The sequence below is a fragment of the Haliotis rufescens genome, unplaced genomic scaffold, assembly GCF_023055435.1.
Source record: "Haliotis rufescens isolate VD_foot unplaced genomic scaffold, xgHalRufe1.0.p SCAF_8, whole genome shotgun sequence".
NCBI lineage: Eukaryota > Metazoa > Mollusca > Gastropoda > Lepetellida > Haliotidae > Haliotis > Haliotis rufescens.
Window position 1 is genome coordinate 45,108,158 of NW_025964372.1, and position 135,628 is coordinate 45,243,785.

At 41.7% G+C, this 135,628-nt stretch overlaps 4 protein-coding genes across 7 annotated transcripts; all 4 read right to left on the reverse strand.

Moving 5' to 3' along the window:
* Positions 1 to 585: 585 nt before the first annotated feature.
* On the reverse strand, positions 586 to 17,519 carry LOC124143546 (BTB/POZ domain-containing protein 6-like). Its single transcript, XM_046512545.2, has 3 exons — positions 17,127 to 17,519; positions 3,014 to 3,271; positions 586 to 2,339 (listed from the first exon to the last, which is right to left on the reverse strand). Exons 1-3 carry the CDS (start codon positions 17,189 to 17,191, stop codon positions 1,295 to 1,297), a joined length of 1,368 nt encoding a protein of 455 aa, XP_046368501.2. The 5' UTR covers positions 17,192 to 17,519; the 3' UTR covers positions 586 to 1,294.
* A 5,222-nt stretch (positions 17,520 to 22,741) lies between these two features.
* Positions 22,742 to 27,685, reverse strand: LOC124143553 (BTB/POZ domain-containing protein 6-like). The gene is made up of 3 exons (XM_048389827.1): positions 27,540 to 27,685; positions 24,895 to 25,152; positions 22,742 to 23,786 (listed from the first exon to the last, which is right to left on the reverse strand). The coding sequence occupies exons 1-3, from the start codon at positions 27,602 to 27,604 to the stop codon at positions 22,742 to 22,744; spliced, it is 1,368 nt and encodes a 455-aa protein (XP_048245784.1). The 5' UTR covers positions 27,605 to 27,685.
* A 6,143-nt stretch (positions 27,686 to 33,828) lies between these two features.
* Positions 33,829 to 86,324, reverse strand: LOC124143549 (BTB/POZ domain-containing protein 6-like). 4 transcript variants are annotated; one of them, XM_048389062.1, is made up of 3 exons: positions 85,906 to 86,238; positions 38,136 to 38,393; positions 33,831 to 37,164 (listed from the first exon to the last, which is right to left on the reverse strand). In XM_048389062.1, exons 1-3 carry the CDS (start codon positions 85,968 to 85,970, stop codon positions 36,120 to 36,122), a joined length of 1,368 nt encoding a protein of 455 aa, XP_048245019.1. In that variant the 5' UTR covers positions 85,971 to 86,238; the 3' UTR covers positions 33,831 to 36,119. The 4 variants fall into 4 exon arrangements, with proteins under 4 accessions (XP_048245020.1, XP_048245019.1, XP_048245018.1 ...); XM_048389061.1 differs by lacking the exon at positions 85,906 to 86,238 and adding an exon at positions 68,239 to 68,532; XM_046512550.2 differs by lacking the exons at positions 33,831 to 37,164; positions 38,136 to 38,393 and adding exons at positions 79,905 to 82,618; positions 83,830 to 84,087 and having other exon boundaries at positions 85,906 to 86,324.
* A 35,737-nt stretch (positions 86,325 to 122,061) lies between these two features.
* On the reverse strand, positions 122,062 to 130,898 carry LOC124143548 (BTB/POZ domain-containing protein 6-like). The gene is made up of 3 exons (XM_048389670.1): positions 130,752 to 130,898; positions 125,955 to 126,212; positions 122,062 to 124,798 (listed from the first exon to the last, which is right to left on the reverse strand). The coding sequence occupies exons 1-3, from the start codon at positions 130,814 to 130,816 to the stop codon at positions 123,757 to 123,759; spliced, it is 1,365 nt and encodes a 454-aa protein (XP_048245627.1). The 5' UTR covers positions 130,817 to 130,898; the 3' UTR covers positions 122,062 to 123,756.
* Between the last annotated feature and the right edge of the window lie 4,730 nt (positions 130,899 to 135,628).

Genomic DNA, 135,628 nt, shown 5'->3' on the forward strand with positions numbered 1-135,628 from the left:
GGATAAATATTTGGAAGGGAATTGGCTACTTGATCGTTATTGAACTACACCAGCTCATCAATACATCTAAACTTGGCCAAATTTCCTTGTTTCAACTGTCGATATGAGCAGAAAATACAAGTCATTTCTTTGATATCGCTGAACAGATGAAGAGGACGTACAAGAACAACTGATGTTTCTCGTGACGGTCGCACAGACTTAGACAGATCATACGATGGAAAGATTCAGAGGATGGACCTGAAAGGGTAATTATCATTGCAATGGAGCAGTTACAAAAGATTATCAAATTCGTTTTATGTATTTTTTATAAGTATACTTTGTAAATTCTCCTTCTAAGAGTTAATGAAGCCTGTGTTCATGGTGCGTGGCTGGTTTATGTTGAAATTTAGATATCAAACATCTGCTTATGATGGCCATCCTGTGCTTTATAGCTGCCAAAGCAAACAACTTTGATAATCTGTGTGCGCGTGTGTCTGTTGGCGCGCGCGTGCGTGCGTATGTATATATGTATTGCACAAGATGTAAGACATTATATTTGGCAATGGTGGATTGTACTTCTTTTCAAAGATTAATGAAACACATAGAAAATAGTAAAAGTAGTTTATTATAATATCTACACCGTTACGTTTTAATTCCCAAGTTGAAACGCGAAGGTTAACCCAGAAATCAGTTTGTACAGAAAGAATGAAATCAGGAAATAACCACACAACACCAATGAACAATCAAATTACATCGAAACACACATGATTAAGTTGATAAAAGGCAAAACAAAGGCAATATATACATAACTGCAAAAGAAACACAAGTTAAGTTTTTTTGTGAAAGCCGAATGGAAATGTATATATAATTGGGTTTTTTTTACACATGCAGATATACTGTGCATTTTCCCCCTTGTCCATCCTTTATAAGCCACTATATAAAAAAAGAAGTAAGCATTTCACACTCGACTTTGAAAAAGGACAGGATAAATAGTTCAATTAACTGAACTCCAGAGAGGCGTTGCCATTGGGATGCCACAGGCCGGATGAACGTCATATGCGATGTCGAGGCACTTTGGATGTCATGTGTCTACCATCACCGGATTGATCGCAAGGGCACATCAGAATTTACCAGGACTTCACACATTGTGCCCATGTGGGGAATCGGACCCGGGTCTTCGGCGTGACGAGCGAACGCATTAACCACTTGGCTTCCCCACCGCCCCACTGTCGTACAGAGATGGAGGAGTTGGAAGGAGAGGTGTCCCTGGGTCATCTGAATTTGTTAATACGGATCAGGGTAAAAGATAAACACACTACAATTCGTAGAAAATCCCAGTAAGGAATCCATATTCAAGGCTGTTGTCAGAATCACTTTCCCCACAGAGCTCCTGTGTCCACACAACACCAGATGCTTCATGCCTTATTACTCGCTGATTGTTCATTTTACATGCATAATTATGAACTGAATCGCGGAACCTGATGACTTTGATTTTTATCTTCTTTCCTTTGCTGACAGACAGAGGCGAAGTAAACATCACCACATCTGAGAGTTGTCCCTCTGTCACATCCAGGTCCTGGTCGTGCTTCAGCAGGGTTGTGTTATCACTGTCAGTAACAACTATGTCTACAGACTCCTTGTCCGCCACCTTCCCAGCGTACACACTCAGTCCGGTCAGTTGAACACTGGCATCACAGGATATATACCACGCATCATTTGTATTTAGGTAAGAATACTTTGTCTCGAGGTCGTTTTGGTCAGGAGGTAGGCGAGACAAGTTATAGACAGGAGATTTCCGAGATATGTCACAGAACGGCCGTATATCCAGGTCGCTTATGGCGTATTTTCTTAATAACATCAAGGCATGGGCATCACTTAAAATACCCTCATAGCAGACAGTTGTGGAAAATTCCATCATTGAAATAAATGGAAAACGAATGAGAAACAAACACTGTCCCAACACTTCCCTTTTCTCATCTGGAGTTACCTCCCTTCCCTGACGTCGACATTCAGCTTCCGCCCAAGACATCACAGATCGGAAGATGCAAATCTCGTCAACTCTCATGTCATCTGCCTTTAGGATCAGCTTTAGACATTCCTTGCTTAGCTCACAGAATCCCTCGCTAGCAATAGTCACCTCCGCACTGGATTTAATTACCAGAAGAGCTCTGTCCTTGAGGTCTTCTTTATCAAACAGGACTGCTTGTTGTAGGAATACACATGCGTTGCTAGGCGACAGAGATTGTAAGCAGTACTCCTCACATTGCGTTTCCAGTCCAGGGACGTTGTATTTCCTAGCAGCGTACATCAGACTAAGGACAGTGTCAGGAGTTAACGCGACTTCCCCCGTGTAGAGGTACCTGGTGATGAAATGTTAATGTTATGTACTGTCTCACCCGGGTGAGTTGGATATCAAATGTATCAACTCAGGCTTGCTGAGACACAAGGGTGGGATTCTATTAATCATCAAAAATCATTATTTAGCTAAACTTTCTGAATAGTAACACCAAGTGTCGTGGATGTAAATAATACAGCCACAGTTTCAGTGGCAGTGGGATTAGTGATGTCATTTGATTGTGATGTCATGGTAACCGATGACATCACACTGGCCGCAAAGCATTGTTACAATTTCATTGATCTCACATACAAATATCTCTTATGGAAATCAGTTTTGGGTGATAAATAGAGAATCTCACCCATGTGTCTTTTGATATCAAATATATCAACACGAGTTGATACAAGTGGGAAAACACCGAGGCTTGCATTACAAAACACGAGAAACCATCAATATACAGTTGGTATTCTACAATGAACTCTGCTTTCATTTGAGATTAATTAGGGTTGTGTAAATCATTTGTCTCTTGTTTTAGTTGCTTACAAAACAGCTCAAGATATGGTAATATGCTGTTATGTCACATTGTGGGTTCTCGAGATTATGGCTTGTCAGCAACTTGTTCTCTTTGTACCTTCTGTTATCTTCTGTTATACTTCTGCCAGATAGTTCGAAATATACCAATAAAACATCTCAACTAACCTTAGAAAGGTCTTGAAGTTGTCTGTCTGAATATCAGGAATCACTACTTGGCCCGTCTCGGGGATCGATCCACAGAACATCGCGTGAAACACCACGCTACGGCTGACTAAAATGAATTTGTGAGCCTGGATTGTCTCCCTTTGATCTCCAACGAGGAAGGTCACATCAGCCAACAACAAACTGTCCAACATGTGCAGGTTGGTTTCCGGGAAGGACTTCCCACTTTGCCAATTGTCAATATCAGTTGCCATGATGTGTCTGAACAAACAATTGTTTTTATTAATTTAACTGAAAACGTTTTCGATTTCTTCAAACCTTTATATTGGTGGCCAAATGAGGGGAGTCGCAATATGGACCAGGATGTGGTGATAGCAGGCTCTGATCCCGGATTCGTCTTGATCACGATCCTTGGTTTGACAGCATCATACACTTAGATTTCACAAACACGGAAACCAATCCACATCGGGCTTCTAATCCCACAATAAGATGTCACGCACTCACTCCACCAACACTAAGATGTCAGGCACTCACTCCACCAACAATAGGATGTCACTCACTCACTCCACCCACACTAAGGTGTCACTCACTCACTCACTCACTCACTCCATCCACACTAAGATGTCACTCACTCACTCCATCCACACTAAGATGTCACTCACTCACCTTACCAACACTAAAATGTCACGCACTCACTCCACCCACACTAAGATGTCACTCACTCACTCCACCCACACTCAGATGTCACTCACTCACTACACCAACACTAAGATGTCACGGACTCACTCCACAAACACTAAGATGTCACTCACTCACTCCAACCACACTAAGATGTCACGCACTCACTCCACCAACACTAAGATATCACGCACTCACTCCATCCACACTAAGATAACACTCACTCTTACCACACTAAGATGTCACTCATTCACTCCACCCACACTAAAATGTCACGCACTCAACCCATCAACACTAAGATGTCACACACTCACTCCACCAACAATAAAAGGTCACTCACTCACTCCATCCACACTAAGATATCACTCACTCCATCCACACTAAGGTGTCACTCACTCACTCCATCCACACTAAGATGTCACTCACTCACTCAACAAACACTAGGATGTCACTAACTCACTCCACCCACACTAAGATGTCACTCACTCCACCAACACTAAGATGTCACTCACTCACTCAATCAACACTAGGATGTCACTCACTCACTCCACGAACACTAAGATGTCACTCACTCACTCCACCCACACTAAGATGTCACGCACTCCATCAACACTAAGATGTCACTCACTCACTCCACCAACACTAAAATGTCACTCACTCACTCCACCCACACTAAGATGTCACGCACTCCATCAACCCTAAGATGTCACTCACTCACTCCATCCACACTAAAATGTCACGCACTCACTCCACCCACACGAAGATGTCACTCATTCACTCCACCCACACTAAAATGTCACGCACTCACCCCATCAACACTAAGATGTCACACACTCACTCAACCAACACTAGGATGTCACTCACTCACTCCACGAACACTAATATGTCACTCACTCACTCCACCCACACTAAGATGTCACGCACTCCATCAACACTAAGATGTCACTCACTCACTCCACCAACACTAAAATGTCACTCACTCACTCCACCCACACTAAGATGTCACGCACTCAATCAACCCTAAGATGTCACTCACTCACTCCATCCACACTAAAATGTCACTCACTCACTCCACCATCACGAAGATGTCACTCACTCACTCTATCCACACTAAGATGTCATTCACTCACTCCATCCACGCTAAGGTGTCATCCACTCAGCCGACCCACACTAAGATTTCACTCACTCCACCAACAGTAAGATATCACTCACTCCGCCAACACTCGCACTGACTCCACCAACACTGAGATGTCACTCACTCAGTCCTCACACACTAAGGTGTCACTCACTCCATCCACACAAAGATGTCACTCACTCAGTCCTCACACACTGAGATGTCACGCACACACTCCACAAACACTAAGATGTCACTCACTCACTCCAACCACACTACGATGTCACGCACTCACTCCACCAACACTAAGATGTCACGCACTCACTCCATCCACACTAAGATAACACTCACTCTTACCACATTAAGATGTCACGCACTCACTCCACCAACACTAAGATGTCACTCATTCACTCCACCCACACTAAAATGTCACGCACTCACCCCATCAACACTAAGATGTCACACACTCACTCAACCAACACTAAGATGTCACTCACTCACTCCACGAACACTAATATGTCACTCACTCACTCCACCCACACTAAGATGTCACGCACTCCATCAACACTAAGATGTCACTCACTCACTCCACCAACACTAACATGTCACTCACTCCATCCACACGAAGATGTCACTCACTCAGTCCTCACACACTAAGATGTCACTCACTCCATCCACACAAAGATGTCACTCACTCAGTCCTCACACACTGAGATGTCACGCACTCACTCCACAAACACTAAGATGTCACTCACTCACTCCAACCACACTACGATGTCACGCACTCACTCCATCCACACTAAGATAGCACTCACTCTTACCACATTAAGATGTCACGCACTCACTCCAAAAACACTTAGATGTCACTCATTCACTCCACCCACACTAAAATGTCACGCACTCACCCCATCAACACTAAGATGTCACACACTCACTCCACCAACAATAAAAGGTCACTCACTCACTCCATCCACACTAACATATCACTCACTCCATCCACACTAAGATGTCACTCACTCCACCAACACTAAGATGTCACTCACTCACTCAACCAACACTAGGATGTCACTCACTCACTCCACGAACACTAAGATGTCACTCCCTCACTCCACCCACACTAAGATGTCACGCACTACATCAACACTAAGATGTCACTCACTCACTCCACCAACACTAAAATGTCACTCACTCACTCACTCCACCCACACTAAAATGTCACTCACTCACTCCACCCACACTAAGATGTCACCCACTCAATCAACCCTAAGATGTCAATCACTCACTCCATCTACACTAAGGTGTCACTCACTCACTCCACCAACACTAAGGTGTCACTCACACACTCCATCAACACTAAGATGTCACTCACTCTTTCCACCCACACTAAGATGTCACTCACTCACACCATGCACACTAAGATATCACTCACTCCACTAACACTAAAATGCCACTCACTCACTCCAACAACACCAAGATGTCACTCACTCACTCTCTCCACCAACACTAAGATGTCACGCACTCACTCCACCCACATTAAATGTCACGCACTCACTCCACCCACACTAAGATGTCACGCACTCACTCCACCAACACTAAGATGTCACTCACTCACTGCAGCAACACTAAGATGTCACGCACTCACTCCACCAACACTAAGATGTCACTCACTCACTCAACCAACACTAGGATGTCACTAACTCACTCCACGAACACTAAGATGTCACTCACTCACTCCACCCACACTAAGATGTCACGCACTCCATCAACACTAAGATGTCACTCACTCACTCCACCTACACTAAAATGTCACTCACTCACTCCAACCACACTAAGATGTCACGCACTCCATCAACCCTAAGATGTCACTCACTCACTCCACCAACACAAAGATCTCACCCACTCACTCCATCAACACTAAGGTGTCACTCACTCACTCCACCAACACTAAAGTGTCACTCACACACTCCATCAACACTAAGATGTCACTCACTCTTTCCACACACACTAAGATGTCACTCACTCACTCCATGCACACTAAGATATCACTCACTCCACTAACACTAAAATGCCACTCACTCACTCTACCAACAGGAAGATGTCACGCACTCCACCAGCACTCAGATGTCACTCACTCACTCCACCAACACTAAGATGTATCCCACTCACTCCACCCACACTAAGATGTCACGCCCTCACTCCACCAACACTAAGATGTCACTCACTCCACCAACACTAAGATGTCACTCACTCACTCACTCCACCAACACTAAGATGTCACGCACTCACTCCACCCACATTAAATGTCACGCACTCACTCCACCCACACTAAGATGTCACGCACTCACTCCACCAACACTAAGATGTCACTCACTCACTCCACCAACACTAAAATGACACGCACACACTCCACCAACAGTATGATATCACTCACCCCACTAACACTAAGGTGTCACTCACTCACTCATTCCATCCACACTAAGATGTCACTCACTCACTCCATCAACACTAAGGTGTCACTCACTCACTCCACCAACACTAAGGTGTCACTCACACACTCCATCAACACTAATATGTCACTCACTCTTTCCACCCACACAAAGATGTCACTCACTCACTCCATGCACACTAAGATATCACTAACTCCACTAACACTAAAATGCCACTCACTCACTCTACCAACAGGAATATGTCACGCACTCCACCTGCACTAAGATGTCACTCACTCACTCCACCAACACTAAGATGTATCCCACTCACTCCACCCACACTAAGATGTCACGCACTCACTCCACCAACACTAAGATGTCACTCACTCCAACAACACTAAGATGTCACTCACTCACTCCACCAACACTAAGATGTCACGCACTCACTCCACCAACATTAAATGTCACGCACTCACTCCACCCACACTAAGATGTCACTCACTCACTCCACCAACACTAAGATGTCACTCACTCACTCCACCAACACTAAAATGACACGCACACACTCCACCAAGAGTATGATATCACTCACCCCACTAACACTAAGGTGTCACTCACTCAATCCATCCACACTAAGATGTCACTCACTCACTCCATCCACACTAAGATGTCACTCACTCACTCCACCAACACTAAAATGTCACGCACTCACTCCAACCACACTAAGTTGTCACTTACTCATTCCACTCACTCTCAGATGTCACTCACTCACTACACCAACACTAAGATGTCACGCACTCACTCCACAAACACTAAGATGTCACTCACTCACTCCAACCACACTATTATGTCACGCACTCACTCCACCAACACTAAGATGTCACGCACTCACTCCATCCACACTAAGATAACACTCACTCTTACCACACGAAGATGTCACGAACTCACTCCACCAACACTTAGATGTCACTTACTGACTAGACCAACACTAAGATGACACTCACTCACTCTACTCACACTAAGATGTCACTCACTCTTTCCACCCACACTAAGATGTCACTCACTCACTCCATCCACACTAAGATGTCACGCACTCCATCAACCCCAAGATGTCACTCACTCACTCCACCAACACTAAGATCTCACCCACTCACTCCATCAACCCTAAGGTGCCACTCACTCACTCCACCAACACTAAGGTGTCACTCACACACTCCATCAACACTAAGATGTCACTCACTCTTTCCACCCACACTAAGATGTCACTCACTCACTCCATGCACACTAAGATATCACTCACTTCACTAACACTAAAATGCCACTCACTCACTCTACCAACAGGAAGATGTCACGCACTCCACCAGCACTAAGATGTCACTCATTCACTCAACCAACACTAAGATGTATCCCACTCACTCCACCAACATTAAGATGTCACTTACTCCACCAACACTAAGATGTCACTCACTCACTCACTCCTCCAACACTAAGATGTCACGCACTCACTCCACCCACATTAAATGTCACGCACTCACTCCACCCACACTAAGATGTCATACAAGCACTCCACCAACACTAAGATGTCACTCACTCACTCCACCAACACTAAAATGACACGCACACACTCCATCAAAACAGTATGATATCACTCACCCCACTAACACTAAGGTGTCACTCACTCACTCCATCCACACTAAGATGTCACTCACTCACTCCATCCACACTAAGATGTCACTCACTCACTCCACCAACATTAAAATGTCACGCACTCACTCCACCCACACTAAGATGTCACTCACTCACTCCACCCACACTCAGATGTCACTCACTCACTACACCAACACTAAGATGTCACGCACTCAATCCACAAACACTAAGATGTCACTCACTCGCTCCAACCACACTAAGATGTCACGCACTCACTCCATCAACACTAAGATGTCACGCACTCACTCCATCCACACTAAGATAACACTCACTCTTACCACACTTAGATGTCACGCACTTACTCCACCAACATTTAGATGTCACTCACTCTACCAACACTAGGATGTCACTCATTCACTCCGCCCACACTAAATTGTCACGCACTCAACCCATCAACATTGAGATGTCACACACTCACTCCACCAACAATAAAAGGTCACTCACTCACTCCATCCACACCAAGATATCACTTACTCCATCAACACTAACGTGTCACTCACTCACTCCATCAACACTAAGTTGTCACTCACTCACCCAGCAAACACTAGGATGTCACTAACTCACTCCACGAACACTAAGATGTCACTCACTCCACCAACACTAAGATGTCACTCACTCACTCAACCAACACTAGGATGTTACTCACTCACTCCACGAACACTAAGATGTCACTAACACACTCCACCAACACTAAGGTGTCACTCTCTCACTCCACCCACACTAAGATGTCACGCACTCCCTCAACACTAAGACGTCACTCACTCACTCCACCAACACTAAGGTGTCACTCACTCACTCCACAAACAAAAAGATCTCACCCACTCACTCCATCAACACTAAGGGGTCACTCACTCTTTCCACCCACACTAAGATTTCACTCACTCACTCCATGCACACTAAGATATCACTCACTCCACTAACACTAAAATGCCACTCACTCACTCCACCAACAGGAAGATGTCACGCACTCCACCAGCACTCAGATGTCGCTAACTCCACGAACACTAAGATGTCACGCACTCACTCCACCAACACTAAGATGTCACTAACTCCACGAAGACTAAGATGTCACTCACTCACTCCACCGACACTAAGATGTCACGCACTCACTCCACCCACACTAAGATGTCACTCACTCAATCCACACCCACTAACATGACACGCACACACTCCACCAACAGTATGATATCACTTACCCCACTAACACTAAGATGCCACTCACTCACTCCATCCACACTAAGATTTTACTCACTAACTCCACCAACACTAAGATGTCACTCACTCAATCTACCAACACTAAGATGTCACTCACTCTTTTCATCTACACTAAGATGTCACTCACTCCCCACACTAAGATGTCACTCACTCCACGCACACTAAGATGTCACGCACTCACTCCACCAACAGTAAGATGTCACTCACTCTACCCACACTAAGATGTCACTCATTCTTTCCACACACACTAAGATGTCACTCACTTCACCCACACTAACATGTTACTCACTCACCCCACCAACACTGAGAGGCCACTCACTCCATCCACACAAAGATATCACTCACTCACACCACACACACTAAACTGTCACGCACTCACTCCACCAACAGTAAGCTGTCACTTACCCCACCAACACTAAGAGGCCACTCACTCACACCATCCGCACTAAGATGCCACTCACTCACTCCATCCACACTAAGATGCCACTCACTCACTCTACTCACACAAATATGTCACTCACTCTTTCCACCCACACTAATATGTCACGAACTCCACCAACACTAAGATGTCACTCACTCACCCCAGATACACTAAAATGTCACGCACTCAATCCACCCACACTAAGATGTCACGCACTCACTCCACCAACACTAAGATGTCACGCACTCACTCCACCAACAGTAAGATATCACGCACTCCACCAACACTAAGATGTCACTCAATCACTCCAACGACACTAACATGTCACTCACTCCATCTACACGAAGATGTCACTCACACGACCAACACTAATGTGTAACCCACTCACTCCACCCAAATGTAAATACCACTCACTGACTCCAACCACACTAAGATCTTACGCACTCACACCACCACCACTAAAATGTCACGCACTCCACCAACAGTAAGATCTCACTCACTCCACCAACACCAGATGTCATGCACTCACTCCACACATACTTAGTTGTCACTCACTCATTCAATCCACACTAAGATGTCACTCACTCACCCCACCTATACTAAAATGTCACGCACTCACTCCACCCACACTAAGATGTCACGCACTCACTCCATCCACACTAAGATGTCACTCACTCACTCCACCCACACTAAGATGTCACGCACTCACTCCACACACACTAAGATGTCACCCACTCACTCTTACAGCAGTAAGATGTCACGCACTCCACCAGCAGTAAGATGTCACTCAATCCACTAACACTAAGATGTTACCCACTCACTCCACCCACTCTTATATGTCACTCACTCACTCCACCAGCAGTAAGATGTCACTCACTCCACCAACACTAAGATGTCACTCACTCACTCCACCCACACTAACATGTCACTCACTCACTCCAGCCACACTAAGATGTCACTCACACCACACACACTAAGGTGTTACGCATTCACTCCACTAACACTAAGGTGTCACAGACACACTCCACCCAAACTTAAATACCATTCACTGACTCCACCAACACTAAGATGTCACGCACTCCACCAACACTAAGATGTCACTCACTCCACCAACACTATGATGTCATGGACTCACTCCACCCACACTAAGGTGCCACTCACTCAACCAACACTAAACTGTCACGCACTCACTCCACCAACAGTAAGTTGTCACTTACCCCACCAACACTAAGAGGCCACTCACTCACACCATCCGCACTAAGATGCCACTCACTCACTCCATCCACACTAAGATGCCACTCACTCACTCTACTCACACAAATATGTCACTCACTCTTTCCACCCACCCTCATATGTCACGAACTCCACCAACACTAAGATGTCACTCACTCACCCCAGACACACTAAAATGTCACGCACTCAATCCACCCACACTAAGATGTCACGCACTCACTCCACCAACACTAAGATGTCACGCACTCACTCCACCAACAGTAAGATATCACGCACTCCACCAACACTAAGATGTCACTCAATCACTCCAACGACACTAACATGTCACTCACTCCATCCACACGAAGATGTCACTCACACGACCAACACTAATGTGTCACCCACTCACTCCACCCAAATGTAAATACCACTCACTGACTCCAACCACACTAAGATCTTACGCACTTACACCACCAACGCTAAACTGTCACGCACTCCACCAACAGTAAGATGTCACTCACTCCACCAACACCAGATGTCATGCACTCACTCCACACATACTTAGTTGTCACTCACTCATTCAATCCACACTAAGATGTCACTCACTCACCCCACCTATACTAAAATGTCACGCACTCACTCCACCCACACTAAGATGTCACGCACTCACTCCATCCACACTAAGATGTCACTCACTCACTCCACCCACACTAAGATGTCACGCACTCACTCCACACACACTAAGATGTCACTCACTCACTCTTACAGCAGTAAGATGTCACGCACTCCACCAGCAGTAAGATGTCACTCAATCCACTAACACTAAGATGTTACCCACTCACTCCACCCACTCTTATATGTCACTCACTCACTCCACCAGCAGTAAGATGTCACTCACTCCACCAACACTAAGATGTCACTCACTCACTCCACCCACACTAACATGTCACTCACTCACTCCAGCCACACTAAGATGTCACTCACACCACACACACTAAGGTGTTACGCATTCACTCCACTAACACTAAGGTGTCACAGACACACTCCACCCAAACTTAAATACCATTCACTGACTCCACCAACACTAAGATGTCACGCACTCCACCAACACTAAGATGTCACTCACTCCACCAACACTATGATGTCATGGACTCACTCCACCCACACTAAGGTGCCACTCACTCAACCAACACTAAACTGTCACGCACTCACTCCACCAACAGTAAGTTGTCACTTACCCCACCAACACTAAGAGGCCACTCACTCACACCATCCGCACTAAGATGCCACTCACTCACTCCATCCACACTAAGATGCCACTCACTCACTCTACTCACACAAATATGTCACTCACTCTTTCCACCCACGCTAATATGTCACGAACTCCACCAACACTAAGATGTCACTCACTCACCCCAGATACACTAAAATGTCACGCACTCAATCCACCCACACTAAGATGTCACGCACTCACTCCACCAACACTAAGATGTCACGCACTCACTCCACCAACAGTAAGATATCACGCACTCCACCAACACTAAGATGTCACTCAATCAATCCAACGACACTAACATGTCACTCACTCCATCCACACTTAGATGTCACTCACACGACCAACACTAATGTGTCACCCACTCACTCCACCCAAATGTAAATACCACTCACTGACTCCAACCACACTAAGATCTTACGCACTCACACCACCACCACTAAAATGTCACGCACTCCACCAACAGTAAGATCTCACTCACTCCACCAACACCAGATGTCATGCACTCACTCCACACATACTTAGTTGTCACTCACTCATTCAATCCACACGAAGATGTCACTCACTCACCCCACCTATACTAAAATGTCACGCACTCACTCCACCCACACTAAGATGTCACGCACTCACTCCATCCACACTAAGATGTCACTCACTCACTCCACCCACACTAAGATGTCACGTACTCACTCCACACACACTAAGATGTCACTCACTCACTCTAACAGCAGTAAGATGTCACGCACTCCACCAGCAGTAAGATGTCACTCAATCCACTAACACTAAGATGTTACCCACTCACTCCACCCACTCTTATATGTCACTCACTCACTCCACCAGCAGTAAGATGTCACTCACTCCACCAACACTAAGATGTCACTCACTCACTCCACCCACACTAACATGTCACTCACTCACTCCAGCCACACTAAGATGTCACTCACACCACACACACTAAGGTGTTACGCATTCACTCCACTAACACTAAGGTGTCACCACCTCACTCCACCCAAACTTAAATACCATTCACTGACTCCACCCACACTAAGATATTACGCACTCAAACCACCAACACTAAGATGTCACGCACTCAAACCAACACTAATATGTCACCCACTCACTCCACCAACACTAACCTGTCACGCACTCACTCCACCCACACTAAGATGTGACTCACTCCACCAACACTAAGATGTCACCCACTCACTCCACCTACACTAAGATGTCACGCACTCTTTCCAGCCATACTAAGATGTCACCTACTCCACCCACACTAAGATGTCACTCACTCACCCCACCTATACTAAAATGTCACGCACTCACTCCACCCACATTAAGATGTCACGCACTCACTCCATCCACACTAAGATGTAACTCACTCACTCCACACACACTAAGATGTTACTCACTCACTACACCCACACTAAGATGTCACTCACTCACTCCACCAGCACTAAGATGTCACTCACTCCACCAACACTAAGATGTCACCCACTCACTCCACCCACACTAAGATGTCACGCACTCACTCCACCCACACTAATATGTCACTCACTCACTCCACCAGCAGTAAGATGTCACTCACTCCACCAACACTAAGATGTCACTCACTGACTCCACCCACACTAACATGTCACTCACTCACTCCACCCACACTAAAATGTCACTCACACCACTCACACTAAGGTGTCACGCATTCACTCCACTAACACTAAGGTGTCACCACCTCACTCCACCCAAACATAAATACCATTCACTGACTCCACCCACACTAAGATATTACGCACTCAAACCACCAACACTAAGATGTCACGCACTCCACCAACACTAAGATGTCACCCACTCACTCCACCAACACTAACCTGTCACGCACTCGCTCCACCCACACTAAGATGTCACTCACTCCACCAACACTAAGATGTCACCTACTCCACCCACACTAAGATGTCACTCACTCACCCCACCTACACAAAATGTCACGCACTCACTCCACCCACACTAAAATGTCACGCACTCACTCCACCGCCACTAAGATGTCACGCACTCACCCCACCTACACTAAAATGTCACGCACTCACTCCACCCACACTAAGATGTCACGCACTCATTCCACCCCAACTAAGATGTCACACACTCACTCCATCCCCACTAAGATTTCACTCACTCACTCCACCAACAGTAAGATATCACTCACTCCACCAACACTAAGATGTCACTTACTAACTCCACCAACACTAAGATGTCACGAACTCCCTCCATCCCCATTAAGATGTCACGCACTCACTCCACCCACACTAAGATGTCACGCACTCACTCCACCAACACTAAGATGTCACTCACTCACTCCACCAACAGTAAGATATCACGCACTCCACCAACACTAAGATGTCACTCAATCACTCCACCAACACTAAGTGTCACTCATTCCACCAACACTAAGATGTCACTGACTCACTCCAACCACACTAACATGTCGCTCACTCCATCCACACGAAGATGTCACTCACACGACCCACACTAAGGTGTCACCCACTCACTCCACCCAAATGTAAATACCACTCACTGACTCCAACCACACTAAGATCTTACGCACTTACACCACCAACGCTAAACTGTCACGCACTCCACCAACAGTAAGATGTCACTCACTCCACCAACCCTATGATGTCATGCACTCACTGCACACATACTTAGTTGTCACTCACTCATTCAATCTACACTAAGATGTCACTCACTCAATCCACACAAACTAAGATGTCACGCACTCTTTCCACCCACACTAAGATGTCACTTACTCCACCCACACTAAGATGTCACTCACTCACCCCACCTATACTAAAATGTCACGCATTCACTCCACCCACACTAAGATTTCACTCACTCACTCCACCCACACTAAGATGTCACGCACTCACTCCACACACACTAATATGTCACTCACATACTCCACCAGCAGTAAGATGTCACTCACTCCACCAACACTAAGATGTCACTAACTCACTCCACCCACACTAACATGTCACGCACTCACTCCACCCACACTATGATGTCACTCACACCACCCACACTAAGGTGTCACTCACTCACTCCACCAACACTAAGGTGTCACAGACACACTCCACCCAAACTTAAATACCATTCACTGACTCCACCAACACTAAGATGTCACGCACTCCACCAACACTAAGATGTCACTCACTCCACCAACACTATGATGTCATGGACTCACTCCACCCACACTAAGGTGCCACTCACTCAACCAACACTAAGATGTCACGCACTCACTCCACCAACACTAAGCTGTCACGCACTCACTCCACCCACACTAAGATGTGACTCACTCCACCAACACTAAGATGTCACCACTCACTCCACCAACACTAAGATGTCACCCACTCACTCCACCAACACTAAGATGTCACGCACTCTTTCCACCCACACTAAGATGTCATGCACTCCACCCACACTAAGATGTCACTCACTCACCCCACCTACACTAAAATGTCACGCACTCACTCCACCCACACTAAGAGGTCACTCACCCACTCCACCAACACTAAGATGTCACTCACTCACTCCACCAACAGTAAGATATCACTCACTCACTCCATCAACACTAAGATGCTGTGGGCTGGGGGGGGGGGGGATTAGGGAGGGGGAAGGGTTTTTTTAGCTTCCGGAACTCGGAAAAGGAGCTGGCTGAGCTAGTCAATTCCTTTGCTTTTATTGCTGCCCTAAGGCCAGACTGTGCACACGTGTACATGTAATAGTTGTTGAATGCATAGTTATTTTTAAAACAATATATAACGTTACTATGGAAACACATGGTTGTGTGTAATCAAAACAGAGCTCCGTTGTTGCTGTAAGACGAACACCAAGGGAGATAACCATGGACAGGCATTAGGACTTCAAGTTTCGATTTATAAACACCAGCGTTCATCAGTTCTACCTGGCTTAAGGGCCCTGTGGACATAATGAGCTGCAACTAGGTGAACACAAGCATGTAAATGTTCTTCAAACACTTCATTAATATACAATCGTTGATGTAAATGTACATCAGATTTCTTTACCTGTATGTGTAACACCTCGAGACAACACTACCCGGTCTTGCTTCCTGGTTGACGTCACGTGACATCTACAGTCTCACCGAAAGACAAAGGCTGTCGAGCCCACGCCTTCAATGTAAGTTCCTTTCATGTCAACACTGAAGCAGTCTCTCCTGTGTTTGGGAGGAGTTGTGGGTTGTGTTTATAGGACACTTCTTTGCCTTAACTACATCTCCTGTCTACTCTACTGACCCCTTTAGGGTGTGACACTGTGACTATTCTATTTCAATCTGTCGAGTATTTGTATGGAACACTCACTGTTTACATGTTGTGAGGAATAGCTGGGTCACTAAACCCATACACTTGTGACATGCGGTCATGAATTTCTTGGAGGGTACTTTTTCTCTAAAGTTAAAAACTTGATGACTGCTCGGTGCTCGTTCTTGTCCATTTCTTGGTCCATTTCGACCCCTATCACGTTCAACTGGCTGTCACTAATGTACAAACGACCTCAACAGATTAAATACACTTGCAATGACCTACTCAAACAATGTACTACATTGACTAGTTCACTTTGTTATGGCCCATAGTTGAAAGCTAGTCATAGAAAATAGTAAACGTAGTTTATTATAATATCTACACTGTGCCAAGTTGAAACGCGAAAGTTACCCAGAAATCGATTTGTACAAAAATTGTGAAATCAGGCAATAACCGCTTAAGATCAATGAACAATCAAACACTTCGAAACACATCTGATAAGTTTACAATCATAAAAGGCACAATGAGTGAAATATTTGGCAGCAGCAGTATAAACTTCACCACCAATGAAACGCACGTCAGGTTTCTTTGTTTGTGAAATGAACAAAATAATTTGTGAAAAGAACTGTATACCCAATGCCATTGAGATACTACAGACCAGACTAATGTGAAATGCGATGGCGAGGCACTTTGGATGAAATGTGACTACTATCACCAGAAAGTTCGCAAAGCAGGCATTGTCCAAGACCGGCCTCAATCTGGGCGGCCAAGGGTCACTACTACAGTGCAGGACCGTTACATCCGGGTGACACATTTGCGTGACCGACAGCCAAGAGCAACGGAGACAGCTGCAGCCACTCAAGGTCCACGTCATCCCGCGGGGAGGAGGAAGCATCATGGTGTGGGGAGGCTTCAGTCATCATCACAAGGCCCCTCTACACGTGCTCCGTCGTGGCACTGCTGTCGTGTACAGGGATGCTGGCTCTTCGCAATCACGTCACACCTCTCTTCCTTGGTCAAACTCAAGGCCAGTTAAAGTTGGTTGACTGTGATAGAGAAACTGCTTTGTTGATTGTGAACTACGCAATGTCATTTATTCATACCACTGTACCGGGATGGCAGTTAGCAGTAGCCCGCTAGCCAGGACCAGTTTAATTAATATTATAGATGTTCTTGTAATTTCTATCCCTGATGTACCTGCATCACCTTCCTGACACGACTCGATATAACTGAAAACTGTTCAAAGCAGCAATAAATGTAACACTCACTCACTCATCCCAGAGTATACTAACTTGGCCTTAAAATCTGAGGACTTCTTGAAATACTTGCCAACATTTCCCCAAGGAGGCAAACATCTGTTTGTCATTATCACGTTGTTGTACTTGTTAATGCATGCTGTGTTAAATTTCCTAAGGTGGATGTTTTATTGGATACTAGATTCTTACAGTAACAACAACAATAATAATGTTGATACAATACGAGTTATATTTCCTTCCTGTGATATTGGTAGAACATGTATAATATTTTCATTGGCCTGGAGACGTGTGTGTCACACATAGAAATGAATGTTGTTTAAGGTTGACAATCATTGCATGATGTCCGTGCCTTGGAGTGCAGTGATAGCTGTATGCGTATGTCAGCAAGATCTTGTAGATATGTATAATGGGGACCAAGTATGGAACAAACTCACATTCTTAAGTTAAGATGATCAACAACATGATTAATCCTTCCTGGGCACATTAGAAGTGCTGGAATTGATATTTGTAGGACATACCTGTTCAGAGTTCAATTCAAATCTCTGAAATGTTGGAAATTGATAATTATTTATTTAATATTCAGGTTAGGTAATGAGGGAGGGTGTAAGTGGAGGAGGGTGTTTGTAGAGGAGGGTGTTAGTGGAGGGGAAGGTGTTAGTGGAGGGGAGGGTGTTAGTGGAGGGGAGGGGAGGGTGTTGGTGGGGAGGGGTCTTAGTTGGAAAGGTTGTTAGTGGTGGGGTGTGTGTTAGAAGGGAAGGGGTGTTGGTGGGGGAGGGGTGTTAGTTGGAAAGGGTGTAAGTGGAGGGGAAGGGTGTTAGCTGGAAAGGGTGTTAGTGGGAAAGGGTGTTAGTGGTGGGGAGGGGTGTTAGCAGGGAAGGGGTGTTGATGGGGGAGGGGTTTTAGCTGGAAAGGGTGTTAGTGGTGGGGTGTGTGTCTGCAGGGAAGGGGTGATGGTGGGGGAGGTGTGTTAGTCGGAAAGGGTGTTAGTGGAGGGGCGGGTGTTAGCTGGAAAGGGGTGTTGGTGGGGGAGGGGTGTTAGTTGGAAAGGGTGTTAGTGGTTGGTAGGGCGTAAGGCGATAAACAGAAATACACAGAAATACACAGGATGAAGTGTTTTCATCAAAATCTAAAATGATGCTTATTGTGATTACTTTTCTTTTTAAACAAGAAACATTCGAAACCAATTATCCAACATATTCCTACTCACCACACTAGTATGTATTCTTAACCTGATGTCACAAAATTTTTATTTGCTGTTTATGATATTAAATGTTAGAAATGTTGATCTTACTTCAGGAAATGAAAATCATCAGAGACGGTGTTCTTATTTTGTGTTTACGAATGTTGCAGCATCTGGAGATATATACATTGATGCCCGCTTGTCAGCTTAAACTTAAGTACTAAATAATAGATTTTCAAGATCAACCCTAGACTATGTTTTATCTGTGTGAATAATCTTGTTGTTATTGGCAACTGTTGTAAATATATCAGTGTTGTCGTGCTGAGCTTGTGTATAATCATGTGTGAATATCCTTGTCATTGATTCGCGTGGAGGAAAATGACATATCATATGTACATATCATTGTCCTGTACTGTGTTTCTACATGCTTCAATGTTTCCTTCTTGGAGGTTAGTCCATTTTACATCCCTTTTGTACAAATTGATATGAACATATTGTCCAGATATAAGTTTTAAATACAAGTTTAAAACAAATCAAACAATTTATTTTCTGAAATATGTTATTGATAAAATAAATAAATACCCAGAAAGTTTGTGATGGATTTTTCTTGTTTTTGCACCAAAATTTACAAGCTGGTCCAGGGTGTGACGGTGCCACAATTTGCAGTGTACCTGGATCTCCACCTTCCCGAGGCAATGGAGGTAACTGCCTATAGAAGTCCTGTTTCCCCCCTTGCCAAACTAGGCTGGAATTCTGGTGTTACATTTTGGCTGGACTAACGAGCCTATGCATAGTCCAATCAAAATCATGTCACGAACTAGAGAACAGGTTCATAAACAACAAGGATTTCAAGGTGCAGGTTGTGGTCGACTGCAGGATTTGCAAAGCATGTGTACCGTCTACTCTGCGTCGACAGATATTTTACACATCTTTTCATGTTTTTAATCAAGGTGCTCAAGTGATCTGACGCACTTCGCATGCAAACACCCTGATATTACAATAGAAATGTTGATTATCCATCAGATCGTCTTGACTGGGCGCCATCATTTTGTTTGAAACAAATGAAAGTGAAATGAAACATTGAATCTGATTGGTCAGAAGGAGGGACATAGAAGGGACATAAATCGTAATAGCCACTGTTGGACCTGCGATCGAGCCTGGAAATTCCAGCCAACATCAGCAAGGGTGGAAACTGGAATTTTACAGTCAGTTTCCACCTTTGCCTGGAAGACGCAGGACCTCAGGGTTCCAGGATGCCCAATTTTCCATGATAAAGGGGGCTTGGGGTAGCATAATGGTAAATCAAAGCAACAAAACCCTTTCCATATTCATAAGAAGTCTCTGCTAAAAGCAGAGTTGATTGTACGATTTCAGTTATATCATGAGCATGCGTTTATGAATCACTATCAAATAGTGATGATACCAGGTGTTTGTGAAGAGGTGAGCGTATCCTGCCCCACCAGTGGCTCCTGTCACAAACACATGCATAGGCAAGTCAATTGATCACCTGAAAATACATGGGAACATATGGTACAAGTGAAAATTGGGAATTGCATTGGACATATGCGTCAAATTTGGAAATGTCTCTGACAGGAAACCTTTTGAAATCGTGATAGAAAGAGCATGCTCGATTGTACATCAAAAGCTGTGAAATATGGACACCAAAGGCTACTGCTGCTGCTGGCTACTTGATCGTTATTGAACTACATCAGCTCATCAATACATCTAAACTTGGCCAAATTTCCTTGTTTCAACTGTCGATATGAGCAGAAAATACGAGTCATTTCTTTGATATCGCTGAACAGACGAAGAGGACGTACAAGAACAACTGATGTTTCTCGTGACGGTCGCACAGACTTAGACAGATCATACAATGGAAAGATTCAGAGGATGGACCTGAAAGGGTAATTATCATTGCAATGGAGCAGTTACAAAAGATTATCAAATTCGTTTTATGTATTTTTTATAAGTATACTTTGTAAACAAAAATTCTCCTTCTAAGAATTAATACAGCGTGTGTTCATGGTGCGTGGCTAGATTATGTTGAAATTTAGATATCAAACATCTGCTTATGATGGCCATCCTGTGCTTTATAGCTGCCAAAGCAAACTACTTTGATAATCTGTGTGCGCGTGTGTCTGTTGGCGGGCGCGTGCGTATGTATATATGTATTGCACAAGATGTAAGACGTTATATTTGGCAATGGTGGATTGTACTTCTTTTCAAAGATTAATGAAACACATAGAAAATAGTAAAAGTAGTTTATTATAATATCTACACCGTTACGTTTTAATTCCCAAGTTGAAACGCGAAGGTTAACCCAGAAATCAGTTTGTACAGAAAGAATGAAATCAGGAAATAACCACATAACACCAATGAACAATCAAATTACATCGAAACACACATGATTAAGTTGATAAAAGGCAAAACAAAGGCAATATATACATAACTGCAAAAGAAACACAAGTTAAGTTTTTTTGTGAAAGCCGAATGGAAATGTATATATAATTGTTTGTTTTTTTACACATGCAGATATACTGTGCATTTTCCCCCCTTGTCTATCCTTAATAAGCCACTATATAAAAAAAGAAGTAAGCATTTCACACTCGACTTTGAAAAAGGATAGGATAAATAGTTCAATTAACTTAACTCCAGAGAGTCGTTGCCATTGGGATGCCACAGGCCGGATGAACGTCATATGCGATGTCGAGGCACTTTGGATGTCATGTGTCTACCATTACCAGATTGATCGCAAGGGCACATCAGAATTTACCAGGACTTCACACATTGTGCCCATGTGGGGAATCGGACCCGGGTCTCCGGTGTGAAGAGCGAACGCATTAACCACTTGGCTTCCCCACCGCCAGAGATGGAGGAGTTGGAAGGAGAGTTGTCCCTGGGTCATCTGAATTTGATAATACGGATCAGGCTAAAAGGTAAACACACTACAATTCGTAGAAAATCCCAGTAAGTAATCCATAGGCTAGGCTGTTCTCAAATTCACTTTCCTCACAGTGCTCCAGTGTCCACACAACACCAGATGCTTCATGCCTCATTACTCGCCGATTGTTCATTTTACATGTATAATTTTGAAATGAATTGTGCGACCTGGTGACTTTGATTTTTATCTTCTTTCCTTTGCTAACAGACAGAGGTGAAGGAAACATCACCACATCTGAGAGTTGCCCCTCTGTCACATCCACGCCCTGGTGATGCTTCAGCAGGGTTGTGTCATCACTGTCAGTAACAACTATGCCTACATACACCTTGCCTTCCTGGCTCCCAGGGTACATGCTCAGCCCGGTCAGGTGAACACTGGTATCACAGGATATATACAACGCATCATATCTAGAGGTTGTATCGTAAAAAGTCGAGTGGGACTCTTGGTCAGGATGTGAGCGAGACAAGATATAGACAGGAGATTTCCGAGATATGTCACAGAACGGCCGTATATCCAGGTGGCTGATAGAGTATTTTCGTAAGAACATTATGACATGGGCATCACTTAAAATACCTTCATTGCAGACAGTTGTGGCAAATTGCGCCATTGAAATGGATGCAAAACGAATGAGAAACAAACATTCTCCCAGAACTTCTCTTTTCTCTTCTGGAGCTATTTCCCTTCCCTGACGTCTACATTCAGCTTCTGCCCACGACATCACAGATCGGAAGATGCAAATCTCGTCAACTCTCATGTCACCTGTCTTCAGGATCAGCTTTAGACAATCCTTGCTTAGTTCACGGAATCCCTCGCTAGCAACACTCACCTCGGCATTGGATTTAATGACTTCAAGAGCGCTTTCTTTCAGGTCTTCTTTATCAAATAGGTCTGCTTGTTGTAGGAATAGACATGCGTTGGTAGGCGACAGAGATTCTAAGCAGAACCTCTCACACCGCTTTTCCAGTCTTGTGATATTGTATTTTCTAGCAGCGTACATCAGACCAAGGACAGTGTTAGGAGTTAACGTGACCTCCCCCGTGTAGAGAAACCTGGTGATGAAATGTTAATGTTACATAAAGTCTCACCCGGGTGTGTTTGGATATCAAATGTATCAACTCAGGCTTGCTGAGACACAAGGGTGGGATTCTATTAATCATCAAAAATCATTATTTAGCTTAACTTTCTGAATAGTAACACCAAGTGTCGTGGGTGTAACTAATACAGCCACAGTTTCAGTGGCAGTGGGATTAGTGATGTCATTTGATTGTGATGTCATGGTAACTGATGACATCACACTGGCCGCAAAGTATTGTTACAATTTCATTGATCTCACATACAGATATCTCTCATTGAAATCAGTTTGGGTGATAAATAGAGAACCTCAAGAGAGTGTCTTTTGATATCAAATAAATCAACACGAGTTGATAAAAGTGGGAAAACACCGAGGCTTGCCGAGATTTTATTTATCATCCAACATCATTTTTCCAACTTTTATAGTTTGTAGAAAGTAATAAGCAGTGTCTTAATTTTTAAAAAGTACTGCTAACAGCTTCAGTAGCAGAGCCATTAGTGATGTCATTTGATTGCGACGTCATGGTAACCAGTGACGTCACAATGGTCTGCAAAGCATTGTGATGCAATTTGATTGCAGCGATATCTACAGTGTAGATATCTCTTGATCTCAACCAAGTGATATCTCCTGTGGGAGCCAGTTTTGGATGATAAATGATCGTGATTTTTCGTTATGTTGAACAGAATTATGGAATATCAGTGTACCAAGTAGGCAAACATGAGATATTTCAGAAACCACTGAGTGATGTAATTTCTAGCCAGAAAAACTTTCACAAAACAGAAATTATTGCTGTGTAATTACACCATGTGAGTAAACATTAAAAACTCAAGAAACCATCACGATGTAGTCGGTATTCTACAATGGACTGCTTTCAGTTGAGATTAATTAGGGTTTTGTAAATCGTTTTGTCTTTTGTTTTTGATGCTTATAAAACGGCTCCAGATATGGTGATATGTTGTCGTGTCATATTGTGGGTGCTGGAGATTGTGCCATGTCAACAACTTGTTCTCTTTGTACCTTCTGTTATCTTCTATTATCCTTCTGCCAGATAGTTCGAAATATACCAATAAAACATCTCAACTAACCTTAGAAAGGTCTTGAAGTTGTCTGTCTGAATATCAGATATCAGTACTTGGCCCGTCTCGGGGATCGATCCACAGAACATCGCGTGAAACACGCAGCTACGGCTGACTAAAATGAATTTGTGAGCCTGGATTGTCTCCCTTTGATCTCCAACTAGGAAGGTCACATCAGTCAACAACAAACTGTCCAACATGTGCAGGTTGGTTTCCGGGAAGGTCTTCCCATTTTGCCAATTGTCAACATCAGTTGTCATGATGTGCCTGAACAAACAAAATGAAAACACTCTGTATTCCCTCTGAGGAAGAATTTTTATAAATTTAACTAAAAACGTTCTCGTTTTCTTCAAACCTTGATACTGGAGTCGCAATATGGGTCAGGATGTGGTGATAGCGGATTCGTCTTGATCACGATCCTTGGTTTGACAGCACCATACACTTAGATTTCACCAACACGGAAACCACTCCACATTGGGCTTCTAATCCCACAATAAGATGTCATGCACTCACTCCACCAACACGAAGATGTCGCGCACTCACTAGACCAACACTAAGATGTCACTAACTCACTCCATCCACACTAAGGTGTCACTCACTCACTCCATCCACACTATGATGTTACGCACTCACTCCACCAACACAATGATGTCACTCACTCACTCCATTCACACAAAGATGTCACTCACTCACTCCACCAACACTAAGATGTTACTCACACACTCCACTCACAGTAAGATGTAACTCACTCCATCCACACTAAGGTGTCACTCACTCGCTCCATCCACACTAAGATGTTACTCACACACTCCACTCACATTAAGATGTCACTCACTCCATCCACACTAAGGTGTCACTCACTCACTCCATCCACACTAAGATGTCACTCACTCACTCCATCCACACTAAGGTGTCACTCACTCGCTCCATCCACACTAAGATGTCACTAACTCCATCCACACTAAGATGTCACTCGCTCCATCCACACTAAGATGTCACTCATTCCACTCTCACTAAGATGTCCCTCACTCCATCCACACTAAGATCTCACCCATTTACTCCATTCACACTAAGGTGTCACCCACTCATTCCACCAACAATAAGATGTCACTCATTCGCTCCATCCACACTAAGATGTCACTCACTCACTCCATCCACACTAAGATGTCACTCACTCACTCCACTCACATTAAGATGTCACTCACTCCATCCACACTAAGGTATCACTCACTCGCTCCATCCACACTAAGGTGTCACTAACTCCATCCACACTAAGATGTCACTCACTCACTCCATCCACACTAAAATGTCACTCACTCGCTCCATCCACACTAAGATGTCACTAACTCCATCCACACTAAGATGTCACTCACTCGCTCCACCAACACTAAGATGTCACTCACTCACTCCATCCACACTAAGGTGTCACTCACTCGCTCCATCCACACTAAGATGTCACTAACTCCATCCACACTATGATGTCACGCACTCACTCCACCAACACTAAGATGTCACTCACTCACTCCATTCACACTAAGATGTCACTCACTCACTCCACCCACACTAAGATGTTACTCACACACTCCACTCACATTAAGATGTCACTCACTCCATCCACACTAAGGTGTCACTCACTCACTCCATCCACACTAAGATGTCACTCACTCGCTCCATCCACACTAAGATGTCACTAACTCCATCCACACTAAGATGTCACTCACTCGCTCAATCCACACTAAGATGCACTCACTCACTCCATCCACACTATGATGTCACGCACTCACTCCACCAACACTAAGATGTCACTCACTCACTCCATCCACACTAAGGTGTCACTCACTCGCTCCATGCACACTAAGATGTCACTAACTCCATCCACACTAAGATGTTACTCACACACTCCATCCACACTAAGATGTCAAGCACTCACTCCATCTACACTAAGATGTTACTCACACACTCCATCCACACTAAGATGTCACTCACTCCACCCACACTAAGGTGTCATTCACTCACTCCACTCTCATAAAGATGTCACTCACTCCACCCACACTAAGATGTCACTCACTCACTCCATCCACACTAAGGTGTCACCCACCAAATATGGGAATGCCATACCATAATGAATTTTGAAAAGGTTTAGGACTCCGCCTACATGATGACTTATGCTGACTTATGCTGAGTGTGACCACAGATACTCTCAAGCAAGTGACATTTGGTGCGGAACTGGGGGTGGTGTGTTTAGCTTCCTGAACTCGGAGAAGGAGCTGGCTGAGCTAGTCAATTCCTTTGCTTTTATTTCTGCCCTAAGGCCAGACTGTGCACACGTGTACATGTAATAGTTGTTGAATGCTTAGTTATTTTTAAAACAATATATAACGTTACTATGGAAGCACATGGGAAAACACATGGTTGTCTGTAATCAAAAGAGAGCTTTGTTGTTGCTGTGAGACGAACACCAAGGGAAATAACCAGGGACAGGCATTAGGACCTCACGTTTCGATTTATAAACACCAGCGTTCATCAGTTCCACCTGGCTTAAGTGACCTGTGGACATAATGAGCTGCAACTAGGTGAACATAAGTATGTACATGTTCATCAAACACTTCATTAATATACAATCGTTGATGTAAATGTACGTCAGATTTCTTTACCTGTATGTGTAACACCTCGAGACAACACTACCCGGTCTTGCTTCCTGGTTGACGTCACGTGACATCTACAGTCTCACCGAAATACAAAGGCCTTCAATGTTAGTTCATTTCATATCAACAAAGATATCTCCTGCGTTTGGAGAGAGTTGTGGGTTGTGTTAATAGGACACTTCTTTGCCTCAGCTACGTCTACTGTCTACTCTACTGACCCCTTTAGGGTGTGACACTGTGACTATTTTATTTCAAGCTGTCGAGTATTTGTATGGAACACTCACTGTTTGCATGTTTTGAGGAATAGCTGGGGCACAAAACCCATACGTTTGTGACATGCGGTCATGAATTTCTTGGAGGGTACTTTTTCTCTCAAGTCAAAAACTTGATGACTGCTCGGTACTCGTTCTTGTCCATTTCTGGGTCCATTTCGACCCCCATCACCTTCAACTGGTTGTCACTCATGTACAAACGGCCTCAACAGACTAAATACACTTGCAATGACCTACTCAAACAATGTACTACATTGACTAGTCCACATTGTTATTGCCCATAGTTGAAAGCTAGTCATAGAAAATAGTAAACGTAGTTTATCATAATATCTACACTGTCCCAAGTTGAAACGCGAAAGTTAACCCAGAAATCGATTTGTACAAAAATTGTGAAATCAGGAAATAACCGCTTAAGATCAATGAACAATTAAATTACATCGAAACACATCTGATTAAGTTTACAATCATAAAAGGCACAATGAGTGAAATATTTGGCAGCACCAGTATAAACTTCACCACCAATGAAACGCACGTCAGGTTTCTTTGTTTGTGAAATGAACAAAATAATTTGTGAAAAGAACTGTATACCCAATGCCATTGAGATACTACAGACCAGACTAATGTGAAATGCGATGGCGAGGCACTTTGGATGAAATGTGACTACTATCACCAGAGAGTTCGCAAAGCAGGCAGTGTCCCAGACCAGCCTCAATCTGGACGGCCAAGGGTCACTACTCCAGTGCAGGACCGTTACATCCGGGTGACACATTTGCATGACCGACAGCCAAGAGCAACGTAGACAGCTGCAGCCACTCAAGGTCCACGTCAACCCGTGGGGAGGAGGAAGCGTCATGGTGTGGGGAGGCTTCAGTCATCATCACAAGGCCCCTCTACAGGTGCTCCGTCGTGGCACTGCTGTCGTGTACAGGGATGCTGGCTCTTCGCAATCACGTCACATCTCTCTTCCTGGGTCAAACTCAAGGCCAATTAAAGTTGGTTGACTGTGATAGAGAAACTACTTTGTTGATTGTGAACTACGCAATGTCATTTATTCATACCACTGTACCGGGATGGCAGTTAGCAGTAGCCCGCTAGCCGGGACCAGTTTTATTAATATTATAGATGTTCTTGTAATTTCTATCCTTGATGTACCTGCATCACCTTCCTGACACGACCCGATATAACTGAAAACTGTTCAAAGCAGCAATAAATGTAACACTCACTCACTCATCCCAGAGTATACTAACTTGGCCTTAAAATCTGAGGACTTCTTGAAATACTTGCCAACATTTTCCCAAGGAGGCAAACATCTGTTTGTCATTATGACGTTGTTGTACTTGTTAATGCATGCTGTGTTAAATTTCCTAAGGTGGATGTTTTATTGGATACTAGATTCTTACAGTAACAACAACAATAATAATGTTGATGCAATACGAGTTATATTTCCTTCCTGTGATATTGGTAGAACATGTATAATATTTTCATTGGCCTGGAGACGTGTGTGTCACACATTGAAATGAATGTTGTTTAAGGTTGACAATCATTGCATGATGTCCGTGCCTTGGAGTGCAGTGATTGCTGTATGCGTATGTCAGCAAGATCTTGTAGATATGTATAATGGGGACCAAGTATGGAACAAACTCACATTTTTAAGTTAAGATGATCAACAACATGATTAATCCTTCCTGGGCACATTAGAAGTGCTGGAATTGATATTTGTAGGACATACCTGTTCAGAGTTCAATTCAAATCTCTGAAATGTTGGAAATTGATAATTATTTATTTAATATTCAGGTTAGGTAATGAGGGAGGGTGTAAGTGGAGGAGGGTGTTTGTAGAGGAGGGTGTTAGTGGAGGGGAAGGTGTTAGTGGAGGGGAGGGTGTTAGTGGAGGGGAGGGGGGGGTGTTGGTGGGGAGGGGTCTTAGTTGGAAAGGTTGTTAGTGGTGGGGTGTGTGTTAGAAGGGAAGGGGTGTTGGTGGGGGAGGGGTGTTAGTTGGAAAGGGTGTAAGTGGAGGGGAAGGGTGTTAGCTGGAAAGGGTGTTAGTGGGAAAGGGTGTTAGTGGTGGGGAGGGGTGTTAGCAGGGAAGGGGTGTTGGTGGGGGAGGGGTTTTAGCTGGAAAGGGTGTTAGTGGTGGGGTGTGTGTCTGCAGGGAAGGGGTGATGGTGGGGGAGGGGTGTTAGTTGGAAAGGGTGTTAGTGGAGGGGCGGGTGTTAGTTGGAAAGGGTGTTAGTGGAGGGGCGGGTGTTAGCTGGAAAGGGGTGTTGGTGGGGGAGGGGTGTTAGTTGGAAAGGGTGTTAGTGGTTGGTAGGGTGTAAGGCGATAAACAGAAATACACAGAAATACACAGGATGAAGTGTTTTCATCAAAATCTAAAATGATGCTTATTGTGATTACTTTTCTTTTTAAACAAGAAACATTCGAAACCAATTATCCAACATATTCCTACTCACCACACTAGTATGTATTCTTAACCTGATGTCACAAAATTTGTATTTGCTGTTTATGATATTAAATGTTAGAAATGTTGATCTTACTTCAGGAAATGAAAATCATCAGAGACGGTGTTCTTATTTTGTGTTTACGAATGTTGCAGCATCTGGAGATATATACATTGATGCCCGCTTGTCAGCTTAAACTTAAGTACTAAATAATAGATTTTCAAGATCAACCCTAGACTATGTTTTATCTGTGTGGATAATCTTGTTGTTATTGGCAACTGTTGTAAATATATCAGTGTTGTCGTGCTGAGCTTGTGTACAATCATGTGTGAATATCATTGTCATTGATACGCGTGGAAGAAAATGACATATCATTATGTACATATCCTTGTCATTGATACGTGTGGAGAAAGCGACATATCATATGTACATATCGTTGTCCTGTATTGTGTTTCTACATGCTTTGAATGTTTCCTTCTTGGAGCATAGTCCATTTTACATCCCTTTTGTACAAATTTATATGAACATCATATTGTACAGATATAAGTTTTAAAGACAAGTTTAAAACAAATCAAACAATTTATTTTCTGTAATGTTATTGATAAAAAAAAAATACCCAGAAAGATTGTGAGGGATTTTTCTTGTTTTTGCACCCAAATTTACAAACCGGTCCAGGGTACCACAATATGCAGTGTACCTAGATCTCCATCTTCCCAAGCTACCATAAAACCTTGTGAAATCCTGATAGAAAGAGCATGCGCGATTGTACATCAAAAGCTGTGAAATATGGATACCAAAGGCTGCTGCTGCTGCAATATTGCTGGACATAAAGGTTAAGTTGACTATTGGAAAGTTGAAGTCATCCCCCTTGTCATACAGTCTTGTTGGACCGCCTCTGTGGTCTAGTAGAAGGGCGTCTGCCTGGAGAGAGGAAGGTCGGGGGTTCACTCCTGGCCACGTCATACCAAAGAAGGTAAAAGATGGTACTTGTTGTTACCCTGCCTGGCGCTCAGCATTACGGGGCTAAAATAAGTGGTCTGCTTTGAATCAGTATGCTGTGTCAGAGTTGCGTATTAATGTTAAACTGGGCATGGTATCTCAGTGGGCTAGCACCATAATGGCATCAGTAATATTGGCAATAATACAAGCAGACATACGCACACACACACACACACACACACACACACACACACACACACACACACACACACACACACACACACACACACACACACACACACACACACACACACACACACACGTGCATGCACGTCACTATATATGTGCAATATTCTTGAACTCGACATTAAACCCAATTTGACCTCACCTCACCTCGCCTCCAATCTTGTGGACAGTTTTTTGTCACTCTGTCACTGCCTAGATCTAAATATGAAACAGACAAGGCGGTCTCACTGGTGACCTTTATTTCTAGATGAGGTGGGTAAATATTTGGAAGGGAATTGGCTACTTGATCCTTATTGAACTTCACCAGCTCATCAATACATCTAAACTTGGCCAAATTTCCTTGTTTCAACTGTCGATCTGACCAGAAAACCCAAGTCATTTCTTTCATATTGCTGAACAGATGAAGAGGACGTACAAGAACAACTGATGTTTCTCGTGACGGTCGCACGGACTAAGACAGATCATACGATGGGAAGATTCAGAGGATGGACCTGAAAGGTAATTATCATTGCAATGGAGCAGTTCAATAGATTATCAAGTTCGTTTTCTGTATTTTTTATAAGTATACTTTGTAAAAAAAGTTTTCCTGAGAATTAATACAGCATGTTATGGTACGTGGCTAGTTAATGTTGAAATTTAGATGTCAAACATCTGCTTAAGATGACCATCCTGGGCTTTATAGCTGCCAAAGCAAACAACTTTGATAATCTGTGTGCGCGTGTGTGTGTTGGCGCGCGCGTGCGTGCGTATGTATATATGTATTGCACAAGATGTAAGACATTATATTTGGCAATCCGTGCAGATTGTACTTCTTTTCAAAGATTAATGAAACACATAGAAAAAGGTAAAAGTAGTTTATTATAACATCTACACCGTTACGTTTTGATTCCCAAGTTGAAACACTAAGGTTAACCCAGAAATCAGTTTGTACAGAAAGAATGAAATCAGGAAATAACCACGCAACACCAATGAACAATCAAATTACATCGAAACACACATGATTAAGTTGATAAAATCAAAACAAAGGAAATATATACATAACTGCAAAAGAAACACAAGTAAAGTTTTTTGTGGAAATGTATGTAATAGGTTGTTTTTTTACACATGCAGCGCAAATCACATGCAGATATACCGTGCATTTTCCCCCTTGTCAATCCTTTATAAGCCACTATATAAAAAAGCACTAAGCATTTCACACTCGACTTTGAAAAGGTACAGGATACATAGTTCGATTAACTAGTGAGTGAGTGAGTATAGTTTTACACCGCTTTTAGCAGTATTCCAGCAATATCACGGCGGGGGACACCAGAAATGGGCTTCACACATTGTACCCATTTCGGGAATCGAACCCGGGTCTTCGGCGTGGCGTGCGAACGATTTAACCACTAGGCTCCCCGACCTGAATTAACTGAGAGTCGTTGCCATTGGGATGCCACAGGCCGGATCAACGTCACATGCGATGTCGAGGCACTTTGGATGTCGTGCATCTACCATCAACAGATTGATCGCAAGGCATCAACAGACAGGCAGTGTCCACAGCTGGCCTCGATCTGGACAGCCAAGGGTCACAACTCCAGTGCCCCGTTCCACAAAGCGATCTTAGTGCTAAGTTGGTCGTAACTCCAATACTTTATCATAGGCTTACGATCAACGTAGCACTAAGATCCCTTTGTGGAACGGCGCCCTGAGCAGGACCGTTACATCCGGGTGACACATCTGCGTGACCGAAAGCCATGAGCAACAGAGACAGCTGCAGCCACTCAAGGTCCACGTCATCCCGCGGGGAGGAGGAAGCATCATGGTGTGGGGAGGCTTCAGTTACCATCACAGTTCACAGGTCTTCATACCAAACAATTAGCATATCGCTGAAACTAATTTTGTTTTCTATACAAATGAATGTCATGTATTGCTTAGACATGGCTGGTGCAGTTAATACTGCCGTTTAAACAGTTTTAATAATATGTATTTCGTTGATCAATAGAGGGATATTAGTGACTGTCATTTAGCTTACTACATGCAGGACTCTAGTCTTGTCCAAACGCCATCTATAATTATAATATGGAGCACCACATGTTTGGAAGAGACACAAATAAAATAATGAAATAAATACCGATAATTGTTTAACAACAAATACATGACATATATATTACAATATCACATTAAAAATACCTGTTACATTACAATTTATCTAAAGTTTAACGTCGCGTCCAAGATTATTGCACTTATATAGCGATGTGCATGCACGTGTGTGCGTGTGGCTGCTTGTACTAGACCGGACTGATGCCGATTTATAGTGCTAGCACACTGAGATACCATGCCTCCAAGCCGACCAGTCCTTGTTTTAACCTCTTAGTGCCGAGCGCCAGACAGGGTAACAACAAGTACCATCTTTTAACGTCTTTTGGTATGACGCGGCAGGGGATCGAACCCCGGACCTTCCGCTCTCCGGGCGGGCGCTCTACCACTAGACCACGGAGGCGGTCCAATTTCTCTAAAGCTGTACACCACATTCACGTCTAACCTAAAACAGCATTTTGTCGTACAATAACTTATCCTAGATTTAGACACAGACTATGAATGAAATAATCATCGGTGGGGGAACCCTCCCCTCCATTTGAAATTCACAACCAGTAAAATGTACCCCGTCCCCACGGAGGGTAAAAGCAGTTAGTTTAAAAAATAACTTGGATCTGCCTCTCATAATTAATAATCGATAATAAACATACATACAATCAACCAGACACACAAACCCTTTTTTTACATTGGCATGTATCCGAAACAAATCCAAAGTATGTTCCCGACATTTTTTATTAGATAAATCAAAGGCTGACACGTCTTCAGTTGTATCACTTGTCCTGTTTGTATATAAAAAAGCGTATATAATGGACGTGGTGGTGAGTATTTACCCGTTTTATATTTATTTTTAAAATGAGAACTCAATTCATTTCAGGGCTTACAGATACTGTGCATTCAGAAGAATCTCAACTTCAAGTCTAGTTTACCTTAGACGTCCTAAAAATTCAGAAAAATTCATCCTTCATGTTTTGTGAATAAAATGAGAGAATGAGACGCATAGAGGGGCTTTAAGTATGCAAGACCATAAACTGAAAATGAGAACTTTTATACACCAAACCTGTGCCAAGTATATTGCCTTAGCATGTCATCTAATCAATTCGCATGGTCCTTTGCAACTGTTGTACGATGGTAGTCAGTCATGGATTATTAACAATGAATAATTTCTCAACCAACTTCTTTATGTTAGTTTGGATATTTCCCAGACAGATGCCTCAAAGTGCAATCATGTATATGTTGCATAACGCTGCACTCAGCAATATTCCAGCTATATGACGGCGGTCTGTAAATAATCGAGTCTGGACCAGACATTCCAGTGATTGACATCATGAGCATCGATCCACGAAAGTGGGATACGCTGAAATGCATCTGGAGATCAAGCCTGTCTATTCTTGGACGTTTTTGACAGTTTCGAGTCGGCTCCTCTGTGGGTCAGCGGTTGCTCTATCGTAGGCAACCTAATCGTTTACTAAGCACCGTGACGATATATATGTAATGTGGTAGATAATATATTTTTGAAACCATTATCAAACGAACAGGCTCATTGAGTATTGAATTGAGTGAGTGAGTGAGTGAGTAAGGTTTTACGCCGCTTTTAGCAATATTCCAGCAATATCACGGCGGGGGTCATCAGAAATGGGCTTCACACATTGTACCCAATTTGGGAATCGACCCCGGGTCTTCGGCGTGACGAGCGAACGCTTTAACCACTAGGCTACCCGACCGCCCTAGTATTGAATTGAGACATACATAAGTAGCTGTATCGAGAATAAAAAAGTCACCGTGTTAAAAATCAGAACAAATACCACGAGTACTTGGATCACCTGTCGATGGATATAGAACTTTCAACTTTGGTGAAGCGCCATGGTTTGGGTACAATGGTTTGAGTGGATTGCCGATCTAAATTATGGAAACACTGATACTAGCGTTCATTTAAAAGTTGGAGCCGAAATGAATTTTTGCTTCATTATAATACTACACTCGTATATAAAACAAGCATTGAACTTCAGCAACTTAGGAAGAGAACGTGACTTGGGCACCCATAAAAACATCATCAAGCCCACCACTCACTATGACGCTGAATCTATGACGTCACAGTTGGCTGTCAAAAAGTTCCAAAATTCAAGGAAATCTTGGGTCTCAAACGACACTGTCTTTGTTGATTAATTTTCTGCATTGATAGAAAGTTGGTTGAAAAATATATCCTTGGGACAACACAGTCACCAACGTAAAAATGATAAGACTTTATACACATAATGTAAAGATCTTAGCAACCCGGTGTTTCTTCTAGTTGGTACGGTCGTAATGTAGGTGCCACATGTTAAAAAGAACTAATCATCAAATATCATATATGTCTATTCTTCAAATGCGGTATTTCCTGAATACATTACTGTCGTACAGTGAGTGAGTATCGTTTTACTCCGTTTTTAGCAATGTAGCGGAGGGGCACATCAGAATTTATTAGGACTCGGACCTGGGTCTTCGGCGTGACGAGCGAACGCATTAACCACTAGGCTACCCCACCGCCCCACTGTCGTACAGAGATGGAGGAGTTGGAAGGAGAGTTGTCCCTGGGTCATCTGAATTTGTTAATACGGATCAGGGTAAAAGGTAAACACACTACAATTTATAGAAAATCCCAGTAAGCAATCCATAGGCTAGGCTGTCGTCAGAATCACTTTCCTCACAGTGCTCCAGTGTCCACACAACACCAGATGCTTCATGCCTCATTACTCGCTGATTGTTCATTTTACATGTATAATTATTCAATAAATCGCGCAACCTGTTGACTTTGATTTTTATCTTCTCTCCTTTGTCAACAGTCAGAGGTGAAGGAAACATCACCACATCTGAGAGTTGTGCCCCTGTCACATCCACGTCCTGGTGATGCTTCAGCAGGGTTGTGTCATCAGTGTCAGTAACAACTATCTTTACAGGCACCTTGCCTCCCTGGCTCCCAGAATACACGCTCAGCCCGGTCAGGTGAACACTGGCATCACAGGATATAAACAACGCATCACATACATTGTGAGAAAAACGCTTTGTCTCGTAGTACTTTTGGTCAGGAGGTAGGCGAGACAAGTAAACGACAGGAGATTTCCGAGATATGTTACAGAACGGCCGTATATCCAGGTGGCTGATAGAGTATTTTCGTAAGAACATTATGACATGGGCATCACTTAATATACCTTCATTGCATACAGTCGTGGCAAATTGCGCCATTGAAATAAATGGAAAACGAATGAGAAACAAACACTCTTCCAACACTTCTCTTTTCTCTTCTGGAGTTACCTCCCTTCCCTGACGTCGACATTCAGCTTCCGCCCACGACATCACAGATCGGAAGATGCAAATCTCGTCAACTTTAATGTCATCTGCCTTCAGGATCAGCTTTAGACATTCCTTGCTTAGCTCACAGAATCCCTCGCTAGCAATAGTCATCTCCGCTCTGGATTTAATTACCAGAAGAGCTCTGTCCTTGAGGTTTTCTTTATCAAACAGGACTGCTAGTTGTAGGAATACACATGCGTTGCTAGGCGACAGAGATTGTAAGCAGAACTCCTCACATTGCGTTTCCAATCCTGGGACGTCGTATTTCTTAGCAGCGTTCATCAGACCAAGGACAGTGTTAGGAGTTAACGCGACCTCCCCCGTGTAGAGAAACCTGGTGATGAAATGTTAATGTCATATATAGTCTCACTCGGGTGTGTTTGGATATCAAATGTATCAACTCAGGCTTGCTGAGACACAAGGGTGGGATTCTATTAATCATCAAAAATCATTATTTAGCTTAACTTTCTGAATAGCAACACCAAGTGTCTTGGATGTAACTAATACAGCCACAGTTTCAGTGGCAGTGGGATTAGTGATGTCATTTGATTGTGATGTCATGGTAACCGATGACATCACACTGGCCGCAAAGCATTGTTACAATTTCATTAATCTCACATACATATATCTCTCATGGAAATCAGTTTTGGGTGATAAATAGATAATCTCACCCGAGTGTCTTTTGATATCAAATATATCAACATGAGTTATGTCATTTGATTGCGACGTCATGGTAACCAATGACGTCACAGTGGTCTGCAAAGCATTGTTATGCAATTTCATTGCAGCGATATCTACAGTGTAGATATCTCTTGATCTCACCGTAGCGATATCTCCTGTGGGAACCAGTTTTGGGTGATAAATGATCGTGATGTTACGTTTTGTTAAACAGAAACTATGGAATATCAGTGTTAACATACCAAGTAGGCAAACATGAGATATTTCAGAAACCACTGAGTGATGTAATTTCTAGCCGGTAAACATTTCACAAATCAGAAATTATTGCATGCTGGTGTAATTACACCATATGAGTAAATATTTAAAACTCGAGAACCATCAAGGCATAGTCGGTATTCTACAATAGACTACTTTCAGTTGAGATTAATTAGGGTTGTGTAAATCGTTTTGTCTCTTGTTTTAGATGCTTACAAAACAGCTCTAGATATGGTGATACGTTGTCGTGTCATATTGTGGCTGCTGGAGATTGTGCCATGTCAACAACTTGTTCTCTTTGTACCTTCTGTTATCTTCTGTTATCCGTCTGTCAGATAGTTCGAAATATACCAATAAAACATCTCAACTAACCTTAGAAAGGTCTTGAAGTTGTCTGTCTGAATATCAGGAATCACTACTTGGCCCGTCTCGGGGATCGATCCACAGAACATCGTGCGAAACACGCAACTTCGGCTGACTAAAATGAATTTGTGAGCCTGGATTGTCTCCCTTTGATCTCCAACGAGGAAGGTCACATCAGCCAACAACAAACTGTCCAACATGTGCAGGTTGGTTTCCGGGAAGGACTTCCCACTTTGCAAATTGTCAACATCAGTTGCCATGATGTGTCTGAACAAACAATTTTTTTTATAAATTTAACTCAAAACGTTTTCAATTTCTTCGAACATTTATATTGGGTGGCCAAATTATGGAGTCGCAATATGAACCAGGATGTGGTGATAGCGGGCTCTGATCCCGGATTCGTCTTGATCACGATTCTTGGTTTGACAGCACCATACACTTAGATTTCACCAACACGGAAACCACTCCATATGGGGCTTCTAATCCCACAATAAGATGTCACGCACTCACTCCACCAACACTAAGATTGTCACGCACTCACTCCACCCATACTATGATGTCACGCACTCACTCCAACAACACTAAGATGTCACTCACTCACTCCTACCACACTAAGATGTCACAAACTCACTCCACCAACACTAAGATGTCACGCACTCACTCCACCAACACTAAGATGTCACTCACTCACTCCTACCACACTAAGATGTCACAAACTCACTCCACAAACACTAAGATGTCACGCACTCACTCCACCAACACTACGATGTCACTCACTCACTCCTACAACACTAAGATATCACTCTCCACAACACTAAGATGTCACTCACTCACTTCTACCACACTAAGATGTCATAAACTCACTCCACCAACAGTAAGATGTCTCTCACTCACCCCACCAACAGTAAGATGTCTCTCGCTCACCCCACCAACACTGAGATGTCACGCACTCACTCCACCAACACTAAGATGTCACACACTAAAACCACCCACACTGAGATGTCACCCAATCACTTCACAAACAATAAGATGTCACTCACTCACTCCATCCACATTAAGATGTTACTCACTCACTCCACCAACACTAAGATGTCACTCACTCAACCCACACTATGATGTCACGCACTCAATCCACCAACACTAAGATGTCACTCACCCACTCCTACCACACTAGGATGTCACGCACTCACTCAACCAACACTAGGATGTCACTCACTCACTCCACCAACACTAAGATGTCACTTACTCAACCAACACTAAGATGTCACTCACTCACTCCATCCACACTAAGGTGTCACCCACTCACTCCACACACACTAATAAGTCACGCACTCACTCCTCACACACTAAGATGTCAATCATTACACCACCACTAAGATGTCACTCACTCCACCAACACAAAGATGTCACGCACTCCACCAACACTAAGGTGTCACTCACTCACTCCTCACACACTAAGAGGTCATACACTCACTACACCAACAGTAAGATGTCAATCACTCCACTAACACTAAGATGTCACTCACTCACTCCATCCACACTATGATGTCACTTACTCACTCCACCAACACTAAGATGTCACTCACCCACTCCTACCACGCTAAGATGTCACGCACTCACTCCACCAACACTAAGATGTCACGCATTCACTCAACCAACACTAAGATGTCTCTCACTCACTACACCAACACTAAGATGTCACTCACTACTTCACCAACACTAAGATGTCACTCATTTACTCCACCCACACTAAAATGTCACGCACTCACTCCACCAACACTAAGATGTCACACACTCACTCCACCTACAATAAAAGGTCACTCACTCACTCCATCCACACTAAGATGTCACTCACTCACTCAATCAACACTAGGATGTCACTCACTCACTCAACCAAAACTAAGATGTCACTCACGCACTCCATCCACACTAAGGTGTCACCCACTCACTCCACACACACAAAGATGTCACAAACTCACTCCACCAACAGTAAGAAATCACTAACTCCACCAACACTAAGATGTCAAGCACTCACTCCACCAACAATAAGATGTCACTCACTCACTCCATCCACACTATGATGTCACTTCCTCACTCCACCAACACTAAGGTGTTACTCACTCACTTCACCATCACTTAGATGTCACGCACTAACACCACCCACACTAAGATGTCACGCACTCACTCCGGCAACAATAAGATGTCACTCTCACTCCACCAACACTAAGATGTCACGCGATCTCTCCACCCACACTAAGATGTCACTCACTCACTCCACCATCACTAAGTTGTCACTCACTCACTCCTACCACACTAAGATGTCACGCACTCACTCCACCAACACTAAGATGTAAAGTACTCACTCCACCAACACTAAGATGTCACGCACTCCACCAACACTAAGGTGTCACTCACTCACTCCTCACACACTAAGAGGTCATACACTCACTACACCAACAGTAAGATGTCAATCACTCCACTAACACTAAGATGTCACTCACTCACTCCATCCACACTATGATGTCACTTACTCACTCCACCAACACTAAGATGTCACTCACCCACTCCTACCACGCTAAGATGTCACGCACTCACTCCACCAACACTAAGATGTCACGCATTCACTCAACCAACACTAAGATGTCTCTCACTCACTACACCAACACTAAGATGTCACTCACTACTTCACCAACACTAAGATGTCACTCATTTACTCCACCCACACTAAAATGTCACGCACTCACTCCACCAACACTAAGATGTCACACACTCACTCCACCTACAATAAAAGGTCACTCACTCACTCCATCCACACTAAGATGTCACTCACTCACTCAATCAACACTAGGATGTCACTCACTCACTCAACCAAAACTAAGATGTCACTCACGCACTCCATCCACACTAAGGTGTCACCCACTCACTCCACACACACAAAGATGTCACAAACTCACTCCACCAACAGTAAGAAATCACTAACTCCACCAACACTAAGATGTCAAGCACTCACTCCACCAACAATAAGATGTCACTCACTCACTCCATCCACACTATGATGTCACTTCCTCACTCCACCAACACTAAGGTGTTACTCACTCACTTCACCATCACTTAGATGTCACGCACTAACACCACCCACACTAAGATGTCACGCACTCACTCCGGCAACAATAAGATGTCACTCTCACTCCACCAACACTAAGATGTCACGCGATCTCTCCACCCACACTAAGATGTCACTCACTCACTCCACCATCACTAAGTTGTCACTCACTCACTCCTACCACACTAAGATGTCACGCACTCACTCCACCAACACTAAGATGTAAAGTACTCACTCCACCAACACTAAGATGTCACTCACTTACTCCATCAACACTAAGATGTCACTTACTCACTCCACCCACACTAACATGTCACTGACTCCACCCACACTATGATGTCATTCACTCACTCCAACAACAGTCAGATAACACTCACTCCACCAACACTAAGATGTCACTAACTCACTCCACCAACAGTGTGAAATCACTCACTGCACCAACACTAAGATGTCACGCACTCACTCCACCCACAGTACGATGTCACACACTAACAACACCCACACTAAGATGTCATTAACTCACTTCATCCACATTAAGATGTCACTCACTCACTCCACCAACAATAAGATGTCACTCCCTCACTCCATCCACACTGAGATGTCACTCACTCACTCCACCAACAGTAAGATATCACTCATTCACTCCACCCACATTAAGATGTCATGCACTCACTCCACCAACACTAAGATGTCACTCACTCACTCCAACAACACTAATATGTCACGCACTCACTCCTACCACACTAAGATGTCACGCACTCACTCCACCAACACTAAGATGTCCCTCACTCACTCCTACCACACTAAGATGTCACGCACTCACTCCACCAAGACTACGATGTCAATCACTCCACCAACACTAAGATGTCAGTCACTCCACCAACACTAAGATGTCACTCACTTACTCCATCCACACTAAGGCGTCACCCACTCACTCCACACACACTAAGATGTTACTAACTCACTCCACCAACAGTAAGAAATCACTCACTCCACCAACACTAAGATGTCACGCACACACTCCTCACACACTAAGATGTCAATCATTCCTTCAACACTAAGATGTCACTCACTCCACCAACAATAAGATGTCATTTACTCCACCAACACTAAGATGTCACTCACTCCACCAACACAAAGATGTCACGGACTCACCCAACCCACACGAAGATGTCACTCACTCACTCCACCAACAGTAAGATATCACTCACTCCACCAAGACTAAGATGTCACTCACTTACTCCACCCACACTAAGATGTCACTCACTCCACCAACACTAAGATGTCACTCCCTCACTCCATCCACACTGAGATGTCACTCACTCACTCCACCAACAGTAAGATATCACTCATTCACTCCACCCACATTAAGATGTCATGCACTCACTCCACCAACACTAAGATGTCACTCACTCACTCCAACAACACTAATATGTCACGCACTCACTCCTACCACACTAAGATGTCACGCACTCACTCCACCAACACTAAGATGTCCCTCACTCACTCCTACCACACTAAGATGTCACGCACTCACTCCACCAAGACTAAGATGTCACTCACTCCACCAACACTAAGATGTCAGTCACTCCATCAACACTAAGATGTCACTCACACACTCCACCAACACTAAGATGTCACTCACTCCACCAACACTAAGATGTCACTCACTCCATCAACACTAGGATGTCACTCACTCACTCCACGCACACTAAAATGCCACTCACACACTCAACCCACACTAAGCTGTCACTCACTCACTCCACCAACAGTACGATATCACTCACTCCACCAACACTAAGATGTCACTCACTCACTTCACACACATTAACATGTCACTCACTCCACCCACACTAAGATGTCACGCACTCACCCCACCCACAGTACGAAGTCACTCACTCCACCCACACTATGATATCACTCACTCACTCCACCAACAGTCAGATATCACTCACTAAACCAACACTAAGATTTCACGCACTCACTCCACCAACACTTAGATGTCACGCACTCCAACCACACTAAGATGTCACGCACTCACTCCACACACACGAAGATGTGACTCACCTTACCAACACTAAGATGTCACTCACTCACTCCAACCACACTAAGATATCACGCACTAACACCACCCACACTAAGATGTCACGCAGTCACTCCACCAATAATAAGATGTCACTCACTCACTCCATCCACACTAAGATGTCACTCACTCCATCACCACTAAGATGTCACTCACTCACTCCACCAACAATAAGATGTCACTCATACACTCCACCCACACTAAGATGTCACGCACTCACTCCACCAACACTAATATGGCTCTCACTCACTCCACCAACACTAAGATGTCACTCACTTACTCCGACAACACTGAGATGTCACTCATTCACTCCACCCATACTAAAATGTCACTCACTCACTCCACCAACACTAAGATGTCACACACTCACTCCACCAACAATAAAAGGTCACTCACTCCACACACACGAAGATGAGACTCACTTCACCAACACTAAGATGTCACTAACTCACTTCACCCACACTAAGATGTCACTGACTCCACCCACACTATGATGTCACTCACTCACTCCACCAACAGTCAGATATCACTCACTAAACCAACACTAAGATGTCACGCAATCACTCCACCAACACTTAGATGTCACGCACTCCACCGACACTAAGATGTAACTCACTCCCTCCACCAACACTAAGATGTCACTCACTTACTCCATCCACACTAAGGCGTCACCCACTCACTCCACACACACTAAGATGTTACTAACTCACTCCACCAACAGTAAGAAATCACTCACTCCACCAACACTAAGATGTCACGCACACACTCCTCACACACTAATATGTCCATCATTCCATCAACACTAAGATGTCACTCACTCCACCAACAATAAGATGTCATTTACTCCACCAACACTAAGATGTCACTCACTCACTTCACACACATTAACATGTCACTCACTCCACCCACACTAAGATGTCACGCACTCACCCCACCCACAGTACGAAGTCACTCACTCCACCCACACTATGATATCACTCACTCACTCCACCAACAGTCAGATATCACTCACTAAACCAACACTAAGATTTCACGCACCCACTCCACCAACAGTCAGATATCACTCACTAAACCAACACTAAGATGTCACGCACTCACTCAACACACACGAAGATGTGACTCACCTTACCAACACTAAGATGTCACTCACTCACTCCACCAATAATAAGATGTCACGCACTCACTCCACACACACGAAGATGTGACACACCACCCACACTAAGATGTCACGCAGTCACTCCACCAATAATAAGATGTCACTCACTCACTCCATCCACACTAAGATGTCACTTACTCCACCAACACTAAGATGTCACTCACTCACTCCATCACCACTAAGATGTCACTCACTCACTCCACCAACAATAAGATGTCACTCATACACTCCACCCACACTAAGATGTCACGCACTGACTCGACCAACACTAAGATGTCACGCACTCACTCCACCAACACTAATATGGCTCTCACTCACTCCACCAACACTAAGATGTCACTCACTTACTCCGACAACACTGAGATGTCACTCATTCACTCCACCCATACTAAAATGTCACTCACTCACTCCACCAACACTAAGATGTCACACACTCACTCCACCAACAATAAAAGGTCACTCACTCAACACACACGAAGATGAGACTCACTTCACCAACACTAAGATGTCACTAACTCACTTCACCCACACTAAGATGTCACTGACTCCACCCACACTATGATGTCACTCACTCACTCCACCAACAGTCAGATATCACTCACTAAACCAACACTAAGTTGTCACGCAATCACTCCACCAACACTTAGATGTCACGCACTCCACCGACACTAAGATGTAACTCACTCCCTCCACCAACACTAAGATGTCACTCACTTACTCCATCCACACTAAGGCGTCACCCACTCACTCCACACACACTAAGATGTTACTAACTCACTCCACCAACAGTAAGAAATCACTCACTCCACCAACACTAAGATGTCACGCACACACTCCTCACACACTAAGATGTCCATCATTCCATCAACACTAAGATGTCACTCACTCCACCAACAATAAGATGTCATTTACTCCACCAACACTAAGATGTCACTCACTCCACCAACACAAAGATGTCACGGACTCACCCAACCCACACGAAGATGTCACTCACTCACTCCACCAACAGTAAGATATCACTCACTCCACCAAGACTAAGATGTCACTCACTTACTCCACCCACACTAAGATGTCACTCACTCCACCAACACTAAGATGTCACTCCCTCACTCCATCCACACTGAGATGTCACTCACTCACTCCACCAACAGTAAGATATCACTCATTCACTCCACCCACATTAAGTTGTCATGCACTCACTCCACCAACACTAAGATGTCACTCACTCACTCCAACAACACTAATATGTCACGCACTCACTCCTACCACACTAAGATGTCACGCACTCACTCCTACCACACTAAGATGTCACGCAATCACTCCACCAAGACTAAGATGTCAATCACTCCACCAACACTAAGATGTCAGTCACTCCACCAACACTAAGATGTCACTCACTTACTCCATCCACACTAAGGCGTCACCCACTCACTCCACACACACTAAGATGTTACTAACTCACTCCACCAACAGTAAGAAATCACTCACTCCACCAACACTAAGATGTCACGCACACACTCCTCACACACTAAGATGTCAATCATTCCATCAACACTAAGATGTCACTCACTCCACCAACAATAAGATGTCATTTACTCCACCAACACTAAGATGTCACGCACTCACTCAACACACACGAAGATGTGACTCACCTTACCAACACTAAGATGTCACTCACTCACTCCACCAATAATAAGATGTCACGCACTCACTCCACACACACGAAGATGTGACACACCACCCACACTAAGATGTCACGCAGTCACTCCACCAATAATAAGATGTCACTCACTCACTCCATCCACACTAAGATGTCACTTACTCCACCAACACTAAGATGTCACTCACTCACTCCATCACCACTAAGATGTCACTCACTCACTCCACCAACAATAAGATGTCACTCATACACTCCACCCACACTAAGATGTCACGCACTGACTCGACCAACACTAAGATGTCACGCACTCACTCCACCAACACTAATATGGCTCTCACTCACTCCACCAACACTAAGATGTCACTCACTTACTCCGACAACACTGAGATGTCACTCATTCACTCCACCCATACTAAAATGTCACTCACTCACTCCACCAACACTAAGATGTCACACACTCACTCCACCAACAATAAAAGGTCACTCACTCAACACACACGAAGATGAGACTCACTTCACCAACACTAAGATGTCACTAACTCACTTCACCCACACTAAGATGTCACTGACTCCACCCACACTATGATGTCACTCACTCACTCCACCAACAGTCAGATATCACTCACTAAACCAACACTAAGTTGTCACGCAATCACTCCACCAACACTTAGATGTCACGCACTCCACCGACACTAAGATGTAACTCACTCCCTCCACCAACACTAAGATGTCACTCACTTACTCCATCCACACTAAGGCGTCACCCACTCACTCCACACACACTAAGATGTTACTAACTCACTCCACCAACAGTAAGAAATCACTCACTCCACCAACACTAAGATGTCACGCACACACTCCTCACACACTAAGATGTCCATCATTCCATCAACACTAAGATGTCACTCACTCCACCAACAATAAGATGTCATTTACTCCACCAACACTAAGATGTCACTCACTCCACCAACACAAAGATGTCACGGACTCACCCAACCCACACGAAGATGTCACTCACTCACTCCACCAACAGTAAGATATCACTCACTCCACCAAGACTAAGATGTCACTCACTTACTCCACCCACACTAAGATGTCACTCACTCCACCAACACTAAGATGTCACTCCCTCACTCCATCCACACTGAGATGTCACTCACTCACTCCACCAACAGTAAGATATCACTCATTCACTCCACCCACATTAAGTTGTCATGCACTCACTCCACCAACACTAAGATGTCACTCACTCACTCCAACAACACTAATATGTCACGCACTCACTCCTACCACACTAAGATGTCACGCACTCACTCCTACCACACTAAGATGTCACGCAATCACTCCACCAAGACTAAGATGTCAATCACTCCACCAACACTAAGATGTCACTCACTTACTCCATCCACACTAAGGCGTCACCCACTCACTCCACACACACTAAGATGTTACTAACTCACTCCACCAACAGTAAGAAATCACTCACTCCACCAACACTAAGATGTCACGCACACACTCCTCACACACTAAGATGTCAATCATTCCATCAACACTAAGATGTCACTCACTCCACCAACAATAAGATGTCATTTACTCCACCAACACTAAGATGTCACTCACTCCACCAACACAAAGATGTCACGGACTCACCCAACCCACACGAAGATGTCACTCACTCACTCCACCAACAGTAAGATATCACTCACTCCACCAAGACTAAGATGTCACTCACTTACTCCACCCACACTAAGATGTCACTCACTCCACCAACACTAAGATGTCACTCCCTCACTCCATCCACACTGAGATGTCACTCACTCACTCCACCAACAGTAAGATATCACTCATTCACTCCACCCACATTAAGATGTCATGCACTCACTCCACCAACACTAAGATGTCACTCACTCACTCCAACAACACTAATATGTCACGCACTCACTCCTACCACACTAAGATGTCACGCACTCACACTGCAAACACGAAAACGTCGTTTTTTTCCGTATATGGTCATTGGACGGAAAAACGACGTTATTTGGACGTTTTCAAACCATCGTTTTTCCGTCCAAATAACGTCGTTATTTGACATCGGAATTTACTGGGAGAGAACGATAGCGTTAAGCTCCTCCCTTTCTTGATTGACATTGTCAATCAAGCAACAGCGTCTCCCGGTATTTCTACTTCTCGGTTTTCATTGGTCAGTCCCCGCGTGTTAGATTACAGGCCCGCGTTTGACGCAGCACTCGAAGCGCTTAGCGGAAGTATTGAAATCAATCGTTCTGCGCATGCGGATTACTTAATGCCTTGACCAAATTTTCCGTTCTGTGCATGCGCGATTTCGCGTATTGTTTCCTAGATTTAATGTCACCACTATTTGACAATGGTTCATAAACACAGTCACGTGAAGGTTCGGAATCGTAACGAGTAACTCCATTTAAATTGAAGAGTATCCCCAGTGATATGGGAGATTCCAAGATGAAACTATTCTATGGCTATCTAGGCTGCCACCCAAACCGATCTAAACGGGACCCGATAGCTTATTGTATGCTATATAGTCATATGGAAGTGGACAAGAACTATACATTGTATTCCGGCCGATTGTTCTTGCATTTACTTATAAGTCAGGAAAATGGACTTAAAAGGGGAGTTGTTGAATGTAATTATTTTAATTATTAAATGTTGCCTATACACTAATCTGGACGAACTTCTCATTGTTCTGTTTATGTCATCCTATATACTATTAGTATGTTACCATTCTAAAGTCAACCTCTCAAATAACATTATATTGTTCATAGTATCAAAGTTTAATCAACAATATCAAGAGCAGCGATTTAAACCACTGAAACACCCAAACACAAGGCTGTCATCAAGCGCTAGTGCAGACGTGATGCATCGTAAAAACTGTATCGTGATGTCTTCAGAAATACAATTATACTACGAGATAGTACGGCTAACGCTGATTCACCGGTGGAACAAAGACAATATCGCTAATACAGATATAACGTATTTGAATGCTAATACTAAAGACAAACAATCATTATTTTTGCAGTGACGATATAACACGTATACACGTTTATTGTTAACTTTCATCAGTTTTGCTCTTCATTTTAATAACTTTGTTTTCACATATATATGTAGCAATACCCGACAAGCATGTCATACATAATTATGGGGCAGTTTTCAATCTTGTACTGACTTACTCTGGTGTTAATGAGCGAAGTTTATTGGCTTGTGTGTAAAACCCTATTATTACTTAGTTTATTTCTATCTAATGACACCCTGTACTCTGGATCATGGCTCCGTGACTATCCATAACAATTAAGATGAACATTCAGTTCAAGTAAATGAATGAGTTTGTTTTGACGCTACAGTCAGTCAAAAAACCAATGCTGTGAGGTTTGATAACACACTTCTACCAGGTCGAACATCGTGGATCCTCATTTTCTGCCTAAAGAGAATCATAGTTCATATGCTAACCGATCTGGGAATACCCCCCCTCAAGATGATCTTACTTGTTGCTAAATCTATCATCTATCCTCCCAATCTCACCCCCAACGCCCCCCCCCCCCCCCCCCCCCCGCCGCCCCCGCCGCCCCCGCCCCACCCACACGCACGCACGCAAACACGCACACACGTACATGCGCGCGCACACGCACACACACACACACACACACACACACACACACACACACACACACACACACACACACACACACACACACACACACACACACGCACGCACACACGCACACACACACAAACAACTGACCTAAATAACCTGGATAGGAAATACTGCTGATAGCCTCTGGTCAACTCAGCCGCGCCACCGCAGAATGTTCGTCCAACTCTGCAGGGGGCATTCTCAGTGGCTTCAAACGCGCTGAAATGTTTTCGCCTTGCATCCAAGATGCCGGACAAGTGAAATCGTATGAAATTTGGCTATTTTAGGTCCTATCTCTTTTTTGATTACCCAATACAGTCAATTCATAGTTACACGGTTGTGAAGAAGCTTACAACTTTATAAGACTTATTCATCTCATTCAAAAAAAGCTACTCGTGCTCACATAAAGTTGTAGTTATTATGTCACTGTTTTATTTCTGTAAAAATATATTACATGTTCAACAATTAAGATGAACATTCAATTTCCGATATAAGTAAATGAATAAGTGTGTTTTACGCCACAATCAGTCAAAGACCAACGTTGTCCGGTCTGATGACACACAATCTCCCGGGTAGCACATTGTGTACACCCTATCCCCATTGAAGTCTCCACTGTGGGTATTCCTGGGGACGAAAAGGCCCCATGTACCTAAGAATTTCATCAATACATTCATGCGCGGCATTCTCTGCCTAAAGAAGATCATATAGTTAACATGCTAATCCAACTCGAACTACCATCCCGATCAAGATTAATGTTTTATGTAACATCCAACAGGCCCACATTTACGCACGCACGCACGCACGCACGCGCACGCACATATTTGGATTTACCAATCCCAGAATTGAGAAGACGTGCGTTACGAAACTCCTCCAAGTCATCATCAATATCCGTATATGTCTGTAATATCATTACCCATCCAAAGCCGAATATACATTTATTGTGTTTTTGTGACAACAAATGTTATAATTGGGATAACACTTTCTGAGTAAAGTACAGATTCTCGTATTTTCTTGGGTTGAGTCCCGTCCGGGATTTGAACCCACACTGTGAGTGAGGCACCCAATCGCCAGAACACAAAGTTGGCGATCTAACCCAGCCACCGAACCAAAAATGTTAGTCCAGATGACGTATACTTTGTGTACTCCTCTGACAAGGGAAAAAGGGCACGGCTTCTATGACCGAAAGCTTTGAACCAACAATGCCTTTAAGAAAGTGGTCAACAGTAACACACATTATATTTGGATACCACTTTCTCAGTAAACTACATATTTTTAGGGTGGAGATAATAGACGTTGATGGTTGATTATCAATGGACAAATTAAAGCCAAAACTTAACTTATGAATGATTGGTAATGGGAAATGGACAATTGGCAAACGGGAGGCGGGGTAATCAGCGCCATGCCAGTTATCTGTTGGCTTCCCTTGTTGCGTTCCCTTCTTTGCTATCTTTTTACTTTTGTTGTTCTTACAGGTACAAATATATGTTCTCTGTCTCATAGCATTTAATAATATGCACCTGATGAAGGAGAAAGTATATATTCCGAAACGCAGTGTTCCTCCGTTGACATCCATAAATATTTTTCCTTGTGCGTATCAGTTCTTAATGCCCTTCAAAGACTCAATCTAGCTTTGTTTTTAAATGTGGTGATATTTGCGTAGAATATAATATGGTCATGCCTATATACATTTGGGTCTTTGTCTACATAAGCATTTAGACATACAATTTAAAGCTAAGGACATTGCTTATTCTGCAGGAATGAAGTACACGTCATAGCAAGCTGTGATCTTTATTCATACTTTAGATATTCGTAATGGAGATCTGTAACTGAAGTTTACCGTAATCTTCCTCAACTCTCACCTCCTGACCAGTTGAACGTCTTAGTGCATTCAGATGCCATTGTAAAATTCCAGACTGCCCCTCTTTCTGTGATGTTTTGACGGATGAAATCTATTGCGTTATAATAATCTCTGTTTGCTGATATATAATATGTACATGTTGTAAAATATTTACGATATTTTAAACGTGTAATTCGATGCATATGCAATGCAATGTGAACATAAGTGCGGATGCACGAAGGCGGTTATAGTCATAGTTATACTGCGATGGATGTAGGGGAATGGTAGGGGGATGTATGTATGTATGAAAGCACGAACACCGATACATGAGGGCGGATATAGTTATAGTTCGATCGATGTTGGGGAATGGTGGGAGGATGGATTATGTATGAGCATGCGCATGGATCCATGATGGCTGACGTAGACATTATGGTGGGGAAAGAAGAATGTAATGTGATGTGCGTGTATGTGTGTGTGTGTGTGTGTGTGTGTGTGTGTGTGTGTGTGTGTGTGTGTGTGTGTGTGTGTGTGTGTGTGTGTGTGTGTGTGTGTGTGTGTGTGCGTGCGTGCGTGCGTGCGTGCGTGCATGCGTTGTGATACGAGGGTTGGCGAACATGTTGTCAGTTGATTGTGTGAGTAAGTTAAGTGGTTGAGGATGTGGCAGGTATGAGTATTGGTACATGCAGACTTGGGGTTGGGGGACTGGGTGTGCCTGTACTGAGGTCTTTTGTTTCACTCACTTATAGTGTTTTCTTTCACTCAAATACTGTTTTACGCATTTTAATGACTGAAACTGTAGTGACTCAAAGGTCATACAGGCCGGGCATTCAACATATCTACCCCAACTACATACGTAGCCATTTTTATGGTGTACAATTCTTCTTCTACCTCTCTCACACACACACACACACACACACACACACACACACACACACACACACACACACACACACACACACACACACACACACACACACACACACACACACACACACACACACACACACACACACACACACACACACGGACACACACACACGGACACACACACACGGACACACACGGACATACACACACACACACACGCATTAATTGTTTTATTAAATGTATCTTCGAGAGTCAGTAAGAAACTAGAAATAACTGCCTTTGTTCTGTAAACCTCACCAAGTTTCAGCTTTCGCCTCTTCCTTTGTGGACTGAGGTTTCACATTTGTAAAATGATCTCTCTTATCTGTTTGTACCATCAACTTAACTGCCCTCACCCCCTGCAGTTTTCCCGTCCCATATTGCCAAGCAGGTGACCCACAAGGAGGAATACCGCCCTCCCTCAGTCCAGTGATACTGTGCCTAGCACAATATGTTGGGGATATGTAGCCTTGCTGTGGGCAAACATTTTGTAACAATTTGGCAAACTTTGACATGTAAACAGCAAATATTATTCAGTTTTATTTCAACAAAAACGGAAAAAATCGGATCCTACTTATTTTGTGGATACCATAACAATAAATCAAGCCAATAGATCGTTTGAGCTGGCATGAATATAAAAAATATTTAGCAAGTCGATAGTCATAATTCCCTCTGTTTGTCCCACGTGAAATGTTCTTCATGAATAGAATAGATGGCTGATAGACGTTCGACCGAATAATATCATTTGCTAACTTCAACTGTTCATCTAATTTCCATGAATGTATGTTACATAGTTCATATGTTCATGGGCTTCTTCACTGAATGTAAAGTGTGGAGGACTACTTCACTTGAGGATAAGTAACATAAATCATGATGATAATTATGATAGTATTGCCATTATTATTCCTTCAGATTATTAAAAAAAAAGTTATTATGTTTTCATAGAGAGAAAGAGGTATGGAGATTGTGAGATTATTTTTAGCATCGGAATTGTTAGCATAATTCTTAAAGATATTATGTTTTGTTTGTTTGTTATTAAATGCTGCACTCAGCAACGTAAGGATATTAAAACATTACATTTCGGTTCAGTTGTATTTTTATATTTGTATCATTTTGCAAATGTTACACAGACCTGATAAGGGATATATAATAATGTATGGTCGCTATTCTTAAAGTAAGAATATGTTAGATTTATCAACCAGAAACATTGCACACAAGAGGATAATCAGATTTCATGACACTATTCAACGTCGAAGTCAACGATATTTGTGTATGTTATTGCTACATGACACGGATACGTCATGACAAAGCAATTAAAAATTGGCATTTGATGATATAAGATAGCTACGCGATAAATCACAAAGAACAAAGAAGGAAGCGATATTTATTTCACGATAAAACATTGTTCTATCATGACGTCATTTATTGATATTCGAACATGCACTCGCAACTTGACAAGTAAAATTTGTAAATTTGACCTTATTTTTGAGAGGTATGTGTCTAGTGAGTTGTTCCCAATAAATGTTGCTGGAGAATCCGAAAGTGAGAGTGATATGACAATCGGTATTGGGAGAAAAGGTACAGATGATTGACGAGAAAATTGTGAGAATATGCGGGACCAAACTCAATCCTAAAATGGATTTATCTAGCATGGCCGCTGTCGGATTCTATTCAAGGAATCATCATTATTTAAGTACGGGTAAATATTGTAAAGCGTGTATTTTTTCCTAATTTAACACCCTAAAAGAGGCTGTACGTAATGTTGACATCTCATATAGAAATAAACGAGTCTCGGTCGTTGTTTATCGTACAATAAACAACTCCCACTCGTCGTTTGTTTATTAATTACATGACCATATACACTAACATTATATCTTTTCATGTTTATCGGTCAACAAAAGCGACATAAGCATTTCCATTATCATGAGAAACTCTTGCCAAAAGTAGCGCCAACTGCACCATTGCGACAACATAGGAGCATGTTTCATGATTCATCATAATAAATTATGCCATTGGATGCTCGCAAAAAACGCGAGCTCATTCCGATCCACTAGTGGCACCCGCCACAAACACATCCAAAGGCAAGCCAATTGTTCACCCTAAAAGGCAGAGAATTGCATCTGACATCATTTTTGTCATTGATACGTCAAACCTGGAAATGCCGTCTACACGTCCAACACAAAGCTCAAGCCAGGACCCAAATCCTTCAAACCCGGCCAAAGTTCTGTTAATTACATACATTTCCCCCTAACCTTAAATAATCTATACTAGTTCTGAAGTAAATCGTATTTACCCGTATGAATCGTCTTATGTTATTTATTGCCGATAAACAGAATATGCACACTTTCTGAAAGTACTGTGTGATAAGTCACGCACCAAACCTATACTCTCGATATACATGCTGCTCTTACTTAAAAAAGAATATTGGGTTAACAAGATACGTTTATTAAAGTACCATGCTTTTCTGATGTGCTCTCATTCTAATTTGAAATAATGGCATAAATAGTTACCACTCATCTTTCAATAGTTTTCAAGGTTGGGTTAATCACGAACATATTTGAATATGTACAACATCTATACTTACTTATCTTTATACTTAAAGGCATCAGGTTTGTCTGTCATAAGACCCCGAAACAAATATGTCCAACACAGCCCAATATTTGGCTCTTGGCTCCTTGTTCTTATATTTTATAAGTATTGTTTAAACAACTGTTGTTTTTCTGTAAAATATGTTCATTTCAGAAATTAGATGTTATTCTAGCATCAGGTCTGTGGTACGTTTACTGCATCAGCATTACATTAAAACGATATTACATTATATAAATCCCCACAGAGGAAATGCTTAACATTTATCTTTTAAGGAAGTGTGCAGGACGACTTGCTTTATACATATAAATGTGGACATATATGTATGGACATTTGGATGATACAGATATATACCTCCTTAAAGATAGTGTTCGTAGATGACTGTAGAAAATGGAATAATTATGTGAGTAATCGGGTTAATACCACGTTCAGCAATATTTAGCCATATATTGCGATATTGGTTTCCAACATACAAGACGGACCATGAAATTATGACTTGAATTTGGACCTGGCTTTCTGGTGTGATGTAACACCCCAGAATCTCCGGTAGAAAAAGGGATCAAAGCACGAATTAAGATCACGAGATGATACTGATGTATGCATCTGGACATATATTTGCGTAGTATTACTACCTTAATTCATCAGTATATATGTATTTTGCATAAAAGGATATTATAGGATCGACGCTGACATGCGCATATAACCTATTCACCAGTGCTGTAATATTTCATTTCTTCTGACACATATCGACACGAGAAATTATATTTAAATTTAAAAGGAGCCCAAGTGGGATAGAAATTTGAGTCTGAACCTGTTGAACAAGGCTTGTCTCATTTTGGGCTATAGCATTGCCGCAAGGCCTGGGCGGAAGGGAACACCTGTTTGCACCCATCAGATACCAATCACAACTTCTCTCTCCAAACGAAAACAAAATACGAAAAATGTCGGAAGTGTATCCTTCTAATTTTCTATTTAGATACATGTTTTAACTTTAAAGTAATTATATGTATCTCATGTATTATTGGTATCTGTGATGCTGGTACCGTTTTGTTGCCATTGTGTAGCTTTTGTGGAGTTATTATGAATATCAAATACATGCCTTGAAATATGGACTTGTGAAAGAACTCATCATTGAATCATTTGCATTTAAATTAATGCATATACCATTTACTTGGCGTGTATGGACATATTATCCATCTACTTTTACACACTTATTATGGACATAAACATAATTTCATTGTACCTTATTATTTCAAAAGATACACGTGAAGATCCGGGTTAGAATAGGCATTCAACAACCCATGCTTGTACGAAGGCGACTTGGCTCGCTGACTTGGTTGATGCATGTCATCGTATCCCAAATGCGTAGATCGGTGCTCTTGATGATAATGACTAAATTGTTTGGTCCTGACTGGATTATTTACGAACCACCGTCATATAGCTGGTATATTGCTGAGTGCGACGTTAAACAACAAACAATCAAACAACATCTATATAATTATTAAACACCTTCCAACAATGAGAAATTAAACTTATATTTTCTAAATATTCTGTTATATTTATAACATAATTTGATTCATAATTTAATTATTGCGTTGCTTTCTTCCCTGTCATTCAATGTGCATGTTAAACCCCTAAACTTTTAATATTTCATTTTTCATAAATGGCTACGTTAGTGCGTTGCCTAGATCTCTCGTTACCTATTCACAAGAATAGATTAAACTAATTTGTTTTACTATCATATTTCTGTTTATCTAATTCATAATACGAAATTGATAATTCATTTATAATAGTATAGATCATATTCGTGTATATCACTATCTGATGCTAAGGTTTTATTTCAGAAAATATAATTAATTCAAAATGTAGAAAGATACACAATTTGCCATTATTTGACTTTTAATCCGTACAAAGTATGATATAATGATCAGAATGCCTGTAGCGGGTAGTATTTAAGAAAGAAATATTTGTCGAGAAGTCCCATTTTTCAGATATGCCCTTCAGTAGTATTATTGCATATCTCCAGAGAGAGGTTTACATTGTAGTTCTCATTATTTGTGGATAATTCAAAAAGCAACATAGAAAATATATATGCTACCATGACGAAAGAATACAGAGTATACATAACTCGCAATTCTATATATTCAGCAAACAGCCCAAAACCGAAACTCCACAACATATCCGATTACACTGATTAAGGCTGTCCCAGTTCTCCATGCGATACTGACGCCCGTTCGTCTCCCAGACCATACAGAATTTAATTTAAAAGGAATCCAGCTCAAGTCTAGAACGATTTGGCAAGCCTAGATTGCCTTAATTCTATCCATGAAAGTAAGCATTAATAAAAAAATATTGTTCTTGTCTGCTTCAGATTATATTTTGTAGATACTTATTTTAACTAGGAAAATTGTACTGACACCGGCGCTGTCCCTATTGAAGCTATCCATAAGAATTTCGAATTGCCGTCCATTGTTCGATGTCAATACATCGATGACAAGTGAGGATATCATAAAGTAATCGTTGATGCCGCGCTACACTTTGATAAAAATTATAATCAAGTTGACTGGTGTGTGCATTACTACAGTGAACATGTACATGATCATGCCCTATTAATCAAATGCCGTAATGTCAAATACTAATTTATTATTGTGTGATGAATTTAACTGGATCAGTGGTTACATGTGATATTAATATTCCATCAATTTCTTTCCTGGTTGGTCCATCCATGTCTACAAAATGAAAATAATACAATTAAAATGGAGCATAGAACAATTCTTAATTTCAGGCTAGAGCTGTGGAAATCTAGACTTTCCCAATCATTATAGACTTGAGTTGGTCTCATGTTTTACATTTTTCTCTTGGGTCAACGTCACAGCTCATACCATACACTAACAAGACCATGGCCAGCTTGCCCCCCGCCGGAGCTCCCGGATTTTGGTTATATCATCTAACATGGCCAACTCTGCTCTTAAGTAAACAAGAACCTAATCAGCGAGGGGTCCTTTATCATCCCTATGTGGCTGCTTATAAAAATCTGATATCTTTTCCCAAAGACCTGGTTAATAATATATTTTCTGCTGAATATTCGAAACAAATAGAGTGAGTTGGTACTACATGTACATATGTATACGGTTCTATTTTAAATGACTGCAGCGCTCCATTATGAAAACAATTTGTTTTAACGCCGCTCTCAGCAGTATTCCAGTGATATATGACGGCGGTCTGTTGTATATGAAATATATGCAAATTGAATCTTGAATCTTGAAAGTTGTAACATTTCCGCAAATAAGTATCACATGCAGTATACAGTATATCAACTGCAATATACTGTATACATCAGTATACAGTGTGTCGCGAGCTCTGCGCTGGGCTGGAGCACACATTTCCTACACCTCTCCCTTCGGCAAACACCTCTTGAGGGTTGCAACGAGGTCACAGGTCAGGCGTGCACTCGTCAGTTGTCTAATACGGTCAAGAGTAAGATCTTCCGGAAGACCACTGCACAGGAGGTATTGGATTATTGAGGAGGTACTACGTGTTTGGAACTGGGAGTTGAACACTAAGCACTTTTAGAGAAGAGCTCACAATAAAACGTTATGGACTCGCGGACGGACTTGTGTTTTCATTTCAAGACGTACATTTATCAGGTTGAACTTCCTAACTGTAACAATAACTGAACTTTACGCCTTTTATACACATTTGTGATGGGGCGACAATGCGACAACGAGACATATTTTGACCTTGAAAATGTCGCGTTACGGCATCGTCGCCCTTTTGTAAAATAAAGAAAAGGATTATCAAAGAGCGACAATGCGACAAATGGCCAATTGTCGCGCTTTTGTTAATTTTGACACATTTTGCTTGTTTTTGTAAAGGCGTCAATGCGACAACGAGACAATGTCCCTTCCATAGTAATCCGTGCAAATAAAACTGAGTAATGAAATAGAAGTCTGACATGCCAGTTAAAAGATAGAGTGTTGCAGCTTCTGATTTCATAGATCTTCAAGAAGGGTTATCAATAATGGGATGGGTGATGAGTTCAACTGCATACGCTGTGATTAACAATAATGCTCCGAGTCAATACATTTTGTCAAATGTATGACATGTATTACGTGAATGATCATTGTGTGTTTCCGTGCTTTGTTCAGGTGAACAATTGACTTGTCCTTGCATGTGTTTGTGACGGGTGTCACTTGTGTGGCAGGATACGCTCACCTTTTCCCGAACACCCATTGGATGACCTGAACCACTTCGGATTTTTATCCCACATCAGTCTGATACACCATGATATAACTGAAATACTGAAATACTGTACAGTTGAAAATGATGTTTAATGCGATTACCGTATTGTGTTACTGCAACTGTTCATATTTTGTGCAGTGATGTTATGTAATATGTAAAAGAAAGCATATTCAATTATCCAATTGATTGGAATAGAATATACTTGCGTCAGCGTATTTTATTAACGCCCCAAATCGTAATTTAAACACATAAAATAACAGATCACGCATGGTGCCTTGACTTACTACTAGATTTAATGGGCCACCCCGGAATAAAATTGTTCCCCCCAAAGCGAGGAACATATGTTTTAGTATATTTACAAGAAATATATTCCAAACAATATCCTCATTAGATGAGAAGATCTATTACAGAATTACCTCAGTAAGTCAATTACAATGACAGAGCGTCGTAATACATTTACATCAAGTACAATACGTCAAAATGGCCGACACGATAAACGTGACGGGAGATATTTCCGAAGTTGTTAATTAACCTGTGGCTATTTCAAGCCTTTGGCATCACTGATCAATTGGCCGATCATTGAAAGGTGATTGTGAAGATGTGTCAAATAGATACTAAGGTAAATTCATAGATTTCTGTAAATTGTCACTGCGACAGTTTGGATTTTTTTTCGTGTTTTTTTCTCTCTGGGATGGGTTGTAGCGAGAGTATCCTTAAATGGGCTTGCAACCACGCTTCTGTATGAATTCGTACCAGGGAATTCCAAGGGTTTTCCCCAGGAATGTGGAAGTAGTCAGTGTTTACGCCTTTTCAAGAATACAATCACATGAAGAACGTCATGTGACCGACCTCGCGTCCAAGTCGTATATCTTGTAAACTTCACATTAAAAAATTAGTTATTGTTATAACCAAATGAAACACAACCCATTATCCGATAGGGGTAACTGTACATAGCCGTTACCACAATAAACTTAGTAACATTGTTTGGTTTTACTTCTTGGCGCGTGTCTGAATTCCATTAACATGTAACATATCCTAAAACTAGCTTATCAGCAAATCTCGCTGCACTGCGCGCGACAGATACTAGAGCAAGGCATGCCAGAAATACGAAACCTAAAGCTTCCGAAAGGAAGCCTTGGACATCACGTGCGTCGGGGGACCAGCGCCATCTGATTGGCCGTTAACAGTTGTACAAGGCGGAGCAAAAAGCATCGTTTTTCCGTCCATTTTACGCTTGAAAAACTCGACCCTTTTCTGGACACTTTCTAGACGCTGACCAATTAATCAATTTTAATGAATTTTTAGTCGTTTTTCCGTCCAATGACCATATACGGAAAAAAACGACGTTTTCGTGTTTGCAGCGATCACTCCACCAACACTAAGATGTCCCTCACTCACTCCTACCACACTAAGATGTCACGCACTCACTCCACCAAGACTAAGATGTCACTCACTCCACCAACACTAAGATGTCAGTCACTCCATCAACACTAAGATGTCACTCACACACTCCACCAACACTAAGATGTCACTCACTCCACCAACACTAAGATGTCACTCACTCCATCAACACTAGGATGTCACTCACTCACTCCACGCACACTAAAATGCCACTCACTCACTCAACCCACACTAAGCTGTCACTCACTCACTCCACCAACAGTACGATATCACTCACTCCACCAACACTAAGATGTCACTCACTCACTTCACACACATTAACATGTCACTCACTCCACCCACACTAAGATGTCACGCACTCACCCCACCCACAGTACGAAGTCACTCACTCCACCCACACTATGATATCACTCACTCACTCCACCAACAGTCAGATATCACTCACTAAACCAACACTAAGATTTCACGCACTCACTCCACCAACACTTAGATGTCACGCACTCCAACCACACTAAGATGTCACGCACTCACTCCACACACACGAAGATGTGACTCACCTTACCAACACTAAGATGTCACTCACTCACTCCAACCACACTAAGATATCACGCACTAACACCACCCACACTAAGATGTCACGCAGTCACTCCACCAATAATAAGATGTCACTCACTCACTCCATCCACACTAAGATGTCACTCACTCCATCACCACTAAGATGTCACTCACTCACTCCACCAACAATAAGATGTCACTCATACACTCCACCCACACTAAGATGTCACGCACTGACTCGACCAACACTAAGATGTCACGCACTCACTCCACCAACACTAATATGGCTCTCACTCACTCCACCAACACTAAGATGTCACTCACTTACTCCGACAACACTGAGATGTCACTCATTCACTCCACCCATACTAAAATGTCACTCACTCACTCCACCAACACTAAGATGTCACACACTCACTCCACCAACAATAAAAGGTCACTCACTCCACACACACGAAGATGAGACTCACTTCACCAACACTAAGATGTCACTAACTCACTTCACCCACACTAAGATGTCACTGACTCCACCCACACTATGATGTCACTCACTCACTCCACCAACAGTCAGATATCACTCACTAAACCAACACTAAGATGTCACGCAATCACTCCACCAACACTTAGATGTCACGCACTCCACCGACACTAAGATGTAACTCACTCCCTCCACCAACACTAAGATGTCACTCACTTACTCCATCCACACTAAGGCGTCACCCACTCACTCCACACACACTAAGATGTTACTAACTCACTCCACCAACAGTAAGAAATCACTCACTCCACCAACACTAAGATGTCACGCACACACTCCTCACACACTAAGATGTCAATCATTCCATCAACACTAAGATGTCACTCACTCCACCAACAATAAGATGTCATTTACTCCACCAACACTAAGATGTCACTCACTCCACCAACACAAAGATGTCACGGACTCACCCAACCCACACGTAGATGTCACTCACTCACTCCACCAACAGTAAGATATCACTCACTCCACCAAGACTAAGATGTCACTCACTTACTCCACCCACACTAAGATGTCACTCACACCACCAACACTAAGATGTCACTCCCTCACTCCATCCACACTGAGATGTCACTCACTCACTCCACCAACAGTAAGATATCACTCATTCACTCCACCCACATTAAGATGTCATGCACTCACTCCACCAACACTAAGATGTCACTCACTCACTCCAACAACACTAATATGTCACGCACTCACTCCTACCACACTAAGATGTCACGCACTCACTCCACCAAGACTAAGATGTCAATCACTCACTCCACCAAGACTAAGATGGCTCTCACTCACTCCACCAACACTAAGATGTCACTCACTTACTCCACCAACACTGAGATGTCACTCATTCACTCCACCCATACTAAAATGTCACTCACTCACTCCACCAACAGTAAGATGTCACACACTCACTCCACCAACAATAAAAGGTCACTCACTCCACACACACGAAGATGTGACTCACTTCACCAACACTAAGATGTCACTCACTCACTCCACCCACACTAAGATGTCACTCACTAACACCAACCACACTAAGATGTCACGCACTCACTCCACCAACAATAAGATGTCACTCACTCACTCCATCCACACTAAGATGTCACTCACTCAACCAACACTAAGATGTCACTCACTCACTCCATCCACACTAAGATGTCACTCACTCACTCCATCAACACTAAGATGTCACTCATTCACTCCACCCACACTAAGATGTCACGCACTCACCCACCCACACTAAGATGTCACTCAATCCAACAACACTAAGATGTCACGCACTGACTCCATCCACACTATCATGTCACTCACTCACTCCACCAACACTAAGATGTCACTCACTCACTCCTACCACACTAAGATGTCACGCACTCACTCCACCAACACTAAGATGTGACGCACTCACTCCAACAACATTAAGATGGCTCTCACTCACTCCACCAACACTAACATGTCACACACTCACTCTACCAACAACAAAAGGTCACTCACTCCATCCACACTAAGATGTCACTCACTCACTCCACCAACACTAAGATGTCACTCACTCACTCCACCAACACTAAGATGTCACTCACTCACTCCATCCACACTAAGATGTCCTGCACTCACTGTACCCACACTATGATGTCACTCACTCACTCAACCAACACTGAGATGTCACTCATTCACTCCACCCACACTAAAATGTCACTCACTCACTCCACCAACACTAACATGTCACACACTCACTCTACCAACAATAAAAGGTCACTCACTCCATCCACACTAAGATGTCACTCACTCACTCCACCAACACTAAGGTGTCACTCACTCACTCCACCAACACTAAGATGTCACTCACTCACTCCATCCACACTAAGATGTCATGCACTCACTCTACCCTCACTATAATGTCACTCACTCACTCCACCAACATTGAGATGTCACGCACTCACTCCACCAACAATAAGTTGTCAATCACTCACCTCACTCACTCATTCCACCAACAGTAAGATGACGTTCACTCACTCCACACACATTAAGATGTCACTCACTCACTCCACACACACGAAGATGTTACTCACTCCACACACACTAAGATGTCATTCACTCACTGCACCCACACGAAGATGTCACTCACTCCACAAACACTAAGATGTTACTCACTCACTCCATCCACACTTAGGTGTCACTCACTCACTCCACCAACACTAAGATGTCGCTCACTCACGCCACCAACACTAAGATGTCACTCACTCACTCCATCCACACTAAGATGTCATGCACTCTCTCTACCCACACTATGATGTCACTCACTCACTCCACCAACACTGAGATGTCACGCACTCACTCCACCAACAATAAGTTGTCAATCACTCACCTCACTCACTCATTCCACCAACAGTAAGATGACATTCACTCACTCCACCCACACTAAGATGTCACTCACTCACTCCAAACAAACGAAGATGTTACTCACTCCACACACACTAGGATGTCACTCACTCACTCCAACAACACTCATATGTCACTCACTACAGCCACACTAAGATGTCGTTCACTCCACCCTCACTAAGATGTCACTCACTCACTTTACACACACCAGGACGTCACACACTCACACCACACACACTAACATGTCACTCACTCCATCCACACGAAGATGTCACTCACTCCACCAACACTAAGGTGTCATCCACTCACTCCACCCACACAAAGATGTCACTCACTCACTCCACCCACACTAAGATCTTACGCACTCACTCCACTAACACTAAGATGTCACGCACTCCACCAACACTAAGATGTCAATCACTCCACGCACACTTAGTTGTCACTCACTTACTCCACCCACGCTAAGATGTCACTCACTCCACCAACACTAAGATGTTACTCACTCACTCCACACACACTAAGGTGTCCCTCACTCACTCCACACACACTAGGAAGTCACTCACTCACTCCACACACACTAACATGTCACTCACTCCATCCACACTAAGGTGTCATCCACTCACTCCACCCACACTAAGATGTCACTCACTCATTCCACCCATACTAAGATCTTACACACTCACTCCACCAACACTAAGATGCTACGCACTCCACCAACACTAAGATGTTACTCACTCCACACACGCTAAGTTGTCGTTCACTTACTCCACCCACGCTAAGATGTCACTCACTCCACCAACACTAAGATGTTACTCACTCACTCCACACACACTAAGGTGTCCCTCACTCACTCCACACACACTAGGATGTCTGTCACTCACTCCACCAAGACTAAGATGTCACTCACTCCAGCCACACTAAGATGTCACTCACTCCACCCTCACTAAGATGTCACTCACTCACTCCACACACACTAGGAAGTCACTCACTCACTCCACACACACTAACATGTCACTCACTCCATCCACACTAAGGTGTCATCCACTCACTCCACCCACACTAAGATGTCACTCACTCACTCCACCCATACTAAGATCTTACGCACTCACTCCACCAACACTAAGATGTCACGCACTCCACCAACACTAAGATGTCACTCACTCACTCCACACAAACGAAGATGTTACTCACTCCACACACACTAAGATGTTACTCACTCACTCCACACACACTAGGATGTCACTCACTCACTCCAACAACACTCATATGTCACTCACTACAGCCACACTAAGATGTCGTTCACTCCACCCTCACTAAGATGTCACTCACTCACTCTACACACACCAGGACGTCACACACGCACACCACACACACTAACATGTCACTCACTCCATCCACACGAAGATGTCACTCACTCCACCCCCACTAAGGTGTCATCCACTCACTCGACCCACACAAAGATGTCACTCACTCACTCCACCCACACTAAGATCTTACGCACTCACTCCACTAACACTAAGATGTCACGCAGTCCACCAACACTAAGATGTTACTCACTCACTCCACACACACTAAGGTGTCACTCACTCACTCCACCCACACCCAGATCTTACGCACTCACTCCACTAACACTAAGATGTCACGCACTCCACCCACACTAAGATCTTACGCACTCACTCCACTAACACTAAGATGTCACGCACTCCACCAACACTAAGATGTTACTCACTCACTCCACACACACTAGGAAGTCACTCACTCACTCCATCCACACGAAGATGTCACTCACTCCACCAACACTAAGGTGTCATCCACTCACTCCACCCACACAAAGATGTCACTCACTCATTCCACCCACACTAAGATCTTACGCACTCACTCCACTAACACTAAGATGTCACGCACTCCACCAACACTAAGATGTCACTCACTCCACGCACACTTAGTTGTTACTCACTTACTCCACCCACGCTAAGATGTCACTCACTCCACCAACACTAAGATGTTACTCACTCACTCCACACACACTAAGGTGTCCCTCACTCACTCCACACACACTAGGAAGTCACTCACTCACTCCACACACACTAACATGTCACTCACTCCATCCACACTAAGGTGTCATCCACTCACTCCACCCACACTAAGATGTCACTCACTCACTCCACCCATACTAAGATCTTACACACTCACTCCACCAACACTAAGATGCTACGCACTCCACCAACACTAAGATGTTACTCACTCCACGCACGCTAAGTTGTCGTTCACTTACTCCACCCACGCTAAGATGTCACTCACTCCACCAACACTAAGATGTTACTCACTCACTCCACACACACTAAGGTGTCCCTCACTCACTCCACACACACTAGGATGTCACTCACTCCACGAAGACTAAGATGTCACTCGCTCCAGCCACACTAAGATGTCACTCACTCCACCCTCACTAAGATGTCACTCACTCACTCCACACACACTAGGAAGTCACTCACTCACGCCACACACACTAACATGTCACTCACTCCATCCACACTAAGGTGTCATCCACTCACTCCACCCACACTAAGATGTCACTCACTCACTCCACCCATACTAAGATCTTACGCACTCACTCCGCCAACACTAAGATGTCACGCACTCCACCAACACTAAGATGTCACTCACTCCACGCACACTAAGTTGTCACTCACTTACTCCACCCACGCTAAGATGTCACTCACTCCACCAACACTGAGTTGTCACTCACTCACTCCACCCACACTAAGATGTCACTCACTCAACCCACACTAGGATGTCACTCACTCACTCCACTAACACTAAGATGTCACTCACTCACTCCGTACACACTAAGGTGTCACTCACTCACTACACACACACTAAGATGTCACTCACTCACTCGACACACACTAAAATGTCACCCACTAACTCCACCAAGACTAAGATGTCACTCACTCACTCCACACACACTAAGATGTCACGCACTCACTCCACCAACACCAACGTGTCACACACTCCACCAACACTAAGATGTCACTCACTCACTCACTCCGTACACACTTAGGTGTCACTCACTCACTACACACACACTAAGATGTCACTCACTCACTCCACACACACTAAGATGTCACGCACTCACTCCACCAAGACTAAGATGTCACGCACTCACTCCACAAACACTAAGATGTCACTCACTCACTCACTCAACACCAAGATGTCACTCACTCACTCCACGCCCACTAACATGTCACTCACTCCAGCAACACTAAGATGTCGCTCACTCACTCCACCAACACTAAGACGTCACGCACTCACTCCACCCACACTAAGATGTCACTCACTCCACCAACACTAAGATGTCACTCACTCACTCCACACACACTAAGGAGACACCCACCCACCAAATATGGGAATGCCATACCATAATGAGCCTACATGCTGACTTATGCTGACTTATGGTGAATGTGACCAGAAAATTTTTCAAGCAAGTGACATTTGGTGCGGAAGGAGGGGGGGGGGGGGGGGGGGTGTGTGTGTGTGTGTGGGGTGTGTGTGTGTGTGTGTGTGTGTGTGTGTGTGTGTGTGGGGGGGGTGTTAGCTTCCGGATCCCGGAAAGGGAGCTGGCTGAGCTAGTCAATGCCTTTGCTTTTATTGCTGCCAGAAGGCCAGACTGTGAACACGTGTACATGTAATAGTTGTTGAATGCTTAGTTATTTTTAAAACAATATATAACGTTACTATGGAAACACATGGGAAAACACATGGTTGTGTGAAATCAAAAGAGAGCTCCGTTGTTGCTGTGAGGCGAACACCAAGGGAGATAACCATGGACAGGCATTAGGACTTCAAGTTTCGATTTATAAACACCAGCGTCCATCAGTTCTACCTGGATAAAAGTGACATGTGGACTAAATGAGCTGCAATTAGGTGAACATAAGTATGTAAATGTTCTTCAAACACTTCATTAATATACAATCGTTGATGTAAATGTACGTCAGATTTCTTTACCTGTATGTGTAACACCTCGAGACAACACTACCCGGTCTTGCGTCCTGGTTGACGTCACGTGACATCTACAGTCTCACCGAAATACAAAGGCCTTCAATGTTAGTTCATTTCATTTCAACACTGACGCAGTCTCTCCTGTGTTTGGAGAGAGTTGTGGGTCGTGTTTATATGACACTTCTTTGCCTTAGCTACGTCTACTGTCTGCTCTACTGACCCCTTTAGGGTGTGACACTGTGACTATTCTATTTCAATCTGTCGAGTATTTGTATGGAACACTCACTGTTTACATATTGTGAGAAATAGCTGGGGCACAAAACCCATACACTTGTGACATGCGGTCATGGATTTCTCGGGGGGGTACTTTTTCTCTAAAGTGAAAAACTTGATGACTGCTCGGTACTCGTTCTTGTCCATTTCTGGGTCCATTTCGACCCCTATCACGTTCAACTGGTTGTCACTAATGTACAAACGGCCTTAACAGACTAAAAACACTTGCAATGACCTACTCAAACAATGTACTACATTGACTAGTCCACATTGTTATAGCCCATAGTTGAAAGCTAGTCATAGAAAATAGTAAACGTAGTTTATTATAATATCTACACTGTCCCAAGTTGAAACGCGAAAGTTACCCAGAAATCGATTTGTAAAAAACTTGATGAAATCAGGAAATAACCGCTTAAGATCAATGAACAATCAAACACTTCGAAACACATCTGATTAAGTTTACACTCATAAAAGGCACAATGAGTTAAATATTTGCCAGCAGCAGTATATACTTCACCACCAATGAAACGCACGTCAGGTTTCTTTGTTTGTGAAATGAACAAAATAATTTGTGAAAGTAACTGTATACCCAATGCCACTGAGATACTACAGACCAGACTAATGTGAAATGCGATGGCGAGGGTGACATCCGGGTGACACATTTGCGTGACCGACAGCCAAAAGCAACGTAGACAGCTACAGCCACTCAAGGTCCACGTCAACCCGTGGGGAGGAGGAAGCGTCGTGGTGTGGGGAGGCTTCAGTTACCATCACAAGGCCCCTCTACAGGTGCTCCGTCGTGGCGCTGCAGTCGTGTACAGGGATGCTGGTTCTTCGCAATCACGTCACTCCTCTCTTCCTGGGTCAAACTCAAGGCCAATTAAAGTTGGTTGACTGTGATAGAGAATATACTTTGTTGATTGTGAACTACGCAATGTCATTTATTCATACCACTGTACTGGGATGGCAGTTAGCAGTAGCCCGCTAGCAGGGACCAGTTTTATTAATATTAAATCGGGCTTGTAGATGTTCTTGTAAATTCTATCCCTGATGTACCTGCATCGGCATTGCCTAAAAGTCGGGCCGGGCCGGGCCAAGACGGGCCAAAGTGTAATTGATGCAACATACACACATGTCATTAATGAACAATCACCAAACAAACAAGTGCACCATAAATAAGTAATTTGGAGTAAATCGCTTGAAAACCAGAAAGTGGAGCAGTGTGTAAGCGTCGCTGATCTTGGTAACATGTAAAAGAGCAATCGTTAAACGAAATAAGATTTGAAACGTATCAAATACTTCTAGCCATCGTGATACAACGTTCCATCTGTGCGCATAGTGTTTATATTTATAGGAACGTTCTATATATAAGTAAATACCACTTTAAAATGTTACTGATCGTCGTATTTAAAGCAGATACGTTGGTTAAAGTAGACCTATTCTCCCTATACTCTCAACAGTCACACAAGTGTTCGGTCCAACTTGGCCCGGGCAGTCAAAATCGACTTTAAACTCACATATGTATCATCAAATTGATTCACATCTATAAACTAGTATAATATCTACCTAAATACAACTTTATAGTGTCTCAGATCGCTGTACTTAAAGAAAACAAGGTGCTCAAAGTGAAGCATTTTTACTGTATTTCCTTTAGAAGTGTCAGAAGTGTTTTGTCCGACTTGGCCCGGGCTGTCAACATCAACTTAAACCTCACAGACGTATCATCAGATGGATTCACATCTTTAGATTAGTATTATATCTACCTAAATACCACTTTATAGTGTCTCAGATCGATGTACTTAAAGAAAACAAGGTGCTCAAAGTGAGCCCTTTTCCCTTTACATTCTCAACATGGTCTCTATTAGAAGTGTTTGGCTTGTGTTGGGTCCGACTTGGCCCGGGCGGTCAAAATCAACTTAAAACACACAGATGTATCTTCAAATGTGTTTACGTCTATAGATTAGTGTTATATCTACCTATATACCACTTTATAATGTCACGGTACATCGTATTTAAAGAAAACAAGGTGCTCAAAGTCAAGCATTTTTACTGTATTTTCTTAAGAAATTCTATGTCAGAAGTGTTCGCGTATTTTTGTGCTTAAGTCACATGGACATTGTTTAGCTTCATAAACTGTTCATAAGAAACATGTCAGACAGCTTTGATATCATTGATGACTTAGTCTTATTAGTTGTGTAAACCTTAGGGAAATGAGCTCAAGTAAATACAGAAACAGAGGGTCTAAAATTGCCACAGTGTTAGGCCCGAAAGTCTATTTAGGATTTAAATTGTGATTAAGGAAGTCGAGGGTAGAGAGAGAACAAGATAACAAATCTTAACAAAACCTACCTGCCAAACAAGTGCTAGTTCGTTCGTATCCGTAATCCGTCACAAACTGTGATGAACGCATAGTGTGTTCGATGAAGGAAATACAGCCCTTCAGATCTTTGTTTACTGAATACACCGTGACCTATGTTCAGTGATATAATTTATAAGATATTGAAGCTACATGGCCGCCCATAGTTTCGAGGAAATGTCATGGCTACACTTCAAGGTTTCGTTCTCAACAAATATATATGAATGTATATGATGTCTCATCTTGATGTACTTTAATAATGCAATTCGACAAAGAAGATTACAGATGCCTCGACAGCATTTTTGGAAGTCAACTACAAGTACAGGTAAACATGGCTATTAATGCTCATGTGTGTCAGGTTGCCCTTACCTCGCCGTCACATCTGTACACAAAGCAAGTGCATAGTCTAAACTAGGCTACATTTGCATTTCTTTAGCCGTTTACAGATGCCTCGACAACATTTTTCACACATGAATGACTTCAACCTTGGCTCTCAACTAGTACAGGTAAACATGGCTATTAATGCTCATGTGTGTCAGGTTGCCCCAACCTCGCCGTCGTATCTGTACACAAAGCAAGTGCCTCGTCTAAACAAGGCTGCATATGCATTTCTTCAGCCGTTTCAATAATGCAGTGCGCTGTCACAAGCATGCTGCGTAGGTCTATACAGCACAATGTATTTAATTAGTAATTGGTCGATCCTTCATAAATCATATTTTGGCAATTTATTTCACATATGCCTCGGTAGAATTGAGGTAGGGGAACGACATCTGGTCAGATAACAAGGTATTCAGATATCCAGAAACTCGTTTATCCGAACAACAGTTTAGAAAAAGCAATTGTCCGGATAAGCGAGGTTCGACGGTATAACGCGTGATACATGACAAAACAGATGTGTTAGGACCTGATTCGCACTTGCTGAAGGGATACCAATGGACCCTGATCATAATACATTGGTTGCTTATCATTATCATTATTAAGCATATTGTATTGTCCAAAAAGACAAAGGGATTGGGCACAAGTGCAGCACTTATTACCACCTTCTCCCTATATACAGTTATACATAATATTGCATAATGAAAATTAACAATTTACAGTTGAAGCATCACATTGTGGAAACATATTGCGCAATATAAATTTATATACAGTGCTCATATGAAGGATATGTACAATGTGCTGGAAAGTGAAGACAGTGTGCATCTCATACATATGCTAATATTATACATGTTAGTGTTGTATATAGATTTAACAATATTAATGATTAACAGTTTGGAAACAATAATATGCTAGCTACTGAATCTGTTAGTCGTTTCTATAAATTTGTGTACAGACAAGAATATTTTTGTATTCAGGAAAACATCTAAGTTTGGATCACAAAACCCCCCAACTATTTAGAGTTTTTTGTCCTCCAAGATTATCGATAGCTGTCAGTAATGCCTCCCGAATATCATCATATAAGGTACATTGGAAGAAGAAATGGAAGGGATTTTCACAAGGAGCTCCGCATTTACAGGAAATAGTATCAGATAATTAACACGAAACAGGTTGGAGTTTAGTGTGCTACAATTGTGTCTCAATCTAGTGTGCAATATATTTGTAGATCTCTCACCGCAATTATAGTGCACAGGTGGTGATGTAGGCTGCTCAGATGCGACAGCTTTAAAATAAGATATTGACGGACTATCCCTGATTCCTGATGATAGATTATTCCATTGGCCTAATGTATCTATAATATAAGACCTTTTAAACGTAGATGTCTGTGCAAATGGAACTACAAAATCATGGCGGTAATTCTGAGATTATAACTGACCTTCTGTGACACAGCTGGTGGTATAAGATCAGTTATATATGAAGGACATGGCTTATTTATTATTTTATACATAGTTACAAGTTTGTTGACGTTTCTTCTATACGCTTATATATATGTATCCACGTCACACACACCTAGAACAAGTACACTTATTTGAATATTACTAATATTACATGAATGTTACTGAGCAGCCAGTGAGAGTTTAAATCTTTGCGCTTAATCAGCAACATTAAGCCTTTCACGTATATTACAACTTTGTAAGTTAACTTTCCTTTCCAGAAATACGATAGCATGGTGACAGAGATGAACTTCTACCCCAAGAGATGTGTCATTGACTAAAATCTGCTTTGTTAATTTGATTTCTAGTGATAGCCTTCACCTGGAAGGAATTTATATTTGTATTATTTAAAAATTTTTTCCATATATATCCCTCTGAATTTTGGGTTTTGAAATAGCATGTCGCTGAAATTACTCCTGTTGGACCCTTAGACTTGCAAGAATACTCTAATCATTGGCCGAAACATGCCCCATTTGTGCTTCTTTCTTTGTCAGACCAAACCCATACTGTTGAATTTCTCAAAAGCTTTAAAAGGGTTATAAATGGGTTGATTGATGAAAACCACAGTAGTAGCAAATGAAGTTATGTCTGATGAAATTCTCTGTTTTGAATTTATACGACGCACGACGGTGACATCTACTGCAGCAAGTCTGGTAGGCGTCTCGGTCAGTAGATGGGCGATACAAGTTATAGACAGGAGATTTCCGAGATATGTCACAAAACGGCCGTATATCCAGGTGGCTGATTGAGTATTTTCGTAAGAACATTATGACATGGGCATCACTTAAAATACCCTCATTGCAGACAGTTGTGGCAAATTGCGCCATTGAAATAGATGGAAAACGAATGAGAAACAAACATTTTCCCAGCACTTCTCTTTTCTCATCTGGAGTTACCTCCCTTCCCTGGCGTCTACATTCTGCTTCCGCCCACGACATCACAGATCGGAAGATGCAAATCTCGTCAACTCTCATGTCATTTGCCTTCAGGATCAGCTTTAGACATTCCTTGCTTAGCTCACAGAATCCCTCGCTAGCAACACTCACCTCGGCATTGGATTTAATTACTTTAAGAGCTCTTTCTTTCAGGTCTTCTTTATCAAACAGGTCTGCTTGTTGTAGGAATACACATGCGTTGCTAGGCGACAGAGATTGTAAGCAGAACTCCTCACATTGCGTTTCCAGTCCTGGGACGTTGTATTTCCTAGCAGCGTACATCAGACCAAGGACAGTGTTAGGAGTTAACTCCACCTCATCTGTGTAGAGATACCTGGTGTTGAAATGTTAATGTTATATACAGTCTCACCCGGGTGTGTTTGGATATCAAATGTATCAACTCAGGCTTGCTGAGACACAAGGGTGGGATTCTATTAATCATCAAAAATCATTATTTAGCTTAACTTTCTGAATAGTAACACCAAGTGTCGTGGATGTAACTAATACAGCCACAGTTTGAGTGGCAGTGGGATTAGTGATGTCATTTGATTGTGATGTCATGGGAACCGATGACATCACACTGGCCGCAAAGTATTGTTACAATTTCATTGATCTCACATACAGATATCTCTCATGGAAATCAGTTTTGGGTGATAAATAGAGAATCTCACCAAAGTGTCTTTTGATATCAAATATATCAACACGAGTTGATTAAAGTGGGAAAACACCGAGGCTTGCTGGAATTGATATTTGTAGGACATACTGTTCAGGGGTCAATTTAAATCTCGAAATGTTGGAAATTGATCATTATTTATTTAATATTCAGGTTAGGTAATGAGGGAGAGTGTAAGTAGGGGAGGGTGTTTGTAGAGGAGAGTGTTAGTGGAAGGGACGGGTGTTAGTGGAGGGGAGGGTGTTAGCTGGAAAGGGTGTTAGGGGAGGGCGTGTGTTAGCAGGAAAGGGTGTTGGTGGGGAGGGGTGTTAGTTGGAAAGGGTGTTGGAGGGGAGGGGAGGGGTGTTAGTTGGAAAGGGTGTTAGAGGAGGGGCGTGTGTTAGCTGGAAAGGGTGTTAGAGGAGGCGCGTGTGTTAGCTGGAAAGGGTGTTGGTGGAGGGGAGGGTGTTAGCAGGAAAGGGTGTTAGTGGAGGGGAGGGTGTTAGCTGGAAAGTGTGTTAGTGGAGGGGAGGGTGTTAGCAGGAAAGGGGTGTTGGTGATAGGGAGGGTGTAAGTTGGAAAGGGTGTTAGTGGAGGGGAGGGGTGTTAGCTGGAAAGGGGTGTTGGTGGTAGGGAGGGTGTTAGTTGGAAAGGGTGTTAGTGGAGGGAAGGGGAGGGGTGTTAGCGAGAAAGGGTGTTAGTGGAGGGGAGGGGAGGGGTGTTAGCTAGAAAGGGTGTTAGTGGAGGGGAGGGTGTTAGCTGGAAAGGTTGTTAGTGGAGGGGAGGGTGTTAGCAGGAAAGGGGTGTTGTTAGGGGTGGGTGTTAGTTGGAAAGGGTGTTAGTTAAAAGGGTGTTAGCAGGGAAGGGGTGTTGGTCAGGGAGGGGTGTTAGGCGATAAACATAAATACACAGGATGAAGTGTTTCATCAAAATCTAAAATGATGCTTATTGTGATTACTTTTCTTTTTAAACAAGAAACCAACTATCCAACATATTCCTACTCACCACACTAGTATGTATTCTTAACCTGATGTCACAAAATTTGTATTTGCTGTTTATGATATTAAATGTTAGAAATGTTGATCTGACTTCAGGAAATGATAATCATCAGTGGGTGTTCTTATTTTGTGTTTACGAATGTTGCAGCATCTGGAGATATATACATTGATGCCCGCTTGTCAGCTTAAACTTAAGTACTAAATAATAGATTTTCAAGATCAACCCTAGACTATGTTTTATCTGTGTGAATAATCTTGTTGTTATTGGCAACTGTTGTAAATATATCAGTGTTGTCGTGCTGAGCTTGTGTATAATCATGTGTGAATATCATTGTCATTGATTGGCGTGGAGGAAAATGACATATCATTATGTACATATCCTTGTCATTGATACGCGTGGAGAAAGCGACATATCATATGTACATATCGTTGTCCTGTATTGTGTTTCTACATGCTTCAATGTTTCCTTCTTGGAGGATAGTCCATTTTACATCCCTTTTGTACAAATTTATATGAACATCATATTGTACAGATATAAGTTTTAAATACAAGTTTAAAACAAATCAAACAATTTATTTTCTGTAATGTTATTGATAAAAAAAATAAATACCCAGAAAGATTGTGATGGATTGTTCTTGTTTTTGCACCAAAAACTTACAAGATGGTCCAGGGTGTGACGGTGCCACAATTTGCAGTGTACCTGGATCTCCATCTTCCCGAGGCAATGGAGGTAACTGGCTATAGAAGTCCAGTTTCCACCCTTGCCAAACTAGTCTGGAATTCTGGTGTTACATTTTGGCTGGACTAACGAGTCTGTGCATAGTCCAATCAAAATCATGTCACGAACTAGAGAACAGGTTCATAAACAACAAAGATTTCAAGGTGCAGGTTTTGGTCGACTGCAGGATTTGTAAAGCATGTGTACCGTCTACTCTGCGTTGACAGATATTTTACACATCTTTTCATGTTTTTTATCAAGGTGCTCAAGTGATCTGACGCACTTCGCATGCAAACACCCTGATATTACAATAGAAATGTTGATTATCCACCAGATCGTCTTGACTGGGCGCCATCATTTTGTTTGAAACAAATGAAAGTGAAATTAAACATTGAATCTGATTGGTCGGAAGGAGGGACATAGAAGGGACATAAATCGTAATAGCCACTGGTGGACCTGCGATCGAGCCTGGAAATTCCAGCCAACATCGGCAAGGGTTGAAACTGGAATGTTACAGTCAGCTACCACCTTTGCCTCGATGACGCAGGATCTCAGGTTTCCAGGATGCCCAATTATCCATGATAAAGAGGCTTGGGGTAGCATAATGGTAAATCAAAGCAACAAAACCCTTTCCATATTCATAAGAAGTCTCTGCTAAAAGCAGAGTCGATTGTACGATTTCAGTTATATCATGAGCATGTGTTTATAAATCACTATCAAATAGTGATGATACCAGGTGTTTGTGAAGAGGTGAGCGTATCCTGCCCCACCAGTGGCTCCTGTCACAAACACATGCATAGGCAAGTCAATTGTTTACCCGAAAATACATGGGAACATATGGTACAAGTAAAAATTGGGAATTGCATTGGACATATGAGTCAAATTTTGAAATGTCTCTGACAGGAAACCTTTTGAAATCGTGATAGTAAGAGCATGCTCGATTGTACATCAAAAGCTGTGAAATATGGATACCAAAGGCTGCTGCTTAAGTCATCCCCCTTGTCAAACAGTCTTGTTGGACCGCCTCTGTGGTCTAGTAGGAGAGCGTCTGCCTGGAGAGAGGAAGGTCAGGGGGGTTCACTCCTGGCCACGTCATACCAAAGAAGGTAAAAAATGGTACTTGTTGTTACCCTGCCTGATGCTCAGCATTACGGGGCTAAAATAAGTGGTCGGCTTTGAGTCAGTATGCTGTGTCTGAGTGGCTTATTAATGTTAAACTGGGCATGGTATCTCAGTGGGCTAGCACCATAATATTGGCATCAGTAACATTGGCAATAATACAAGCAGACACACACACACACACACACGTGCATGCACGTCACGAGATATGTGCAATAATCTTGAACTCAACATTAAACCCAATTTGACCTCACCTCACCTGCCTCGCCTCCAATCTTGTAGACAGTTTTTTGTCGCTCTGAATCTTTATGCCCAGATCTAAATATGGAACAGACAAGGCGGTCTCACTGATGACCTTTATTTCTAGATGAGGTGGATAAATATTTGGAAGGGAATTGGCTACTTGATCGTTATTGAACTACACCAGCTCATCAATACATCTAAACTTGGCCAAATTTCCTTGTTTCAACTGTCAATCTGAGCAGAAAATCCGAGTCATTTCTTTGACATCGCTGAACAGATGAAGAGGACGTACAAGAACAACTGATGTTTCTCGTCACGGTCGCACGGACTGAGACAGATCATACGATGGAAAGATTCAGAGGATGAACCTGAAAGGTAATTATCATTGCAATGGAGCAGTTACAAAAGATTATCAAGTTCGTTTTCTGTATTTTTTATAAGTATACTTTGTAAACAAAAGTTCTCCAGAGAATTAATACAGCATGTGTTCATGGTGCGTGGCTAGTTTATGTTGAAATTTAGATATCAAACATCTGCTTAAGATGACCATCCTGTGCTTTATAGCTGCCAAAGCAAACAACTTTGATAATCTGTGTGCGCGTGTGTGTGTTAGCGCGCGCGTGCATGCGTATGTATATATGTATTGCACAAGATGTAAGACATTATATTTGGCAATCCGTGCAGATTGTACTTCTTTTCAAAGATTAATGAAACACATAGAAAAAGGTAAAAGTAGTTTATTATAACATCTACACCGTTACGTTTTGATTCCCAAGTTGAAACACTAAGGTTAACCCAGAAATCAGTTTGTACAGAAAGAATGAAATCAGGAAATAACCACGCAACACCAATGAACAATCAAATTACATCGAAACACACATGTTTAAATTGATAAAATCAAAACAAAGGCAATATATACATAACTGCAAAAGAAACACAAGTAAAGTTTTTTGTGGAAATGTATGTAATAGGTTGTTTTTTTACACATGCAGCGCAAATCACATGCAGATATACCGTGCATTTTCCCCCTTGTCCATCCTTTATAAGCGGCTATATAAAAAAGCACTAAGCATTTCACACTCGACTTTGAAAAAGTACAGGATACATAGTTCGATTAACTAGTGAGTGAGTGAGTATAGTTTTACGCCGCTTTTAGCAGTATTCCAGCAATATCACGACGGGGGACACCAGAAATGGGCTTCACACATTGTACCCATGTCGGGAATGGAACCCGGGTCTTCGGCGTGGCGTGCGAACGCTTTAACCACTAGGCTCCCCGACTGCCCTTTGGATTAACTAACTCCAGAGAGTCGTTGCCATTGGGATGCCACAGGGCAGATCAACGTCACACGCGATGTCGAGGCACTTTGGATGTCATGTGTCTACCATCACCAGATTGATCGCAAAGCATCAACAGACAGGCAGTGTCCACAGCTGGCCTCGATCTGGACAGCCAAGGGTCATAACTCCGGTGCCCGTTCCACAAAGCGATCTTAGTGCTACGTTCGTCGTAACTCCCATACTTTATCATAGGCTTGCGATCGACGTAGCACTAAGATCGCTTAGTGGAACGGCGCCCTGGGCAGGACCGTTACATCCGGGTGACACATCTGCGTGAACGACAGCCAATTATTGCTGAAACTAATTTTGTTTTCTATACAAATGAATGCCATGTATTGCTGAGACATGGCTGGTGCAGTTAATACTGCCGTTTAAACAGTTTTAATAATATTTATTTCTATGATCAATGTAGGGATATTAGTGGCTGTCATTTAGCTTAATACATGCAGGACTCTAGTCTTGTCCAAACGCCATCTATAATTATAACATGGAGCACCATATGTTAGGAAGAGACACAAATGAAAAATGAAATAAACACAGTCAATTGCTTAACAACAAATAAATGAAATAAAACTTACAATATCACATTAAAAATACCTGTTACATTACAATTTCTCTAAAGTTTAACGTCGCGTCCAAGATTATTGCACTTATATAGCGACGTGCATGTACGTGTGTGCGTGTGGCTGCTTGTACTAGACCGGACTGATGCCGATTTATAGTGCTAGCACACTAAGATACCATGCCGCAGTTTAACATGAATATCCCACTCAAACACAGTATACTGACTCCAAGCCGACCAGTCCTTGATTTAGCCCCTTAATGCCGAGCGCCAGACAGGGTAACAACAAGTACCATCTTTTAACGTCTTTTAACCTCTCCTGGCGGACGCTCTACCACTAGACCACGGAGGCGGTCCAATTTCTCTAAAGCTGTACACCATATTCACGTCTTACCTAAAATAGCATTTTGTCGTACAATAACCTATCCTAGATTTAGACACAGACTATGAATGAAATAATCATCGGTGGTGGATCCCTCCCCTCCATTTGAAATTCACAACCAGTAAAATTTACCCCCTCCCCACGGAGGGTAAAAGCAGTTAGTTTAAAAAATAACTTGGATCCGCCTCTCATAATTTATCTATTTTTTATTAGATAAATCAAAGGCTAACACGTCTTCATTTGTATCAGTTGTCCTGTTTACATATGTTAAAATGTTTATATAATGTACGTGGTGGCGAGTATTTACCCGTATATATTTATTTTTAAAATGAGAACTCAATTCATTTCAGGGCTCAAGGATACTGTGCATTCAGAAGAATCTCATCTTCCAGTCTAGTTTACCTAAGACGACCTAAAACATTAGAAAAATTCATCCTTCATATTTTGTGAATAAAATGAGAGAATCAGACTCATACAGGGGCTTAAAGTATGCAAGAACATGAACTGAAAATGTAAACTTTTATACACCAAACCTGTGCCAAACATATTGCCTTAGCATGTCATCTGATCAATTCGCATGGTCCTTTGCAACTGTTGTACGATGGCAGTCTGTCAGGGATTATTAACAATGAATGCCAAATATTTCTCAACCAACTTCTTTAAGTTAGTTTGGATATTTCCCAGACAGATGCCTCAAAATGCAATCATGTATATGTTGCATAACGTTGCACTCATCAATATGCCAGCTATATGACGGCGGTCTGTAAATAATCGAGTCTTGACCAGACAATCCAGTGATTGACGTCATGAGCATCGATCCACGCAAGTGGGATACGCTGAAATGCATCTGGAAATCAAGCCTGTATTCTTGGCCTTTTTTGACAGATTCGAGTCGGCTCCTCTGTGGGTCAGCGGTTGCTCTATCGTAGGCGACCTATTCGTTTACTAAGCACCGTGACAATATATATGTAATGTTGTGGATGATATAGTTTTGAAACTATTATTAAACGAAAAGGCTCATTAAGTACTGAATTGATTCATCTGTCGTTGGATATAGAACTTTGGTGAAGCGCCATGGTGTGGGTACACTGGTTTGAGTGGATTGCCGATCTGAATTATGGAAACACTGATACTAGCGTTCATTTAAAATTTGGAGCCGAAATGAATTTTTGTTTCATTATAATACTACACTCGCATGTAAAACAAGCATTGAACTTCAGCAACTTAGGAAGAGAACGTGACGTGGGCACCCATAAAATCATCATCAAGCCTACCACTCACTATGACGCTGAAACTATGACGTCACAGTTGGCTGTCAAAAAGTTCCAAAATTCAAGTATATCTTGGGTCTCAAACGACACTGTCTTTGTTGATTAATTTTCTGCATTGATAGAAAGTTGGTTGCAAAATATATCCTTGGGACAACACGGTCACAAACGTAAAAATGATAAGACTTTATACACAGAATGTAAAGATCTTAGCAACGTGTTGTTTCTTCTAGTTGGTACGGTCGTAATGTAGCCTCGGAACTTCTTATAATAGTCGTCAAGGTGCCACATGTTAAAAAGAACTAATCATCAAACATCAAATATGTCTATTCTTCAAATGCGGCATTTCCTGAATACATTACTGTCGTACAGTGAGTGAGTATCGTTTTACTCCGTTTTTAGCAATGTAGCGGAGGGGCACATCAGAATTTACCATGGCTTCACACATTGTGCCCATGTGAGGAATCGGACCCGGGTCTTCGGCGTGACGAGCGAACGCATTAACCACTTGGCTTCCCCACCGCCCCACTGTCGTACAGAGATGGAGGAGTTGGAAGGAGAGTTGTCTCTGGGTCATCTGAATTTATTAATACGGATCAGGGTAAAAGGTAAACACACTACCATTCGTAGAAAATCCCAGTAAGGAATCCATAGGCTAGGCTGTTTTTAGAATTACTTCCCTCACAGTGCCCCAGTGTCCACACAACACCAGATGCTTCATGCCTCATTACTCGCTGATTGTTCATTACACATAAAACATTACACGTATAAACATAAAATGAACTGCGCCTGGTGACTTTGATTTTTATCTTCTTTCCTTTGCTAACAGTCAGAGGTGAAGGGAACGTCACCACATCTGAGAGTTGTCCCTCTGTCACATCCACGTCCTGGTGGTACTGCAGCAGGGTTGTGTCATCACTGTCAGCAACAACTATGTCTACAGACACCTTGTCCGCCAGCTTCCCAGGGTACATGCTCAGTCCGGTCAGGTGAACACTGGCATCACAGGATATATACAACGCATCACGTCGATATATACCACAGTTACGAGTCTCGTGGTACTCTTGGTCAGGAGGTAAGCGAGACAAGTTATAGACTGGAGATTTCCGAGATATGTCACAGAACGGCCGTATATCCAGATGGCTGATAGAGTATTTTCGTAAGAACATTATGACATGGGCATCACTTAAAATACCTTCATTGCAGACAGTTGTGGAAAATTCCATCATTGAAATAAATGGAAAACGAATGAGAAACAAACAGTCTCCCAACACTTCTCTTTTCTCATCTGGAGTTACCTCCCTTCCTTGACGTTTACATTCAGCTTCTGCCCACGACATCACAGATCGGAAGATGCAAATTTCGTCAACTATCATGTCATCTGCCTTCAGGATCAGCTTTAGACAATCCTTGCTTAGCTCGCAGAATCCCTCGCTAGCAACACTCACCTCGGCTCTGGATTTAATGAATTCAAGAGCTCTTTCTTTCAGGTCTTCTTTATCAAACAGTTCTGCTTGTTGAAGGTATAGACATGCGTTGCTAGGCGACAGAGATTTTAAGCAGAACCTCTCACACTGCTTGTCCAGTCTTGTGATATTGTATTTTCTAGCAGCGTACATCAGACCAAGGACGGTGTTAGGAGTTAATGCGACCTTCCCCGTGTAGAGAAACCTGGTGATGAAATGTTAATGTTATATATAGTCTCACCCGGGTGTGTTTGGATATCAAATGTATCAACTCAGGCTTGCTGAGACACAAGGGTGGGATTCTATTAATCATCAAAAATCATTATTTAGCTTAATTTTCTGAATAGTAACACTAAGTGTCGTGGATGTAACTAATACAGCCACAGTTTCAGTGGCAGTGGGATTAGTGATGTCATTTGATTGTGATGTCATGGTAACCGATGACATCACACTGGCCGCAAAGCAGTGTTACAATTTCATTGATCTCACATACAGATATCTCTCATGGAAATCAGTTTTGGGTGATAAATAGAGAATGTCACCAGGGTGTCTTTTGATATCAAATATATCAACACGACTTGATAAAAGTGGGAAAACTCCGAGGCTTGCCGAGGATTTTTTCCACTTTTATCAGCGAGTGTTGATATATTTGATATCAAAAGACACAAGGGTGAGATTTTATTGATCATCCAACATCATTCTTCCAACTTTTTCAGTTTGTAGAGAGTAATAAGCAATGTCTTTAGTGTTACAAGTACTGCTAACAGCTTCAGTACCAGAGCCATTTGTGATGTCATTTGATTGCGACGTCATGGTAACCAATGACATCACAATGGTCTGCAAAGCATTGTGATGCAATTTCATTGCAGCGATATCTACAGTGTAGATATCGCTTGTTAGATATCTACAGTGTAGATATCGCTTGATCTTACCCAAGCGATATTTCCTGTGGGAACCAGTTTTGGATGATAAATAATCGTGATGTTACGTTTTGTTAAACAGAAACTATGGAATATCAGTGTAAACATACCAAGTAGGCAAACATGAGATATTTCAGAAACGACTGAGTGATGTAATTTCTAGCAGGTAAACATTTCACAAATCAGAAATTATTGCATGCTGGTGTAATTACACCATGTGAGTAAACATTAAAAACTCGAGAAACCATCACGATGTAGTCGGTATTCTACAAGGGACTGCTTTCAGTTGAGATTAATTAGGGTTTTGTAAATCGTTTTGTCTTTTGTTTTAGATGCTTACAAAACAGCTCTAGATATGGTGATATGTTGTCGTGTCATATTGTGGGTGCTGGAGATTGTGCTATGTCAACAACTTGTTCTCTTTGTACCTTCTGTTATCTTCTGTTATCCTTCTGCCAGATAGTTCGAAATATACCAATAAAACATCTCAACTAACCTTAGAAAGGTCTTGAAGTTGTCTGCCTGAATATCAGGAATCAGCATTTGGCCCGTCTCGGGGATTGATCCACAGAACATCGTATGAAACACGCAGCTACGGCTGACTAAAATGAATTTGTGAGCCTGGATTGTCTCCCTTTGATCTCCAACAAGGAAGGTCACATCAGCCAACAACAAACTGTCCAACATGTGCAGGTTGGTTTCCGCCAAGGACTTTCCACTTTGCCAATTGTCAACATCTGTTGTCATGATGTGCCTGAACAAACGAAATGAAAACACTCTGTATTCCCTCTGAGGAAGACTTAATTTTTTATGAATTTAACTAAAAATGTTTTCGTTTTCTCCAAACCTTGATACTGTAGTTGCAATATGGACCAGGATGTGGTGATCGCAGGCTCTGATCCCGGATTCGTCTTGATCACGATCCTTAGTTTGACAGCACCATACACTTACATTTCACCAACACAGAAACCACTCCACATTGGGCTTCTAATCCCACAATAAGATGTCACGCATTCACTCCACCAACACAAAGATGTCACGCACTCACTCCACCAACACTAAGATGTCACGCACTCCACCAACACTAAGGTGTCACTCGATCACTCCACCAACACTAAGATGTCACTTACTCCACACACACTAAGATGTCACTGATTCACTCCACCAACACAAAGATATCATTTACTCAATCCACACACACTAAGATGTCACTTACTTCACACACGCTAAGATGTCGTTCACTCACACCACAAACACTATGGTGTCACTCACTCACTCCATCCACACTAACATATCACTCACTCACTCCACACACACTAAGATGTCACTCATTCACTCCACCAACACTAAGATGTCACTCACTCACACCATCAACACAAAGATATCACGCACTCACTCCACTAACACTAAGATGTCACTCACTCACTCCACCAACACTACGATGTCACGCACTCACTCCACCAACACTAAGATGTCACGCACTCACTCCACACAGACTAAGATGTCACACACTCACTCCAACAACACTAAGGTGTTACTCACTCCACACACACTAAGGTGTTACTCACTCACTCCACCAACACTAAGGTGTTACTCACTCACTCCACCAACACTAAGATCTCACTCACTCAGTCCACCCTCACTAAGGTGTCACTCACTCACTCCACCCACACTAAGATGTCACTCACTCCGCCAACACTAAGGTGTCACTCACTCACTCCACACACACTAATATGTTACTCACTCCACCAACACTAAGGTGTAACTCACTCACTCCACACACACTAAGGTGTCACTCACTCACTCCACACACACTAAGATATCACTCACTCCACACACACTAAGATGTCACTCACTCACTCCACCAACACTAAGATGTTACTCACTCGATCCATCCTAAGATATCATTCACTCCACACACACTAAGATGTCACTCACTCACTCACTCCACCAACACTAAGATGTCACTCACGCACTCCACACACACTAAGATGTCACTCACTCCACCAATACTAAGTTGTTACTCACTCACTCCACACACACTAAGTTGTCACTCACTCACTCCACCAACACTAAGATGTCACTCCCTCACTCCACACACACTAAGGTGTTACTCACTCACTCCACCAACACTAAGGTGTTACTCACTCACTCCACCAACACTAAGATGTCACTCACTCACTCCACCCTCACTAAGATGTCACTCACTCACTCCTCCAACACTAAAATACCACTCACTCAGTCGATCCACACTAAGGTGTCACCCACTCACTCCACCCACACTTAGATGTCAGTCACTCCACACACTAAGGTGTCACCCAACAAATAGGGAGAGTGCCATTCCATAATGAATTTTGAAAAGGTGTAGGACTCCGCCTACATGAGATAACCATGGACAGGCATTAGGACTTCACGTTTCGATTTATAAACACCAGCGTTCATCAGTTCCACCTGGCTTAAGTGACCTGTGGACTTAATGAGCTGCAACTAGGTGAACATAAGTATGTAAATGTTCATCAAACACTTCATTAACACACAATCGTTGATGTAAATGTACGTCAGATTTCTTTACCTGTATGTGTAACACCTCGAGACAACACAACTCGGTCTTGCTTCCTGGTTGACGTCACGTGACATCTACAGTCTCACCGAAATACAAAGGCCTTCAATGTTAGTTCATTTCATATCAACAAAGATATCTCCTGCGTTTGGAGAGAGTTGTGGGTTGTGTTTATAGGACACTTCTTTGCCTCAGCTACGTCTACTGTCTACTCTACTGACCCCTTTAGGGTGTGACACTGTGACTATTTTATTTCAATCTGTCGAGTATTTGTATGGAACACTCACTGTTTACATGTTGTGAGGAATAGCTGGGGCACTAAACCCATACACTTGTTACATGCGGTCATGAATTGTTTGGAGGGTACTTTTCTCTAAAGTTAAAAACTTGATGACTGCTTGGTACTCGTTCTTGTCCATTTGTGGGTCCATTTCGACCCCTATCACGTCATGGTGTGGGGAGGCTTCAGTTATCATCACAAGGCCCCTCTACACGTGCTCCGTCGTGGCACTGACTGCTGTCGTGTACAGGGATGCTGGCTCTTCGCAATCACGTCACACCTCTCTTCCTGGGTCAAACTCAAGGCCAATTAAAGTTGGTTGACTGTGATAGAGAATATACTTTGTTGATTGTGAACTACGCAATGTCATTTATTCATACCACTGTATGGGGATGGCACTTAGCAGTAGCCCGCTAGCCGGGACCAGTTTTATTAATATTAAATCGGGCTTGTAGATGTTCTTGTAAATTCTATCCCTGATGTACCTCCATCACCTTCCTAACACGACTCGATATAACTGAAAACTGTTCAAAGCAGCAATAAATGTAACACTCACTCACTCACTCATCCCAGAGTATACTCACTTGGCCATAAAATCTGAGGACTTCTTGAAATACTTGCCAACATTTCCCCAAGGAGTAAAAAATTTGCTTGTCAGTATGACGTTGTTGTACCTGAGGTGGATGTTTTATTGGATACTAGATTCTTACAGTAACAACAATAATAAAAATGTTGATGCAATACGAGTTATATTTCCTTCCTGTGATATTGGTAGAACATGTATAATATTTTCATTGGCCTGGAGACATGTGTGTCACACATTGAAATGAATGTTGTTTAAGGTTGACAATCATTGCATGATGTCCGTGCCTTGGAGTGCAGTGATTGCTGTATGTGTATGTCAGCAAGATCTTGTAGATATGTATAATGGGGACCAAGTATGGAACAGACTCACATTTTATAAGTTAAGATGATCAACAACATGATTTATCCTCCCTGAGCACATTAGAAGTGCTGGAATTGATACTTGTAGGACATACCTGTTCAGAGTTCAATTCAAATCTCTGAAATGTTGTAAATTGATCACTATTTATGTAATATTCAGGTTAGGTAATGAGGGAGGTAATGTTTGTAGAGGAGGCTGTTAGTGGAGGGGAGGGTGTTAGCAGGGAAGGGGTGTTAGCTGGAAAGAGTGTAAGTGGAGGGGAGGGTGTTAGCTGGAAAGAGTGTAAGTGGAGGGGAGGGTGTTAGCAGTGAAGGGGTGTTGGTGGGGAGGGGTGTTAGCTGGAAAGGGTGTTAGTGGTGGGGAGTGTGTTAGCTGGAAAGAGTGTAAGTGGAGGGGAGGGTGTTAGCAGGAAAGGGTGTTAGTGGTGGGGAGTGTGTTAGCTGGAAAGGGTGTTAGTGGTGGGGAGTGTGTTAGCAGGGAAGGGGTGTTGGTGGGGAGAGGTGTTAGCTGGAAAGGGTGTTAGTGGTGGTGGTGGTGGTGGTGGTGGTGGGGGGGGGGGGGTGTTAGCAGGGAGGGGGTGTTGGTGGGGGAGGGGTGTGTTAGCAGGGAAGGGGTGTTGGTGGGGGAGGGGTGTTAGCTGGAAAGGGTGTTAGTGGTGGGGTGTGTGTTAGCAGGGAAGGGTTGTTGGTGGGGGAGGGGTGTTAGTTGGAAAGGTTGTTAGTGGAGGGGTGTGTGTTAGCAGGGAAGGGGTGTTGGTGGGGGAGGGGTGTTAGTTGGAAAGGTTGTTAGGGTAGGGGCGGGTGTTAGCTGGAAAGGGGTGTTGGTGGGGGAGGGTTGTTAGTTGGAAAGGGTGTTAGTGGTGGGTAGGGTGTTAGGCGATATACAGATACACAGGATGAAGTGTTTTCATCAAAATCTAAAATGATGCTTATTGTTATTAGTTTTCTTTTTAAACAAGAAACCAATTATCCAACATATTCCTACTCACCACACTAGTTTGTATTCTTAACCTGATGTCACAAAATGTTTATTTGCTGTTTATGATATTAAATGTTAGAAATGTTGATCTGACTTCAGGAAATGATAATCATCAGTGACGGTGTTCTTATTTTGTGTTTACGAATGTTGCAGCATCTGGAGACATATACCTTGATGCCCGCTTGTCAGCTTAAACTTAAGTACTAAATAATAGATTTTCAAGCGCAACCCTAGGCTATGTTTTATCTGTGTGAATAATCTTGTTGTTACTGGCAACTGTTGTAAATATATCAGTGTTGTCGTGCTGAGCTTGTGTACAATCATGTGTGAATATCATTGTCATTGATACGCGTGGAGGAAAATGACATATCATTATGTACATATCCTTGTCATTGATACGCGTGGAGAAAGCGACATATCATATGTACATATCGTTGTCCTGTATTGTGTTTCTACATGCTTCAATGTTTCCTTCTTGGAGGATAGTCCATTTTACATCCCTTTTGTACAAATTTATATGAACATCATATTGTACAGATATAAGTTTTAAATACAAGTTTAAAACAATCAAACAATTTATTTTCTGTAATGTTATTGATAAAAAAAATAAATACCCAGAAAGATTGTGATGGATTTTTCTTGTTTTTGCACCAAAATTTACAAGCCTGTCCAGGGTGTGACGGTGCCACAATTTGCAGTGTACCTTGATCTCCATCTTCCCGAGGCCATGGAGGTAACTGGCTATAGAAGTCCTGTTTCCACCCTTGCCAAACTAGGCTGGAATTCTGGTGTTACATCACAAGACCAAATAGCGTCCATTCCAATTTGGAATGAACGTTGGAATGCTTTGGAAAGATCGCTCATTCCAAACTTTCCAAAGCTTGGAAAGATCGATCTTTCCAAAAAATCCAAAATTGGAATGGCAACATTTCCAAACATATTTCCAACACTGGAAATGTTTGGAATGACTTGGAATGGTTTGGAATTGTTTGGAAATGTTTGGAAATGTTTGGAAATATGGTTAGAAGGAACAAGTTAAAATATGTTTTATCAGTAATTTGAACAATAAAAAGACTATGAATTAGGGGCTTTAGGGGTTGCTTATACAGTAATTTTGAAATTTTGAGATTTGGAAAGAATGCCAAGAGTGGGTGGGGGACGAACTAAGGGAGCTGTGTGTTGGGTGGTTGTTAGATAAGGTAGTTTTGGTTTTATTATTTTATTTGGGGTTTAAATGCGACTTATTAGTCCTGTTTTAATTAGGTATAAACCTAAGACTTTGAATTTTTCTAATTTATTTTATGGATTTAGGATTGATTCTAGTGTAAGTTCGGTTTTAAGATTTAGGGTGGTCTGTAGTGTTGTTCGGTGTGTTTGGTGGTGTGTGCAGTGAATGAGTACGTGTTCTGGTGTTTCTTGTTGTTTGCAATGTGGGCAGTTTCCTGTTTTGTGTAGATTAGCTATTTTACGGTGATTATTTAGTTTGGTGCCGCCTGTTTGTAGTTTAGTAATAATTCTGTCGATTGTTTTGGATGGGTGTAGTATTTTTGGTTTATTTAGGTGTTTTTTTGAGTACTTTCCTGATTTGGCTATTTAAGTTTTGGTATATATTTTGCCATTTTTTGTTGATTTTTTGTTTAGTGAGACCTTTGATTTCTGATTTTGAGCTGGGTAAGTTTAAGCTTATTTCTGGGAGTTAAAGGGATAATTTTGCTGCTTTATCTGCCTTTTCATTCCCAAAGATCCCTACGTGGGCGGGGGTCCAAAGGAACTCTATTTGTTTCCCTGCCCTAGTTAAGTTGTTTGAGCTATTGAGTATTTGATTTATTAGTTTGGGGTGTTTTTTTAGTGTTTTTGAGGGCTTGTAGTCCACTGAGGTAGTCGGTTAGGATGAGGATTTTTTGTTGTTTTTTAGATTGCTGATTGTCTAGTGCTGAGACAACTACTGACTGATATAGAAGATTTAACGTGCGCTTTCCGACTGCAGCGTATTTCGCACACGGGCCTGGCCGGACCATTTAGTGTATTCCGAAAAGGGTGAAAGTGGTGTGTACAACCCAAGAGTGGGTTTTAGGGGTTGCTTGTATTGAATTTTTGAGATTTTTAAATTTGGAATAAATGCCGAGGTGGGTGGAGGAGGGAACTAAGGGAGCCGGGTGAGGTGGGTGTTTGTATGTTTATTGGATTTTGGATTGGTAGATTAACTAGTTTTTAGATGCGCTTAATTAGGTCTGTTTTGATTAGGAATACGCCTAGGGCCTTGAAGTTTTCTAGTTTATCTTGAGGGTTTAGTAGTTCATCTAGAGTAGGAACCTTATTTAGATTGAGGTTGGTTTGTAGTGTGGTTCTGTGTGTTTGGTAGTGGGTGCAGTGGATGAGTGCGTGTTCTGTGGTTTCGGGTTGTTTGCAGTGGGGGCAGTTGCCTGTGGTGTGTCTTTTAAGTTGTTTTAGGTGGTTATTTAGGTTCGTGTGTCCTGTTTGGAGTTTTGTAATTAATCTGTCAATTTTTTTAGAGGGGTGTAGGATTTTAGGTTTGGCTAGTGGTTTTCTGAGCACTTTTTGGATTTGGCTATTTGAGTTTTGATATTGATTATGCCATTTTTTGGTTATTTTTTGTTTTTTGTTTACACTTTTAATTTCTGATTTTGAGATGGGTAGGTTTAGGCTTATTTCTGGTATTTTGAGAGATAATTTAGCTGCTTTATCGGCGCTTTCGTTGCCGTAAATTCCTACGTGGGCGGGGATCCACAAGAAGGTTATTTGTTTGCCTGCTTTTGTTAGGTCGTTGGAGCTTTTAAGTATTTGGTTTATTAATTTAGGTCGTTTTTTTGTATTTTTGTTTTGGAGGGCTTGTAGCCCACTAAGCGAGTCAGTGAGAATTAGGATTTTATTGTTGTTTTTTTATTGTTGGTTATGCAGGGCTGAGGCCATGCCCATAAGTTCGGCCGTGAATATAGATTGGTTGTTAGGGAGTCGGTAAGATTGTGTGGATATAACTGGTTGTGTGGTATGGACTCCGAAACCTGTGTGGTTGGAGATCGGGTCTGAAGATCCGTCAGTGTATATGTGACACCAATTTGGCCAATTTTCGTGTATGTAAGAAAGTGTGGTGGTTTTAGCTATGTTTGGGTCGGTTTGTTTATTTATTTGGTTAGTTAGCGTTGTGTCTATTTGGGGTATTTTGAGTTTAGGGGTGAAGATATTTGATTTTTTGCAGTTTTGTTTAAGATTTTGAGTTTGGTGTTCATTGAGGTAGTTAGTTATTCTTTGGGATATTGGGGTGAGTAAGGGGTGTTTGCGAGCTAGAGCTTGGTTTCTTGGGCTAATGTTTTGGTTAATTAGGTTTTGGATGAGAGGGTTTGTTTGGGACGCGGCCCAGAAATTAAGGCTTAGATGTTCCCTGCGTAGATTTAGTGGCATTTCTCCTGTAAGGGCCTGAAGTGAGGTGTAGGAGGTGCCATGTTGGGTGCGTGTAATTAGTTTAAGGGCTTGGTATTGTATTGAGTCAAGTTTTTTAGATAGAGAGTTGTTTAGGGTATTGTATATGGCGCAGCCATAGTCTAGTTTTGATCTAATTAGTGTTGTATATAGTGAGAGGAGGGTATCTTTGGAGGCTCCCCAGTTAGAGCCGGTGAGACATCTTAATGTGTTAAGGTCTTTGCTGCATCTAGTTTTTAGGTTTTGGACGTGAGCCTCCCAGGTGAGGTGTTGATCGAAAATAAGTCCTAAGAATTTGGTTTGTTTTTGGAATTTGATTGTTTGGTTGTTTAGCTGGAGGATTGGGTAGGCAGGTTTCATGTTTTTATGTTTGAATACTATTCCTGTTGTTTTATCTGAGTTAATGGAGAAGCCCCATTTGTCTGCCCATTGTTGTATTTTATTTAGAGATGTTTGGATTAGGTTTTCTGCCATTTTAATGCTTTTAGTGCGGATCCATAGGGCTCCATCATCCGCGAATTTTGAAGTGTTTAGTTTAGGGGATAAGCCCTCGAATAGATCATTTATCATTATATTGAAGAGGGTTGGGCTGAGAATGCTGCCCTGGGGAGTGCCATTTTCTAGGGGACACTGGTCCGATAGCGTATGGTCTATACCCACAGTAATTTTGCGATTGTTTAGGAAATCTTGGATGAAGTTTATTATTTGGCCTTTTAGTCCTATTTTTTTTAGTTTTTGTATTAGCCCGTGGTGCCATACCATATCGAAAGCTTTAGAGAAGTCGAGGAATATGCCTATGGTGTATTGCTTGTTTAGCTGTCCTGTTTTTATATCCTGTTCTAGTCGGGCAAGGTTATCGAGAGTTGATCGGCCAGGAGTGAAGCCGCTTTGGTAGGGGTTTATGATGTTGTTTTGGTCTAGGTAGTGCTGTAGCCTATTTTTAGTCATAAGTTCCATTATTTTGCAGAGATTTGAGGTTAGGCATATGGGCCTATAGGAGTTTGCCTGATCTGCTGGTTTATTTGGTTTAGGTATTGGGATTACTAGAGCTTCCTTCCATGAGGATGGGACCTGTCCGTTTAGGTAAACTAGGTTGTATAGTTTAAGTAAAGTTTGGAGTAGTTTGGTAGGTAAGTGTTATTTGGTAAGAGGTGAGGTCTAGGCCAGGGGCTGTTCCTTTTTTTCTATTGTTTAGTACGTAATTTAGTTCTTCTATGGTGTAACTATTGAACTGCATGGCAAGTATTTATAAAACGACCGGGGGAGGAAATATTCTGGGGGGAGATTTTATTCCGTAGGGAGGGGGAGAATTTATTTCGAGAGGGGCGGAACTGTACCGGTATTATTGACACCGGCCACATGGAACTCTGGGTTGGAGAGTGTAGTTGTCGCAGCGCGCATTGATCCGGGAACCAGACCGGAAGTGACAGTTTGGACCGTCGCTTATGTCATTTCAAAAGGAGAGTTAGTGTTGATAAGTCAATAATGATCGGTTAATCATCACACGAACAGTGATGATGGCGTTGAAATATGAGCACATACAGTCGTGCTGTGACTCGTTTGATTGAATTTGTTGTTATTTATTGTCAAAAAAGAAAGACGATATTTGCAATTGCAATAAGCTCCCAATTTATGCATCACACAATATGTTATTGCAAATTTCCATTTCATCTACCCTGAGCCTTTTTCCAATATTAAATGTTCAGCTCTTACAAGGAACGTCACAGAAAGTAGTATAGGTAATGGTGATTTGCCGCAACCCCACTGGAGCCAGATTTATATACCTATACTGCTACTACAGGGGGAATTTTTTATGTGTAAACGCTGATGCGATTCAACGATCGTCATGAGATTAAGTTAAATTGACTCTAGCTCACCACTACCTTGAGTCAATCAATGATACCATAGAGGGAATTTTTAGCACAAAAACGATGATGAGACTAAACTAAATTGTAATGAAAATATTCTCTATTATTTTTACTCATACGCATACCATAATTTTTAAACAAAGTGATATTCAACATTTTTACTAAATTCTTCGTTCATTTTACTAGGAGACCAGACTATATACTCTTCTTGGTAATTGGAAAGAAACAATTGATGACCGTATTTTGTTTAACATTTTTGTGTGTTGAAACACTGTTATATTAAAGGGAAATATAACCATTTAGTCTGTTCGGGTAACCAATTCTAGCTATTGTTTCCTGAATAAAATATTATCTACTTCAGGCATACACATATTGTTTTGTGTCATGTGACACCAGATGTTGTCATGAACCAATACTCATGTCAAAAAACAACCATAGAAATGTGAAACATCAATGCTAGAGAATAACCAAGTTCGATTTTCCAACGAAAAAATTCCTTTTGGCGTGAACGTTGACAATAGCGGTACAAATATATTAATGGATCACTGAACATCTGTTGCCTCCGATGAATAGATGAAGTTATGCCGCAACAGTAAGCTCTTAGAAGTCTTGTTTGCCAGCTGGGACCATGTCAATATATCAGGTATGAAATACATTTACACGTTGAACGCATTTGACAGAGAGAATTAGTTATCTTGAACGGTTGGTGAAACCGCGCAAATCGAAACAGTTCATGTATGGTGTAGTATTGTCCACATGTTGATATAAGACTTTATCACTGACTTCAATTCAAAAATGTTAGATATAAACTTTCGGACCCAACACAAGCCAAACACAAGTATTTATAAAAATCCCTACGAGAATTTATTTCGTAGGGTGGGGGAGAGTTTATTTCGAGAGGGGCTGAACTGTACCGGTATAAATTCGCCGGGAGGGGTGGGGGTGGGGGGTGGGTGGTGGATGGGTGGGGGGGAGTATTCTGGGGGCGAATATATTTCGTGACACCGGAACTACTGATGCAACTGATTTCAGAGATCTTATTAATCCTCGCAAACATTCGGTTTTAACACTAACTACGTAAAAACTGTCAACATATCCACGCCGCTATACTCTGATTAAAGATCTAAAATATATTCCTTAATACAGGCTACCATTTGAAAATGGTATCAGTGTAATACCAGGGGCTAGAATATCATGGTGCAACCAGGTTTCTGTTAAACATACAACATCATAACTATCTAATTCAGCACTGATTAAATCTACTTTAAAATCTACTAAGACTGCGTACGTTTACATGTATAATCTTTATAAGCAAAGTAACCCAAAATATAGATAATGTGTATCATCTTCCCGAAATGATTAGCATGTAGAATAGATTCGAAAACACCTGTATTGAACAACATCAACCGGCATCGTCAAAGCAAAGTGTACATGTAATTGTTACAATGGTGCTGGCGGTGAATATTAATGAAGAACATCTTGTTAAAAAGACACACCGAAACTGATTTGCATAACTGATGACCACAACATATTGCAAAATATCAAAATAGTAAAAATGATACAGTTTAACCTAACACTGAAGAGAAAACAAGAACGACACAGAAAAGTAATCTGAGAAGGGATTCATACGTTATATACAACTTAAAAATATAATATTATGAAAAACGAAAGGAAAGGTGGGACACCCCCCACCACACCCCCCCCACCCCACACAAGTAACTAAATGTATAATTCAGAAAAAATAAAGGAGATAAAAAAAAAGAACAAAAAAACACATAAACAAATGAACATTAAAACTATTGGCAACTGCATGGCAAGTATTTATAAAACGACCGGGGGAGGAAATATTCTGGGGGGGGAGATTTTATTTCGTAGGGTGGGGGAGAGTTTATTTCGAGAGGGGCGGAACTGTACCGGTATAAATTCGCCGGGGGGGGGGGGGGGGGGGGGGGGAGATTTTATTCTGGGGGGCGAATATATTTCGTGACACCGGCCGGGCCCTGTAGTGGTTGATCGGAATGTCTGACTTTTCCACTAGTAATTAAAGTTCTTTGGTATGACCTCTTTTATCCCTGCTGACGTTATCCTAATGTTCAATTTCAGTCTGCCTAACCAAGCGTAAGAAAGCATTGTACATGTTCTGATAAACTATACTGATGCAATTAAGCAAATGAATATTTGCTGTGGGCAAATATCTATTTTCTATATATATAATTTTTGGATATGAAGCATTCTAGTTAATTGTGGATACACTGGGCAGACAGAATTGTGTTTATTTCCAGGCCATCCTGATCGTCGTTTACTACTATAAGGTGTATGTTTTGAGGCAAGATCAAAGGCGCCGCACAGCATTTATTAGATAACAGACGGGGTCGTCCGTTTCGCTTTAAACAACCACCCCACCCTGTCTGTAGGAGTTATATAATCGGTGCGCAAATAACTGTGTCAAGTCCACTGCCGGGCTGATGCGGTGTCAGTGTCAGCAATGAACATGAATGCTCAAATTATAGTCCTGTAGCACTCACAAGTTGCTCAGCCAAAATATTTGAAAAGTGTATATTCAATTCTCTGATAACAGCATATATAACCTTAGAAATAGATTCAACATACAAACAATCAAATGTAGAACACAGACCTATGCTTAATAATAATTTCTTCTGGATATGATCAACCTGCGGAACCCTCTATCCGATGAAGTAACTAATGCTCGCTCATTAAAAGAAATCAAATCATTAATTAATCGTTCTGATGCAATTACTAATAATTTTGACTTCAAATATTTTCATAGATCATGCCAAATTGTCCACTGTCGACTTAGGCTCGGATGCAGTGACTTAAACGCTGATAAGTTTAGACGACATGTATCAGACATACCAGACTGCACTTGTGGATATCACCTTGAAGATGCAATTCACTATTTCTATAACTGTCAAAAAATACGATAATATCAGAAACACTGTGTATTTCTACACACATGGGTATGGTCTAAAAATGATACTACGTGGCAGTAGTTAAGCAGTTCTACGAACATGACTCTTCTTAAATCAGTTCACGACATCATTGTCAAAAGAAAAAGGTTTGAGTAGCTTAATTTTATGCATGTAGTAAAGGAAAACTGCATTACCTTATTTCACAGACACCACTTGCTTCAGTGTATTGGCTTCGTGTATTTCATTTGTGCATTTTGTATGTTTATGTTCATCACTCTCTTATATATATCCAGCTGTTGTTAAGTTGTTACCTGGAGAGGTATTACATAAGCAAGTTATGCTTGTTTACCGATCCAGATTTCTTTTGAAATAAAAATACGTTTAAGCCAACACGGCTAACCCTAAAACACATGATTGTAAACTATTCAAAAAGGGGCATTAATCTCTGGCTTCTTCTCGGATGTCGGACTCAAACTCAAACTCATTTATTCTTAGAATAACATGACATACAATTATCTACAATTTTTATTATGTACAATTTAACAAAAATAATTAAAATAGGATACGTGGATACTTATACAATTTACCAATTGTATTGTACACATTGTTAAGGAATTTAGATAGGCCTTTTAGATTTCTTACACTGTTAGTGGTCATAATTTTCTTAAATGTTTGGAAACTTAAGATATTGCCTATTTAAGAGTTCATATCGCCGTTGGTGAAAAGCTTCACATTGGAATAAATAATGCAATTCATCTCCCACAGCGATAGATTCGCAGAGTGGACACTGGCTGTCTTCCCTGGGAATGTTCAGCCATCGACCTGTTTCAACTAGTAATCCTTGGTTAGAAAGTTCTGACTTTAATTTTGAGAGCAGTAGATATTTCGCAAATAAAGGTTGATTCTTCAGGTAATACGACCTTTGGATATCCGCTTGGGCTTTCTAGCTGCCGTGAGTCAATTTGCTCGTTAACGCAACCGAGCGTGACAAGAGACTGGGCTACCAGTCTGCAAGGACAGCTAAATAAGCTTACGCATTTTTGAAAACTGATTGGTTACCCGTGATCTATGAAGATTTCAACAAAGGGCGCATGGTAATTAATTTCATCAGCCTAAACAAACAGACAAATAACGGCGAAAGCTCATCGGATGTCGTTATTTGGAAATACCCCTGATGGTTACAGTTTAATAATAAAAAAGTATCCCTGAGTGAAAGCATTTGCGGATTTCGGATTGCGTGGATGATACAATTACTACTCCCTTGTTGTCATCCACATTTACTGGTATAACCCTACACTTGTGTATTTGTCGTAAATCACTTGCTGCTCAGTTAATGACTTTATAACATGTATACTTAGTTGTAGCACCACTCAGATTATAAAGGTTCAAATTTGGTCTTTCTTGTACCTGGGGTAATTATTCAATCTAAATCCAGGTTTGAAGTGAGGTGGAATGTGAGTTATGTGATATGCACGTGGCAGCCCAGCAAGAGATGTATGGTCAGTTGCTTTACTTTTTTGTAAATCAACTGATCATTCCCAGACATCAAAGGATCAACAGGAAATACGTTGATTGATTAATTACTGTTATCTTGCACAGTGGATATGTCAAAAGTAAGTGTTTACATGTGAAGGTAGGTTTACTAGACCTAGGCAATACACTCATATCATGGCGTGAAGTACAGATGTAAAAACAACATACTTTGTTCAAAGAGTAACCGATATTACACTGACTGGTTGTTCATTGTTATCTAACACAATGTATGTTTTTAAGAACCGAGGACATTATAAAAATAGTTGTCACGTGGGCTTTCTCAGCAAACTTGGCACCTATGTGAAACAATTGAAACAAACTAAGTGATCAGTTAAGAAACAAACACGGGTTATAATATTCGATACATTTAAATAACGTTTAAAAACGATATATTTAAATATTTTAATATATTTCATATATATTCCAAATATTGTTTCCAAATAATTATTATTAAAGTATTTGATTCTCACATAGACATTTGACATCGGATAAGTATGGATATTGTTCCTTTATGTTGATATTCCCGGATACATTATAACTTTGGTAGGTTGTAATAATTATATTTGCATTTTGTTTTCATTCATTCGCTGCAGCTTTGAACAGAATCATTCTTGTTCCTTTCCGTTTGGTTGGGAAGTTTTTCGATGCGCGATAGACGTTGTTTTCGCAAGTATTTTCTTTTGTAAGCGTGTATATGTTACAGTCAATGTGTAAAATATGATTCACTCAGGCAATTTTTTAAATATCTAAATATTTCAGTCATTTTACAAATTGACTGAATAATCCATTCATTTATTTAACCGACTGACTAAAAATGATAAAGACGATCAAAAGAGCTTAAACACATCACAATATATTAATTATGCTAAGAAAAGAAGCCCAACAATACAGAACTGTACTTGGTGATGATATTAAACATAAACAAATATTTGGAATTCGTTATCATATTAACAAAGATGGACATATTTTTCAGTTAATTTGTAAAATAAACTGAATATTTAGGCGTTTAATAAATTTCCTTAGTGAAATATGTTTACATTTTGAATGTAAACATATACACACGGTAAAATAAGCAATGTTCAGATAAAATATTTACTTAGTGTTGCAAGTCAAAATAGTGTACACAAAGATCGCACAATTACCAAGCAAGTGACTTACAAAAACTGCATCACCATTACCGATGCTCCCCACAAATGTACCTACATTTCCAAAACTGTATTTCATTTTTGTTGATCAATGTGACCATACGTCCTTCTACTATCAATAAAAATGCGCTTACGAATGGCGAGCACAGGTCGCGAACAAGTCTAGATTTCTGCTATATCATCCGGGTACTCACTGGGAAAATACAGTGATGCACAGGTAACAACTACTCCCGCGGAATTGCTTTAGATCAGTGCTCCTTTGTACGTTGAAATACTATATATTGTGAATGCCAAAATGATGTATCAAGGATCAAGTAGAAGATACATTGACCGTAGCGCTGGGAGTTTATTCAACAGACCCGTGAAAATAACACTGCTGTATCTTACTATTTATTTTAGATGACGCAGTCAAAGCTCACTTCTCCTGGCGGCCATTATCGAACGGCCAGCTAAAACACAACCCCGCGCTTACGTCTACAGGTCTCTTCCTGTAGTACGGTAGTAAGTATTCTCTCCCTCAAGTGTATCCTCAATGATATAACCCACCCTCATTAATTACATGCTGCTCTTTTCCAGCCTCACTGCTATGGAGCTGAGATAAAGAGTCCAAGTCATCATAAAGTAATTAGGGTCCAATAAAAACAATGCGCCGCCAAACCTCATACATATTATCACTGAAAGTCGTACTACAGACGGTTAATGTCAAATCACAAAAAAAGCATTTTAATTGCAATAACATGTTCCAGGACCATGTATTCTCTTAACACCATCGGATTTAGAAGCAATGGTCGTATAAAACAAAACAGATCTATTTAAACACAACAGTATTCATGTTATTCCCACAAAATCACATAAAGAAAGAAGACATTGGCAAATACATGTGTATTATCATTTTTCGTCAGGATAACAATATTTTCTCTCCTTGTTACCACCTCCAGCTTCAGCTTAAGACGGGTCCTCCTTTGGTCAAAAGTTTGTTCCCCCTCTAATGAGTGTGTCACGCGTTGCACACGAGTGGCGGTTGGGGTGCACACCCGTGTGCAACGCGTTGCACACGGGTATCACACGCGTGACCAACCCGATGCACACTGGTTGCGTAACGCGTTGCCTATGCGTGTAAGGGGAACGGACTTCTAGGCAGTAGTGTACACGTACACAGGAAGTCGGCGCTGTCGGAGTCTCCAGGTGAATAAACATCGTGGTTTTATGACGGGAGATCAGACGAACCGTGAACCAGGGGCATGCGACGTAATTACACCTAAAGATTGTAGAACCAGGGTATTGTCTCTTGGACTTGCTAATTGACCGTACGTATAATTGGTAAATATATTCGTTTTGACACCCGTGTTTCATGCGCATCCCGGCTCATAAGCAGAATACAGACAAATGAGGCCCCGTGATCAGCGGAGCGTGAACAACATGGATGCCGCCTTTCGGCCGTACCGAACAGTCAAGCTGCGACCTCGGAACTGAATCCAATTGCAAGCGGAGACAAGATTACTTCCTTTACCCAAACATGATCGTTGCTCAGAAATGTTCAAATCTATCTTCAGTAAATCATGAAATTAATGCGAGCATGACATTTATGCGAAAAATGCGATCGTCAGTCCCTCTGATTATTTTAATATGTTTCATTTCATCATGATAAAACAGTTAGTCACTTATAAGGTTACCACGTTGAAAATGGAAACGATCATTTACAAAAACAACAAAATGTATTCTCTCATCACTCAGCCTAACAGTGATATAACTGCAAATTAAACAATCAAGTACGCTAAAGTATTACACATGGTGGGTGGAGGACCAGGGGCACTTTGAGTTTGACAGGTGTCATCAACTGGTCAAGTAACATCACGGTTTGTATATTCACGTTGATTGGACAGTCTAGACTGGCGCCAACTAATCATGACGGCGTCTTCAGAACAGAACACAACTTTATTTCTCTCAGGTTTAGGCTTCCGTGGATAACGGAACATTTTGTTTAAGTGATAGCACATTTGTAATTCAATCTAATATACTTTCTTTGATTGATTATATGGCTGCGGTCGTAGATCCGGATGTATCTAAATATGCTCAGTATATACACAGGGTTTATTGTTATACTATTAGGATTAATAGAAACAATTGAGTATTTATACCCTTGATCATAAAGGTAGTCACTACTTTCACACTTTGATTTGTATGATTTGGGTTATGATTAAATTGTCAACAACAAAAATCAATCCGTGTATATGTGTATTATATAGTGTACCCCAATACGTAATTAAATTGTGTATAAATAAGGACACTAGGTTAATTACTGTAATTGATTATTTGATAAACATATTCACATTTAGTTGTGTGATATGTCACAGAAGTAAAGCTAATTCATAACAACTAATTGTCCCATTTATTTGGTTTCTATCTTTTATATGAAACAAATGCTATAACATGGGGTGATAAACTTCATTGGAAATAGACGTAGCATATAATTGTCCACATGAACAGTCTACTCTGTTCCAGATATGTTTATTCATTTTTTCAGCATTTAAATCGTTGCATTCCTGGCTCAATAATTCATTTGACGAAATGTTGTTCCCTGTTTTGAATTACCGTCAGATAGTTCCAGAACAAGTGTACAATTTTCAGCCCTATGTGTTGCGCATAATTCCGAGATAATTCGAAGTTCATATTCTTGTACGAACACTTATCAAAATTCATTTATACCTAGTACTATTATGTACATATGTATATTAGTTCAAATTATAATAATGAGGCCCTCTATATTCTCGAAACGGTCTTTGTTCTACGACAACCGTAAGTCGGTATGGGAAAACAAAATATTTGTTTAATTGTTCAAAGTTAAAAGTCAATGTCATATGATTATAGGCAAGGAAGATAAGAAATTAGATATAAAGAGTAGCCACTTTAAATGACAGAATTTCTTTTAGTTAAATTTGCTCATGATTTGGTCTTTTTCGTGGAACATAGTGCCAAAATACTCTTAATTATTTACTTTCATGTCATTACTAATCTCACATAAGGTCAAAAGTTGTACAACGTTTAACAGATATGATTATGACATGTTGTATCCAAATATTTCCAAACATTTACAAACAAATCCAAACAAATCCAAGCTTGGAAATATGACCTTTCCAAATATTGGAATGGTCATATTTCCAATTGGAATGGTGGTATTTCCAAGTTTTGGATTTTTTGGAATGGATGATATTTTGTCCAGTGCACAAGACCAAATAGCGTCCATTCCAATTTGGAATGAACGTTGGAATGCTTTGGAAAGATCGCTCATTCCAAACTTTCCAAAGCTTGGAAAGATCGATCTTTCCAAAAAATCCAAAATTGGAATGGCAACATTTCCAAACATATTTCCAACACTGGAAATGTTTGGAATGACTTGGAATGGTTTGGAATTGTTTGGAAATGTTTGGAAATGTTTGGAAATATGGTTAGAAGGAACAAGTTAAAATATGTTTTATCAGTAATTTGAACAATAAAAAGACTATGAATTAGGGGCTTTAGGGGTTGCTTATACAGTAATTTTGAAATTTTGAGATTTGGAAAGAATGCCAAGAGTGGGTGGGGGACGAACTAAGGGAGCTGTGTGTTGGGTGGTTGTTAGATAAGGTAGTTTTGGTTTTATTATTTTATTTGGGGTTTAAATGCGACTTATTAGTCCTGTTTTAATTAGGTATAAACCTAAGACTTTGAATTTTTCTAATTTATTTTATGGATTTAGGATTGATTCTAGTGTAAGTTCGGTTTTAAGATTTAGGGTGGTCTGTAGTGTTGTTCGGTGTGTTTGGTGGTGTGTGCAGTGAATGAGTACGTGTTCTGGTGTTTCTTGTTGTTTGCAATGTGGGCAGTTTCCTGTTTTGTGTAGATTAGCTATTTTACGGTGATTATTTAGTTTGGTGCCGCCTGTTTGTAGTTTAGTAATAATTCTGTCGATTGTTTTGGATGGGTGTAGTATTTTTGGTTTATTTAGGTGTTTTTTTGAGTACTTTCCTGATTTGGCTATTTAAGTTTTGGTATATATTTTGCCATTTTTTGTTGATTTTTTGTTTAGTGAGACCTTTGATTTCTGATTTTGAGCTGGGTAAGTTTAAGCTTATTTCTGGGAGTTAAAGGGATAATTTTGCTGCTTTATCTGCCTTTTCATTTCCAAAGATCCCTACGTGGGCGGGGGTCCAAAGGAACTCTATTTGTTTCCCTGCCCTAGTTAAGTTGTTTGAGCTATTGAGTATTTGATTTATTAGTTTGGGGTGTTTTTTTAGTGTTTTTGAGGGCTTGTAGTCCACTGAGGTAGTCGGTTAGGATGAGGATTTTTTGTTGTTTTTTAGATTGCTGATTGTCTAGTGCTGAGACAACTACTGACTGATATAGAAGATTTAACGTGCGCTTTCCGACTGCAGCGTATTTCGCACACGGGCCTGGCCGGACCATTTAGTGTATTCCGAAAAGGGTGAAAGTGGTGTGTACAACCCAAGAGTGGGTTTTAGGGGTTGCTTGTATTGAATTTTTGAGATTTTTAAATTTGGAATAAATGCCGAGGTGGGTGGAGGAGGGAACTAAGGGAGCCGGGTGAGGTGGGTGTTTGTATGTTTATTGGATTTTGGATTGGTAGATTAACTAGTTTTTAGATGCGCTTAATTAGGTCTGTTTTGATTAGGAATACGCCTAGGGCCTTGAAGTTTTCTAGTTTATCTTGAGGGTTTAGTAGTTCATCTAGAGTAGGAACCTTATTTAGATTGAGGTTGGTTTGTAGTGTGGTTCTGTGTGTTTGGTAGTGGGTGCAGTGGATGAGTGCGTGTTCTGTGGTTTCGGGTTGTTTGCAGTGGGGGCAGTTGCCTGTGGTGTGTCTTTTAAGTTGTTTTAGGTGGTTATTTAGGTTCGTGTGTCCTGTTTGGAGTTTTGTAATTAATCTGTCAATTTTTTTAGAGGGGTGTAGGATTTTAGGTTTGGCTAGTGGTTTTCTGAGCACTTTTTGGATTTGGCTATTTGAGTTTTGATATTGATTATGCCATTTTTTGGTTATTTTTTGTTTTTTGTTTACACTTTTAATTTCTGATTTTGAGATGGGTAGGTTTAGGCTTATTTCTGGTATTTTGAGAGATAATTTAGCTGCTTTATCGGCGCTTTCGTTGCCGTAAATTCCTACGTGGGCGGGGATCCACAAGAAGGTTATTTGTTTGCCTGCTTTTGTTAGGTCGTTGGAGCTTTTAAGTATTTGGTTTATTAATTTAGGTCGTTTTTTTGTATTTTTGTTTTGGAGGGCTTGTAGCCCACTAAGCGAGTCAGTGAGAATTAGGATTTTATTGTTGTTTTTTTATTGTTGGTTATGCAGGGCTGAGGCCATGCCCATAAGTTCGGCCGTGAATATAGATTGGTTGTTAGGGAGTCGGTAAGATTGTGTGGATATAACTGGTTGTGTGGTATGGACTCCGAAACCTGTGTGGTTGGAGATCGGGTCTGAAGATCCGTCAGTGTATATGTGACACCAATTTGGCCAATTTTCGTGTATGTAAGAAAGTGTGGTGGTTTTAGCTATGTTTGGGTCGGTTTGTTTATTTATTTGGTTAGTTAGCGTTGTGTCTATTTGGGGTATTTTGAGTTTAGGGGTGAAGATATTTGATTTTTTGCAGTTTTGTTTAAGATTTTGAGTTTGGTGTTCATTGAGGTAGTTAGTTATTCTTTGGGATATTGGGGTGAGTAAGGGGTGTTTGCGAGCTAGAGCTTGGTTTCTTGGGCTAATGTTTTGGTTAATTAGGTTTTGGATGAGAGGGTTTGTTTGGGACGCGGCCCAGAAATTAAGGCTTAGATGTTCCCTGCGTAGATTTAGTGGCATTTCTCCTGTAAGGGCCTGAAGTGAGGTGTAGGAGGTGCCATGTTGGGTGCGTGTAATTAGTTTAAGGGCTTGGTATTGTATTGAGTCAAGTTTTTTAGATAGAGAGTTGTTTAGGGTATTGTATATGGCGCAGCCATAGTCTAGTTTTGATCTAATTAGTGTTGTATATAGTGAGAGGAGGGTATCTTTGGAGGCTCCCCAGTTAGAGCCGGTGAGACATCTTAATGTGTTAAGGTCTTTGCTGCATCTAGTTTTTAGGTTTTGGACGTGAGCCTCCCAGGTGAGGTGTTGATCGAAAATAAGTCCTAAGAATTTGGTTTGTTTTTGGAATTTGATTGTTTGGTTGTTTAGCTGGAGGATTGGGTAGGCAGGTTTCATGTTTTTATGTTTGAATACTATTCCTGTTGTTTTATCTAAATTAATGGAGAAGCCCCATTTGTCTGCCCATTGTTGTATTTTATTTAGAGATGTTTGGATTAGGTTTTCTGCCATTTTAATGCTTTTAGTGCGGATCCATAGGGCTCCATCATCCGCGAATTTTGAAGTGTTTAGTTTAGGGGATAAGCCCTCGAATAGATCATTTATCATTATATTGAAGAGGGTTGGGCTGAGAATGCTGCCCTGGGGAGTGCCATTTTCTAGGGGACACTGGTCCGATAGCGTATGGTCTATACCCACAGTAATTTTGCGATTGTTTAGGAAATCTTGGATGAAGTTTATTATTTGGCCTTTTAGTCCTATTTTTTTTAGTTTTTGTATTAGCCCGTGGTGCCATACCATATCGAAAGCTTTAGAGAAGTCGAGGAATATGCCTATGGTGTATTGCTTGTTTAGCTGTCCTGTTTTTATATCCTGTTCTAGTCGGGCAAGGTTATCGAGAGTTGATCGGCCAGGAGTGAAGCCGCTTTGGTCGGGGTTTATGATGTTGTTTTGGTCTAGGTAGTGCTGTAGCCTATTTTTAGTCATAAGTTCCATTATTTTGCAGAGATTTGAGGTTAGGCATATGGGCCTATAGGAGTTTGCCTGATCTGCTGGTTTATTTGGTTTAGGTATTGGGATTACTAGAGCTTCCTTCCATGAGGATGGGACCTGTCCGTTTAGGTAAACTAGGTTGTATAGTTTAAGTAAAGTTTGGAGTAGTTTGGTAGGTAAGTGTTATTTGGTAAGAGGTGAGGTCTAGGCCAGGGGCTGTTCCTTTTTTTCTATTGTTTAGTACGTAATTTAGTTCTTCTATGGTGTAACTATTGAACTGCATGGCAAGTATTTATAAAACGACCGGGGGAGGAAATATTCTGGGGGGAGATTTTATTTCGTAGGGAGGGGGAGAATTTATTTCGAGAGGGGCGGAACTGTACCGGTATTATTGACACCGGCCACATGGAACTCTGGGTTGGAGAGTGTAGTTGTCGCAGCGCGCATTGATCCGGGAACCAGACCGGAAGTGACAGTTTGGACCGTCGCTTATGTCATTTCAAAAGGAGAGTTAGTGTTGATAAGTCAATAATGATCGGTTAATCATCACACGAACAGTGATGATGGCGTTGAAATATGAGCACATACAGTCGTGCTGTGACTCGTTTGATTGAATTTGTTGTTATTTATTGTCAAAAAAGAAAGACGATATTTGCAATTGCAATAAGCTCCCAATTTATGCATCACACAATATGTTATTGCAAATTTCCATTTCATCTACCCTGAGCCTTTTTCCAATATTAAATGTTCAGCTCTTACAAGGAACGTCACAGAAAGTAGTATAGGTAATGGTGATTTGCCGCAACCCCACTGGAGCCAGATTTATATACCTATACTGCTACTACAGGGGGAATTTTTTATGTGTAAACGCTGATGCGATTCAACGATGGTCATGAGATTAAGTTAAATTGACTCTAGCTCACCACTACCTTGAGTCAATCAATGATACCATAGAGGGAATTTTTAGCACAAAAACGATGATGAGACTAAACTAAATTGTAATGAAAATATTCTCTATTATTTTTACTCATACGCATACCATAATTTTTAAACAAAGTGATATTCAACATTTTTACTAAATTCTTCGTTCATTTTACTAGGAGACCAGACTATATACTCTTCTTGGTAATTGGAAAGAAACAATTGATGACCGTATTTTGTTTAACATTTTTGTGTGTTGAAACACTGTTATATTAAAGGGAAATATAACCATTTAGTCTGTTCGGGTAACCAATTCTAGCTATTGTTTCCTGAATAAAATATTATCTACTTCAGGCATACACATATTGTTTTGTGTCATGTGACACCAGATGTTGTCATGAACCAATACTCATGTCAAAAAACAACCATAGAAATGTGAAACATCAATGCTAGAGAATAACCAAGTTCGATTTTCCAACGAAAAAATTCCTTTTGGCGTGAACGTTGACAATAGCGGTACAAATATATTAATGGATCACTGAACATCTGTTGCCTCCGATGAATAGATGAAGTTATGCCGCAACAGTAAGCTCTTAGAAGTCTTGTTTGCCAGCTGGGACCATGTCAATATATCAGGTATGAAATACATTTACACGTTGAACGCATTTGACAGAGAGAATTAGTTATCTTGAACGGTTGGTGAAACCGCGCAAATCGAAACAGTTCATGTATGGTGTAGTATTGTCCACATGTTGATATAAGACTTTATCACTGACTTCAATTCAAAAATGTTAGATATAAACTTTCGGACCCAACACAAGCCAAACACAAGTATTTATAAATATAGCTGCAAAGCAGCAATGGCGGGCTCCAAGTTACACTGTGCACAAACGTCCATGTTCGAATCCTTAAAGGGTTTCCTTGTACCAAATCCGTCACATGTAGGCACAACTTGCAGGGTATTGCCGCTACGAAATTGGCGTGTGCTAAGTCTGTTCTAAACCCATTTCCGACATCAAACATGTTTGAATCCTCAAAGGGTTTGTTTGTACCAACTCTTTCAAAAGATAGTCACCGTTTGCAGGACATTGGCGTGTTCCAGGGGTGTCCCAAATTTTAATCAAATATTACCACCAAGTGTTAACGTTGTTAGTTTCCATGCACCCAAGAACAGAAAATAAGATGCATATGATACACTAACTTCATGTAAACTTGCAATAGTTTCTGTCATCAAGCTAACAAGATATGATCGTTAAAGTAAACTTTCGGTATTTTTTTTTATCAAAATCAAAATCCAATACAACCGCAACTAAAACAGATATCCAAAAACGGCTATTAGGGTTTGCTGTGTTGTGTGTGGAGACAATTCTCAGAAAGTTTGGAAGCATTTCATGCAGTGGATTCAGAGGAGATAGGATTTGAAGACAGGTACCTAAAAGACACTGTGAAAACCCTGAATCCAATATGGCTGCCAAACCATGCGACCAATGACCAAAGTCAAAGAACAAAAAATGTCAAGCAGCTCAAGCAGCAGATACATGCAAGTTTTCAAAGTAATCGGATAAGCGGTTGCGGAGCAATAGGGCGAAATACATCTTTAAAAAAATTCTTGTCTTTTAGTTATCTGCCCTTGGCCTTTGGGCCTACAGCCTTGGGTTTTTGGCGGGCACTAGTACCCAACGGTCTTCATACACATACAAAATTTGAACAAAATCAAGCCAGTGGTTTTTTTGCTAGCTCTGGTACAAAAATCGGCGGAATAATAATAATATTAAATCAAACGCTAACACTGGGGCTCTTCAGCCTTTCGGCTTGGTGACTCTTTAACAGGCTGTAACTTCTTTGTCAGTTGGGCTCCAGGCAAACGGATAAGCGTTCTGCGTTCGTCCGGGCCCCGGGTTCCTGTCGCATTGCTGAGATAAAGTGCTAAACCTGTTTCCGACCTCGTTCATATTCGAATCCTCAAAGGGTTTACCTGTACCAACGCCGTCAAATGTAATGAACCGCTTGTCAGACATCACCACATGAGTCCCAGCGTGTTCTTAACCCATGTTTGACTTCGACCATGTTCGAATCCTCAAATGGTTTGCCTGTACCAACGCCGTCAAATGTAATGAACCGCTTGTCAGACATCACCATGTGTGTCCCAGTGTGTTCTTAACCCATGTTTGACTTCGACCATGTTCGAATCCGCATAAGGTTTGCCTGTACCAACGCCGTCAAACGTAAGGAACCGTTTGCGAGACATTGCCGCATGTGTCCCAGTGAGTTCTTAACCCATTTCCGACCTCGAATCCTCATGTTCGAATCCTGAAAGGGTTTTGCTTGTCCCAACTCATGCAAAAGATGGTCACTGTTTGCAGGACATCACCGCTACAAAATTGGCGTGTGCCTGAGTCAACCAGAATGTTCTAAACCCATTTACCACCCAGACAATGTTCGAATCCCGATAATCGCCTCTTAAGACAAGCATGGGTTGCTGAAGACCAATTCTAACCCTGATCTTCAAGGGCAGCATACATACTGCAAAAGACACTTGACGGTCAAAGGGAAATAATCCTGAGTTTTCTGAGCGATGTTTTCGGTATTTTGTCAATATTACCACCAGGCGGTGTTACTTTTAGCATGCAACCAAGAACAAAAGATGAGGTACATATGACACACTAACTTCATGTAAACTTTCAATAGTTTCTGTGGAGAACCTTACAAGATGTGATCTTTATATAAAGGAAAAATTCGGTGAAAGAAATCATCAAAATCAAAATCAAACAGAGCCGTCACTAAGACAGATATCCCAAAACGGCTAACAGAGTTTGGTGTGTTATGTGTGGAGACAATTCTCAAAAAGTTTGAAAGCATTTCATGCAGTGGATTCAGAGGAGATAGTATTTGAAGACAGGTACCCAAAAAACCCTGTGAAAACCTTGAATCCAATATGGCAGCAACTAAGACAGATATCCAAAATCGGCTAACAGAGTTTGATGTGATATGTATGGAGACAGTACTCAGAAAGTTTGGTTGCATTTCATGCATTGGATTCAGAGGAGATAGGATTTGAAGACAGGTACCCCCAAAACCCTGTAAAAACTTTGAATCCAATATGGCTGCCAAACCACGTGACCAGTGACCAAGATCAAAGAACAGAAAATGTTCAGCACCCTAAGCAGCAGACATGTGTAAAGTTTGAAAGTAATCAGACAAGCGGTTGCGGAGCAATAAGGCGAAATATATCTTCAAAAAATACTTGTTTTTCAGTTATCTGCCCTTGGCCATTGGGCCTACGGCCTTGGAATTTTTGTGGTATTTGGTACCTAACAACTTGCACACACACACAAAATTTGAACAAAATCGAGCCAGTGGTTAAACTGCTATCTCTGGAACAAAAAACGGCGGAATAATAAATAATAATAATAATAATAAATAATAATAAATCGAACGATTACAATAGGGCTCTACAGCCTTTCGGCTTGGAGCCCTAAAAATCCCTACGAGAATTTATTTCGTAGGGTGGGGGAGAGTTTATTTCGAGAGGGGCTGAACTGTACCGGTATAAATTCGCCGGGAGGGGTGGGGGTGGGGGGTGGGTGGTGGATGGGTGGGGGGGAGTATTCTGGGGGCGAATATATTTCGTGACACCGGAACTACTGATGCAACTGATTTCAGAGATCTTATTAATCCTCGCAAACATTCGGTTTTAACACTAACTACGTAAAAACTGTCAACATATCCACGCCGCTATACTCTGATTAAAGATCTAAAATATATTCCTTAATACAGGCTACCATTTGAAAATGGTATCAGTGTAATACCAGGGGCTAGAATATCATGGTGCAACCAGGTTTCTGTTAAACATACAACATCATAACTATCTAATTCAGCACTGATTAAATCTACTTTAAAATCTACTAAGACTGCGTACGTTTACATGTATAATCTTTATAAGCAAAGTAACCCAAAATATAGATAATGTGTATCATCTTCCCGAAATGATTAGCATGTAGAATAGATTCGAAAACACCTGTATTGAACAACATCAACCGGCATCGTCAAAGCAAAGTGTACATGTAATTGTTACAATGGTGCTGGCGGTGAATATTAATGAAGAACATCTTGTTAAAAAGACACACCGAAACTGATTTGCATAACTGATGACCACAACATATTGCAAAATATCAAAATAGTAAAAATGATACAGTTTAACCTAACACTGAAGAGAAAACAAGAACGACACAGAAAAGTAATCTGAGAAGGGATTCATACGTTATATACAACTTAAAAATATAATATTATGAAAAACGAAAGGAAAGGTGGGACACCCCCCACCACACACCCCCCACCCCACACAAGTAACTAAATGTATAATTCAGAAAAAATAAAGGAGATAAAAAAAAAGAACAAAAAAACACATAAACAAATGAACATTAAAACTATTGGCAACTGCATGGCAAGTATTTATAAAACGACCGGGGGAGGAAATATTCTGGGGGGGGAGATTTTATTTCGTAGGGTGGGGGAGAGTTTATTTCGAGAGGGGCGGAACTGTACCGGTATAAATTCGCCGGGGGGGGGGGGAGATTTTATTCTGGGGGGCGAATATATTTCGTGACACCGGCCGGGCCCTGTAGTGGTTGATCGGAATGTCTGACTTTTCCACTAGTAATTAAAGTTCTTTGGTATGACCTCTTTTATCCCTGCTGACGTTATCCTAATGTTCAATTTCAGTCTGCCTAACCAAGCGTAAGAAAGCATTGTACATGTTCTGATAAACTATACTGATGCAATTAAGCAAATGAATATTTGCTGTGGGCAAATATCTATTTTCTATATATATAATTTTTGGATATGAAGCATTCTAGTTAATTGTGGATACACTGGGCAGACAGAATTGTGTTTATTTCCAGGCCATCCTGATCGTCGTTTACTACTATAAGGTGTATGTTTTGAGGCAAGATCAAAGGCGCCGCACAGCATTTATTAGATAACAGACGGGGTCGTCCGTTTCGCTTTAAACAACCACCCCACCCTGTCTGTAGGAGTTATATAATCGGTGCGCAAATAACTGTGTCAAGTCCACTGCCGGGCTGATGCGGTGTCAGTGTCAGCAATGAACATGAATGCTCAAATTATAGTCCTGTAGCACTCACAAGTTGCTCAGCCAAAATATTTGAAAAGTGTATATTCAATTCTCTGATAACAGCATATATAACCTTAGAAATAGATTCAACATACAAACAATCAAATGTAGAACACAGACCTATGCTTAATAATAATTTCTTCTGGATATGATCAACCTGCGGAACCCTCTATCCGATGAAGTAACTAATGCTCGCTCATTAAAAGAAATCAAATCATTAATTAATCGTTCTGATGCAATTACTAATAATTTTGACTTCAAATATTTTCATAGATCATGCCAAATTGTCCACTGTCGACTTAGGCTCGGATGCAGTGACTTAAACGCTGATAAGTTTAGACGACATGTATCAGACATACCAGACTGCACTTGTGGATATCACCTTGAAGATGCAATTCACTATTTCTATAACTGTCAAAAAATACGATAATATCAGAAACACTGTGTATTTCTACACACATGGGTATGGTCTAAAAATGATACTACGTGGCAGTAGTTAAGCAGTTCTACGAACATGACTCTTCTTAAATCAGTTCACGACATCATTGTCAAAAGAAAAAGGTTTGAGTAGCTTAATTTTATGCATGTAGTAAAGGAAAACTGCATTACCTTATTTCACAGACACCACTTGCTTCAGTGTATTGGCTTCGTGTATTTCATTTGTGCATTTTGTATGTTTATGTTCATCACTCTCTTATATATATCCAGCTGTTGTTAAGTTGTTACCTGGAGAGGTATTACATAAGCAAGTTATGCTTGTTTACCGATCCAGATTTCTTTTGAAATAAAAATACGTTTAAGCCAACACGGCTAACCCTAAAACACATGATTGTAAACTATTCAAAAAGGGGCATTAATCTCTGGCTTCTTCTCGGATGTCGGACTCAAACTCAAACTCATTTATTCTTAGAATAACATGACATACAATTATCTACAATTTTTATTATGTACAATTTAACAAAAATAATTAAAATAGGATACGTGGATACTTATACAATTTACCAATTGTATTGTACACATTGTTAAGGAATTTAGATAGGCCTTTTAGATTTCTTACACTGTTAGTGGTCATAATTTTCTTAAATGTTTGGAAACTTAAGATATTGCCTATTTAAGAGTTCATATCGCCGTTGGTGAAAAGCTTCACATTGGAATAAATAATGCAATTCATCTCCCACAGCGATAGATTCGCAGAGTGGACACTGGCTGTCTTCCCTGGGAATGTTCAGCCATCGACCTGTTTCAACTGGTAATCCTTGGTTAGAAAGTTCTGACTTTAATTTTGAGAGCAGTAGATATTTCGCAAATAAAGGTTGATTCTTCAGGTAATACGACCTTTGGATATCCGCTTGGGCTTTCTAGCTGCCGTGAGTCAATTTGCTCGTTAACGCAACCGAGCGTGACAAGAGACTGGGCTACCAGTCTGCAAGGACAGCTAAATAAGCTTACGCATTTTTGAAAACTGATTGGTTACCCGTGATCTATGAAGATTTCAACAAAGGGCGCATGGTAATTAATTTCATCAGCCTAAACAAACAGACAAATAACGGCGAAAGCTCATCGGATGTCGTTATTTGGAAATACCCCTGATGGTTACAGTTTAATAATAAAAAAGTATCCCTGAGTGAAAGCATTTGCGGATTTCGGATTGCGTGGATGATACAATTACTACTCCCTTGTTGTCATCCACATTTACTGGTATAACCCTACACTTGTGTATTTGTCGTAAATCACTTGCTGCTCAGTTAATGACTTTATAACATGTATACTTAGTTGTAGCACCACTCAGATTATAAAGGTTCAAATTTGGTCTTTCTTGTACCTGGGGTAATTATTCAATCTAAATCCAGGTTTGAAGTGAGGTGGAATGTGAGTTATGTGATATGCACGTGGCAGCCCAGCAAGAGATGTATGGTCAGTTGCTTTACTTTTTTGTAAATCAACTGATCATTCCCAGACATCAAAGGATCAACAGGAAATACGTTGATTGATTAATTACTGTTATCTTGCACAGTGGATATGTCAAAAGTAAGTGTTTACATGTGAAGGTAGGTTTACTAGACCTAGGCAATACACTCATATCATGGCGTGAAGTACAGATGTAAAAACAACATACTTTGTTCAAAGAGTAACCGATATTACACTGACTGGTTGTTCATTGTTATCTAACACAATGTATGTTTTTAAGAACCGAGGACATTATAAAAATAGTTGTCACGTGGGCTTTCTCAGCAAACTTGGCACCTATGTGAAACAATTGAAACAAACTAAGTGATCAGTTAAGAAACAAACACGGGTTATAATATTCGATACATTTAAATAACGTTTAAAAACGATATATTTAAATATTTTAATATATTTCATATATATTCCAAATATTGTTTCCAAATAATTATTATTAAAGTATTTGATTCTCACATAGACATTTGACATCGGATAAGTATGGATATTGTTCCTTTATGTTGATATTCCCGGATACATTATAACTTTGGTAGGTTGTAATAATTATATTTGCATTTTGTTTTCATTCATTCGCTGCAGCTTTGAACAGAATCATTCTTGTTCCTTTCCGTTTGGTTGGGAAGTTTTTCGATGCGCGATAGACGTTGTTTTCGCAAGTATTTTCTTTTGTAAGCGTGTATATGTTACAGTCAATGTGTAAAATATGATTCACTCAGGCAATTTTTTAAATATCTAAATATTTCAGTCATTTTACAAATTGACTGAATAATCCATTCATTTATTTAACCGACTGACTAAAAATGATAAAGACGATCAAAAGAGCTTAAACACATCACAATATATTAATTATGCTAAGAAAAGAAGCCCAACAATACAGAACTGTACTTGGTGATGATATTAAACATAAACAAATATTTGGAATTCGTTATCATATTAACAAAGATGGACATATTTTTCAGTTAATTTGTAAAATAAACTGAATATTTAGGCGTTTAATAAATTTCCTTAGTGAAATATGTTTACATTTTGAATGTAAACATATACACACGGTAAAATAAGCAATGTTCAGATAAAATATTTACTTAGTGTTGCAAGTCAAAATAGTGTACACAAAGATCGCACAATTACCAAGCAAGTGACTTACAAAAACTGCATCACCATTACCGATGCTCCCCACAAATGTACCTACATTTCCAAAACTGTATTTCATTTTTGTTGATCAATGTGACCATACGTCCTTCTACTATCAATAAAAATGCGCTTACGAATGGCGAGCACAGGTCGCGAACAAGTCTAGATTTCTGCTATATCATCCGGGTACTCACTGGGAAAATACAGTGATGCACAGGTAACAACTACTCCCGCGGAATTGCTTTAGATCAGTGCTCCTTTGTACGTTGAAATACTATATATTGTGAATGCCAAAATGATGTATCAAGGATCAAGTAGAAGATACATTGACCGTAGCGCTGGGAGTTTATTCAACAGACCCGTGAAAATAACACTGCTGTATCTTACTATTTATTTTAGATGACGCAGTCAAAGCTCACTTCTCCTGGCGGCCATTATCGAACGGCCAGCTAAAACACAACCCCGCGCTTACGTCTACAGGTCTCTTCCTGTAGTACGGTAGTAAGTATTCTCTCCCTCAAGTGTATCCTCAATGATATAACCCACCCTCATTAATTACATGCTGCTCTTTTCCAGCCTCACTGCTATGGAGCTGAGATAAAGAGTCCAAGTCATCATAAAGTAATTAGGGTCCAATAAAAACAATGCGCCGCCAAACCTCATACATATTATCACTGAAAGTCGTACTACAGACGGTTAATGTCAAATCACAAAAAAAGCATTTTAATTGCAATAACATGTTCCAGGACCATGTATTCTCTTAACACCATCGGATTTAGAAGCAATGGTCGTATAAAACAAAACAGATCTATTTAAACACAACAGTATTCATGTTATTCCCACAAAATCACATAAAGAAAGGAGACATTGGCAAATACATGTGTATTATCATTTTTCGTCAGGATAACAATATTTTCTCTCCTTGTTACCACCTCCAGCTTCAGCTTAAGACGGGTCCTCCTTTGGTCAAAAGTTTGTTCCCCCTCTAATGAGTGTGTCACGCGTTGCACACGAGTGGCGGTTGGGGTGCACACCCGTGTGCAACGCGTTGCACACGGGTATCACACGCGTGACCAACCCGATGCACACTGGTTGCGTAACGCGTTGCCTATGCGTGTAAGGGGAACGGACTTCTAGGCAGTAGTGTACACGTACACAGGAAGTCGGCGCTGTCGGAGGCTCCAGGTGAATAAACATCGTGGTTTTATGACGGGAGATCAGACGAACCGTGAACCAGGGGCATGCGACGTAATTACACCTAAAGATTGTAGAACCAGGGTATTGTCTCTTGGACTTGCTAATTGACCGTACGTATAATTGGTAAATATATTCGTTTTGACACCCGTGTTTCATGCGCATCCCGGCTCATAAGCAGAATACAGACAAATGAGGCCCCGTGATCAGCGGAGCGTGAACAACATGGATGCCGCCTTTCGGCCGTACCGAACAGTCAAGCTGCGACCTCGGAACTGAATCCAATTGCAAGCGGAGACAAGATTACTTCCTTTACCCAAACATGATCGTTGCTCAGAAATGTTCAAATCTATCTTCAGTAAATCATGAAATTAATGCGAGCATGACATTTATGCGAAAAATGCGATCGTCAGTCCCTCTGATTATTTTAATATGTTTCATTTCATCATGATAAAACAGTTAGTCACTTATAAGGTTACCACGTTGAAAATGGAAACGATCATTTACAAAAACAACAAAATGTATTCTCTCATCACTCAGCCTAACAGTGATATAACTGCAAATTAAACAATCAAGTACGCTAAAGTATTACACATGGTGGGTGGAGGACCAGGGGCACTTTGAGTTTGACAGGTGTCATCAACTGGTCAAGTAACATCACGGTTTGTATATTCACGTTGATTGGACAGTCTAGACTGGCGCCAACTAATCATGACGGCGTCTTCAGAACAGAACACAACTTTATTTCTCTCAGGTTTAGGCTTCCGTGGATAACGGAACATTTTGTTTAAGTGATAGCACATTTGTAATTCAATCTAATATACTTTCTTTGATTGATTATATGGCTGCGGTCGTAGATCCGGATGTATCTAAATATGCTCAGTATATACACAGGGTTTATTGTTATACTATTAGGATTAATAGAAACAATTGAGTATTTATACCCTTGATCATAAAGGTAGTCACTACTTTCACACTTTGATTTGTATGATTTGGGTTATGATTAAATTGTCAACAACAAAAATCAATCCGTGTATATGTGTATTATATAGTGTACCCCAATACGTAATTAAATTGTGTATAAATAAGGACACTAGGTTAATTACTGTAATTGATTATTTGATAAACATATTCACATTTAGTTGTGTGATATGTCACAGAAGTAAAGCTAATTCATAACAACTAATTGTCCCATTTATTTGGTTTCTATCTTTTATATGAAACAAATGCTATAACATGGGGTGATAAACTTCATTGGAAATAGACGTAGCATATAATTGTCCACATGAACAGTCTACTCTGTTCCAGATATGTTTATTCATTTTTTCAGCATTTAAATCGTTGCATTCCTGGCTCAATAATTCATTTGACGAAATGTTGTTCCCTGTTTTGAATTACCGTCAGATAGTTCCAGAACAAGTATACAATTTTCAGCCCTATGTGTTGCGCATAATTCCGAGATAATTCGAAGTTCATATTCTTGTACGAACACTTATCAAAATTCATTTATACCTAGTACTATTATGTACATATGTATATTAGTTCAAATTATAATAATGAGGCCCTCTATATTCTCGAAACGGTCTTTGTTCTACGACAACCGTAAGTCGGTATGGGAAAACAAAATATTTGTTTAATTGTTCAAAGTTAAAAGTCAATGTCATATGATTATAGGCAAGGAAGATAAGAAATTAGATATAAAGAGTAGCCACTTTAAATGACAGAATTTCTTTTAGTTAAATTTGCTCATGATTTGGTCTTTTTCGTGGAACATAGTGCCAAAATACTCTTAATTATTTACTTTCATGTCATTACTAATCTCACATAAGGTCAAAAGTTGTACAACGTTTAACAGATATGATTATGACATGTTGTATCCAAATATTTCCAAACATTTACAAACAAATCCAAACAAATCCAAGCTTGGAAATATGACCTTTCCAAATATTGGAATGGTCATATTTCCAATTGGAATGGTGGTATTTCCAAGTTTTGGATTTTTTGGAATGGATGATATTTTGTCCAGTGCATTTTGGCTGGACTAACGAGTCAATGCAAAGTCCAATCAAAATCATGTAACGAACTAGAGAACAGGTTCATAAACAACAAGGATTTCAAGGTGCAGGTTGTGGTCGACTGAAGGATTTGCAAAGCATGTGTACCGTCTACACTGCGTCGACAGATATTTTACACATCTTTTCATGTTTTTAATCAAGGTGCTCAAGTGATCTGACGCACTTCGCATGCAAACACCCTGATATTACAATAGAAATGTTGATTATCCATCAGATCGTCTTGACTGGGCGCCATCATTTTGTTTGAAACAAATGAAAGTGAAATGAAACATTGAATCTGATTGGTCAGAAGGAGGGACATAGAAGGGACATAAATCGTAATAGCCACTGGTGGACCTGCGATCGAGCCTGAAAATTCCAGCCAACATCGGCAAGGGTTGAAACTGGAATGTTACAGTCAGTTTCCACCTTTGCCTCGATGACGCAGGATCTCAGGTTTCCAGGATGCCCAATTTTCCATGATAAAGGGGACTTGGGGTAGCATAATGGTAAATCAAAGCAACAAAACCCTTTCCATATTCATAAGAAGTCTCTAGTCGATTGTACGATTTCAGTTATATCATGAGCATGCGTTTATGAACCACTATCAAATAGTGATTATACCAGGTGTTTGCGAAGAGGTGAGCGTATCCTGCCCCACCAGTGGCTCCTGTCACAAACACATGCATAGGCAAGTCAATTGTTCACCTGAAAATACATGGGAACATAGTACAATTGAAAATTGGGAATTGCATTGGACATATGAGTCAAATTTGAAATCGTGATAGAAAGAGCATGCTCGATTGTACATCAAAAGCTGTGAAATATGGATACCAAAGGCTGCTGCTGCTGCAATATTGCTGGACATAAAGGTTAAGGTTGGAAAGTTGAAGTCATCCCCCTTGTCATACAGTCTTGTTGGACCGCCTCTGTGGTCTAGTAGAAGAGCATCTGCCTGGAGAAAGGAAGGTCAGGCTGTTTACTCCTGGCCACGTCATACCAAAGAAGATAAAAGATGGTACTTGTTGTTACCCTGCCTGGTGCTCAGCATTACGGGGCTAAAATAAGTGGTCGGCTTTGAGTCAGTATGCTGTGTCAGAGTTGCGTATTAATGTTAAACTGGGCATGGTATCTCAGTGGGCTAGCACCATAATGGCATCAGTAATATTGGCAATAATACAAGCAGACATACGCGCGCACACACACACACACACACACACACACACGTGCATGCACGTCACTATATATGTGCATTATTCTTGAACTCGACATTAAACCCAATTTGACCTCACCTCACCTCGCCTCCAATCTTGTGGACAGTTTTTTGTCACTCTGTCACTGCCTAGATCTAAATATGGAACAGACAAGGCGGTCTCACTGGTGACCTTTATTTCTAGATGAGGTGGGTAAATATTTGGAAGGGAATTGGCTACTTGATCGTTATTGAACTTCACCAGCTCATCAATACATCTAAACTTGGCCAAATTTCCTCGTTTCAACTGTCGATCTGACCAGAAAACCCAAGTCATTTCTTTCATATTGCTGAACAGATGAAGAGGTCGTACAAGAACAACTGATGTTTCTCGTGACGGTCGCAGGGACTAAGACAGATCATACGATGGAAAGATTCAGAGGATGGACCTGAAAGGTAATTATCATTGCAATGGAGCAGTTACAATAGATTATCAAGTTCGTTTTCTGTATTTTTTATAAGTATACTTTGTAAACAAAAGTTCTCCTGAGAATTAATACAGCATGTTATGGTGCGTGGCTAGTTTATGTTGAAATTTAGATGTCAAACATCTGCTTAAGATGACCATCCTGGGCTTTATAGCTGCCAAAGCAAACAACTTTGATATCTGTGCGCGCGTGTGTGTGTTGGCACGTGCGTGCGTATGTATATATGTATTGCACAAGATGTAAGACATTATATTTGGCAATGGTGGATTGTACTTCTTTTCAAAGATTAATGAAACACATAGAAAAAGGTAAAAGTAGTTTATTATAACATCTACACCGTTACGTTTTGATTCCCACACTAAGGTTAATCCAGAAATCAGTTTGTACAGAAAGAGTTAAATCAGGAAATAACGTTAACCACACAACACCAATGAACAATCAAATTACATCGAAACACACATGATTAAGTTGATAAAAGGCAAAACAAAGGCAATATATACATAACTGCAAAAGAAACACAAGTTAAGTTTTTTGTGAAAGCCGAATGGAAATGTATGTAATAGGTTGTTTTTTACACATGCAGCGCAAATCACATGCAGATATACCGTGCATTTTCCCCCTTGTCCATCCTTTATAAGCGGCTATATAAAAAAGCACTAAGCATTTCACACTCGACTTTGAAAAAGTACAGGATACATAGTTCGATTAACTAGTGAGTGAGTGAGTATAGTTTTACGCCGCTTTTAGCAGTATTCCAACAATATCACGACGGGGGACACCAGAAATGGGCTTCACACATTGTACCCATGTCGGGAATGGAACCCGGGTCTTCGGCGTGGCGTGCGAACGCTTTAACCACTAGGCTCCCCGACTGCCCTTTGGATTAACTAACTCCAGAGAGTCGTTGCCATTGGGATGCCACAGGGCAGATCAACGTCACACGCGATGTCGAGGCACTTTGGATGTCATGTGTCTACCATCACCAGATTGATCGCAAAGCATCAACAGACAGGCAGTGTCCACAGCTGGCCTCGATCTGGACAGCCAAGGGTCATAACTCCAGTGGCCGTTCCACAAAGCGATCTTAGTGCTACGTTGGTCGTAACTCCCATACTTTATCATAGGCTTACGATCGACGTAGCACTAAGATCGCTTAGTGGAACGGCGCCCTGGGCAGGACCGTTACATCTGGGTGACACATCTGCGTGAACGACAGCCAATTATTGCTGAAACTAATTTTGTTTTCTATACAAATGAATGTCATGTATTGCTTAGACATGGCTGGTGCAGTTAATACTGCCGTTTAAACAGTTTTAATAATATGTATTTCGTTGATCAATGGAGGGATATTAGTGGCTGTCATTTAGCTTAAAACATGCAGGACTCTAGTCTTGTCCAAACGCCATCTATAATTTTAACATGGAGCACCATATATTAGAAAGAGACACAAATAAAAAAATGAAATAAATACCGATAATTGTTTAACAACAAATACATGAAATATATATTACAATATCACATTAAAAATACCTGTTACATCACAATTTCTCTAAAGTTTAACGTCGCGTCCAAGATTATTGCACTTATATAGCGACGTGCATGCACGTGTGTGCGTGTGGCTGCTTGTACTAGACCGGACTGATGCCGATTTATAGTGCTAGCACACTAAGATACCATGCCGCAGTTTAACATGAATACCCCACTCAAACACAGTATACTGACTCCAAGCCGACCAGTCCTTGATTTAGCCCCTTAATGCCGAGCGCCAGACAGGGTAACAACAAGTACCATCTTTTAACGTCTTTTAACCTCTCCTGGCGGACGCTCTACCACTAGACCACGGAGGCGGTCCATTTCTTTAAAGCTGTACACCATATTCACGTCTAACCTAAAACAGCATATTGTCGTACAATAACCTATCCTAGATTTAGACACAGACTATGAATGAAATAATCATCGGTGGTGGATCCCTCCCCTCCATTTGAAATTCACAACCAGTAAAATTTACCCCCTCCCCACGGGGGGTAAAAGCAGTTAGTTTAAAAAATAACTTGGATCCGCCTCTCATGATCAATGATCGATAATAAACATACATACAATCAACCTGACACACAAACACATTTTTTACATTGGCATGTATCCGAAAAAAATCCAAAGTATGTTCCCGATATTTTTTATTAGATAATTCAAAGGCTAACACGTCTTCATTTGTATCAGTTGTCCTGTTTACATATGTTAAAAAGTTTATATAATGTACGTGGTGGCGAGTATTTACCCGTATATATTTATTTTTAAAATGAGAACTCAATTCATTTCAGGGCTCAAGGATACTGTGCATTCAGAAGAATCTCAACTTCCAGTCTAGTTTACCTAAGACGACCTAAAACATTAGAAAAATTCATCCTTCATATTTTGTGAATAAAATGAGAGAATCAGACTCATACAGGGGCTTAAAATATGCAAGAACATGAACTGAAAATGTAAACTTTTATACACCAAACCTGTGCCAAACATATTGCCTTAGCATATAATCTGATCAATTCGCATGGTCCTTTGCAAATGTTGTACGATGGCAGTCAGTCATGGATTATTAACAATGAATGCCAAATATTTCTCAACCAACTTCTTTAAGTTAGTTTGGATCTTTCCCAGACAGATGCCTCAAAATGCAATCATGTATATGTTGCATATGCTGCACTCATCAATATGCCAGCTATATGACGGCGGTCTGTAAATAATCGAGTCTTGACCAGACAATCCAGTGATTGACGTCATGAGCATCGATCCACGCAAGTGGGATACGCTGAAATGCATCTGGAAATCAAGCCTGTATTCTTGGCCGTTTTTGACAGATTCGAGTCGGCTCCTCTGTGGGTCAGCGGTTGCTCTATCGTAGGCGACCTAATCGTTTACTAAGCACCGTGACAATATATATGTAATGTTGTGGATGATATAGTTTTGAAACTATTATTAAACGAAAAGGCTCATTAAGTACTGAATTGATTCATCTGTCGTTGGATATAGAACTTTGGTGAAGCGCCATGGTGTGGGTACACTGGTTTGAGTGGATTGCCGATCTGAATTATGGAAACACTGATACTAGCGTTCATTTAAAATTTGGAGCCGAAATGAATTTTTGTTTCATTATAATACTACACTCGCATGTAAAACAAGCATTGAACTTCAGCAACTTAGGAAGAGAACGTGACGTGGGCACCCATAAAATCATCATCAAGCCTACCACTCACTATGACGCTGAAACTATGACGTCACAGTTGGCTGTCAAAAAGTTCCAAAATTCAAGGAAATCTTCGGTCTCAAACGACACTGTCTTTGTTGATTAATTTTCTGCATTGATAGAAAGTTGGTTGCAAAATATATCCTTGGGACAACACGGTCACAAACGTAAAAATGATAAGACTTTATACACAGAATGTAAAGATCTTAGCAACGTGGTGTTTCTTCTAGTTGGTACGGTCGTAATGTAGCCTCGGAACTTCTTATAATAGTCGTCAAGGTGCCACATGTTAAAAAGAACTAATCATCAAACATCAAATATGTCTATTCTTCAAATGCGGCATTTCCTGAATACATTACTGTCGTACAGTGAGTGAGTATCGTTTTACTCCGTTTTTAGCAATGTAGCGGAGGGGCACATCAGAATTTACCAGGACTTCACACATTGTGCCCATGTGAGGAATCGGACCCGGGTCTTCGGCGTGACGAGCGAACGCATTAACCACTAGGCTACCCCACCGCCCCACTGTCGTACAGAGATGGAGGAGTTGGAAGGAGAGTTGTCTCTGGGTCATCTGAATTTATTAATACGGATCAGGGTAAAAGGTAAACACACTACCATTCGTAGAAAATCCCAGTAAGGAATCCATAGGCTAGGCTGTTTTTAGAATTACTTCCCTCACAGTGCACCAGTGTCCACACAACACCAGATGCTTCATGCCTCATTACTCGCTGATTGTTCATTACACATGTATAAACATAAAATGAACTGCGCCTGGTGACTTTGATTTTTATCTTCTTTCCTTTGCTAACAGACAGAGGTGAAGGAAACATCACCACATCTGAGAGTTGTCCCTCTGTCACATCCACGTCCTGGTGGTGCTTCAGCAGGGTTGTGTCATCACTGTTAGTAACAACTATGTCTACAGACACCTTGTTCGCCAGCTTCCCAGCATACATCCTCAGCCCGGTCAGGTGAAAACTGGCATCACAGGATATATACAACGCATCACGTCGATATATACCACAGTTACGAGTCTCGTGGTACTCTTGGTCAGGAGGTAAGCGAGACAAGTTATAGACTGGAGATTTCCGAGATATGTCACAGAACGGCCGTATATCCAGATGGCTGATAGAGTATTTTCGTAAGAACATTATGACATGGGCATCACTTAAAATACCTTCATTGCAGACAGTTGTGGCAAATTGCGCCATTGAAATGGATGGAAAACGAATGAGAAACAAACATTCTCCCAGAACTTCTCTTTTCTCATCTGGAGTTACCTCCCTTCCCTGACGTCTACATTCAGCTTCCGCCCACGACATCACAGATCGGAAGATGCAAATCTCGTCAACTCTCATGTCATCTGCCTTCAGGATCAGCTTTAGACATTCCTTGCTTAGCTCACAGAATCCCTCGCTAGCAAAAGTCACCTCCTCTCTGGATTTAATTACCAGAAGAGCTCTGTCCTTCAGGTCTTCTTTATCAAACAGGACCGCTTGTTGTAGGAATACACATGCGTTGCTAGGCGACAGAGATTGTAAGCAGAACTTCTCACATTGCGTTTCCAGTCTTGGGACGTTGTATTTCCTAGCAGCGTACATCAGACCATGGACAGTGTTAGGAGTTAACGCGACCTTCCCCGTGTAGAGGTACCTGATGATGAAATGTTAATGTTATGTACAGACTCACTCGGGTGTGTTTGGATATCAAATGTATCAACTCAGGCTTGCTGAGACACAAGGGTGGGATTCTATTAATTATCAAAAATCATTATTTAGCTAAACTTTCTGAATAGTAACACCAAGTGTCTTGGATGTAACTAATACAGCCACAGTTTCAGTGGCAGTGGGATTAGTGATGTCATTTGATTGTGATGTCATGGTAACCGATGACATCACACTGGCCGCAAAGCATTGTTACAATTTCATTGATCTCACATACAGATATCTCTCATGGAAATCAGTTTTGGGTGATAAATAGAGAGTCTTTTGATATCAAATATATCAACACGAGTTGATAAAAGTGGGAAAACTCTGAGGTTTGCCGATGATTTTTTCCACTTTTATCAGCGAGTGTTGATATATTGGATATCAAAGACACAAGAGTGAGATTTTATTTATCATCCAACATCATTCTTCCAACTTTTTCAGTTTGTAGAAAGTAATAAGCAGTGTCTTAAGAGTAAAAACTACTGCTAACAGCTTCAGTAGCAGAGCCATTAGTGATGTCATTTGATTGCGACGTCATGGTAACCAATGACGTTACAATGGTCTGCAAAGCATTGTGATGCAATTTCATTGCAGCGATATCTACAGTGTAGATATCGCTTGATCTCACCGTAGCGATATCTCCTGTGGGAACCAGTTTTGGGTGATAAATGGTCATGATGTTACGTTTTGTTAAACAGAAACTATGGAACATCAGTGTAAACATGCCAAGTAGGCAAACATGAGATATTTCCGAAACGACTGAGTGATGTAATTTCTAGCAGGTAAACATTTCACAAATCAGAAATTATTGCATGCTGGTGTAATTACACCATATGAGTAAATATTAAAAACTCGAGAACCATCAAGGCATAGTCGGTATTCTACAATGGGCTGGTTTCAGTTGAGATTAATTAGGGTTGTGTAAATCGTTTTGTCTCTTGTTTTAGATGCTTACAAAACAGCTCTAGATATGGTGATACGTTGTTGTGTCATATTGTGGCTGCTGGAGATTGTGCCATGTCAACAACTTGTTCTCCTTATACCTTCTGTTATCTTCTGCCAGATAGTTCGAAATAAACCAATAAAACATCTCAACTAACCTTAGAAAGGTCTTGAAGTTGTCTGTCTGAATATCAGGAATCACTACTTGGCCCGTCTCGGGGATTGATCCACAGAACATCGTGTGAAACACGCAACTACGGCTGACTAAAATGAATTTGTGAGCCTGGATTGCCTCCCTTTGATCTCCAACGAGGAAGGTCACATCAGCCAACAACAAACTGTCCAACATGTGCAGGTTGCTTGCCGCCAAGGACTTTCCACTTTGCCAATTGTCAATATCAGTTGCCATGATGTGTCTGAACAAACAAATTTTTTATCAATTTAACTGAAAATATTTTCGATTTCTTCAAACCTTTATATTGGGTGGCCAAATGATGGACTCGCAATATGGACCAGGATGTGGTGATAGCAGGCTCTGATCCCGGATTCGTCTTGTTTACGATCCTTGGTTTGACAGCACCATACACTTAGATTTCACCAACACGGGAACCACTCCACATCGGGCTTCTAATCCCACACTAAGATGTCATGCACTCACTCCACCAACACTAAGATGTCACGCACTCACTCCACCAACAATAAGATTTCACTCACTCCACCAACACTAAGATGTCACTCACTCACTCCACCCACACTAAGATGTCACTCACTCACTCCACCAACACTAAGATGTCACTCACTCACTCCACCCACACTAAGATGTCACTCACTCACTCCACCAACACTAAGATGTCACTCACTCACTCCAACAACACAAAGATGTCGCGCACTCACTCCATCCACACTAAGATGTCACTCACTCACTCCAACCACACTAAGATGTCACTCACTCACACCACCCACACTAAGATGTCACTCACTCACTCCATCCACACTAAGATGTCACTCACTCACTCCACCCACACTAAGATGTCACTCACTCACTCCACCAACAATAAGATGTCACTCACTCACTCCACCCACACTAAGATGTCACTCACTCACTCCACCAACACTAAGATGTCGATCACTCACTCCACCCACACTAAGATGTCACTCACTCCACCAACACTAAGATGTCACTCATTCACTCCACCCACACTAAGATGTCACTCACTCCACCCACACTTAGATATCACTCTCCACAACACTAAAATGCCACTGACTCAGTCCACCAACACTAAGATGTCACTCACTCACTCCACCCACACTAAGATGTCACTCACTCACTCCACCCACGCTAAGATGTCACTCACTCACTCCACCAACACTAAGATGTCGATCACTCACTCCACCAACACTAAGATGTCACTCACTCACTCCACCCACACTAAGATGTCACGCACTCACTCCACCAACAATAAGATGTCACTCACTCACTCCACCAACATTAAGATATCACTCACTCACTCCACCCACACTAAGATGTCACTCACTCACTCCACCCACACTAGGATGTCACTCACTCCACCAACACTAAGATGTCACTCACTCACGCCACCCACACTAAGATGTCAATCACTCACTCCACCAACACTAACATGTCACTCACTCACTCCACCCACACTAAGATGTCACTCACTCACTCCACCAACAATAAGATGTCAATCACTCACTCCAACAACACAAAGATGTCACGCACTCACTCGATCAACACTAAGATGTCACTAACTCACTCCTACCACACTAAGATGATACGCACTCACTCCACCCACACTTAGATGTCACTCATTCACTCCACCCACACTAAGATGTCACTCATTTCATCCACACTAAGATGTCACTCACTCCACCAACACTAAGATATCACTCTCCACAACACTAAAATGCCACTCACTCACTCCACCAACACTAACATGTCGATCACTCACTCCACCCACAATAAGATGTCACTCACTCACTCCACCCACACTAAGATGTCACTCACTCACTCCATCCACACTAAGATGTCACTCACTCACTCCACCAACACTAAGATGTCACTCACTCCACCAACACTAAGATGTCACTCACTCACTCCACCCACACTAAGATGTCACTCATTCACTCCACCAACACTAAGATGTCACTCACTTACTCAACCAACACTAAGATGTCACTCACTCCACCCACACTAAGATGTCACTCACTCACTCCACCAACACTAAGATGTCACTCATTCACTCCACCCACACTAAAATGTCACGCACTCAGTCCGACCACACTAAAATGTCACGCACTCAGTCCATCCACACTAACATGTCACTCACTCCACCAACACTAAGATGTCACTCACTCCACCTACACTAAGATGTCACTCACTCACTCCACCCACACTAAGATGTCACTCACTCCTGCCACACTAACATGTCACGCACTCAGTCCACCCACACTAAAATGTCACGCACTCAGTCCACCCACACTAACATGTCACTCACTCCACCAACACTAAGATGTCACTCACTCACTCCACCAACACTAAGATGTCACTCACTCCACCAACACTAAAATGTCACTCACTCCACCAACACTAAGATGTCACTCACTCACTCCACCCACACTAAGATGTCACTCACTCACTCCACCCACACTAAGATGTCACTCACTCCACTAACACTAAGATGTCACTCACTCCACCAACACTAAGATGTCACTCACTCACTCCACCCACACTAAGATGTCACGCATTCAATCCACCCACACTAACATGTCACTCACTCCACCAACACTAAGATGTCACTCACTCCACCCACACTAAGATGTCACTCACTCACTCCACCCACACTAAGATGTCACTCACTCACTCCACCAACAGTAAGATATCACTCACTCCACCAACACTAAGATGTCACTCACTCATTCCACCCACACTAAGATGTCACTCACTCACTCCACCAACACTAAGATGTCACTCACTCACTCCACCCACACTAAGATGTCACTTACTCACTCCACCCACACTAAGATGTCACTCACTCACTCCACCAACACTAAGATGTCACTCACTCACTCCACCCACACTAAGATGTCACTCACTCACTCCACCCACACTAAGATGTCACTCACTCCACTAACACTAAGATGTCACTCACTCCACCAACACTAAGATGTCACTCACTCACTCCACCCACACTAAGATGTCACGCATTCAATCCACCCACACTAACATGTCACTCACTCCACCAACACTAAGATGTCACTCACTCCACCCACACTAAGATGTCACTCACTCACTCCACCCACACTAAGATGTCACTCACTCACTCCACCAACAGTAAGATATCACTCACTCCACCAACACTAAGATGTCACTCACTCATTCCACCCACACTAAGATGTCACTCACTCACTCCACCAACACTAAGATGTCACTCACTCACTCCACCCACACTAAGATGTCACTTACTCACTCCACCCACACTAAGATGTCACTCACTCACTCCATCAACACTAAGATGTCACTCATTCACTCCACACACACTAAAATGTCACGCACTCACTCCACCCACACTAAAATGTCACGCACTCAGTCCACCCACACTAACATGTCACTCACTCCACCAACACTAAGATGTCACTCACTCACTCCACCAACACTAAGATGTCACTCACTCACTCCACCCACACTAAGATGGCACTCATTCACTCAACCAACACTAAGATGTCACTCACTCCACCCACACTAAGATGTCACTCACTCACTCCACCAACACTAAGAGGTCTCTAATTCAGTCCACCCACACTAAAATGTCACGCACTCAGTCCACCCACACTAAAATGTCACGCACTCAGTCCACCCACACTAAGATGTCACTCACTCCACCAACACTAAGATGTCACTCACTCCACCCACACTAAGATGTCACTCACTCACTCCACCCACACTAAGATGTCACCCACTCCTGCCACACTAACATGTCACGCACTCAGTCAACCCACACTAAAATGTCACGCACTCAGTCCACCCACACTAACATGTCACTCACTCCACCAACACTAAGATGTCACTCACTCCACCCACACTAAAATGTCACGCACTCAGTCCACCCACACTAACATGTCACTCACTCCACCAACACTAAGATGTGACTCACTCCACCCACACTAAGATGTCACTCACTCACTCCACCCACACTAAGATGTCACTCACTCACTCCACCCACACTAAGATGTCACTCAATCACTCCACCCACACTAAGATGTCACTCACTCACTCCACCCACACTAAGATGTCACTCACTCACTCCACCCACACTAAGATGTCACTCACTCACTCCACCCACACTAAGATGTCACTCACTCACTCCACCAACACTAAGATGTCACTCACTCACTCCACCCACACTAAGATGTCACTCACTCACTCCACCCACACTAAGATGTCACTCACTCACTCCACCCACACTAAGATGTCACTCACTCCACCCACACTAAGATGTCATTCACTCACTCCACGAACGCTAACAGGGGTGAATAGGGTTTTTAGCTTCCGGAACTCGGAAAAGGAGCTGGCTGAGCTAGTCAAATCCTTTGCTTTTAATGCTGCCCTAAGGCCAAAATGTGCACACGTGTACATGTAATAGTTGTTGAATGCTTAGTTAAAACAATGTATAACGTTACTATGGAAACACATGGTTGTGTGTAATCAAAGGAGAGCTCCGTTGTTGCTGTGAGGCGAACACCAAGGGAGATAACCATGGACAGGCATTAGGACTTCAAGTTTCGATTTATAAACACCAGCGTTCATCAGTTCCACCTGGCTTAAGTGACCTGTGGACTAAATGAGCTGCAACTAGGTGAACACAAGTATGTAAATGTTCATCAAACACTTCATTAATATACAATCGTTGATGTAAATGTACGTCAGATTTCTTTACCTGTTTGTGTAACACCTCGAGACAACACAACTCGGTCTTGCTTCCTGGTTGACGTCACGTGACATCTACAGTCTCACCGAAATACAAAGGCCTTCAATGTTAGTTCATTTCATATCAACAAAGATATCTCCTGCGTTTGGAGAGAGTTGTGGGATGTGTTTATAGGACACTTCTTTGCCTTAGCTAAGTGTACTGTCTACTCTACTGACCCCTTTAGGGTGTGACACTGTGACTATTTTATTTCAATCTGTCGAGTATTTGTATGGAACACTCACTGTTTACATGTTGTGAGGAATAGCTGGGGCACTAAACCCATACACTTGTTACATGCGGTCATGAATTGTTTGGAGGGTACTTTTCTCTAAAGTTAAAAACTTGATGACTGCTTGGTACTCGTTCTTGTCCATTTCTGGGTCCATTTCGACCCCTGTCACGTCATGGTGTGGGGAGGCTTCAGTCATCATCACAAGGCCCCTCTACACGTGCTAAGTCGTGGCACTGACTGCTGTCGTATACAGGGATGCTGGCTCTTCGCAATCACGTCACACCTCTCTTCCTGGGTCAAACTCAAGGCCAATTAAAGTTGGTTGACTGTGATAGAGAAACTACTTTGTTGATTGTGAACTACGCAATGTCATTTATTCATGCCACTGTACGGGGATGGCAGTTAGCAGTAGCCAGCTAGCCGGGACCAGTTTTATTAATATTAAATCGGGCTTGTAGATGTTCTTGTAAATTCTATCCCTGATGTACCTCCATCACCTTCCTAACACGACTCGATATAACTGAAAACTGTTCAAAGCAGCAATAAATGTAACACTCACTCATCCCAGAGTATACTCACATGGCCATAAAATCTGAGGACTTCTTGACATACTTGCCAACATTTCCCCAAGGTGTAAAAAAATTGCTTGTCAGTATGACGTTGTTGTACCTGAGGTGGATGTTTTATTGGATACTAGATTCTTACAGTAACAACAATAATAATAATGTTGAGTCAATACGAGTTATATTTCCTTCCTGTGATATTGGTAGAACATGTATAATATTTTCATTGGCCTGGAGACATGTGTGTCACACATTGAAATGAATGTTGTTTAAGGTTGACAATCATTGCATGATGTCCGTGCCTTGGGTTGCAGTGATAGCTGTATGTGTATGTCAGCAAGATCTTGTAGATATGTATAATGGGGACCAAGTATGGAACAAACTCACATTTTATAAGTTAAGATGATAAACAACATGATTAATCCTCCCTGAGCACATTAGAAGTGCTGGAATTAATATTTGTAGGACATACCTGTTCAGAGTTCAATTCAAATCTCTGAAATGTTGGAAATTGATCATTATTTATTTAATATTCAGGTTAGGTAATGAGGGAGGGTGTAAGTGGAGGAGGGTGTGTGTAGAGGAGGGTGTTAGTGGAGGGGAAGGGTGTTAATGGAGGGGAGGGTGTTAGCTGGAAACGGTGTTAGTGGTTGGGAGTGTGTTAGCAGGGAAGGGGTGTTGGTGGGGAGGGGTGTTAGCTGGAAAGGGTGTTAGTGGTTGGGAGTGTGTTAGCTGGAAAGGGTGTTAGTGGTTGGGAGTGTGTTAGCAGGGAAGGGATGTTGGTGGGGAGGGGTGTTAGCTGGAAAGGGTGTTAGTGGTTGGGAGTGTGTTAGCAGGGAAGGGGTGTTGGTGGGGAGGGGTGTTAGCTGGAAACGGTGTTAGTGGTTGGGAGTGTGTTAGCAGGGAAGGGGTGTTGGTGGGGAGGGGTGTTAGCTGGAAAGGGTGTTAGTGGTGGGGAGTGTGTTAGCAGGGAAGGGGTGTTGGTGGGGAGGGGTGTTAGCTGGAAAGGGTGTTAGTGGTGGGGAGTGTGTTAGCAGGGAAGGGGTGTTGGTGGGGAGGGGTGTTACCTGGAAAGGGTGTTAGTGGTGGGGAGTGTGTTAGCAGGGAAGGGGTGTTGGTGGGGAGGGATGTTAGCTGGAAAGGGGTGTTAGTGGTGGGGTGTGTGTTAGCAGGGAAGGGGTGTTGGTGGGGAGGGGTGTTAGTTGGAAAGAGTGTAAGTGGAGGGGAGTGTGTTAGCTGGAAAGGGTGTTAGTGGTGGGGAGTGTGTTAGCAGGGAAGGGGTGTTGGTGGGGAGGGGTGTTAGCTGGAAAGTGTGTTAGTGGTGGGGTGTGTGTTAGCAGGGAAGGGTTGTTGGTGGGGGAGGGGTGTTAGTTGGAAAGGTTGTTAGGGGAGGGGAGGGTGTTAGCTGGAAAGGGGTGTTGGTGGTAGGGAGGGTGTTAGTTGGAAAGGGTGTTAGTGGAGGGAAGGGGAGGGGTGTTAGCGAGAAAAGGTGTTAGTGGAGGGGAGGGGAGGGGTGTTAGCTAGAAAGGGTGTTAGTGGAGGGGAGGGTGTTAGCTGGAAAGGTTGTTAGTGGAGGGGAGGGTGTTAGCAGGAAAGGGGTGTTGTTAGGGGTGGGTGTTAGTTGGAAAGGGTGTTAGGGTAGGGTGTTAGTTAAAAGGGTGTTAGCAGGGAAGGGGTGTTGGTCAGGGAGGGGTGTTAGGCGATAAACATAAATACACAGGATGAAGTGTTTCATCAAAATCTAAAATGATGCTTATTGTGATTACTTTTCTTTTTAAACAAGAAACCTACCATCCAATATATTCCTACTCACCACACTAGTATGTATTCTTAACCTGATGTCACAAAATCTTTATTTGCTGTTTATGATATTAAATGTTAGAAATGTTGATCTGACTTCAGGAAATGATAATCATCAGTGGGTGTTCTTATTTTGTGTTTACGAATGTTGCAGCATCTGGAGATATATACATTGATGCCCGCTTGTCAGCTTAAACTTAAGTACTAAATAATAGATTTTCAAGATCAACCCTAGACTATGTTTTATCTGTGTGAATAATCTTGTTGTTATTGGCAACTGTTGTAAATATATCAGTGTTGTCGTGCTGAGCTTGTGTACAATCATGTGTGAATATCATTGTCATTGATACGCGTGGAGGAAAATGACATATCATTATGTACATATCCTTGTCATTGATACGCGTGGAGAAAGCGACATATCATATGTACATATCGTTGTCCTGTATTGTGTTTCTACATGCTTCAATGTTTCCTTCTTGGAGGATAGTCCATTTTACATCCCTTTTGTACAAATTTATATGAACATCATATTGTACAGATATAAGTTTTAAAGACAAGTTTAAAACAAATCAAACAATTTATTTTCTGTAGTATTATTGATAAAAAAAATAAATACCCAGAAAGATTGTGATGGATTTTTCTTGTTTTTGCACCCAAATTTACAAACCGGTCCAGGGTACCTAGATCTCCATCTTCCCAAGCTACCATAAAACCTTGTGAAATCCTGATAGAAACAGCATGCGCGATTGTACATCAAAAGTTGTGAAATATGGATACCAAAGGCTGCTGCTGCTGCAATATTGCTCGACATAGGTTAAGGTTAAGTTGACTATTGGAAAGTTGAAGTCATCCCCCTTGTCATACAGTCTTGTTGGACCGCCTCTGTGGTCAAATAGAAGAGTGTCTACCTGGAGAGAGGAAGGTCGGGGGTTCACTCCTGGCCACGTCATACTAAAGAAGTTTAAAGGTGGTACTTGTTGTTACCCTGCCTGATGCTCAGCACTACGGGGCTAAAATATGGAGTGGTCGACTTTGAGTCAGTATGCTATGTAAGAGTGGCATATTAATGTTAAACTTGGCATGGGATATCACCTTAATATTGGCATTAGTCGGAATAATACAAGCAGCGACATACACACACACACACACACACGTGCATGCACGTCTCTACGTAAGTGCCATAATCTTGAAGTCCACATTAAACCCAATTTGACCTCACCTCACCTCACCTTCAGTCTTGTGGACAGTTTTTTCGTCACTCTGAATCTTTATGCCTAGAATTGAATATGAAGCGGACAAGGCGGTTTCACTGGTCACCTTAATTTCTAGTTGAGGTGGGTAAATATTTGGAAGGGAATTGGCTACTTGATCGTTATTGAACTATACTGAACAACAAAAGTTCCTGTGACATTGAATAAGATATAATGCAAAGTTATGTTTTCTACCAAATCTGAAACAATTTCGGTTTGCAACAGATAAAAGACTCCTGTAAATGTTCCAATGGTTTAATTTGCAATACTGACTTCAGAAAATGCGTGTTTTCATAAAAAAGACATGAACATGCCAAAATGTCAATTTACAAATCAATAGCGTGTGTATCCACCTCTGGTTGCGATGCAAGCAACACATCTTCGTCTCATGGAATGGACCAGGCGTCGCACAGAGTTCTGTGGGATATCTGTCCATATCTGCTGGAGCATGTTTCGAAGTTCCTGGAGTGTCTGTTGACGTCGAAGGCGCCGATCCATCTCATCCCACATGTGCTCGATTGGTGAGAGATCAGGTGAGCGAGCCGGCCAGGGGATGACCTTCAAGTTGTTTTGTTGAAGAGAATCCTGAACAAGTCGAACAATATGAGGCTGGGCATTGTCATGTTGAAAGGTAATGCCTGGGCCATGACGACACAAAAACGGCAGAAGAACAGGGCTCATGATCTCGTCGCGGTAGCGCTGTCCATTGAGATTTCCCTCTACCACTATCAACGGGTCCTCTGGCTTGCTGTAATCCCAACCCATACCATTACGCTGCCGCCCCCGAACCGATCTTCTTCCATGACACAATGATTGACGTAACGTTCACCTCGACGTCGGTACACTCGAATCCGCCCATCGCTGTGGCTGAGGTAAAAACGAGACTCGTCAGTGAATAGAAGTTGTCCCCACTGCATGGCCGTCCAAAGTAGACGCTTTCTGTACCACTGTAGACGTGCTTGACGGTGATTTCCTGTCAAAATGGAACGTCTTGCGGGT

Bases quoted from the DNA above. Each gene is read 5' to 3' on its own strand.
- LOC124143546 (XM_046512545.2), bottom strand. From the start codon at position 17,191: ATGTCACGTGACGTCAACCAGGAAGCAAGACCGGGTAGTGTTGTCTCG. The intron at 3,272-17,126 runs GTAAAGAAATCT...TTGTTTGTTCAG, and splicing joins TCGAGGTGTTACACATACAG to ACACATCATGGCAACTGATA. The intron at 2,340-3,013 runs GTTAGTTGAGAT...TTTCATCACCAG, and splicing joins AACTTCAAGACCTTTCTAAG to GTACCTCTACACGGGGGAAG.
- LOC124143553 (XM_048389827.1), bottom strand. From the start codon at position 27,604: ATGTCACGTGACGTCAACCAGGAAGCAAGACCGGGTAGTGTTGTCTCG. The intron at 25,153-27,539 runs GTAAAGAAATCT...TTGTTTGTTCAG, and splicing joins TCGAGGTGTTACACATACAG to GCACATCATGACAACTGATG. The intron at 23,787-24,894 runs GTTAGTTGAGAT...TTTCATCACCAG, and splicing joins AACTTCAAGACCTTTCTAAG to GTTTCTCTACACGGGGGAGG.
- LOC124143548 (XM_048389670.1), bottom strand. From the start codon at position 130,816: ATGTCACGTGACGTCAACCAGGAAGCAAGACCGAGTTGTGTTGTCTCG. The intron at 126,213-130,751 runs GTAAAGAAATCT...TTGTTTGTTCAG, and splicing joins TCGAGGTGTTACACAAACAG to ACACATCATGGCAACTGATA. The intron at 124,799-125,954 runs GTTAGTTGAGAT...TTTCATCATCAG, and splicing joins AACTTCAAGACCTTTCTAAG to GTACCTCTACACGGGGAAGG.
- LOC124143549 (XM_046512550.2), bottom strand. From the start codon at position 85,970: ATGTCACGTGACGTCAACCAGGAAGCAAGACCGAGTTGTGTTGTCTCG. The intron at 84,088-85,905 runs GTAAAGAAATCT...TCGTTTGTTCAG, and splicing joins TCGAGGTGTTACACATACAG to GCACATCATGACAACAGATG. The intron at 82,619-83,829 runs GTTAGTTGAGAT...TTTCATCACCAG, and splicing joins AACTTCAAGACCTTTCTAAG to GTTTCTCTACACGGGGAAGG.